At 47.5% G+C, this 130,221-nt stretch overlaps 26 protein-coding genes across 26 annotated transcripts; 14 read left to right on the forward strand and 12 right to left on the reverse strand.

Moving 5' to 3' along the window:
* Positions 1 to 1,009: 1,009 nt before the first annotated feature.
* On the forward strand, positions 1,010 to 2,875 carry LAJ45_02926 (uncharacterized protein; the record flags this gene model as incomplete). The annotated part of the gene is made up of 4 exons (XM_046112517.1): positions 1,010 to 1,088; positions 1,170 to 1,539; positions 1,903 to 2,629; positions 2,720 to 2,875. 4 exons carry the CDS (start codon positions 1,010 to 1,012, stop codon positions 2,873 to 2,875), a joined length of 1,332 nt encoding a protein of 443 aa, XP_045974006.1.
* Positions 2,876 to 3,304: 429 nt separating this feature from the next.
* On the reverse strand, positions 3,305 to 3,805 carry LAJ45_02927 (uncharacterized protein; the record flags this gene model as incomplete). Its single annotated transcript, XM_046112518.1, has 2 exons — positions 3,305 to 3,562; positions 3,617 to 3,805. The coding sequence occupies 2 exons, from the start codon at positions 3,803 to 3,805 to the stop codon at positions 3,305 to 3,307; spliced, it is 447 nt and encodes a 148-aa protein (XP_045974007.1).
* Positions 3,806 to 3,877: 72 nt separating this feature from the next.
* On the reverse strand, positions 3,878 to 4,393 carry LAJ45_02928 (uncharacterized protein; the record flags this gene model as incomplete). The annotated part of the gene is made up of 1 exon (XM_046112519.1): positions 3,878 to 4,393. One exon carries the CDS (start codon positions 4,391 to 4,393, stop codon positions 3,878 to 3,880), a length of 516 nt encoding a protein of 171 aa, XP_045974008.1.
* A 17,446-nt stretch (positions 4,394 to 21,839) lies between these two features.
* On the forward strand, positions 21,840 to 22,711 carry LAJ45_02929 (uncharacterized protein; the record flags this gene model as incomplete). The annotated part of the gene is made up of 3 exons (XM_046112520.1): positions 21,840 to 21,845; positions 21,901 to 22,593; positions 22,676 to 22,711. 3 exons carry the CDS (start codon positions 21,840 to 21,842, stop codon positions 22,709 to 22,711), a joined length of 735 nt encoding a protein of 244 aa, XP_045974009.1.
* Positions 22,712 to 23,709: 998 nt separating this feature from the next.
* On the reverse strand, positions 23,710 to 24,723 carry LAJ45_02930 (uncharacterized protein; the record flags this gene model as incomplete). Its single annotated transcript, XM_046112521.1, has 1 exon — positions 23,710 to 24,723. One exon carries the CDS (start codon positions 24,721 to 24,723, stop codon positions 23,710 to 23,712), a length of 1,014 nt encoding a protein of 337 aa, XP_045974010.1.
* Positions 24,724 to 26,160: 1,437 nt separating this feature from the next.
* On the forward strand, positions 26,161 to 26,723 carry LAJ45_02931 (uncharacterized protein; the record flags this gene model as incomplete). Its single annotated transcript, XM_046112522.1, has 2 exons — positions 26,161 to 26,464; positions 26,542 to 26,723. The coding sequence occupies 2 exons, from the start codon at positions 26,161 to 26,163 to the stop codon at positions 26,721 to 26,723; spliced, it is 486 nt and encodes a 161-aa protein (XP_045974011.1).
* A 6,156-nt stretch (positions 26,724 to 32,879) lies between these two features.
* On the forward strand, positions 32,880 to 35,779 carry LAJ45_02932 (uncharacterized protein; the record flags this gene model as incomplete). Its single annotated transcript, XM_046112523.1, has 3 exons — positions 32,880 to 32,938; positions 33,006 to 34,214; positions 34,267 to 35,779. The coding sequence occupies 3 exons, from the start codon at positions 32,880 to 32,882 to the stop codon at positions 35,777 to 35,779; spliced, it is 2,781 nt and encodes a 926-aa protein (XP_045974012.1).
* A 64-nt stretch (positions 35,780 to 35,843) lies between these two features.
* Positions 35,844 to 36,461, forward strand: LAJ45_02933 (uncharacterized protein; the record flags this gene model as incomplete). The annotated part of the gene is made up of 1 exon (XM_046112524.1): positions 35,844 to 36,461. One exon carries the CDS (start codon positions 35,844 to 35,846, stop codon positions 36,459 to 36,461), a length of 618 nt encoding a protein of 205 aa, XP_045974013.1.
* Positions 36,462 to 39,297: 2,836 nt separating this feature from the next.
* Positions 39,298 to 40,507, forward strand: LAJ45_02934 (uncharacterized protein; the record flags this gene model as incomplete). Its single annotated transcript, XM_046112525.1, has 6 exons — positions 39,298 to 39,337; positions 39,527 to 40,093; positions 40,156 to 40,176; positions 40,238 to 40,246; positions 40,347 to 40,407; positions 40,486 to 40,507. 6 exons carry the CDS (start codon positions 39,298 to 39,300, stop codon positions 40,505 to 40,507), a joined length of 720 nt encoding a protein of 239 aa, XP_045974014.1.
* Positions 40,508 to 40,656: 149 nt separating this feature from the next.
* LAJ45_02935 (uncharacterized protein) lies at positions 40,657 to 41,026 on the forward strand (the record flags this gene model as incomplete). The annotated part of the gene is made up of 2 exons (XM_046112526.1): positions 40,657 to 40,867; positions 40,917 to 41,026. The coding sequence occupies 2 exons, from the start codon at positions 40,657 to 40,659 to the stop codon at positions 41,024 to 41,026; spliced, it is 321 nt and encodes a 106-aa protein (XP_045974015.1).
* Positions 41,027 to 41,507: 481 nt separating this feature from the next.
* On the reverse strand, positions 41,508 to 41,821 carry LAJ45_02936 (uncharacterized protein; the record flags this gene model as incomplete). The annotated part of the gene is made up of 2 exons (XM_046112527.1): positions 41,508 to 41,625; positions 41,685 to 41,821. The coding sequence occupies 2 exons, from the start codon at positions 41,819 to 41,821 to the stop codon at positions 41,508 to 41,510; spliced, it is 255 nt and encodes an 84-aa protein (XP_045974016.1).
* Positions 41,822 to 52,903: 11,082 nt separating this feature from the next.
* On the forward strand, positions 52,904 to 53,756 carry LAJ45_02937 (uncharacterized protein; the record flags this gene model as incomplete). Its single annotated transcript, XM_046112528.1, has 4 exons — positions 52,904 to 52,935; positions 52,996 to 53,077; positions 53,522 to 53,643; positions 53,702 to 53,756. 4 exons carry the CDS (start codon positions 52,904 to 52,906, stop codon positions 53,754 to 53,756), a joined length of 291 nt encoding a protein of 96 aa, XP_045974017.1.
* Positions 53,757 to 54,248: 492 nt separating this feature from the next.
* On the reverse strand, positions 54,249 to 58,391 carry LAJ45_02938 (uncharacterized protein; the record flags this gene model as incomplete). The annotated part of the gene is made up of 11 exons (XM_046112529.1): positions 54,249 to 54,338; positions 54,404 to 54,474; positions 54,533 to 56,365; positions 56,577 to 56,654; positions 56,743 to 56,876; positions 56,922 to 57,118; positions 57,184 to 57,351; positions 57,444 to 57,684; positions 57,741 to 57,790; positions 58,008 to 58,091; positions 58,152 to 58,391. The coding sequence occupies 11 exons, from the start codon at positions 58,389 to 58,391 to the stop codon at positions 54,249 to 54,251; spliced, it is 3,186 nt and encodes a 1,061-aa protein (XP_045974018.1).
* A 2,237-nt stretch (positions 58,392 to 60,628) lies between these two features.
* LAJ45_02939 (uncharacterized protein) lies at positions 60,629 to 61,519 on the reverse strand (the record flags this gene model as incomplete). The annotated part of the gene is made up of 1 exon (XM_046112530.1): positions 60,629 to 61,519. One exon carries the CDS (start codon positions 61,517 to 61,519, stop codon positions 60,629 to 60,631), a length of 891 nt encoding a protein of 296 aa, XP_045974019.1.
* A 4,164-nt stretch (positions 61,520 to 65,683) lies between these two features.
* LAJ45_02940 (uncharacterized protein) lies at positions 65,684 to 66,133 on the forward strand (the record flags this gene model as incomplete). Its single annotated transcript, XM_046112531.1, has 2 exons — positions 65,684 to 65,896; positions 65,957 to 66,133. 2 exons carry the CDS (start codon positions 65,684 to 65,686, stop codon positions 66,131 to 66,133), a joined length of 390 nt encoding a protein of 129 aa, XP_045974020.1.
* A 3,472-nt stretch (positions 66,134 to 69,605) lies between these two features.
* On the reverse strand, positions 69,606 to 71,162 carry LAJ45_02941 (uncharacterized protein; the record flags this gene model as incomplete). Its single annotated transcript, XM_046112532.1, has 3 exons — positions 69,606 to 70,014; positions 70,084 to 70,710; positions 70,840 to 71,162. 3 exons carry the CDS (start codon positions 71,160 to 71,162, stop codon positions 69,606 to 69,608), a joined length of 1,359 nt encoding a protein of 452 aa, XP_045974021.1.
* A 3,782-nt stretch (positions 71,163 to 74,944) lies between these two features.
* Positions 74,945 to 75,262, reverse strand: LAJ45_02942 (uncharacterized protein; the record flags this gene model as incomplete). The annotated part of the gene is made up of 1 exon (XM_046112533.1): positions 74,945 to 75,262. One exon carries the CDS (start codon positions 75,260 to 75,262, stop codon positions 74,945 to 74,947), a length of 318 nt encoding a protein of 105 aa, XP_045974022.1.
* A 2,256-nt stretch (positions 75,263 to 77,518) lies between these two features.
* On the forward strand, positions 77,519 to 78,040 carry LAJ45_02943 (uncharacterized protein; the record flags this gene model as incomplete). The annotated part of the gene is made up of 1 exon (XM_046112534.1): positions 77,519 to 78,040. One exon carries the CDS (start codon positions 77,519 to 77,521, stop codon positions 78,038 to 78,040), a length of 522 nt encoding a protein of 173 aa, XP_045974023.1.
* A 2,590-nt stretch (positions 78,041 to 80,630) lies between these two features.
* LAJ45_02944 (uncharacterized protein) lies at positions 80,631 to 85,861 on the forward strand (the record flags this gene model as incomplete). Its single annotated transcript, XM_046112535.1, has 10 exons — positions 80,631 to 80,820; positions 80,913 to 81,231; positions 81,420 to 81,654; positions 81,713 to 81,766; positions 81,864 to 82,130; positions 82,194 to 82,398; positions 82,461 to 82,979; positions 83,032 to 83,056; positions 83,194 to 83,763; positions 83,971 to 85,861. 10 exons carry the CDS (start codon positions 80,631 to 80,633, stop codon positions 85,859 to 85,861), a joined length of 4,275 nt encoding a protein of 1,424 aa, XP_045974024.1.
* Positions 85,862 to 89,080: 3,219 nt separating this feature from the next.
* On the forward strand, positions 89,081 to 90,288 carry LAJ45_02945 (uncharacterized protein; the record flags this gene model as incomplete). The annotated part of the gene is made up of 4 exons (XM_046112536.1): positions 89,081 to 89,144; positions 89,193 to 89,310; positions 89,510 to 89,938; positions 90,051 to 90,288. The coding sequence occupies 4 exons, from the start codon at positions 89,081 to 89,083 to the stop codon at positions 90,286 to 90,288; spliced, it is 849 nt and encodes a 282-aa protein (XP_045974025.1).
* Positions 90,289 to 91,795: 1,507 nt separating this feature from the next.
* On the reverse strand, positions 91,796 to 92,944 carry LAJ45_02946 (uncharacterized protein; the record flags this gene model as incomplete). Its single annotated transcript, XM_046112537.1, has 4 exons — positions 91,796 to 91,886; positions 92,069 to 92,150; positions 92,430 to 92,446; positions 92,556 to 92,944. The coding sequence occupies 4 exons, from the start codon at positions 92,942 to 92,944 to the stop codon at positions 91,796 to 91,798; spliced, it is 579 nt and encodes a 192-aa protein (XP_045974026.1).
* Positions 92,945 to 94,557: 1,613 nt separating this feature from the next.
* On the reverse strand, positions 94,558 to 96,054 carry LAJ45_02947 (uncharacterized protein; the record flags this gene model as incomplete). Its single annotated transcript, XM_046112538.1, has 1 exon — positions 94,558 to 96,054. One exon carries the CDS (start codon positions 96,052 to 96,054, stop codon positions 94,558 to 94,560), a length of 1,497 nt encoding a protein of 498 aa, XP_045974027.1.
* Positions 96,055 to 108,421: 12,367 nt separating this feature from the next.
* LAJ45_02948 (uncharacterized protein) lies at positions 108,422 to 108,844 on the reverse strand (the record flags this gene model as incomplete). Its single annotated transcript, XM_046112539.1, has 1 exon — positions 108,422 to 108,844. The coding sequence occupies one exon, from the start codon at positions 108,842 to 108,844 to the stop codon at positions 108,422 to 108,424; it is 423 nt and encodes a 140-aa protein (XP_045974028.1).
* A 2,832-nt stretch (positions 108,845 to 111,676) lies between these two features.
* On the reverse strand, positions 111,677 to 112,214 carry LAJ45_02949 (uncharacterized protein; the record flags this gene model as incomplete). Its single annotated transcript, XM_046112540.1, has 4 exons — positions 111,677 to 111,822; positions 111,876 to 111,905; positions 111,956 to 111,976; positions 112,211 to 112,214. The coding sequence occupies 4 exons, from the start codon at positions 112,212 to 112,214 to the stop codon at positions 111,677 to 111,679; spliced, it is 201 nt and encodes a 66-aa protein (XP_045974029.1).
* Positions 112,215 to 112,629: 415 nt separating this feature from the next.
* On the forward strand, positions 112,630 to 113,694 carry LAJ45_02950 (uncharacterized protein; the record flags this gene model as incomplete). The annotated part of the gene is made up of 5 exons (XM_046112541.1): positions 112,630 to 112,947; positions 112,996 to 113,089; positions 113,152 to 113,248; positions 113,303 to 113,541; positions 113,588 to 113,694. 5 exons carry the CDS (start codon positions 112,630 to 112,632, stop codon positions 113,692 to 113,694), a joined length of 855 nt encoding a protein of 284 aa, XP_045974030.1.
* An 11,917-nt stretch (positions 113,695 to 125,611) lies between these two features.
* LAJ45_02951 (uncharacterized protein) lies at positions 125,612 to 127,815 on the forward strand (the record flags this gene model as incomplete). Its single annotated transcript, XM_046112542.1, has 4 exons — positions 125,612 to 126,288; positions 126,348 to 126,518; positions 126,573 to 126,617; positions 126,678 to 127,815. 4 exons carry the CDS (start codon positions 125,612 to 125,614, stop codon positions 127,813 to 127,815), a joined length of 2,031 nt encoding a protein of 676 aa, XP_045974031.1.
* Positions 127,816 to 130,221: the final 2,406 nt, after the last annotated feature.

Genomic DNA, 130,221 nt, shown 5'->3' on the forward strand with positions numbered 1-130,221 from the left:
CATTTTGGAGTGGTCGAATTCTTGGTGTATTTGGACGATTGTACGAAGAGAGCTGGAGGTATGTAACCGGATCCTATATACAGTACCGGTATATATACATGTATGTACGTATACATACATGTACATGTACATACATCCGGCCATGTATTGAGCTAATTAGCGCAATGTTATATATCAAACGTTTTAGGAACAGTCCAATTACCAAATTGCAAGTTCATCCGAACCAAATCCTACAGCTATATATATCGCGCGTTTTTATAAATTTTTTCGTTTTTCTAAAAAAACGAAAAAATTATCCGTAGCTATGCGCATCGCGAAGAAACGTTTTTTTTCGGGACAAAACCCACTACTAGCGCATAGTAATTTCGGTTTTCTCATTTTTTCGAAAAACGTCGTTTTTTGGCCATTTTTTGCGTTTTTCATATCAAAGTGTTTGAAAATTTAAGACCTTATAGCTTCGAGCGCGAAACATTCTTGGCGTTCTTGGCGAAACAATTTGGTATACATTACATGTACCTACAAGTTCCGGTTGTACCTACATGCCGATACCCTCGTATATACATATATGTAAAAAAAGAAAGACTTCTTGGGAGATCTTGATCTAACTGTAGAGAAACATTAGAATACAAGTCTTTATCCCTTGAAGTATAACATAAAGTACCGAATCGTGAATTCGCCGCCATTTGTTTCATCTGTACGTTAGTGCCAAGTATTACATGGGCTGAATCCGGCTTAGTGTATGTCCAGGTTGACCCCAAACTTCGAGCACTCAACCTCAACCTCAACCTCAACCTCAACCTCTACCTCAACCTCAATCTCTACCTCAACCTCAACCTCATATTGCAATCACACGCAGGTATCATTATCCATCAATTAGCTATCTCACAATCTCTCCCATTTGCATCATCATTTGCCTTAACTCTCATTAAATCATCATTGCTATGGCTACATTGGAGGAAAAACGCGCTGCCCTTGAGGGCAAAAATACGATGCCAAGATTCGGGAAGAGATGCGAATGCTGGAGGCCCAGCACAAAGACTCACAACCAACCCAGATTCCGAAGAGCAATGGGATTCCGAAAGAGAACGGTAATGTCGCCAGATTGTTGGACGGCCGGCTGGCTAGACTCATATATCCCTCCACGACCCTCTCCTAACCTGCCTCGATAGATCGCGTAGAACTTTCGGCATCAAGCTCATCAACTTCACAGGAAACTTCGCAGACGAATGGCCGTAAGCGGGCGTCCTTCTCAGAATCAGACACGTCGCGACTCAGCAAACGAGCGCAGCGCGATGACTCATTGAGAGTCAATCGAAATCTTTCGATTGCTACATCTAGAACATCCGAACGAAGCCATCGAGAGGACGAGGAAGACGAGGAAGACGAGTATGGCAGGGAGGAAATGGAAAATTCTCAGCCCCCCTCCAATCCACGCATCCGAAAGTCAACAACTTCCCAGAGAACAACAAACTATAAACCTCTAAATCTATTGCAATTCTTCCTCCGAACGCTCCCGGGAGAGCGATTGCTCCCATCGACGTACGTCCTCCTCCAACTTCTATCAATACATCACAGCAGGCAGCTCTTGACAACGACGATGACGATTTGCCTGAGTACGTAACCGATGTCAACTCCCCTAACTTCAGAAACGACCTCAACTGCCGGATGGGCGTTCTAAGTGATAGCAAATTACAAACGGAAAGAGCAAAGAGGGAACGCAGAGCTTGGGTTTTGGACGAGTGCATCAAGAGGGGGCATGCATCTACGGCAAAAGTTCAAGTCTTACGACTATGAAATGAAGATGTACCCCGCGATCAAGGCAATTACGCAACTTGCACCTCCGGCATGGGAATGGAACAGGGCGGTTACAAGGGACGTTATTCGAACGCTTTGCTGAGATAGGGTGAGGTCGTATAACCGCCGGCATAAAGACGACGATGGAGAAAAAAGATCTAAACCTTCCAAAACTTCCTCAAAAGCTGCTGACCAACGTAAGAAGGCCAAGGTACAGAAGAACGCGCCAAAATCTAACGTTAGAGTTCTTTCGGACGACGAGGAACAAAATATGGACAGGCCTGTTCGTACTATCCCGAGAAAGACTATACCGGACGTTGCCGGCAATGCGACATCCAAAGAACCTAAACACAACCAACCTGCAGTCGCTCAAAAAATTCAAATCAAGTCTTCACGAAAACACCCGCCTCCAATGTTACTAACTAGCCCTGTCGAAGAACCCGAAGAGTATGCAGAAATCCCAAGCCCCGTTGACGATCGATTGCAATTCTTCCGAAATGTATCGGTGTTTCCCAACACATCACCACCCCCTTTCTCATCGCCCCCCCAAAATAACGAACCGAACGCAGGGGGCGACGATTTGGGCGATATAGATCAATTCCACATAAAGATTGGGAGGCAAAAGCATCCATTCGCTAAAGATATCGACTACGATGAATTCGAGAATGAGCTAGACAACATAATTATAGTGGAGGAAGACGAGATGCGTGCATACCGTCCAACCACTGGAACCAAAAAACAGCGTGAATGGAAACCTTTATCATACCCGGTTGAACTAACAAAGCTGATCGAGGAGCATGGTGACATCGATATCGAAGTGAAAGTGTTCAAAAAGGTCTGATACTCTTCCACACACAATTATCGGGTTACTGATACGAATAATTAAATATACACACTAATACAACACGATTACTCTTCCATACAGTCAAAGTTTTACGCAGAACCAGGGGAGGAAAACGGTTCTGAGGAAGAGAGTGCATCGGACGAGGAGAAAGGAGAAGACAACAGTGCATTGGAAATGGTTGGCTCTTTACAAATCTCACAGCGAGGCAAGTCGTTCAAGATTTCAAACATGTGCTAACAAATTAATTATACAAAATAGAAACAGGGGCATACTCTCAAGGGGCGGCGATAGTGAGTATTCCGCAGGGTACGATATGCGACAGTAGAAGCTGTCGAATTAGTCAAGCGAGGTCAAGCAAGGTGCAGAGGTCTTCGTGGAGAAGAGAAGTAACAGCGCGTATGTTGGTAACCAGCGTAGATATATATAGAAGTGGTTCGACCTGGTATGGTATGCCTAGGTACGAACAAGTGTATAGTAGATTGATACAGAAGACGTTGCGTAAAGAAAGAAGAAGAGAAAGGAAAACAGGAACGAGGCGAGGGAGAGCCCTCTAATATACCCAAGGAAATCCTACGATGACTAATCCAAAGTGACTCACACCGCGCAACCGAACAGAAATCCATAGAACGCGATGGAAACCTCCTGACTAATACAACTCATCGTAACCTAACGACTCTGTCGACCGATCCATGAAAGTAGCCCCCCCTTCAAGCACGAGCTCCTGCGAGCTTGAGTCCTATCCTTCATCTCGAGTGGCCCCGGTTTCCCAGGGTATTGTGCATGGAAGATGTCGACTGCGGCGGTATCGTTATGGTATGCGGCGGGTTCCCAGGTAGGGTCGGTGTATCCTGTCCACTTGACGAAGTATTGCAGGCCATTGTTCCTTGTTGTCCGCGAGTCCAGAATCCCGTCGACCTCGTATTCCTACTCTTGTTCGACGATGATAGGTGGAGGGGGCGGTTGTACTTGACCTGGTACGGGGTCCTGCGCGGCGGGGTCCAATAGCGACACATGGAAGACAGGGTGCATCTTCATGCTCCGGGGTAGGTCGACTCGATAGGCATATGGGGAGATAACTGCCTTGATGGGGAACGGTCCAAGCTTCTTCCAGTCGAGCTTCCTCGAGTTGCGGGTGGTACGGATGTTTTTGGCTGATACAAAGACCATGTCACCGACATTGTATTGGGGCGCGGGGGTTCGCTTTGCGTTGGTGGCCTGCTCTTGCTGGTCTTGTGCCGTTCAGATGTTGGTGCGTAGGTATTCATGGAGCTCCATCATCTTTCCGGCGAAGTCTTTGGCATCAAGGCTGGGTGGCGTCTTGTCGGAAGGTTTGAGCGTCATTGTGAACCGGGGGTGGAAGCCGAAGTTTGCGAAGAAGGGTGTTGCTTTTGTGGAGGCGGAGACCTGGTTGTTAGCAGAGAATTCGGCCATAGCGAGCCATTTGACCCAGTCATCCTGTTGATAGGACACGTATCCTCGTAGATATTGCTCCATTACAGCGTTGAGCCTTTCGGTTTGGCCGTCGGTTTCCGGGTGGAAGGCGGTGGACATTCTTGCTTCGATACTGAGATGTTTACAAAACTCTTTCCAGAATTTGGCAGTGAACTGTGTGCCACGGTCCGAGGTGATATGTGTGGGGAGACCATGGAGTTTCCAGACGTTTCGCAGGTATAGTTGAGCGACATCTTCGGCGTTAACGGTTGTATTGCAGGGTAGAAGGTGTCGAATCTTTGTTAGTCGGTCCACGATCACCATGATTGCATCATAACGCTCACTCTCCGGTAGTCCAGTAACGAAATCCATCGATACTTCCTGCCAGGGTTGTTCAGGTATTGGTAGGGGCCGGAGTACACCGAGTTTTCCGTGGTTGTTTGGTTTACTTCGCCGACAGGTGTGGCAGTTCCGTACGTAGCGTCCAATATAGTTCTGTTAAGGAAAATGGCTAGTGCTAAGCGATAATTCTGTAGCGTTTAAACTGATGATATTGTAAACCGGATTCCCTTGACTTGATGGTTGATGATACCCTCAAGTCTTCGGAGAATCAAGCCCTATTTATACATGTTGGAACCTATGCCAAGGCCCGCTTTCTAATACTAACTGACACAACGATAATAGAATAAGATAATGCTCCCGAAGATAACCCAGATAGAAAAGCGCCCCCGCATAGTTCCGTCCTCCATTCTAATTCCGACACGTAACCATGAACCTTGCAATTGCCAGTCATCGGGCTGTACCATACTATTATCCTAGACCTACTTCCCTAAGTAGAACAGCCTACAGCCGTAAGCCCCGCTTCCTATTCTATTCCGGGTGAGGCACCCAATAGTAAGCGTGCCGCCATAATAGTATAACACTAGTGTGGTAACACCGCGTGCTCCCACACTACCCGATACCTTTCTATGCTTGTCCTTTCGTTACCCGACCGTCCTTGCATCACAACCCGTCACTCGTATTCCTCATTGTCCTAAGCCTCCAAGAACAGTGCTCCGTAGTTCCCGTAACACTACTCCCCCTTCCTAGACGTCGCCCTCGACCGTTAAAACCCTTCTATGCTAAAAACCCTGTGGGAAAAGTCATAGAGTAGGGAAAGGTATCGAGCTTAGTCCCGCCTGTTCCGTTGTCGCTTATGAGCCCGGTCATTATCAATCGCTGGGCCTTGGCTTCGCGTATGGGGTCGTATGTTCGAGATTGGCTGGAAATTCTCATCTGCCAATGCCTCCTGTGGCTCGGGTGTTGCCAGTCGCTTTCGTGTATTCGGTTGTCTGGCGGGATCTGGGTCCTCGCGATAGGGTCGCAGCAGCATCTCGTGAAAGACGTCGTGAATCTTCCATTCTACCGGAAGTTCGAGACGGTAAGCCCGATTGCCCACTACTGCTGAGACTGTAAACGGTCCTGTGAACTTGTCTGACCACTTGGAGTATCCCCCTAGGTTCCGAGTATCCAGTAAGACCTTCTGACCGATAGTGAACCGCTGTACTGCTGGTCCTGGCTTTGATGCCATCCTGTCAAAGGTCTTCTGTAGCGTATCTCTCGCTAACTCGTGAGCCGTGATGATCTCGTCCAAGTAGTTGTTTCCGCTGGCATCTAACCGTTCGATCTCTGCATCCGTAGGCCAGTCCGTTCGGGGATGGAAGCCATAATTGCAGTAGAATGGTGATTGCCCGGTTGACGTATGCTTCGCGTTGTTGTAGGCGTATTCGCAGATAGGTAACAGGTCCTTCCATTTCTTGCCTGTTCCTGCCGTATATGCCCGAATGTAACCTTCCATGTGCTGGTTGGTTCGTTCTGTCTGGCCATCGGTCTGTGGGTGGAAGGAAGTAGAGAGTCTCCTACGAATCCCCAATCTTTCCGTGATTGCCGTCCAGAATGCTGACACGAACTGTGTTCCTCTATCAGAGACGATGCTCCTAGGAAGTCCGTGGAAACGCCAGATGTCTTTGACAAATGCGTTAGCGGTCTGTTCCGCCTTGATTCCCGTCATTGGAATGAAGTGAGCCATTTTCGTAAAACGGTCCACGACTACCAATACGTTACGAAATCCTGACTTCTCCTTTGGCATTTCTACTACGAAATCCATTGAGATGTCAGTCCAAGGTGTGGTGGCTAACTCTAGGGGTTGAGGGAGTGACAAGTGTCTCCGACGTTGCTTGGCTCTCTGGCACACGTCGCACGTCTTGACGAAGTTGGCTACATCCGTGGACATTCCTGGCCACCAGTAGTTCCTATCGATCAACTCGAGGGTTTTATCCCTTCCTAGATGCCCCGCTACGGGTCGATCATGATGTTCCTCAATGACCTGCTTGACCGCGTAGCCCGGTACTACCCATCGACCATCGTGGGTGGGGTCATTCGAATCGGGACTCCATTCAGCGGTAGGCTCTACTTTTACGATAGCAGCCTCCGGTGGTCCGAAGATCTCAAGGTTTGAGTCAGGGAGGTGTTCATCCGGAACCATCCTCCGAACCCATCGTCTTTCCTGTTCATACCAACCCTGTAGTGGCTGAGGCAGCTCTACGCTTGGTATGTCGTACCACTGATCCAACTGATTCCATTCCTCTTCGGGGTTGCCAATCACCTCAGACCCAGTTTCTACGCTGGTCCGTGATTTTCGGACAAACTGTTCTGCGTTGAGTAGCTGTTTTACGGGCTGCTCACGCATCACTCCCCCTTCCATCGCGAACTCCGGACGCCTTGTGAGTGCATCTGGCTTGCCGTTCTTTTCGCCTGGTCGGTAATGGATCTTGAAGCGAAAAGGTGCTATCTTCTCGGCCCATCTGGCTTGTCTTCTCGACAACTTCTTGGTCGTTGTGAAATACTGCAGGTTTTGGTGATCCGAATGTATCTGGATAGGGATGTCCGTCCCTTCCAGCCAATGTCTCCAAGTCAGAAGGGCAGAAACTATTGCGAGCATCTCCTTGTCATAGATCTCATAGTTGACCTCTGCCTCGTTGAACTTGCGAGAGTGGTAAGCTACCGGATGTAGAATACCGTCCTCGAACACCTGAGAGAGTACTGCGGCCTCGGCCCAGTCACTCGCATCAGTTTCCACGATTGCTTCGCGGTGTTCGTCATAGTGTCGGAGTATTGGAGCAGACGTAAATCTCCTCTTGAGCTCGTCGAACGCGTCTTGCTGTCCCCTGCCCCATTTCCATACGGAACCTTTCTTCAGGAGATCGGTCATGGGTCTGCAAACCTCAGAATATCGGTGGATAAACCGTCTTAGGAAATTGGCGAAACCGAGGAAGCACTGAAGTTCCTTGACCTTGGTTGGGGCTAACCAACCCTCGATCGCTTGGACTTTCTTCGGTGATACCCGATTCCCTTTTCCTGATAGTATGAATCCCAGGAATTCTACTTCCTGTTGATACCACTCCGTTTTCTCGAGGTTTCCGTATAGGTGGTGTCGACGCAGTCGCTCCAAAACTTCCCGTACAAGAGTCGTATGCTCTTCTCTAGTCTTTGAATACATTAAGATGTCATCCAGGTAGACTACTACGCCTTGATCTAGAAGATCCTTGAATATGGTATTGACCATGACCTGAAACGACGCAGGAGCATTGGTCAAGCCGAAAGACATTACCCTATATTCGAAGAGGCCGTATTTCGTTCGGAAAGCGGTTTTCCATTCTTCGCCCTTAGCAATCCTAATCAGATTATAGCCATTTTTCAGGTCTATTTTCGTGAAGTAGAGTGCTCCTTTCGTTGCGTCGGCCAGCTCTTTCATGAGTGGCAGTGGATAACGGTTCTTGATTGTGATCCCATTCAAGCCACGAAAGTCGACACATAACCGAAGCTTGCCATTAGCTTTCGGAACGAACAGGACGGGTGCCGCTGCTGGGCTAGTGGAGGGGACTACTTTGCCGGAGGGCAGATTTTCGTCCAAGTACTCCCGGAGTGCTTTATCTTCAGGTGGGGAGAGCGAATAGATCGGTCCCCACGGAGGCTGCTTTCCTTCTATAAGAGGAATGGTATGATCCCATTCAGAGTGATCAGGTAGTCGAGCGGCTCCTTCCTTGGAGAACACGTCGGCATATTCCTGAAACTCCACCGGTATAGCACTAACGAGAGCCTCGTTTACCGATGCTCTTGCCCAAAAGGGGTGTTGCTCGATCGTCATCTGCTTCTTGGGTGACGCCCTCAACAGCCTAATGACCAGCTCTTCTGGGTCTTGATCGTATATGTCTTCGACTGATACGAAGCATCCATGGAGTATACAGTTGTTGCTATAGAAGCTGACACTGTTGCGTCCCCAATGGATGGTTGGTTGATGCTCTTTGAGCCATCGATGTGGTATGACGAGGTCCTCTCCTGCAAACGAGCCAACCTCACAGGTGATAGCCCTGTCTAGATGGTTGCCGATGCGGAGGGTAAGGGGTTGAGTGATGTGAGTGCCGGAATTGGGCATAGGGGTACCATCGGCCTGTCTGATGATGAGAGGCTTTGGTCGAGGTTGAGTGGGTATCCTTACACGGTGGATGCAGTCCCAGGATATTATCCAGTCCTCGGTGCCACTGTCTAGGAGTGCGTTGACTGTTGCGACATGTTTGGTACTAGTTGCGGGGTGGTCCCAAGAGATCTCGATCTCGAGGCGGGTTTCTTGTGTGTTGGAAGACATATTTGTATGTTGGGTTTTGATAAAGTTTGTATTGGTTTTGGATGTGGGTTTTTCGATGGTTTTTTCTTCGTTGAGCGCGGGGTGAGGGGGTTTATATAGAGAGTTCGAGTGTTTGATGAAGATCATGGTACGACACTTACGCACCAGGCGTTTCGGGGTGTAACCCCATCCTCAGAGTGTGTGTAAAGAGAATTGAATTTCCGCGCGTATAGCAAAACAAATATAGAAAAATCCCGTAGCCAACTGATAAGAATAACCGTAATACATAAAAACCTTGTTCCAAATAACCAAAGGAAAGAAACCGTAACGCAGTATAAAACACCGAAAAATAGAAATACCCAATCAATTTTGATCCTCCAAAGTTGTAATCCTTGCCCTAAAAGCCTCATTCTGGGGCCCCAATTTCCGCTTCTTTTCACCCTCCCTTCCGTGGTCCTTTCCTCCGGAAGGATACCGTTTCCTCTTCAGGTCGGTTAACCTGACCTTACTCGTCGCCACGCAATCTTTCGCGAAGTGGTTATCCCTACCACAACGGAAACACTTTCCTTCCTTTTGCCACTTCTCTTTTTCGTCCTTGGTGACACCTAAGTCATCCGAGGCCTTGGAGTTGTGTGCGGGCGCGGAGAAAGTTTTCCGAGGTGCGGGGTTGCGCGATTTTCGCCGTTCCGATTTTTCCTCCCGAGGTTTCACGATTTCCTTGCCACGTAGAATTTCTTTTCGGGCCTTCACCTCGTGATCCTTACGTCCAACCTTCCTAACCCAGGCTAGCCATTCCGCGAAATCTTCTGGTTCCTCGATCGCGTTCGAGAGGCGTTGCTCCAGCGAGGAGTTTATTCCTGTTAGGATCATGGATTTCATTACGATGGGCCCGACCCTCGCGTCCCATTCCAGATTCTGCATCTCGTTGATGTAGTCATCGATCATGCCAGTTTGACGGAGCCTATCCATTTTCTGCTTGGCCTGTTCTTGACTGGTCCGATTGCCATATTGAATCTGTAATTCGTTTTTGAAATTCTCCCATGTCCCGATGCTGGGATCCACCGATAGTCGTTCCACGAAGTTTCGCCAGAATTTTGCCGCACTCCCGGTAAGTTCCAGGGATGCCCACAGGATTTTGGTCTGGTCGTCCCACCGGACCTTCCTCTGAAGTTCAATTAAGACCTCCATTTGGTCGATCCAGCGCCGCACATCTTCGTCGGCTTTTCCGGAGAATGGGATTTTTGCCTGTTTTGGCGTATCACCCAGGGTTGCGCGAGGAGGGTGCATGAGGTCTACCTCTTGCTGCCTGTTACGGCGCCTTCGTTCCTCCCGTCTTCTCTGCCTTCGTTCTTGTGCCCGACGATCGTCCTCTGAATCGGAGGAGCTGGATGAGTCTGAGGGGGATGGGTCTCGTGGTCTTGCGCGGTTCCCGCCGTTGCCGTTATTGCCATTGCCTCCCCTGCCTCCTTGTTCACTTTGCTGGCTTCTTGCCTCGGAGCGAGGGGGTACGGGGGGTTGGCTCCCTGATTCTTCCGGTCTCTCTCCGGAATTGCTAGGGGGGTTCTGAGGGGGTACGGGGGGTACTACGCCTCCGCCTTCTGAGCCTTCGGGGGCTGCTGCCGTTCTGTTGGCTGCTACCCGCATCTGCTCAATGATCTCCTCCAGGTTCTTCTTCGTACCTGCGAACTGGTCTTCCATCGCAGCTTGTCTGTCCCGTTCCATCCTTTCGAGGGCAGCCATAACCTCCGCGGGTATCTGCACTGGACCATCCTTTGGGAGTTGCTGGACGAAGTTGGTCAACGCGTTTATGTGCTGATCCTGTCGTTCCTGCCTTTCCTGATGCGCCCTAGTTGCTTCGACGATCTGCCCAAGAACCTGACCGAGGTTGCTGGTAGCGGCGGTGGATTCCGCCCGCAGTTGAGCCATGACCTGGTTGAGCTGATTGTCGCGTTCGGCTCTGTCCCCCGCGAACTTGGCGTGGAGGTCCTCGACGATCTTGTTGGTATACTCCTGCTGTTGCCGGGTGAGTTCCCTGAGTATGGGGATATCCCGCACGTGCATGCTGAGTTCCTCGATCCCGCGGCTGAGCTGTTGTACCACGGGGGCCCCTTGTCGCTGGACTTCTTGCCCAATAAGGTCCCCAAAAGGGTTCTCTACCCGCCGTTCCTCTACGTCCATGTTGGTATCCTCGTCGTCGTCCATTACCCGAGGCACCGAGGGCCTCTGAGTAGAGGATCTCTCTCTGATGGGGGTGACGTATGGGGAGAACTCCCTGTGGTCTGCCTGCCGCCTCCTCGCCTGCCCATATGATTCTTCCTGTCTCGTCGATGCGAAGAGGGAGCCTATCGGCACATCTCTCTCTTTCCTGTGGCGCCTCTTCGCCTGGGTTTCCAATATACCTCGATCTCTCAAGGCGATTGAGCTCTCCATGTTGTAGTCTTCCTCCGACCGTTGCTGATGAGCCCTTGACATTGCTAAGTTGCTCGAGCTTGAGCTGTGGTTGCCTTCTGCACCAGGGTTGAGCGATGAACCCGGGGGCTGGGTGAGCAAGTCCGAAGGACCGTTGGGAGAGAGTAATCTTGATTGGGAAGAGTTCTGGGTAGTTGAGGATTTCGGGATCGTGTTCCTCGAAGGTAGCGGTGGTTCCTGCTTCTGCGAAGAAACCTGAGTAGTAAAGGTATCCGCAGTATAGATGTTCGGCGTTTCCTCTTCGAACGATGAAGGATGTAGCGCAAAGGTAGTCGTTGATGGCTGCTGTTGCCACTCGGGGGTGCATATAGTACCTTGGTCTTTTCTAATAGACTAAGCGCTTATTCTTCTACTGAGAGCACGGTGACTATCCGCCACTAAGCAAAATACTCAGAGTATTGGTTTAAGCGAGTAGTTGTCTTATCGAGACTTTGGTAGTGTATGCGATAGGTAAAGAGTAAAGTTAGGGATAAGGCACAATATAGTGTTAAGGAAAATGGCTAGTGCTAAGCGATAATTCTGTAGCGTTTAAACTGATGATATTGTAAACCGGATTCCCTTGACTTGATGGTTGATGATACCCTCAAGTCTTCGGAGAATCAAGCCCTATTTATACATGTTGGAACCTATGCCAAGGCCCGCTTTCTAATACTAACTGACACAACGATAATAGAATAAGATAATGCTCCCGAAGATAACCCAGATAGAAAAGCGCCCCCGCATAGTTCCGTCCTCCATTCTAATTCCGACACGTAACCATGAACCTTGCAATTGCCAGTCATCGGGCTGTACCATACTATTATCCTAGACCTACTTCCCTAAGTAGAACAGCCTACAGCCGTAAGCCCCGCTTCCTATTCTATTCCGGGTGAGGCACCCAATAGTAAGCGTGCCGCCATAATAGTATAACACTAGTGTGGTAACACCGCGTGCTCCCACACTACCCGATACCTTTCTATGCTTGTCCTTTCGTTACCCGACCGTCCTTGCATCACAACCCGTCACTCGTATTCCTCATTGTCCTAAGCCTCCAAGAACAGTGCTCCGTAGTTCCCGTAACAAGTTCCGCATGCGGGGCCAGTAGTAGTCTCTGTTTATGAGTTCGAAGGTTTTTTCGCGTCCAGGGTGGCCGGCAGAGGGAGCATCGTGGTACAGTTTCAGGATTTTGAGTTTCAAGGGGTCGTAGTCAGGGACGTAGAGGTTTCCCCGATAGAGCAGTCGCCCTTCGCTCTCCGTGCATTCGGCTAGTGAGATCTCCTTCGATTGTTGTTTGCCTTTGTTACGCATCTCTACTATCTTTTGCGGGAATGGGTCAGCTTTGTATCCTTCGTCCAATAGTCTGTCCAGTGAGGCGTTCTTTTCAGCGGGTTCATTTGATAAAGAACCCGCCAACAAACTTAGCTTAGTTTCCAAGTTCTCCCTCTTCAAGACAGTCTGACTCTGGTGTAATTGTCTTTTATCTCCCTTTCCAGGGAGATCTCCTGATCTCCTTGTCAATGCGTCCGGCTTCCCGCCTTGCTTCTCTGGCCTGTACTTGACGACGAAGTTGAATCTCGAGAGGTATTCTGCCCAGCGTGCTTGTCTCCGGTTGAGTTGTTTGGTGCTCATGAAGTATTCAAGGTTCTTATGGTCGGATATGACGGCGATCGGGTGTGCGGCTCCTTCCAGTTCCGGGCGACATTCCTCGAAGGCTCGTATTATTGCCAGTAGCTCCTTGTCGTAAATCTCGTAATTACATTCGGCGGGGGAGTGCTTCTTGGAGAAGTAAGCGACGGGTCGGAGGGTGTTGTTATCATCATATTGGGACAGTATGCCGGCGGAAACATAGTCTGAAGCGTCAGTTTCCACAATGATTTCCTTTTCAGGGCCAAAGTGGGCGAGGATGGGGGCGGTAGTGAAAGCTTCCTTGAGGGTATTGAACGCGGTTTGAGCTTCGCTCATCCATGCCCATGTTCTGTCCTTCTTCGTCAGTGCACTCAGCGGTGCAGCAAGCTTGGAGAACCCGTATATGAACCGGCGGTAGAAGTTGGCAAATCCGAGGAATGCTTGTACGTCTTTGACCGTCTTGGGGACTGTCCAGTTCTGCACTGTGTCCACTTTCTTGGGGTCCATCCGGATGCCATTGGGCTCGATGATGAGGCCGAGGTAGGTGGTGCTCTGTGTGTGGAACTAGCATTTCTCCGGTTTCAGTAGTATCCCGTTTGCCTTCAGTGTTTCGAGGACTTTTTCGACGTGGACTTGATGTTCCTCGAGGGTGTCGCTGTAAATTAGGATGTCGTCAAGGTAGGCTGTGCAGAATAGATCGAGGTACTCGCGGACGCAATCGTTGATAAAGTGTTGGAAGGTGGCCGGCGCATTGGTGAGGCCGAAGGGCATGACCGTGTACTCGAAGAGACCATATCGGGTGCGGAAGGCTGTTTTCCATTCTTCGCCTTCGGCCATTCGGATCTGGTTGTACCCCTGACGAAGGTCCAGCTTAGTGTACCATTTGGCTTTGAAGAGTCGGTCAAGTGTGTCCCGGATGAGTGGTAAGGGATATCGATTCTTTATCGTTAGTTCATTGAGGCCGCGGTAATCAACACAGAGACTGAGAGTTCCGTCAGCTTTCTTCACGAATAGGACAGGGGCACCAGCGGGGGAAGAGCTAGCTCGTATGGAGCCCTTCTCCAAGTTATCCTGTATGTACTTCTTGAGGACGATCAGTTCATCACGAGACATGCCGTATAGTGGCCCAAAAGGTGGCTCCTTCCCTTCCTTGAGTGGTATTTTGTGGTCGTAAGGCCGGCGAGGTGGCATCCCATTAGCGAAGTCCTCGTCAAACATACAATAGAACCTTTGATATCGTGTTGGTATTCTGGTTCTCCAGTCGTCCTTCGGGGTCTTGTCAATGGCCTGGTCGATTTCCTCCATGGTTGTGCTGAAGATCCGAAGTTTGTCCCTTCGGGCGAAGCGGCAGAGGGCGGCGGAGCTGACAAGGTGGAAGCGGGGTGGCGGGGCGATTGCTTTAACAGGGGCAGCTTTCTTGGAGGCGTTGCACTTGCTCTTGCAGTACTCGGAATTGAATTGTATGGTGTTCTCCTTGAACCGCAGAGTGGCGTCATGCAGCTGGAGCCAGGGGATTCCTAGTACAAGGGGGTAGGAGCCAAGTTTGGTGACAAAGAAAGGAACGGTTTCATGGTGGGCGTCGATAGACATTGGCAAGTAACATAGGTGGGTGATTTGGCCAGAAGATATGGGTCGGCCGTCTATGACTTCGAGGATACGAGGTGTTTTGAGTGGGAGGAGAGGGAAGTTGTTATGGCGCGCGAATGTTTCATCAATGAATGCGAACCCAGAGCAACCAGTATCGATCAAGGCATAGGTTTGAATGGTAGTTTTATTGTTTACAATTTTACAAGAAGCAACAAAATGATCACCATCCAACTTATCCTCCACAGACGATACCGAGGAGCCAGAGATAGAGAACGCAGACAAAGGAAAAACATTAGATGGTCCCGGGCAGGGGCCATTGATCAAGCCCGGGACTACTGAAAACCCGACTCAGAGGAGGCGGAGCTAGCGATCGGCGGGGAAGCGGGGTCATCGGTGGTGCGGGCAGGTGCGAGGAGGGCACCCCTCATAGACGGTTGATTGCTACGGGGGCGATTGGCGGAGGGGCAGTTGGCAAAGACGTGGTCGGGGTTGGCGCAGTACATGCAGAGGTTGTTGTTCCGCCTCCATTGCTTCTCGACATCGGAGGTTTTGCGTTGGCCGTTGACGAAGGTGTATCGTTGTTCGGGAGCGGGGCGTTGAGTAGAGCGGGCCTGGAGGGCAGAGAGGTCCATGGGGGCGAGACCTCCAGCAGTGTGGGACGGGTGCGCGGCGGCGGGAGGAGCGGTAAACTGGCCCATCGTGTTACGGATGGCCTTTTGTTCAGCCTTTCGGCCCCGGATCTGGTTGTCGATGGTCATGAGTGTGGTCGCGTAGGCTTCCACAGTGTTGGGCCTGTCCGTCCTGTAACTCATCGCATCCTTGAGGTCCTCGGCGAGTCCTTCGGCCAGAGCGTCGATTTTTGCCCCCTCATTGTAGTCAAGGTAGGCCACAATGCGGAGAAACTGGGAATAGTACGTGGCAAAGTCTCCTTTGCCTTGTCTGAGTGCGACGAGTTGGCGGCGGGCGGTTCCTCGAGGGTCTGGGTCTCCGAATGAAGCTTCCAGGTAGGCGATGAAGGCGGTGACGGAGGAGAAGGGGGCGGCGGGGTTGGCGTTGACAAGAGGGACGACCTGGTCAAGGGCCCTTCCTTCCATTCGGCTGACAGCGTAGATAACCTTGGCTGACTCGTTGCGGAACCGATCGTCGTTGACTTCCAATTTCATCCGGAGTTGGGTGATAAATCCAGGGAGCTTGGAACGGGTACCATCGAATTTCTCAGGGTCGGGGAACTTTTCGGACCTGAAGACGGGGGCGGCGTTGGACTGTGGGGCGGCGTTTTGGGGAGCGGAAGCGATGGGAGCGGGGACGGCGGCGGCACGGGCGATGTTGAGGTTCAGGTTGAGCTGGTTTATTTGCTCTTCCAGGTTATCGATGACTTCGTTGTCGGCGGCGTGTTGTTGGCGAGCTTCGTTTCGTTGAGCGATACGGAGCTGGGGGTTTTCGGCGAGGTGGGCGAATAGGGCGGCGGGGTCTTGTTCGAACTGCTGTTTGAATTCCTCCACATTATTGGGAGGGACCCATGCAGGTGGGTCGGCGGCGGACATGGCGTACGGTGCGGATGATGACGCAATGTAATCTCAAGGGGCGGCGATAGTGAGTATTCCGCAGGGTACGATATGCGACAGTAGAAGCTGTCGAAATAGTCAAGCGAGGTCAAGCGAGGTGCAGAGGTCTTCGTGGAGAAGAGAAGTAACAGCGCGTATGTTGGTAACCAGCGTAGATATATATAGAAGTGGTTCGACCTGGTATGGTATGCCTAGGTACGAACAAGTGTATAGTAGATTGATACAGAAGATAGATAGATAGATAGTTTTATATTGCTTTGAAGTACAGGACTTATCGCACGCCGGATCCTCCGCCATAAACATAGGAAAAGAAAACAAAGGAAACAAAGAAGACAAAGGGAAAGAAAACGGAAAGCAACGAAGATCAAAAGAAGGTACAGAAAAGGAAAGAGAAATCAAAGAAACCTATCGTCATTCCTCCGGGTCCTCCTCGTCCATTTCGTACCAGTCGAGTAGGTTGGTTTTTGATGCGAATTGTAGAATCAGTTCTACGTTGAGGTTGGTAAATAACCAGTTTTCCCAGGTGTGCGGTCCTGGGATTTTATCTATAAGTGGCCTTCGTATTTGGGCCCATCGCGGGCAGTCGATCATGGTGTGTTTGGAGGATTGTTCCGAGCGACATTGGCAGGGTTCAGGTTCCGTGAATGCTGCGTGTCTGTCTAATCTGGTGGCTTGGCATCGTATGCGGTGTATGAGTTTCGCTTTGGATCGGGGGAGTTTTGCTCGTTTGGGGTGAATTTTCAGAGTTCCTGGCTCATGGTAGTTGGTGCATGGGATGGAGTTCCATTCTTCCAGCATGCGTTTGGTGAGGGTGTCGTTTTGGATCCATCGCTCTCTGCGGTTGCCTGGTTCTTGGAAGGGTAGCATGAGTGATGCTATCCGGTGTAGGCCTGTGCCTTTTATGTTTTTTATCTTGGTGGGGAGGAGCTGTATAAGTCCTTCGTTGAGTGGGTGATCGGCAGGGTGGCAAAGGATGCGCGTCCCGTATTTTCGTGATTTGTGGTTGAGGAGGTGTTCAAGTGGGGGGAGTGCTGCCTCTTTCAGCAGTCTTTCGGTTTTTGTCCAGCGGGGTAGGCCTGTTACTATTCTGGCAGCTTCGTTATAGAGTGGGGATAGTGATCGGAGGATGTGGTTGGCTCCCGTCCACCATGCCTCTGATCCCCATAGGATGGTGGGGAGGAAGCCTTGGACGATGAGGTGGTGGATGGATTTTACCGTTGTCCCAGGGAGGTGTGCGATGTTTCTGATTCTGCTTAGGGCTTTCAGGCCTTTGGCGATGATTTCTTCGATGTGGGGTCGGAAGGAGAGGTTTGAGTCCAGCCAGACTCCAACATATTTGAGTCTATCTTTAGGTTGGATTTCTTCTTTTGCGATTGTTACCGAGTTTCTGGGAGTTGGGGTGTTCGATGATGTGGGTTTAAAGAAGACCAGGTCGGATTTCTGAGGTTCGTATTTGATATTGAGGGGTGCTGCTTTCTTGACCCTCTCCGCCATTCTTTCATTGAGTCTTTTGGTGATGAAGAGGGGGGACTTTGCGAGTTGTACGAGTGCATCATCGTCGATATAGGTGGTGTTGGTTTCTTTGGGGGAGTTGGTGGGGTCTGTTATCACCCCGGCGTATATCATGAATAATACTGGGGAGAGGGGGGAGCCTTGGGGTAGTCCTGAGGCATATGGTTGTGGTGGTTCCAGTTCGTGGTTAAATTGGAATTGGAGTGTTCGGTTGGTGTTGAATTCCTTGCACCAGTTGGTTAGGTATGTTGGGAATTTTTGTTGGGTCATGATTTCTGCGAGTAGGAGGTGGTTGACGCAGTTGAAGGCTCCCTGTATATCATTTGTGAGGAGGGCTGGTCTGTCTGGGGTGGTTCCTGTAGTTCGTTTGATTAGGAGGTTTTGTTGTATGGGCGTAAGAGTCCGTAGTAGGGCATCGATCGCTGAGATTGTTGGTCTTCCTCCAAACTGGTCTTTGCTGAGGGTCTCCGGGATGGAACCGGCGGTGCATAGTCTTGTTGCCACTATCTTTTCCAGTACTTTGCTGAAGCATTGTAATAGGGAGATGGGTCGGTAGGCTTTGGCTGACGAGTAGTCAGATTTTCCTGGTTTCGGGATCGGTATGCATTTTGCCGCTTTCCATCGATCCGGCTGGACTCCATGTCGGAGCATGGCCGAGAACATGTCTTGGAAGAGTTGGGTGTTTGCCTTGATTGTTGCCTGTATAAACGGGTATGGGATGTTATCGGGTCCGGTGGCCGAGTGTGTCGGGCATGATATGATTGCGGATGTAATCTCTTCTGTTGTTACTTCCTGAAAATCGTCACTAAGGTCAAAAGAGGGGGGTCTGATTTGGAGTGGAGGGTTGTCGGGGGACGTCCAATTTGTGGGGAAGAGTTGGGCTCTTAGAGCTTGGCACTTCCCCGCAAACGTTTCTTCACCTTGTATAGTTGGGATTGTAGAGTCCCTTCTTTTCCCCGTGTTGACTAGTTTCCACATGGCGCTTCCCTTGGCTTCCATGAGTTCTTTTTCCCTTTGTTCTGTCTTGGCTTTTCGGATTGCTGCCGTCCATTTCCTGCTGGTCTTCCTGAAAGATTCCCTATCTTCGTCCTTTTGGGTGTTCCTGGCTTTTCTTTCTAGTGTGTTGAGGGTTGATTTAATTTCCTTCAGCTCTGGGGTCCACCATTTTTTGGATTTAGGGTGTCCTTGGCTCCATGGGGTTACTTGGTCTATCAGGTTGTCTATATGATCGAGTATGAAGTCGACCGATTGCTTTGTGTGGTTCTGGCTTTCCCATACTTCGGGGGGGAAGTGGAGGCCTGAGATATTTTCTTCCAGTTTCTCCCAGTTCGTTCGGTGCCATAGTCTTCTGGGGATATGGGGGGGTTTCACTATTCGTAGTTGCAGGATCGTTTTCCCATGATCAGAACCTGCTCCATATCGGTCGATGTTCCAGCGGACGTCATGGTCCAGTACTGGTCCTTTTACGAGTGTCAGATCGATGATGGTCGGTCTATTGTTGTTCCCGGGGAAATGTGTGAATTTGCCTGGTTCGTTGAGTAGGGATAACTTTTGTCGGTCTATCCATCCTTTAAGCTTCTTGGATCCCGATTTGTCTGCTCTAATCGTATTGGTGTAGTCGTGGGATCTGTGTCCATACCAGAGTTGGTGGTGGCTATTGAAGTCTCCCATGACGAGGCAGTTTTGGATGGTGATTACTTGGTGGGAGATTTCTGCGAAAGGTCCGCTTCGCCCTGGTGAGTATATGTTGAGTATTTGTGTTTTTTGGTTCTGAATTTCCACCGTGACGGAGACGATGAAGTTGTTGTGCGTGTGATGGTGTTTTGGTTTTAGATTGGCATGTTTTCTGATGTATGTGGCGGCTTTGGTGCCCTTGTTGCTGGCTGTGAATAGATAAAAGAGAGGGGATTCCGGTGGGTGGCCGTCCTTATTGTTCCATGGTTCCTGTAACAAAAGAAATAGTATGTTGTGGTCCTGTTCTGCTTCCTCCACTACTGACTTTGTTGTTAGCTCGTTTTTTGCACAGTTCAGTTGCTGTGCGATAGCCGTGGTTCTTTTGATGTGACTCATTGGGTGTTGTCCATGGCTGCGTCTTCTTGTGGGGGTTGGGCCGGGATAACTACGGGAATTGGTAGCGGGCTTGGGTTTGTGTCTGGTCCGAGTCTGTTTGTGATTCGGACTTTGGTTCGTTCCGGGCAGTTGGCGTCTGTTGCTTTGTGGGGGGCTTTGCAATGATAGCATCGGATCGGTGTGTGTGAGCATCTGAGGCCTCCGGCGCATTCTGTGCATGGGTGGTCTTTGGTTTGGTGTTCCTCGGCAGAGTGTCCGCATCTTCCGCTGTTGGAGCAGCGTTCCTGTCTATGGCCGTATTCGAGGCATTTGGCACACTGGGTTTCCGGGTTTGCAGGGAGGTAACTGTCGATTTTACAGTTCCTGTCGAAGAGGGTAAGGTATCGGAGGCCGAGGTTTTCTTTGGTGAATTGTCCGGGGAGGGCGATGATCATTGACGAGTGTGACTTCCCGATTCGGGCTTCTGGTTTTGATAGCCATCTCGGAATTTGTGCCAGTTCGAAAGTGTTGCCGTAGTTGTTTCTGATTTCCGATGCTAGACATTGTCCTGCGTCGAAGGCTTCGCCTATGGATGTGGGGATGCCATGGATGATGAATTTTGACCATCTAGAGTTAATTCGGATGTCGACGAAGGGTACCTTTAGTTCGTTCAGGGCAGTTTCGATTTCCTTTTTGTATTCAAGGACCTTGGTTGCTGGGGTTGCGAATTTTGATTCTAGGATTATGTTGTTTTTGGTTGTTTTCCGGGCGGCAATTAGCTGGCAATCAGGGTCCTGGATTTTTGCATTTATCTTGGTTCTGATGTCCGATGGGGTGACTGTGAGTTCCTTGTTGGTTTCGATCACGATTTCCCGGTTGAGTTTGGTGATTTCCGGTTTGAACAGGGGGTCTGCTTTGGGTTTGGTTTTCCTCTTGTTCGTGACAGTCGTGAATTCGGGGTTTGTATTTCCTGCCGCGGCGGACGCATAGGATTTCGGTGCCGGTGGGGCCAGAGTTTCCTTTGCTTTCCCTTTTTGTTGTTGGGCATGGTTGGGGTAGTTGGGGTGGTTGGGGTTGTTGGCGGGTGTGGTGCGGGCGGTGATGGTGGCAGCCGCGACGGCGGCAATTGCCCCATTTCTTCCTTCCGTGATTGCTTGATTGCTGGGCGTGTTGATAGAGAGGTTGGTGAGCTGTTGTTGGAGGCGGTGGAGTTTTTCCGATGTTTTGTCCTGGTTCTTTGTCATTTCAAACATTTGTTTGGCCAGGACGTCGACAGTGTGCTTGAGGGAATCGTTTTGGGTGGATAGGACTTCGATAGTGGCTTTTAGGTCCCTATTAATTTGTTCGGTCGTTTGGTTGAGGGGTTCGAGTGCTACGGTGAGGGCGTTTCTAACTACCCAAGAGATGTAGTTCAAGTCCATTCTGGCGTGGGTTTCTTCAGGAACAATGCTGGGGTGGATGTAGTGGTATTTTGGTGCGTATGGTTCGTTATATTGAGTATATTCGGCGAAGATGGAAAAAGGTTCGTTGCCGAGTTGGGTCTGTTCCACTGTGGTGGATTGTGTTTGTTGGGTCGATTGGGTGTCGGGGAAGCGGGGGGGTGCCGGGGTTCCTGGAGGGGGAGCCCCTGCGAACCAGGAGCTCAACGAGGCTTGCTGGGACATCACTGACGTTCCGGATCGGATTGGGTTAGGAAAGACTTCTGATAGAGTTCTCTTTCTGCCCGCAATGTTTGGTGGGTTTGGTGGGGTTGTTGAGGCCAGGTTGTTGTTTTCGCTACGGTCGCGAGGCTTAAGCGAGGGTTGAGGGGTGAGGAGATCACAACTCAGGGACTAAAGCGTGAATAACTTCGCGTACGAACAGATGTGCGATGAGATACCAATAGATTACGCGGTCTATTGACATACAGGATCGTGTTCGAGTAAAGGTTTTATCGGAAAGGCAGGCCAAAAGTTATTGTTGTTCGAAAGTTTTGGTGTTGCGAGGAGTACAGAAGACGTTGCGTAAGGAAAGAAGAAGAGAAAGGAAAACAGGAACGAGGCGAGGGAGAGCCCTCTAATATACCCAAGGAAATCCTACGATGACTAATCCAAAGTGACTCACACCGCGCAACCGAACAGAAATCCATAGAACGCGATGGAAACCTCCTGACTAATCCAACTCATCGTAACCTAACGACTCTGTCGACCGATCCATGAAACATACACAGAGACGCATATTTGCAAAAGTGTCAGCGGATAAGACACCGATTCAGTTTGTTGGATAAGAACAGACACAGCTTGAGTTCCCAGTAGTATCTCGCAGATCAAAGGTAAACTCAATGGGTGTTTATGGCTCGTTAATCATCATATATACACTAACTCGGTTCTGTGCTCTCATAGTTTGTTAATGTGGCCGGAGACGACGACAACGACAGCGACAACGATTCGGGTTTGAAACAAGCACCGGCTCCCAAGAAGGCATCGGTTCCAAGGAAGGCACCGGCTCCCAAGAAGGCACCGGCTCCCAAGAATGGACCAGCTCCAAGGAAGGATCTGGCTTTACGTACAAAAAAGGTTCCCGCCAGAAACCCATGTGTTGTTACTGACAGAACCCAGGGGACGAAACAGGTAGAGATGACTCCAGACGCTGAGGGAACCCAGGCGGTGGCAGAGACCCAGGCCTCCCAAAATACCGAGGGTATATCCGGCAAGAGAAAAAGGGGCCGACCTCCCGGTTCGAAAAACAAACACAAAGAAAGTAAGACTGGACATACACCGGAAGTGGTCGAAGGGACACAAGTGGTCAAAGGGACACAAGGAGAAAAAGAGGTTAGCAAAGGTGAAACTAATGCTCATGAAGACACAGAAATGTTAGATGAAATGGTTGAGGGAGAGGAAGGGAAAGATAGACAGAATAACTCGAAGAGAGTTATCCCATCCAGGAAGTCTACCCGTGCGGCCACAAAAAGTAGGAAATCAAGAGAAACAGCAGCGTATTTCCAGGAGGTTTCTCAGGCTAATGATATCACAACCGAAAAGCGTCAAGCCAATTGCAACCGGGTGGAATTTGAGGAGAATAACCCACCAGGATATGTAAGTACATGTATTCATACGTTGTTTAAAGTGTATACATTAATATGTTCGACCACCTGCTGACAAGATCCGTCGGTAAAAGGAGAAATATCTAAGGGCCAAGATACAACTTGAATGAATACGATACGATATGGAGTGATAAGCATTAGGGGAGATGGTTGCTTTAATTGTTTTTCATTTCCATGGTACATGGTACTGCTAGCGCTATAGCCTTAATGTTGCTAGATATATATAGAATTAATTTGCTCTGAATGAATTTTCTGATTGACGCTTTTGCAACACAATTAAGCAGTGCTAAAACGTAGACCAAACACATATAGATTGTGTAGGGCTAATAAAACATAATTTATATGTGTTTTCGACACAAGTTATGTGTGTTCTCGACACAGTTCTAGCACCGATTACATGTGTCGAGAATACAGTTTCAACACAGTTTATATGTGTTTCTTTACACAATTTTTGCACATTTTTGACACACCGCAACAGTGTTATAAACACGTAATAGCAGTGTCCTCAACACAGTTTCAACGCAATTTTAAAACAGTTTCAACACATTACTAGCACAGTTTCAACGCAATTTCAACACAGTTTCAACACAATATACATGTGTCCTCAACACATCACTGGCACAATTTGAACACAATTTGAACACATTTTCAACGCATTTTGAACACAGTTTGAACACAGTTTGAACACAGTTTGAACACAGTTTCAACACAGTTTCAAAACATTTTGAACACAATATACCAGTGTTGTCAACACATTTTGAACACAATATACCAGTGTTCTCAAAACATTTTGAACACAATATGCCAGTGTTCTCAACACATTTTGAACACAATATGCCAGTGTTCTCAGCACAATTTAGACACATTATTGGCACATTTTCCACACAATTGATTAATTAAACTCGCCAGTATATATATCTATAAACAGCACAATATTATTGTGTCGTCGACACAATAATATGACACACATAAATTGTGCTACTAACACAAGCGATTTTGTACCTTAGTGTAGAATGTAACTAGAATCAACAACAAGGTTTGTAGGGTCTGAGTTATAGGTCCCTTGGTCATGAAGCATTCCCGGTATTCATTAAGGAATGCTTGACCATCAAATTAATCCATCCAGATAGACAGAAACTCCTCCACATATGCAAGCTAAGAAGATAAGAATATACCGCATCTCGAATCTTCGACCCCCAGATACCTGCAGGGGTGAATGAGTGTTTTCTTTGAGCATTATATCAGTAGGCTCAGGGGGGTCAGTGGATTTTGATCTCAGCCCCACAGGGTGTTTACTAGTTTCAGTATCTTCCTCATCTCCATCCTCATCGTCTTCCTCCTCCTCCTCTAATGGATCCTCATCATCAACCAGATTAACCTCAAGTATATTGGGCACATTCACCTGAGACGCAGGTCCCCTCCAATCCCAAACAGTCTTCCATCTATTGTTTGCTTCAAGGACCATGCTTTCTAGTGACCGCTTAGTCATAAACTTGTACTTGACCTTCCGGTATAGTATAGCGAATATTTGTTCTCCTGGTGATTTGTAAAGAAGCTCCTGGATATTTCCGGAATCTTGGTTTAGCTGAACAGTAGGATCTATCAGACTCGTTACTGGCGTCGTGATACCGGCAGGAAGGAGGCTTAGAGGACCCTGAATTCCAGTCGCTTTGTTGGATTTGACGGAAAGCTTTTTCACCAAGGTTCCATCGCTGACTGTCCGATACCCGATAATAAGATAGATACTGCGGGCTTCATCGATGGATGTTTCAAGGAACTTTCGTACACTGGGCTGACTGCAAACGCTTTCGAACCACTTCCCGGAGTTGTCTAGGTCATACATTGTAGCGCTTGGTGCACGTAGTGTGGCCTCTAACTTGCTCTGCTTCTGATACGACATCGAGCAGATATCACTGAGAAATCCTTTGAGACTTAACAATTTTGAAAATCGACGTCTCTCTTCATAGTTTTCCTGGAAGTTCTTTGTTATCTGGCAAGTAAATGTCGGTTCAAATATCAGATCGATGAAATCTTGATTCGGTTTTTTGGGATTGAGAACAAGACGTCCAAGCTCTGCAGATGTGATTGGTAGAAGCTGTCCTACAAGGTGTGCAGTCGTCATAATAACGAAAGTTTGATATACAGAGAGATAATAGTAGTTCTTGGTATTCGTATTCTGAAGGGATTAACAGGGCAAATGAAGAGGGTTAGGTGGAAAGGTATATGATAGAAAGTGGTGGATACGACTTTGGGCGTTTTTATATTTATACATATATGTAGACTGTTGGACATGTAGATAATTTTGATTTTAATCCATATAGCTATGTCCCGGAGGCAACAAACACTGGCGGATCTCTCTCATGCATTGGTGTGGCCTATGAAGGAAATGATTGACTGAAATAAAGCGAGGTTTATGGAATTTCTAAGTATTCTAAAGACTAATAGTGCGGCGAACTACCTGGACATTCCCTGTAGCAAAGAATGAAATTACATGACATTTACGCATGAGAGAGATTTCGCTACTGTCTGGTGCCTTGAAACATAGTGTCATTCTCAGTTCTTCCATACAAAAAGACATACGTATACTCAGGTTAGGTGGCCCAGGCCGCTCGATTTTTCGGGGGTAATGGAGGAGGAGTAAAACCTAGAGCAGGCTGGACCGAAACACTATTTCCTCCCTACTCTCCTCGCTCTGAGCCATTAATAAGGAGGACTTATCAGGAATAAACTAACCAAAACTGCCATGCAATATCACTTTAACCGATTTGCTGAATGAGCGGTGAGCTGGTCCAACCATATATGCCCAACTTGTCCATCTTCTCTCCCAGCGTTCGATTGTAAAGGTGTGTGGTGCAGGGCTGTGTTGGTTTAGTTCTCGCACATATATGTGAATATATATGTGATTACTGAGTGTCTTGGCATTCTGAGATTGGTGCCTTGTTTTATATCGACAAACCACATTGTCAGATGGCCTGCCAGGCGATACATAAAACTATAGGCACCTGCGCTTACAAGTGGTCATTATAAAAACAAACTGCCCGCCGTCGATCACTTCCGGATTAATATTTACTTTAGACAGTTCTATTACTTGCCACTAGCTCAATCAAGTCTATCCTGCGCATGGTCAGGAAATGAAGGCATGTGTAGTTAAATTGATACATCACCTAGCTATGCAAAAGGGAACTCCCTTTGATCATCAGGTACGGAGGCCTGTACTATGAAAACCGTCATATCAAGACGCTGCCTTGCGGGTCGCTGGCAGGGCCCGGGTCGCAGGCAGGGTCCGGGTCGTGGTAGATCGCAACCGTGAATAGAAGTATGTAGCAAATCATTGTATTATTCACGCGTTGAACAAAAGTGGGTTGCAAATCATTGTTGGTTGACGCGTTTAACAAAAGATGGGTTGCAAATCATTGCTGGTTGATGCGTTTGAAAAAATGTGGGTTGCAAATCATTGTTGGTTGAACGCGTCCTAGTAGGATGCGCCCTGTCAGGACGCGGTCGCAACCATCAGTTGCAAATCATCGCGTCACCCTTCAACCACAACAACAACTACAAAATGTCTACCAATGCCAATGCCCCCTATAGCTATACTCCTACTGGTAGAGTAAGAAAGAAGCCTGTCAAAAATTCCAAAGCAGCTCTGCCTGCACCTGCACCTACACCACTACCTACTCCTCAAGTACCTACACCTACTGAAAAACTTATCAAATGCCCAGCCTGTGATAAGGATTTTCAGCACCGGAAGGATCCTCAAAAAGCTGTTTGGCAACACCTTCTCTATTATACTAAGGGATATTTTGCTAGAAAGGATCATAAAGCAACATATACGGCTTTGAAGGAGGAGAGGAAAAAAGGAAAAGGTATTTTATTAAATTGTTTTGTTTGCTTGACAACTAAAAATAATTTACTAATAATAATTGACTAAAATTTTATTTAGGGACTAAGAAGGAACGCGAACGGGCAAATTCAGCAAGATGGAGAGCAAATAATGTTAGGAAGGCAAAGCGGTCTTCTGCAATGGGAACAGCAAAACTTAAATTTGAAAGAATTTTGAGGAGAGTTGGAGAGTTTTCGGAACAGGCATTGACAGATTTAGTTGAGGAAAAAATGAAGGAATGAGATGCAAACAATTGAATAATATGAAAATTGTAGATTTATTTGTTAGTTTTTTTGGCTTTTTTGGTAGGTTCTTGTTGGTTTGTTCGGCTTTTTTTGTACGCTCTTGTTTGTGGACGTGAAACCGGTGGAACTAACTTGAAAGTTTCTGTTTCTTCAAAATCACGCTAGAAAGAATTATTAATTGATACAGTTTAAAAAAGTATTGAAAATTAATTACCTTATTCAAGCTGCACCCTACGGCAACTGGTGATGACGGTTTTGAAATTGATGATACCGTTTCAGTTTCGAGTTAAGGTTCCGTTGATTGTTTTAAATATGAACCGACCGGTGTATCTATTCCATCTATATCCAACAAGTTGGAAAAAGAGAAATCTTCTTGATTTGTAGAACTCAAATCTTTGTCTTCCAGAAGGGAGAAATCTAACAATAGGTAGACAAATGAAGTAACACCTTTATTGATATCTGGAAAAAACTCAGTCAAAACAGTTCGGATGGTTTGATTCTCTGTCGCAGTGTATAATGTTTCAGGTAATCGGTCGCCACCAGTTCTTTTGCTCCAACTAGAATACCATTGTATACATTCCACGTAAGGATCTATTGTTATATTAATAAATATTTCTTTTGACCAGTATCAGTTTCAATTGGATTATACTTACAAACTGGTGGGTCCATATTCCAAAATTGTTTTACAAATTCTTGCCAAAGAGCAGTTTTGCGTAAGATTTGATATTCCAAGAAAACAGTCCAATAAAGAGAACCCTTTTGGATAACAGTATCCAATATATTACTGTCAGGTCTCCAAATTTCACTACCGGGAATTTCCTCTATTTTATTTATTGTACTAGATCGGAATAGTAATCGCAAGCGTCTCTCAAAAGCTCTGGGTGGACTTTTATTTTCGGTGGAAATATTTGTTGAGTGTTGATTTGCGGGAAAAGTGGGAACCCGTGTTGATCCTCTTCTTCTCAAAGATGAGATTCTGCTGGTAGGTAAAATATTTCTATTTCCAGATTTTGCTGAATTGACCGCGTTTTCAAAAAGTGAATATGTTGCAAAACGGGGAATTGAGCTTTGTGTTGTAGACAGTTCAGGATGGCTAGTGTATTGATCAGGATTTCCATTTTCTTTCCGAGAAGCAATGGATACTAATTCCGCAGAACTAGTAATCATAATGTGATTTGTATCGTGATTTGCAATTTGTATAGATGATTGATTTTGCTTGAGTATTTGTTCATAGGGTCGAACTTGTGAACACCCAGTACAGCGTTGCTCAAGTATATTGTCTGGGTAAGGAAGAGGATTTTGACGGAGTGCAAGAGGATATTGGCCAACAAAATTTGGCTTCAGTTGGCAACACTGATGGCAGTAAGGATCAGTTGGGCATGGAATAGAACTCATTTTGCGTTGGTAAATAGAGTAGGTTTAGGCTTAAAGTGATTGGTATAAAATAACAGATATTTCCAGTTCAGATGTATAAATAGATAGATGTCAATCCTCGTTTGAGATTTTTTACTATCTCCAAAATGCCTCCAAATTAAACAGATCTTTCCCACTATCAGTACGTCATATGGTCATGGTACATACTGCAAAACCACACGATCGACAATGTTAGGATTATCCTACAAACAGAATATACTGAAATTTTATTATTAGCACAGTCCAACTCCAAAAACAGTCAAGATTTCCCGTCAAAGAGTAAACTAGAACGTGAATTGAAAAGCTGGAGTTTCCGGAAAAACAAATCACAAATTCTCACCCTAGATTCTATGCAACTAGCCGACTTACAAACAAGAATTTGGATATTTTTTTACGAGTTTGAGCTTTCAGACACAAATATTCAACTCTTTTTACGAAAGGAAGGATACGATATTGAGATGAAAGTAATGACACGCCTAGGTTTTTCTCTCGGGATTCAGAGACGGACAGAAAGAAAGGATTATTTAGAACATAATTCAGTTATGAGAAGAGTTTTGAAGGAGCAACTTTCATCTGGACAAACAGTATTATACGGTCGGAGACTCACATACCAAAAATTAAAGCAACGTGGAATACTGGTCGCAAGAGATAGGATGTTTGAGGTTTTGCGTTTTCTAGACCCGATTGGTATAGCCGAGAGACCGTTTCCAATGCAAAAGATCCTGCGTGGTATATATACCGTACAAGGGGTAAATTTTTTTTGTCAATTGACGGACATCATAAAATGAGTGATTATGGTATTGAGGTATATGCTGGTATTGACGCATATTCAAGGTAGGCATACAAACAAACTCTTTTGAGTATTCCTGCTAAACTTGAATGTTTTAGATATGTGCTTTGGATACATGTTGGTATTTCATGTAGGACAGGCGTGGTGGTTCTAAAACAGTATTTGGATTTGGTAGACATGACTGATATACTACCAAATGCGATTCGGTCTGACAGGGGTACGGAAACCACTATGATGGCCAATGCACACTGGCAACTGTATAGGGCCAACGATGATAATATACAATTGAATCAAATTTATTGGTATGGTACATTAACTTTGAACCAGAAAATAGAGTCTTGGTGGCGGGGAATGGGTAAGAGTCAAACAAGTACATGGAAGGTAAGTAACTTAATTTCTCACTCTGGCCCGTACAATTTAACAAAAATATAAACAGTCATATTTGGACAACATGCGCGATACTAGTGAATTTACTGGCAGTTTTGCAGATCAAATTGCTCTATTATATGTCTCTATGCCAATAATTAGACAAGAAATATATGAATATGTACGATTGTGGAATACGCATACGATTCGGTACCAAAAAAACCGGCCATACTTGCCAATTGGGCAACCAGTTGTATTGTACTTCAACCCACCTGATGGTGTCCGTAATTATGGGTCGCAACTGAACAGAGAGGTTTTGGAAGAATTACAAGCAGATTTGCTAGGATATGGTATAATTAAAAATATTTTTTAATCAAGTAGATAGCTAATTTCAAGTATAGACCTAAACGAGTATCTTCCCTTGGCGACACTAGAGCGGTGTAAAAAAGAACTGCAAAATTGTGGCATTACCGAATACCCTATCAAATATGAAATGGCATATTTTGAACTTCCACTACATCGTGTCGCATATATTTATCTCCGTCAGGCTGCTAGTATTTTTATTGAGCAAGGTGGAATATTATCACTTTGCGAACCACCATCTCGCACATTTGAATGGGGTCAGAAAAGCCAAGGATTGGAAGAGATAGATTTAGATATGGATGCTTATCTAGAAATGGAATACAATGATGAAAATGATTATCTATCTGATGGTGTTGAATAGTACACCAAATTTTGTATTTTATATTTTTATAATGGAGCGGGCACCTGATGTCACAATAAATTTAGCAACTGCTGCGATTGACTTTGATCAATTTGAGTGGATGTGTATTGGAATGGATGCACTGGCATATTGGGTCGGCGGGGGGTTTTTTTTTTATTTTAATTCATAAATTCACTGGGGCGGGTATACTTAAGTGTTCAGTAAAGGATTGTGTAACTGGAACTACTTCCGCCAAAAAAAAAATTTCTCAAATTTTTTTTTTCAAGCATTGATATGACGGTTTTAATGGTACAGGCCTCCGTAATCAGGGGTGGATGTTTTTCTTCCGTTAGTGCGCCTACGTGTAAAAAATATTTCACATCATATACAAAATAAACGATATATATAGTCAGATGAACATAGTAAAATCCGATCAACCCCACTAAAGATTATCAAAACATAATTGCGACAGCTAATAAGTATTCGAAAATGCAGCTACATTGCGCCAGTGTATCTTCCCCTTCTGACACGGTGATAGTTGCGTCTCGGCATGTAACTATTCGGGTGCGTCTCAGCTGGCGCGAGTAGTATATAATTCAAGAGACCCTATTGCATGTAATTGATATATTGTTAGGCTCGCCGCGGATGATCACCGTATGTTCGAGGATCCCTATACGATTCAAGATTATTTTTCATAGCTAGCTTTGAAATGAAACATGTGCGCAAATCATCACACGATCTACGAGTACTCCGTATTAAAAGACTGAGTGATAGTAGTGAATGTATACTATGTTTTCTGCCATACACAGCTGATCACATGCCCATCGCACAGTATATCAGTACTCACTCTGCCAGAATTAAAACGCCCGTATTTGATACTCACACCAAGTTTAATAACCGCTCTTACTTGCCGTTGGTCGGTCGTATTATATGTAGAACTAATATGTCCGCAGTCGAGTACGTAAATTCGTGGAGTTATAATTCTACATAGACTGCCCAAGTCGATCGGGCGCATAGGGATTGTCTGGTTCAAAGATGCAAATATTGGCAATTGGAGCCGAGAGTATATGGATGGGGGGCAGAAACTACGATGTTTAGAGTACATATTCAATGGAGCTGTATGCATGTACACGCGCAGGAAAGAACTGAGGAAACAGCGAGTAGCGTGACAACGGGTGCCTCCAACTTGACATCCCCACACCCGCAATACAACCCCACGAGTATTCCGTGGCCATGCCTTTTGACAAGTCTGAAAAGTGGATAGAGGCTACTCTGAGTGAAAACATAAAAGTTATTGAAGCCCAAGCTAGGGAAGAGTAGGAAAGGCCGGCTTGGGGGAAATATATATAAAAATCATTGACAGCATGCCAAAGAGAATTGCAGCAGTAGTAAAGGACTAGGGAGATCATAAAAAGTGGTGAATATAGTTTAGAGGCCATAGTATCTATTCTGTATTTTATTGTCTAGTTATATTAATTCTTTTCGTTTTTATTTTCAATTTTGCATTGGAATTTGGACGGTCTTTTTCTGCGGGTGTACGTACGCACATACTCGCTATCCACCAAAAGAACCTGAAAATGCGAGTGATGGGGACAAGGATGATTTGTATGGAGAACTGCCTTGGCCCATACAAACCACCCTTGCCACTGGCACCTACGTTTTCAGGTTCTTACGGTGGGTGGCGAGTATACTCAGGGCAGGCAATAGGAACCTGAAACTGCAAGCTGCAAAGAAGGGGCCCAATTTGGTGTAGTTTTTTACTAGTCGCGAACCAGAGGCTGTTACCGTTCAAAGTCATTCCCAGATTCCTCTTACCTAACCCGAGTATACACGCTTACCAGCGTAAGTACCAGAAAATGCAGTTGCTCTGGGCAAGGGTAATTTGTATGGAGTGGCGTCGTTCTCTCATACAAATAATCCTTGTTTCCGTTACTTGCATTTTCCTGTTCTTTTGAGGGTAAGCTGTATATATGTAGATCGAATCCATGTATGACTGTGGAGAGCATAGAAGGAGATTGATACCGGATCGGAGCTGGCGGAAAGCACAGTCGTTGGGTGGGGGGTTTCCTCCTGGCGGGGACTCGTTGAAGAAACAATGAAGTGTAACTCGTGGTCGCGAGTGCGTGAGCTATTAAGCTAGCTAGCCATTTTGGGCAGAGTGCCTCAAGGCCCAGCCAATCTACTTTAAGGTTGCAGTCCCTCGATCTAGCGCATAAAGAACGTCGTTTCATGTTTTACAAAGCAGCTTGAAAATGGATCTAGAGCGGAGATATACGGGATAATATTGATATATGTTGGCTCGATTTAGATCCATTATCATTCCCGTGCATTGTGTACGTAGTCTATCTAAAACCTCGATCATTGGAGTTAAAATAACATGTGTCAGATCAGAATGGTTGGTGCGTGGATGCCATCGCGATCAAATGCGTTTACAGCCATCATGGTCAGCACAATCCTAAGTACCCAGGGACTCTGTGCAAGCAATATTACAACGTATATAGGATGAATTTAGTCTATCAGTATCATTTCCCAAGGAGATAGCTTTCGGCGGAGACAGCGAACCCCTTGGCTCCCACGGCACACCATCGACCTTTCCGGCTACCTTTGAGCAGGTGCTACGCTTTCCTTTCACTACCACTTTTCATCGAACGTTTGTGCCACCCATCCGACATTTTCCATAACATTTACTTTGGACAACTAAAAAGAGGAACTAGGGTCCAGTTTCTGGCCTTTAAGTTGATGTAAGCCCTATAATCCTATTATTGTGCAACCCAGTACCCAGTGAATAGTGAGTGTCAATGAGGCTAACTGAGGTTATGAGTGGACTAAGAAACATCTAGCACATAGAAGTCTAGGACTCAGAGATAGTTTAGAGGACACTATGGAATATCTATCAGTCCGCCAGAGTACACAATCAAAAGATATAGAGGGAGAGACATGGTAAGCCGCCTCGTCCGAGTTGACTTGATTAGCTTGTATAGTTTCTAAAGCTATAGGGAGGGATTAGCAATGGTGAGGGGGCTCAGATTGTTTCGGGGCACGGGTTTCGTGCCCCGAACTCGAGCGGCGGGAACACTCCCTCAGCGAGCAGTTCAAGAGACATTACGAGAGATGCGGGAGCCAGTGAAGAACAACAAGCACATGCAGACGCCGCTGGCGATGTGAATGAGCCGCGAGCGCCCGAGCAGATAAAGATGTCCAAGAGTCAAGATCTCTTTCAAAGATATAATGAATCAAGAGATCTAACGGAACTCATGAGCGCCATTGAGCTCGTGGAAGACGTTTTGTCAAGCATACCTCTTGAACACATCGTTGGCCGAGTACACTGCTTGATAAATCTAGGACAAATGCTTCTTAGACGATACGAGGCATCTGGAGTTGACGAAGATCTTCAACGGGCAATTGCTCTTACTGAGGAATCGGTTGCAATAAACCCCGTGGGAACCGATACCCGAGGATTAGGCATGCGGAATTTATTAGAAATGAGCATGAGCAGATACAGACGTCTTGGAGATGCGGCAGACTTGAACAGTTGCATCAAATGGGCGGAACTAGCACTCTCAGAGTGTCATCCTGGTGATCCTATGCGACCGCAGAGTTTGTCAAATCTCGCGGGTATGCTCTTGGTAAAGTTCAAGACAACAAATTCGGTAGAGGACATTGAGCGTGCTGCCAAGGTGGCCAAAGATGCTGTGGAACTAGCACCCTCTGGATATCCCGGTTTATCTGGCATAATGAATGGCATGGGGGCTATAATGAATACGAAATTCGACCGGTTTGGACGCTTGGATGATCTCGACGAAGCAATGGTCTGGATGGAAAAAGCAGTACTTGAATGCCAACCGAATGACCCAAATTATCCAGTCGCATTGTGCAACCTTGCCATATCGCTCAGTTCTAAATTTACTCGGTTCGCAGCCCTAAAGGACCTCGACCTCGCCATTAAGTGGGGAAAAGAAGCCGTAAATGTGGTGCCTCTATGGAACCCTTTCCGACCACTATTATTATGTAATCTTGGCAATATGGCACATAAAAGATACCTACGATTGCATGCAGTGGAGGACCTTGACCTCGCCTTGGATTCAACTGCAGAAGGGCTCTCTGGGGTTGCACCTGGCGCCCCTGACCGCGCAGATGTTGTAGCAAGTCTTGGAACCATGTATCATAGTCGGTATCTGCGATTCTCCGCGCTGTCGGACCTTGAGGAGGCCATCAAGTTTATCAAGATGGCGGTTGAGGATTCAAAACCCTTTGACGCAAAAAAATAGTCTCAGATCCAGTATCCTGGGGAGCTTGTACGAGCAAAGGTATCAGCGCAATAGGGAATACGATGACCTCGAGAATGCTATCAAGTTGACTAGCGACTCTTTGTCTGCGCCTAGCGATAATCCCACTCGAGGGGTGTTGCTTAACAATTTTGCCGTTGCAATTTCCACCAGATACGAATACAGGAAAGCGCAAGCCGTGGAGGACCTTGAGGAGGCCATCAAACTTATGGAGTTGAGGGTCTCAATCACGCCGAGGGATAATCCTAATGAGCGCTCCCATGGATTGTGGATTCTGGGCAAACTCTACATTGAGCGATTTAAGTTACTCGGAAGCCGAGGCACGAAGCTTATTGAGCCTGCAGTGAAGAACCTCGAAGAGGCTTTGGATACAGTGCCAAAGGAGGATCCTAAGAGAATACATTTCATTTGGAACTTATCACAGGCTCTTGAACTTAGGTACCGAATATCACATTCCTTCGACGATCCGAACAAGATGGTTACACTCTTACGGGAGAGTTGGAGCTGTCGTGCCGCCCAACCTCGGAGCTTGGTGTTGGCCTCAGTGCTTTCAGCTGCGCAATATGCTAAGTTGGGTATGTTAAAGGAAGCCAGTGCACTTTACAAACAAGGTCTCGGGTTACTCGATAAAGTGAACCTCCGCTACGTGGGGGGGAGCGACCAGGAGAACTTTTTCACAGAAAGTATCCCCCCCGAGCTGGGATCCATTGCCGTCGGGATCTGCTTTCTCGCGGGTGAGGATGCATCCTCTTGTCTTCGTCTACTAGAACTTAGTCGAGGATTGATTATGGGTGGCGTGATTGACAGCCGCTGCGATGTTTCAGACTTACGATCCCAGCATCCGGACCTCTGCAACAGATATGATCAGCTCCGAATAGAGGTTGATTCGCCGGTACTTCGGGAAAGCACAGATCAGCTCACTCAAGGCCCAACCTACCGCCGGAGGGAGAAAGCTGTGGATGAACTGGAGGAAGTCATGGATTCAATCCGCAAGTTACCTGGCTTTGAAGGATTCCAGCTTCCACCATGCGCAGAGGACCTCCAAGCTATGGCGTGCGAGGGTCCAATCGTCATCCTGAATTGCCTAGAGATCGGAGGCCATGCCATCATTGTTACACCTGAGGCGATAAAGTCTCTAGAATTTCCTCAAGGGTTTTATGAGAAGGTCACCACTCAAATGGCTGTATTCAAGCAGTGTTTGAAGTGGAACCGCTCCAACTATGCTAGCAAAACCAAAGATATGAAGATGTTCCTTGCATGGTTGTGGGAAGACGTAGTAAAGCCGGTCTTCAGAAAGCTCAACATCTTGTCTGAGAACGACAAAGGTAAGGGTCCTCATCAGGATCCGGAAGAGTTACCCCGAGTCTGGTGGATTGGTGTTGGGCCTTTAGCAGCGGCACCCTTTCATGCTGCTGGCAATCATAGTAAAGGATCGAGGGAGAAACACTCTAAGCCGAGCAATCTCATCATATACACCTACGATCAAGGCACTTAGATATGCTCGAGAAAAACCCCTTGACTTACTCAAAAAGTCTAAACCCCGCATCCTCACGGTGGCCATGCCCACTACGCCAGGGGGGGTGTGGTCATCACTCAAAGCATCGGAGGAAGTTGAACGGATTTCGGACGTAGTTGATAAAACACAGTGGCTTTCCGCTACTAAATTGAATTGTCCTACAACAGCAAAGGTTACTACGGAGATGCCATTGCACGATGTCATTCATTTCGCCTGTCATGGTGACTCCGACGACAACAGCCCATCGAATAGCGCCCTGATTCTTCAAAAAAATGAGGAAGAAATCGATAGGTTAACGGTTGAACAGATGTCCCATATGAATCTCAGGGACGCACAGATAGCCTACTTATCTGCCTGTAGCACAGCTGAAAACTCCTCGAAGCTTGCATTGGCAGACGAATCACTCTTCATTGCCAGCGCCTTTCAACTGGCAGGGTTCAACCATGTACTTGCCACGCGATGGGCCTCATTTGATGATGCTTGCCTAATTGTGGCAACAGAGTTCTACAAGTTGCTTTTCGAAGGGGGGCCTCACGGAAATGAGCGTGAAGGGGGGCATCGAAGAGTAAGCCTTGTATTTCACAAAGCTGTTCTAAGACTACGTGAAATGTACCGAGCACAGCCAATCAAGTGGGCTTCTTTCATCCATACTGGCGCCTGAAGCTCTTAGTCCTTGTTTAAGGAAGCCCGTTGGACCAAAACGTTACTTATCTTTTCTTATTGTCAAGCATTGATTTTATTTTATTATATTCGCTCAATTTATCTTCCACCTGGCTGAAATTGTTTCGTGTTTCTTGCAATCTTTCCTGTACCATGTGACTCCATTTATTGCGCAATCACACTTTTCATTACATATTCATTTCATTTTTTTCTTTATAAACAGTGATAGTGTTTCATTCACTGCTTGGCTCACGAGCGGAGTAAATGCATGGAAAATCCGCGACTGATGTCAGCCACCCTACATTTTCTTAAAGGTGACATGTCGCTATCTTAGTTAGAGTAGGTTTAGCCACTTAGGGTGTTTTAAAACCAATGGAATAAATTGAAATTACATACTGTGACCGGAAACTGCTTTTTCGCTAATGTGGGGGTATAAATGGGTATATTAATACACCAAGTCTACTATCAAATTCGCGACCTGGATCTTGCACCACCTAGTAAAGAGATTATATTGCTTGTTACGGTAATACTTTGGGGCTTACCACTGCTGCCTAATAGTAATGGCTATACTGATTAAAAATGACCTACTTCGATACTGGTGATGTTGATGGTGATCTAAAGTACTCATGAAACTATTTTGACACTGGCCGGAAGGGGAGCAGGTGGGGATACATTGCCACCGTCTCAATTATTGTGTTCTTTTCCACGGCTCTTAATTCTTCTCCCGTACGACAGTAGGACTCTGGGTGGTGATGGTAGGGTTAGGGTTAACCACCTGCCTGCTGTAAATTCATTACTTGAACGGAGAAAGACCACCGCTGTTTTACCTACCCTGATAGTCCAGAGTTACATCTACTTTGCTGCGATAGAAACGCTGCCATTGCTGTTCGAGATGTGCACGCAGTCAGACAGACCCTGACGCCAGCCACGAAAAGCCGTCAAGCACCCTGGCGCTCGGTTAGTGGCGGCTAAACTTTAATTCGACCACTGCCGCGGTCGCAGCAAGGGCACGTGAAAACCCCTGCGCTTGTACCGCAGGGTTCCGCTGGAGCAGACCGGTCTGTCTGTTGCAGGAGATAGGATGTGGCGAAGAGCGTTGATCTATACTCAATTAGTAAAGTAAAGTGGCGAACAGACATGAACGGGTACCAATGATATTCAGTTGAGTTTTTTTTGTAGATGAAAATGAGTCGGATTCCATCCAAAGATTCGGTTCTTCCTTTGATTTTTCAAAGAGCGAAGAGTTTCTGTTCCAATCTAAGGTGATTTTTTTTGAAGAGATGCAGGTTGTAGTGAGACTGACCTGAATGCGGGAGGTTACGAAAATGTCTATGAAATCCGGACGCCGCCCATTACAGGAAAGAAGCCTCAACCCGCTTACTACTTTGAAGCGCCTTGACACTTTCCCCAATAATGCGCAGTCCAATATAGAATCTGACGAAGCCATTGAGAATATTTACTCTGAGTACAATACGAGTAGTAAAGGTGGAAATTACGGTTCCACCTACTCAGTTCCCGATTCCCAAATTGCCGGTTTCAACTAACAAGAGCTTGAAAGTCTTAAGCTACTTGCGAGGCCCTTGAAAGATTTAAGGCAAAAAGGGAAGAAACGTTCCTACACCCGGGAGGAGAAGTTGAGGTACAGTACGATGCCAGCCGTGAGGGTCAGGCGCAGCGTCGCAACGCCCCCCGAACAATCACGGGTACCAGCACAGCAACCACAATTGATCCTTTGGAGAGCTGAATTTTTGTATAGTTGTTAAATAGTAGATAAATAACAATAATTTGACATTTAATATCTTGTGTACCAACCTGCCGTGAAAAGGTTGTGGAAATCTGGTTGCGCCTGACCCTCACGACTGGCATCGTACTGTACATACAGCTCTACAAAACAACCTTTGTTGAGACTGGGCGCGCCAGGTGTCCGCACTTTGATTTCCAAGCGCGGAGCTGCAAAAAGCTTTGGTATATCACATTCAACGTTTATTGACTGGTTACGAAAGGAGGATCAAATAAGAGCTAACAAGTCGGGTACTAGATCTATGAATCATAAACCACCTTCATGGCCAGAGCTCGAAGGAAAAATATTTGAAGAATTTGTGGAATGGAGGAAGTGAGGAAGAGCGATTAATAAGGCTTGGTTTTTGAGGACGTAAAGAGATATTTTTGCTTATTTTATCCAAATAAAGTAGTAGTTTCTGAGGATTGCACAAAGACCTACGGTTCAAAATTTTCACGAGGATGGTTTCGGCGATTCAAGGAGAGGTGGAGGGTATCATGGAGGGCAAAAACCAAAATTGCAAGTAAGACACCTACCGAGGCCAAACCATCAATTGTCACTTGGCTAAGGTTCAATCGACGCGCATCACAGGTACGCGCGCCATGGTGAATCGCTAGCAGAAATTGGCTGGTATTATCGATGCGACTTCCACAATATGGACTAAACTCCCCTGTCATTTGAGTTTCTTGAAGGTCAGACATTCGATATCAAAGGCAACAAAACGATATGGGTTAGAACAATATAAATGGTTGGAATAAACCACAAGCTACGTTGATGATTACCGTTTGTGCAGATGGAAAACCACGAATTGATCCCCTCATAATCTTTCGTGGGACGGGAAAGGGAAGAGAGTTTGTTTCTAAGTACGGGGCAGGGTCGGGTTTGACTCGGGATACGTTCAGGTCGGGCGGGCACAGACGCGAGAACAAGGGCACGGGGGCACACACCCCCCCACTAAAGTACCGCGCCCGACAGTGGTTCCCGCGGCCCGCGATCTCGCCAGATAAACGTGATCTGACAGAAGACGGTCGCTCGGTTTGTAGTTATCTATTAGCGGATGTGGGAAGGGAGGAGCGAGGTGAGAAGGGAGGAGGAGGGTGAGTATGAAGGGATGCTAGATCTTGCTTGCTTTACTACATACATGTAGCTCAGTGCTACACACAATCTCCAGTAGATTATCCAACCCTCATCCCTCATCGACAATCATCCTCCCCGCGTCTCAACCCCACTCCCCACTCCCCCGCACCCATGTGGGCCCTGTGTTCACCCGCTCCGATTTGTCCTAGGCGCTGCTTCGACATCCACCACCGACGCCTTCACCTCATACTATGCCACCGCTCGCACACCCCCCCCCCCCCCCCAAACCCGTAACACCGACAAACGCCGCTCCACTGCCCCATTCATCAAAGAAACCCGAAAAGACCGCTGCCCCGCACGCACCTGGCCTCGCCACCGCTTCACAACCTCCCAAGTCTCGCTCCACAATCCGCAGAAATGGTGTCTCCCGGGCGGGAGGAACTACGAGAACATCCACTATGTGCACTTTTGCAACAAGCAGACAGAGTGCGCGGCGCACTCGTGGGTGGTGCACCTGCACAACCCCGACGTCGGAGTCCTGTTTGACGATGCGGGCTGGGACGTGATCATACCGCCATGTAAGGAGTTCGGGAGATGTCACCCGCGCGATGGCAGCAGGTCCGCCCTCAGCGCGCACCCCTACCTAGGGTTTGCACACACCATCCCTCGCGCCGCCGGGAACCTAGGCGGGGGGCGCGTTCTGGTCCCTGGTCGATATGTTTCTGGGTTCCGAGGGCGCGGGGAATTGAGGGCGTTTGATGAAAGGCAGGACGACAGTACGTTGTATTTCAGTTAAAGTACAGGAGAGATAGATAACAGGAAGGAGATGACGCCAAAGACAAGACTGAAGTACGCTCATGTGAGCCTTTACACTGAAGCCCCGGCTCACTACTGACTGAGCTAATGACTCGAGCCGACAGTTCAACAGCGTTTGCGTTCGGGAGTGCCATGGACGGACGCACCGACACGCTGGGCAATACGATATGTTTGGCCTCGCAGGAGCACGATTTGTCTGATAAGGGCATGTAGGAGGTTGTGCCGTTGCTAGATGGGTTGTTAATTACCCTATTCGGCGCCGACGTGCGATAAAGTACGCACAGAACCCCCCCCCCCCCCTTCTCCCCCCAAACAGATCTAGTCAGCTAACCCACTCAATGTCATTATCTAGCACGAGTCGGCTTTCTTTCTAAAAGGCTCATCGGCCTGGTCGGCTACACTACTACGGAGGACGGCAATCTCATCACGCTGCGGACGCCCAACCCGGCGGATCTCCCGCTTCCACATCCTCTGCTACTGCATCTCAAGGCGTCTGCCGGCTACCCGGAGAACGAAGGCCCCGATGGTCGGCGATGCGGTGGAGGTGGATAGATGGGCCGAGAGATTAACGAGCGAGCTGTTGGCACTAGGGCAGGTGGAAAAGGAGAGGGTGGGTGGGTGGAGTGGAGTCCGTGCCACCCGATGTCATAGAGGTTCCGGAGAACAAATTTCTGGGAGAGCGGACGTGGGCGACCCCGGAGATGGCGCCGGAGGTGGCGGGGAAGGAGGAGAAGGTTGGTAGCCAGTGACAGGCGCCGGCTCCGGGAGCATCCACGTATGCAGAGCAGAGGAAGGCGAATGTTGGCCAGGTTGAGGGCGGGCCAGAGGACGGGGAGGCTAATACTTGCAGCAAGATGCAACAAGACCAGCAGGGGAAAAGGAGGGGGGGTTAGGCGCAATAGCTCCATGATATCTAAGTAAGTCATCTTCAAGTTGCATCATGTATTATTATTGTAGGAAACATCTACCGGAAACCGTATTATTTTGGATCATTCCCGATAAATCCCATAAACCTTGGCGTAAAATGAATTATACAAAACATGTTTATCGCATTGGCTAAATATCTCTGATGGGGAAATGAATCTCAAGTTTCGATTCAGTATATTCCCCATATTGAGGGGTTTAAATACATCCGGCAGTCACTCGTATATCTCAACAGGAGAAATATTTAAAACAAAAAGGCCTCTTTAACAACTATCACCCAAGCCCCCTCACCCAAGCCCCCTCACCCCCTCCCCTTCACATGCCTCTATCTCTCCCCCTCCAGCATCCCCATCTCGTCCATCACAACCACCACCTTTTTCGGCCACCCCAACATCTCATTCGCCCTCCTGCTCTTCCCCCACGACAGCACCAAGTTTCCGTTTCCTGCCTCTACCCCGCCATGCCCGACTCCGGCTCAGTCTCCGACCCAACCCGCGCCGCCCCGTAGCCCAAAATCCCCACAGTCCCCTCACCCTCCCTCGCCCAGCGCGCCTTGATCTCTTCCCCCCTATCGTAGCATAATTAACCAGCGATTTACATCCTGGAGATTGGTTTATACAAGCATACGGCTCTGCCGTTCCTCGTCGGTCGTGTCGCAGTCCCCCTTTGCGAGCCTTCATTCCACGAGGGTATGAGCTTTCGAAAGTAAAGGCCCCACATCGCCGGAGCGGCGGGGGTAGTCGAGGATGTCCTAGGAGTTGCATGGCATGAAGGGGAGATAGGTGTTAGCAGTGCTGTCGTATGAGGGGGGGTAGGTAGCACCTCAGGTTTGGGACAGGGGGGAGAATCGGTGGTGGTTCGCGAGATATATAAACATATTTTACGACACACGATAAACATTGCATCTGACACGTTCAATCTCTTGTTACCTCCTCCACCCTATGGTACAATCTTTTTGGTGTGCAGCGGTAAGTGAGCCTTGCGGGGAGGATAATTAGTGCAAAAAACGTCCAAAATCGACCTGGATTCCGAATTTGTGTTTATTTACCTGACTATGCCGATATATTCTCAAGTTATCCTCCAGTAAATTCGATTAGCTTCTGAGGGTGATGATTTATCTATTCTGATCTTATGTCCAAAAAGGGATAGAACAAGCGAGGGTACCAAAAATAAAGATAATCATCACTGGGCAGTGATGGATATCAGGTGCCAGCTGGGGAAAAGATGGCTACCTCACCAAAAAGTTGGCTACCTACTGCAAAAGGTGATCACCTCTTGTGAAAGGTAACTACTATGATAGCTTACTTGGTCAGATCAAAACCTATTAATGAAGCAAAGAAAATAATAGTATAAGTGATTAGATTCTGAGTAACAACTTAGGATGGTCGGGGTTGAACCCCTGGAACTCTATTTTTTTAATAATTGTACTAACATTTTATGGTACTTTAACAACTTATGAAAATTACTTATTGCCTTTTCACGGAAATCCTTTCTCAAGTTATCCTAACGCAACGCATAAACACGGTACTCCACAGGGATATATCACCGCCTCGAAGGCTACCGCCTATTTCTGGTAAATTACCGTTACGAAATTGTTCCCTAGGGTCCACCTCCACTTCCGCTCCCACGCCCATCCCCCCCTGCCCCCCACCCCCTCTACCTCCGCAAGTATCTCCTGGCCCCCTCTATACGAATGTTCGTAGACAGATTCATCACTCACACCTACTATCGTTCAACGCATAACCTCCATGTATCAAGATTCATGAACATTAAATCAATTAATTGTATGTCACTTCCCACCGTGAGCTAAGTGAGATCCAATGACTGAACCTCCAATCCAGCGGTTTTTCATGCACCAATTACGCGCCTGTCCCTGGCTGTACTTTCGAATGCGGTATCGCTGTCTAGACGCATTTTGGACGCTACCACCGAAACAACTACATTTTTACATATATCCTGGTAGGATTCACTATCCTAAAACACTACAACTATTACTATTTGAAACCAACCGTTAACTACACCCGCATGTAACACCATCTCGTACCTAACGCTTCATGACCTCCACCCCCGGATCTCACTCAATATACGACCATATGCAGTTATTCGGAACCACATATCAACAAATCTCAGGACACAGGTTCACTCTTCCATTACCTCACATCAGTGATCTGCAATTTTTCACATCAGAGACTGTTTATCCCATATTCACACCTATGTGAATTTTATGGTGGCTCGGATGTACCTTTTCCCTTCCCATACAAATGGCCATCAAAAGGAAATGTCTCACGGGGATGCGGTGACCACGGGGGGTGGAGGTTTTTCTATCTCTGTGTGGTGGGTACCGAAAGGCTCATAGTTCAAATGGCGCAAAAACTCGAAAACTTGGCTGTGCATATGAGATCAAAATTTGGGCTTCGATTGCGCTCCCATGGGTTGATATGCATTTTTAATACGGGCTTCTATTGGGTTCTACACGATTGGTATTCGGATGGGTTATCGGAGGATCTCGTTTTTGGTATATAGGGAGCCTCGCTCTCACTCTTGTATGGTTTCTCTTCTTCACCTTTTCTCTTCCAGTAACCTTAGTAATACTTCTCTTCGGTACGCGAAATTGGCCCAACTGGATCCACGGATCCACCTAGAATCTCACTATAATATTGACTCTCTATACCTATAGTTCATAGACCGCGACTCGGTTGTGTCAGAGTTTGATATGGTCAAGACTAGTTCAGAACATGGCATCGGACTGGACCAGACCATTTTAAAACTCATGGACCGGACCGGTCTAGACCGCATAACTGAAGATTATTCAAATATTAGTACGAAAACCATTTATTGATAAGTTCAAGCACTAGTCTCGCCCAAGCTTTCTCATGTTCAGTTTATTTTCTCCGAACCCAACTGATTTTGCAGGTGAAAATACGTTCTCCGAATAGACCAGATATTACCAGATGGACTAGTCCGATTTCTGGTGTAGACTAGACCGACCATTTAGAGAAAACTGTCGTGCCAGACCAGTTAGACCATTTAGCAAGCCGGTCTAGACTGTATTAGGGGCGGACTGTTTCAACCTCTGGATTGTATACATTAGCACTTTTTTTCTATAGCTCCCGCACTCCGTCTCAGACAACCCTCGTGACACTTGAATACACCTATAGGACACCCCAGAGCCGCACGGAGGAGATTAGGAGAATTGAGAAGGAAAAGGCTGGCAAGGTCGGGCCTACCCCTCGGATATCCCTGAAAGACCACCGCATTGCGCAAGCTAATAAACAGCTTGGACACAATGTATGTACAACGTTGTAGAAAGCAAACTTGCTTTTATAGGAGCGTGCTATAGAGAGGTTAGAAAGAAGACTCGGGTGAGCCTGTCAAATCTAGTTTGTGTTTAGAGACCGCCATTGTAATCCCCTCAAAGAAAAGAATGAGCGAGAATGATACTACGCAATATGTATAAGCCAACCGGACACAAGCTAACTCGTCGCTATCCTTCCCAGCATCAGAAGTTGTGCGCCATCTGTTACAGGAACTACGGAAGCACTGTTCTAGAGGCTTAGGACAGTGAGGAATACGAGTGACGGGTTGTGATGCGAGGACGGTCGGGTAACGAAAGGACAATCATAGAAAGGTATCGGGAAGTGTGGGGGCACGCGGTGTTACCACACTAGTCCCATACTATTATGACGGCACGCTTACTGTTGGGTGTCTCACCCGAAATAGAATAGGAAGCGGGTCTTACAGCTGCAGGCTGTTCTACTTAGGGAAGTAGGTCTAGGATAATAGTGTGGTGCAGCCCGATGACTGGCAATTGCAAGATTCATGGTTACGTGTCGGAATTAGAATGGAGGACGGGACTGTGCGGGGGCGCTTTTCTATCTGGGTTATCTTCGGGAGCATTATCTTATTCTATTATCGTTGTATCAGTTAGTATTAGAAAGCGGGCCTTGGCATAGGTTCCAACATGTATAAATAGGGCTTGGTTCTGCGAAGACTTGAGGGTATCATCAACCATCAAGTCAAGGGAATCCGGTTTACAATATGATCAGTTTAAACGCTACAGAATTATCGCTTAGCACTGGCCATCTCCCCAAACACTATATTGTACCTTATCCCTAACTTTTTACCTTCTACCTATCGCATAACCTACCAAAGTCTCGATAAGACAACTACTCGCTTAAACCAATACTCCGAGTATTTTGCTTAGTGGCGGATAGTCACCGTGCTCTCAGTAGAAGAATAAGCGTTTAGTCTATTAGAAAGACCAAGGTACTATATGCACCCCCGAGTGGCAACAGCAGCCATCAATAACTACCTTTGCGCTACATCCTTCATCGTACGAAGAGGAAGCGCCGAACATCTATACTGCGGGTACCTTCGCTATACAGGTTTCTTCACAGAAGCAGGAACCACCGCTACATTCGAGGAACACGAACCCGAAATCCTTAACTACCCAGAACTCTTCCCAATCAAGATCACTCTCTCGCAACGGTCTTTCGGACTTGCTCATCCAGCCCCCTGGTTCATTGCTCAACCCTGGTGCAGAAGGCAACCACAGCTCAAACTAGAGCAACTTAGCGATGTCAAGGGCTCATCAGCAACGGTCGGAGGAAGACTACAACATGAAGAGCTCAATCGCCTTGAGAGATCGAGGTATATTGGAAACCCAGGCGAAGAGGCGCCACAGGAAAGAGAGAGATGTGCCGATAGGCTCCCTCTTCGCATCGACGAGGCAGGAAGAATCATATGGGCAAGCGAGGAGGCGACAGGCAGACCCCAGGGAGTACTCCCCATACGTCACCCCCATCAGAGAGAGATCCTCTACTCAGAGGCCCTCGGAGCCTCGGGTAATGGACGACGACGAGGATACCAATATGGACGTAGAGGAGCGACAGGTGGAGAACCCTTTCGGCGACATCATTGGGCGAGAAGTCCAGCGGCAAGGAGCCCCCGTGGTGCAGCAGCTCAGCCGTGGGATCGAGGAACTCAGCATGCACGTGCGGGATATTCCCATACTCAGGGAACTCACCCGTCAGCAGCAGGAGTACACCGCCAAGATCGTCGAGGACCTCCACGCCAAGTTCGCTGGGGAGAGAGCCGAGCGCGACAATCAGCTCAACCAGGTCATGGCTCAGCTACGAGCGGAATCCACCGCCGCTACCAGCAACCTCGGACAAGTCCTTGGGCAAATCGTCGAAGCGACTAGGGCGCATCAGGAAAGGCAGCAACGACAGGATCAGCACATAAACGCGCTGACCAACTTTGTCCAGCAACTCCCAAAAGATGGCCCAGTACAGCTACCCGCGGAGGTTACGGCTGCCCTGGAAAGGATGGAGCGGGACAGGCAGGCTGCGATAGAAGACCAATTTGCGGGCACGAAGAAAAACCTGGAGGAAATCATCGAGCAGATGCGGGTAGCAGCCAATAGAACGGCAGCAGCCCCCGAAGGCTCAGAAGGGGGAGGCGTAGTACCCCCCAACCTCCACAGAACCCCCCTAGCATTTCCGGAGAGAGACTGGAAGGATCAGGGAACCAGCCCCCAGTACCTCCCCGCTTTGGGGCAAGAAGCCAACAAAGTGAGCCGGGAAGCAGGGGAGGTAACGGCAATAATGGCAACGGTGGAAATCGCGGAAGGCCTCGAGACCCATCCCCCTCGGACTCATCCAGCTCGTCCGACTCAGAAGATGATCGTCGAGCACGCGAACGGAGGCAGAAAAGACGGGAGGAGCGAAGGCACCGTAACAGGCAGCAAGAGGTAGACCTCAGGCACCCCCCTCGCGCCACCCTAGGTGATACGCCCAAACAGGCAAAGATCTCCTTCTCTGGAAAAGCCGACGAAGATGTGCGACACTGGATCGACCAAATGGAAGTCTTAATTGAACTCCAGAGGAAAGTCCGGTGGGACGATCAGACCAAAATCTTGTGCGCATCCCTGGAACTGACCGGGAGTGCGGCAAAATTCTGGCGAAACTTCGTGGAACGACTATCGGTTGACCCCAGCATCGGGACATGGGAGAATTTCAAAAACGAATTACGGATTCAATATGGCAATCGGACGAGTCAAGAACAAGCCAAGCAAAAGATGGATAAGCTCCGTCAAACTGGCCTGATTGATGACTACATCAATGAGATGCAGAATCCGGAATGGGACGCGAAGGTCGGGCCCATCGTAATGAAATCCATGATCCTAACAGGAATAAACTCCTCGCTGGAACAACGCCTCTCGAATGCGATCGAGGAACCAGAAGATTTCGCGGAATGGCTAGTATGGGTTAGGAAGGTCGGACGCAAGGACCACGAGGTAAAGGCCCGAAAAGAAATCTTACGTGGCAAGGATGTGGTGAAACCTCGTGAGAAAAAATCGGAACGGCGAAAATCGCGCAACTCCGCACCTCGGAAAACTTTCTCCGCGCCAACGCACAACTCCAAGCCCTCGGATGACTTAGGTGTCACCAAGGACGAGAAGGAGAAGTGGCAAAAGGAAGGAAAGTGTTTCCGCTGTGGTAGAGACAACCACTTCGCGAAAGATTGCGTGGCGATGAGTAAGGTCAGGTTAACCGACCTGAAGAGGAAACGATATCCTTCCGGAGGAAAGGACCACGGAAGGGAGGGTGAAAAGAAGCGGAAATTGTGCCCCCAGAATGAGGCAGTTAGGGCAAGGATTACGACCTTGGAGGATCAAAATTGATTGGGGATCTCTTTTTTCGGTATCTCATGTTGTGTTACGGTTTCTTTCTATGTTGGATTACGGAAACAAGGTTTTTATGTTATTCTTATCGGTTGGCTACGGGATTTTCTATATTTGTTTTGTTACACGCGCGGAAATTCAATTCTCTTTACATACACTCTGAGGATGGGGTTACACCCCGAAACGCCTGGTGCGTAAGTGTTGTACCATGATTTTCATCAAACACTCGAATACTCTATATAAACCCCCTCACCTCGCGCTCAGCAAAGAAAACCATCGCACCAACCCATATCCAAAACCAATACAAACCTTTTATCAAACCAACATACAAACATGTCTTCCAACACACAAGAAACTCGCCTCGAGATCGAGATCTCTTGGGATCATCCCGCATCTAGTACCAAACATGTCGCAACAGTCAACGCACTCCTAGACAGTGGCACTGAGGACTGGATCATGTCTTGGGACTGTATCCATCGTGCAAGAATACCCACTCAACCTCGACCAAAGCCTCTCGTCATCAGACAGGCCGATGGTACCCCTATGCCCAACTCCGGCACTCACATCACTCAACCTCTTAACCTCCGCATCGGCAACCATCTAGACAGGGCTATCACCTGTGAGGTCGGCTCGATTGCAGGAGAGGACCTCGTCATACCACATCGATGGCTCAAGGAGCATCAACCAACCATCCATTGGGGACGCAACAGTGTTAGTTTCCATAGTAACAACTGTATAGTCAATGGATACTTCGTATCAGTCGAGGACATATACGATCAAGACCCAGAAGAGCTGGTCATCAGGCTGCTGAGGGCGTCACCCAAGAAGCAGATGACGATCGAGCAACACCCCTTTTGGGCAAGAGCATCGGTAAACGAGGCTCTCGTTAGTGCTATACCGGTGGAGTTTCAGGAATATGCCGACGTGTTCTCCAAGGAAGGAGCCGCTCGACTACCTGACCACTCTGAATGGGATCATACCATTCCTCTTATGGAAGGAACGCAGCCTCCGTGGGGACCGATCTATTCGCTCTCCCCACTTGAAGACAAGGCACTCCGGGAATATTTGGACGAAAACCTGCCCTCCGGCAAAGTAGTCCCCTCTACTAGCCCAGCAGCGGCACCCGTCCTGTTCGTTCCGAAAGCTAATGGCAAGCTTCGGTTATGTGTCGACTTTCGTGGCTTGAATGGAATCACAATCAAGAACCGTTATCCACTGCCGCTCATGAATGAGCTGGCCGACGCAACGAAAAGAGCACTCTACTTCACGAAAATAGACCTGAAAAATGGCTATAATCTGATTAGGATTGCTAAGGGCGAAGAATGGAAAACCGCTTTCCGAACAAAATACGGCCTCTTCGAATATAGGGTAATGCCTTTCGGCTTGACCAATGCTCCTGCGTCGTTTCAGGTCATGGTCAATACCATATTTAAGGATCTTCTAGATCAAGGTGTAGTAGTCTACTTGGATGACATTTTAATGTATTCAAAGACTAGAGAAGAGCATACGACTCTTGTACGAGAAGTTTTGGAGCGACTGCGACGACACCACCTATACGGAAACCTCGAGAAAACAGAGTGGTATCAACAGGAGGTAGAATTCCTGGGATTTATACTATCAGGAAAGGGAAACCAAGTATCACCGAAGAAAGTCCAAGCGATCGAAGGTTGGTTAGCCCCAACCAAGGTCAAGGAACTTCAGTGCTTCCTCGGGTTCGCCAATTTCCTAAGACGGTTTATCCACCGATATTCTGAGGTTTGCAGACCTATGACCGATCTCCTGAAGAAAGGTGCCGTATGGAAATGGGGCAGGGAACAGCAAGATGCGTTCGACAAGGTCAAGAGGAGATTTACGTCTGCTCCAATACTCCGACACTACGACGAACACCTTGAAGCAATCGTGGAAACTGATGCGAGTAACTGGGCCGAGGCCGCAGTACTCTCTCAGGTGTTCGAGGACGGTATTCTACATCCGGTAGCTTACCACTCTCGCAAGTTCAATGAGGCAGAAGTTAACTATGAGATCTATGACAAGGAGATGCTCGCAATAGTTTCTGCTCTCCTGACTTGGAGATATTGGCTGGAAGGGACGGACATCCCTATCCAGATACATTCGGATCACCAAAACCTGCAGTATTTCACAACGACCAAGAAGTTGTCGAGAAGACAAGCCAGATGGGCCGAGAAAATAGCACCTTTTCGCTTCAAAATCCATTACCGACCAGGCGAAAAGAATGGCAAGCCAGATGCACTTACAAGGCGTCTGGAGTTCGCGATGGAAGGGGGAATAATGCGTGAGCAGCCCATAAAACAACTACTCAGTGCAAAACAGTTTGTCAGAAAATCACGGACCAGCGTAGAAACTGGGTCTGAAGTGATTGGCAACCCCGAAGAGGAATGGAATCAGTTGGATCAGTGGTACGACATACCGAGCGTAGAGCTGCCTCAGCCACTACAGGGTTGGTATGAACAGGAAAGACGATGGGTTCGGAGGATGGTTCCGGATGAACACTTCCCTGACTCAAACCTTGAGATCTTTGGACCACCGGAGGCTGCTATCGTAAAGGTAGAGCCTGCCGCTGAATGGAGTCCCGATTCGAATGACCCCACCCACGATGGTCGATGGGTAGTACCGGGCTACGCGGTCAGGCAGGTCATTGAGGAACATCATGATCGACCCATAGCGGGGCATCTAGGAAGGGATAAAACCCTTGAGTTGATCGATAGGAACTACTGGTGGCCAGGAATGTCCACGGATGTAGCCAACTTCGTCAAGACTTGCGATGTATGCCAGAGAGCCAAGCAACGTCGGAGACACTTGTCACTCCCTCAACCCCTAGAGTTAGCCACCACACCTTGTACTGATATCTCAATGGATTTCGTAGTGGAAATGCATAAGGAGAAATCAGGATTCCGTAACGTATTGGTAGTCGTGGACCGTTTTACAAAGATGGCTCACTTCATTCCAAAGACGGGAATCAACGCGGAACAGACCGCTAACGCATTTGTTAAAGACATCTGGCGTTTCCACGGACTCCCTAGGAGTATCATCTCCGACAGAGGAACACAGTTCGTGTCAGCATTCTGGACGGCAATTACGGAAAGATTGGGGATTCGTAGGAGACTCTCTACTTCATTCCACCCGCAAACCGACGGCCGGACAGAACGAACCAACCAACACATGGAAGGTTATATTCGGGCATATACGGCAGGAACAGGCAAGAACTGGAAGGACCTGTTACCTATCTGTGAATACGCCTACAACAATGCGAAGCATACGTCGACGGGCCAATCGCTGTTCTACTGCAATTCTGGCTTCCACCCTCGAACGGATTGGCCTACGGATGCAGAGATCGAACGATTAGATGCCAACGGGAACAACTACTTGGATGAGATCATCACGGCTCATGAGTTAGCGAGAGATACGCTACAGAAGACTTTCGACAGGATGGCGTCAAAGCCAGGACCAGCAGCACAGCGGTTCACTATCGGTCAGAAAGTCTTGTTGGATACTCGGAACCTAGGAGGATACTCCAAGTGGTCAGACAAGTTCACAGGACCATTCGCAGTTTCAGCAGTGATGGGCAATCAGGCTTACCGTCTCGAACTTCCGGTAGAATGTAAGGTTCATGACGTCTTTCACGAAATACTGCTACGACCCTATCGTGAGGACCCGGATCCCACTAGGCAACAGAACACATGGAAACGACTAGCAACACCCGAACCACAAGAAGCATTGGCGGACGAGAACTTCCAACCAACCGCGAACCTACGACCCCACACACGAAGTCAAGGCCCAGCGATCGATGATGAAAGGGCTCGTAAACGACAACGGAACAGGCGGGACTAAGCTCGATACCTTTCCCTACTCTATGAATTTTCCTACAGGGTTTTTATCATAGAAGGGTTTTAACGGTCGAGGGCGACGTCTAGGAAGGGGGAGTAGTGTTACAGGAACTACGGAAGCACTGTTCTAGAGGCTTAGGACAGTGAGGAATACGAGTGACGGGTTGTGATGCGATGACGGTCGGGTAACGAAAGGACAAGCATAGAAAGGTATCGGGTAGTGTGGGGGCACGCGGTGTTACCACACTAGTCCCATACTATTATGACGGCACGCTTACTATTGGGTGTCTCACCCGAAATAGAATAGGAAGCGGGGCTTACGGCTGTGGGCTGTTCTACTTAGGGAAGTAGGTCTAGGATAATAGTATGGTACAGCCCGATGACTGGCAATTGCAAGGTTCATGGTTACGTGTCAGAATTAGAATGGAGGATGGAACTATGCGGGGGCGCTTTTCTATCTGAGTTATCTTCGGGAGCATTATCTTATTCTATTATAGTTGTATCAGTTAGTTTTAGAAAGCGGGCCTTGGCATAGGTTCCAACATGTAGAAATAGGGCTTGGTTCTGCGAAGACTTGAGGGTATCATCAACCATCAAGTCAAGGGAATCCGGTTTACAATATCATCAGTTTAAACGCTACAGAATTATCGCTTAGCACTGGCCATCTCCCCAAACACCATCAAAGTAAAGTAGAAGATTGCTTCGTCACATCTTTTGTTTACATCGCCCTCAAACAAAACAGTTAAACAAAACCTTGAATCGAAACATCCGAAATGGCGAAGCACCCATGCATTTATGTAAAACCCACAACCGCGCAGCAACACAAAACAAACCCACACACCCTCCACAAACCATCTCACAGGCCACGGTCGCTACCTCCATCACGGACCAGTCACATCCGCCCATGATGTCACAGCGCCCAGAGTAGAGTGAACTCCGTGCCTGCACCGTTACTGTCGTTCACGGGGTATTGGCGGGTACTGGGTGTTGGCGGATAAGCCTAAAAAGAGACAGCCAAGCCAACCTTTGGCTTCAATCCGCCAACACCCAGTACCCGCCAATACCCCGTGAACGACAGTACCTGCATATGCATCTGCTGAGCCCCCTCGGTAGCCCGTGCCGTGCTGCAGTGATCGACGGTGGGTGACACATGCAGCCGCAACATGTTGACATTTACCGACCTGCAGGTACGTGGCAGACGAGAGCCACAATACCTTTGTAGTGCCCGGCCCGCATTAATTTATCCACCCTCTAGCGCCAGCCCTGTATGTAGCTCCCGACATCGATGTTTTCGCACTGTCGGAGTGCGTGAAGTCATGCATATATATCGCCCCATATGCGCAGGTAGGTCAGTTTTTCCAGATGCCCGATAACGCACCGGACGGGGAAGTCGGTTAACGCCGTGAAGTCGCACAATGTCTCAGACCACTGAGACAGTCTCACTTTCTCTCCTTGGCTGTCGCTACACTTTCAACATGAACACGAGTACGGTAGGAAAGGGTTGTTGGTACAAGTCAATCACGGGGATAGTATTTTCTGATATTTCTTTCTAATATATAGTTGTGAATAAGATATGTCCTAACAAAATGAATCTACCAGTACCTCCTGGACCTTAGTGACTTGCCTGAGAAGCCTTCATCTAGCGGAATACCATGAACTGAATCTAGATGATAGCGAGCCCTAGCAGAACCCTTTGATTTTCCGGTGACTGGTCCGGAATGGTTGGGTTCTTGGAAAGGCTCAACATCTACGTTCTCTTCAGAACTGTCCCCAACTTCGAGGACCTCCCAACACATATCATCTTCAGGGTTTACTGTATGGACCTTTTTGGGATTGGATTTGCGTTTAGGGGTGGCATAACTGGCTGGATTTGCAAAGGTAGCGGGTGGAATATGCTTGGGTTTCTTCAATCCATTGCGGGTAGGCCATGATAGAGGGGAAGTACTAGGACTATTTGGGAGTCCTTCCTTCTGTGTTTACCGGGTTTTTCTGGGACCTTCTGGACTGGGTTTGAGTTGAAGATTGGATGTGTCGGGGAAGAAGTTAGGGTCCTTGGGTGTGCCGTTACTTTTCCTTCCTTTTAACTCCTTGCTAGCCACTAATGATTTTGAAAGCCTTTCTCTCCAGCTGTTCTCGCATCCTAATTACCTCCTTCCCGTGATGATTTGAACTTTGGACAGAATCCGCCTATCTGCCCTAATTGCTTTTTTCCCTTCGTATTTCATCCGAATAACCTTCAACTGCAGCTTCGCGATATCGGCTTCCGTCAATACTAATTCGGCACATGAGATAAGAAGAGCTTTTGATTTGGATATAATTGGAATTGGTTCCCTTCGCTTGTGAGTTTTCTCTTGATCTATGAGGTTTGGATGCGGGTTGAGCGTAACCTAAGAGGAAAATTGAGTGAAATGGCCGGCCGATAGAGGACAGTGGTCTCAAAAAAGAGCTATACGTTTAAAGGTAATCATGAGAGCTCCGACGGCAGTGATAATTGCGCCGCGTTCGGATTGAGTGTGCCCTATACATGTGTGGAATATCACTCACCCGAAATGGTGGACCTTCTTTCATATAGAACCTAATCTAAAAAGCGATCACAATCTACACCTCCATCCCCGCCACTTATTCCTCCCTAGCACAAACGTATTCTAACCACATGAGGACTCATAATAAACTCAACTCCACTTCTCTCCAATCCTCACACAAACCAGTACCTACTCTATCATGGCCCCGGTAGAACAGGATAAATAAATACTAATAAAAATAGATGAGACAACAGGCATCAACACAGGTATCAAGTAAGAGCAAGTAGATCTTACCTTCATCTTAACTGGTTGGGGTGGTAGGTTTGAGCGGTATATGGTCGGGTCTAAGAGTGGATTGATACTTGCTTTTCCAAGTCTCGAGCTTAGTCCTGACTCCGCTGTCGAGGTGTTTAATATCTGCACCAGCATCCAGGAGCCTGTTGACCACATCGAGATGACCGCCCTTAGCTGCGTTACTCAACGCCATCGAATCATCTGCCTTGGCATCGGCGCCGGCATCTAGGAGCCTCTTGACCACATCGAGATGACCGCCCTTAGCTGCGTTACTCAACGCCATCGAATCATCTGCCTTGGCATCGGCGCCGGCATCTAGGAGCCTGTTGACCACATCGAGATGACCGCCCTCAGCTGCGTTACTCAACGCCCACGAATTATCTGCCTTGGCATCGGCGCCGGCATCTAGGAGCCTGTTGACCACAGAGAGATGACCGCCCTCAGCTGCGTTACCCAACGCCATCGAATCATCTGCCTTGGCATCGGCGCCGGCATCTAGGAGCCTGTTGACCATATCGAGATGACCGCGCTCAGCTGCGTTGCTCAACGCCCTCGAATCATATGCCTTGGCATTGGCGCCGGCATCTAGGAGCCTGTTGACCACATCGAGATGACCGCCTGACGCCGCCCCTTTCAACGCCCACGAATAATCTACCTTGGCATCGACGCCGGCATCTAGGAGCCTGTTGACCACATCGAGATGACCGCCCTCAGCTGCGTTACTCAACGCCCACGAATTATCTGCCTTGGCATCGGCGCCGGCATCTAGGAGCCTGTTGACCATATCGAGATGACCGCGCTCAGCTGCGTTGCTCAACGCCCTCGAATCATATGCCTTGGCATCGGCGCCGGCATCTAGGAGCCTGTTGACCACATCGAGATGACCGCGCTCAGCTGCGTGACTCAACGCCCACCGCGCCGCCTTGGCATCGACGCCGGCATCTAGGAGCCTGTTGACCACATCGAGATGACCGCGCTCAGCTGCGTTGCTCAACGCCCTCGAATCATATGCCTTGGCATTGGCGCCGGCATCTAGGAGCCTGTTGACCATATCCAGATGGCCGCGCTCAGCTGCTTGACTTAATGCCGGTGAATCATCTGCCTTGGCATCGGCACCAGGATCCAGGAGCCTGTTGACTGTATCTAGGTGACTGTTCCTAGCTGCCTGACGTAAAACCTTTACACCATCGGCACCAGCCTTGATGAGACACTCCACCAAATCTAAGCGGCCTTTATCGAATGCGTTGCATAGAGCTTTCGAGCCTACTACCTTGGCGTCTCCACCCACCTCGAGAAGCCTTCTGACCGCAGCTAGATGGCCGTTCTCAACTGCGTAACATAACGACTGCGAACTATCCGCCGTGAGATCGGCGCCGGCTTCTATTAAAATGTCTATGGCCGCTTTGAATCCAGTTTTAGCTGATATTTGTAATGCCGTGTACCCCAAACCATCCGTTGAATCACCCCTTGCCTCTAGATTAACGTCTTTTTCTGAAGAAACAAGTTTCACGAACTCCGAGTTCCCACTACGCACAGCGTGGTGTAGAGACTTGCACATAACTACACTCTGCTCATCCATGTGTACGCCTTTCCCCTCGCCCACCATGATGGCAATTTTATTGTAACCGTGTTTTACACACCAAAGAAATAGAGATAGGTAAATTTCAGCGTTCGGAGGGCCACCTTGCACGGGCTTATGTGTTTCGGTGGGCTGGCTCGCTAAATCATTCGCTACCCGTCGTAATCTGGTAGAGTACTTTTCCCTGATAGTCTCTCTGGGCCTATCGATCTCTAGATAAACCTCTTCGTCCTCAAGCAACCGCTCAACAAGCTCCCTATAGTTATTCTTGACGGAAAAGAGCAGGGTAAACGCCTGCATCGTTTCCAGGTCGTTCTCGTTGAAATTACAATAAAAGAGGTACTCCATAGCAGCTTCCGAGATCGCGCATAGGTGAAGAACATCTATTTTATGAAATTGTTAATTAAATAACGCTGTGGAAGGAACCAGACATATCAATGGGTACACCCGGGTGTCAAAAGAGTATGTACCCAACCCGGCCCGACCCGTTGAAGAAGAGGCAGTACCCAACCCAGACCCGCCGGGTGCTACCCGGGTCATTCCCGGGTTGGGTGCCACCCATTGAGATGTCTGGAAAGAACGATGATATAATACCTTGTGTTGTCGAAAATCTTATTTTCTGATCTCCAATTTGCACAATGTTCTCAACAGGACATGGAGTTTCATCCCTCACTAACATCCTGTTAGCCGAAACTAAACATAGGACTCCGGTAGTGTTCGGCACGAGACTACATTATGAGGAGGAGGAAAGGAGAAATACCAAGAAATGTGGCTAATGTGAACCAGCTCTGATCTCTCAGAACTATTTTTGCCTCCTTAATCGACTTGTGCATTAGGAAAAGAACAATGCAGGGCATTTCTATAGAGTAGCTGTTTGTCTGATAATATACGAATCTAAAAACTTAGCAACCATGCCAATTCATTGGTATGGGGTAATACCGTTGAAACAGAACATATTCATTTTCTGTCATCCATGCCTGACGGCTCAAGCCTGAGTTCATTGTTTCTAAATGAGGCTGTAAAGTGGGCTCTTTTACTTGTGTCTCCCATATCGCTAAATCAGAAGTACTCAATGCTGTAACTGTTGGCCTTACCAGGCCTGAATTTGTAACATTCTCAAGCTCCCTTCGTATTGTCTGATTTATGTGAGTTATGCGTACTTCGTTCTGAAATATTAATGTGTATAGGAATTTGCGCCTACCTCTACTAGTAGCTTTACCCCGTACCCGGTGTTTGTCTCAAGATAGTCCAGTTGTGGGTGTTTAGTAATAATATCTATCAATATCCACGCTGCCTTCAGGAGGTTCGCATAGCCTTGCGAGGATATCTTGCACTTTAGCCGGGGTCCAGTGTACAGGTCCATCTGCGACTATATACGTGGGTAGTTAATAGACGTCTGTGAGCAATAGGTGTCTGTGAACGTAGTAGAAGAACTTGTTGCCACAGTATTCGAATAGGTACCTTTAATAGCCACCAACTCCCCGCTTGGATCCATTCATCGACTCCGATTGCACTCCATCTTCGTCCATTGATCTCTGCACTTTTCATCAGGTTTCGGCTTAGAGATATCGTGAAGGTTTTGTCATCCTCTATAGCTGAGAGAGTGGGGGCTGCATCTCCAGGGCCCCGGATCATGTTCTTGATATCATTGACCCCCTTCTCAACCCCCAATGCTATTGCTTCTACCCGTTGTATGGAGGAACTGCGGCGGGGCGTGTCAACACTCTTTCTTCAGGCTTCTTGATGGGGAAACAATACTTTGCGCATGAGATTAGGAGTAGACTGATAACCCCATTGTGATAAACTATCTGGGTTGCACATGAATGTTAGTGGCTTGAACAAACCTTGAAAGCCTTCTGATAAGGAGGGGCGTGGGATTTGTAAATGCTTCACCGGAAACAGGGATTGCGTGTATCACCCTTGAGGGGCGCAGGAGCCTCAGAAGGCTTCTTGATGGAAGTACTGTATACAAGGTATGCAATATATCTGCACAGGTATATATCTCAAAAGGATTTGTGTGCTCACCTTATTTCGTAATGCATCAAGATCAGAGGCCTCGGCAGACCACTTCACACCCGTCCACCATTTCTTTATACTGCTAGAATGGATCTTACTAAGGTTTTCGTATTTCTTTGAATGTTTCTCTAGCTTTTGAAGTGTGATATCAACCTGACGCACGACTTTTTCCGCCATCTTCATTCGCTCATCTCCAGCACGCACCAAGATGGATTCTTTATTGTTGGCCTCTTTCCGAAGAAGATCTAAGGAGTGATGCAATATCCCAATTTCCTGTATCAGGCACTGAAATTCCTTGGGGGCGCCCCGGGCAACTTTGTAGTATTTTTCATAGATTTTTAGGGCAAGCTCTATAGTGACAAGAAAGTCGCCGACACCGAAACCGAAAGACATTGTGTAGAGAAAGCGTATACAAGGTTGCTGATGTTGAGGTTTTGGAGGATGTGTTGATGGGGGAACAGTGTTTCCCCGCGTATTCACGCTAGGACTCCACTGCGCACTGAGGCTCCCAAATTAGGCACGCTACGTGTACCAATCACCTGCATGTTCGCTAAATATTATCCCATCGCCTGGTGAGACATGCAGATTCGGGACCCTCCAAACTAGGCAGGTTTAGTCTGTGGCCCAGTGCCTTTGCCTCCGTGGCGGCGAGCTCAGCCATATGTAAATCCCATGGCAAAGTCACTGGGCCACAGTCTAAGCCTGCCTAGTTTGGAGGGTCCCGAATCTGCATGTCTCACCAGGCCATGGGATAAATCGAATGAATTTAGAGGGCACTGGTCCCCTTTCTTTCCATTTCAAACTTTAAATGCTATTAATATCCTATGTGCATCAATTAGACAGAGATAGGGTTGTACCTAGAATCAATTAAAACTACATGATTAAAAAAAAAAAAAAAAAAAAAAGGGTATGTGCGGAGACATTCACCCCACAATGTCATTGTGGGCAGTTTTGTACCCCGCGTCTGTTCTATGCGCAGACGCTACCTCCTGATTAGACGTTTTGGTATGGCAAATCCTATTCACCAAAATGCATTTTACAGCCAATGGGTAACCTGCTCACTGATAGAGACTCGAGGGTTTACCACGCACTGATGGTTAACAGGTATCATAATCCGGTGGGTGCTTGAGAGTCTACAAATTACAATTATTGCAACCTAAGTAGCAAAAATCATCGATAATTGATGATACTAGGGTTTATTCCTAGTCCTAAAATTTGGTTTGGTGCGTACGGTCTAGCAAAGATAGACCAGGATCAAATTATCTCTAGAACTGGCGAGTACATTCATTGATAGCTCAGCCATGCAAATCCCGAACCCTGATATTTTCTTCACAAACGTCGAAGTTTCCATCTACTTGTGGCGAGTTTAAATTGTACCTTGGTGTTTAGTTTTAGCATCTTGTCAGTAATAGATAGGTTATGCATTTCTCGCTGTTCAATGCTTGGGTATCCTATATGTCGATACCAGTGGATGGGAAGTGACGGGTAAATGGGTCCAGAACATTTTGCTGTCGGGGTTTGTCGCTTCTAGGTGTAGGTTCGTCTACTATGGGTGTAACCGTGTAAGGAAAAAATCATCCTTGGATACAGTTTTGATTGACGGTCTTTCCTGCCCCGAATCATCGTGTGAGGAGGGGTGACATTTTCTTGAATATCGTTCCGACGCTTGGCGAGAGCTCTCCGACGTCGGAGAGGTCTGTCGGAGCCCAATTTACATACAAAACATAAAGTTTTTTAGCTTCCGACAAGAAGAATTTAGACTCCGACATGAGAATTAAGGTTTATTCTGACCCCGATATCACAATTCGGGCTTTTACATCACACTTCGGACTCCAACATCACAATTTAGAGCCCGATATCACAGACCCACTATATCAAGCGAGGTACGAGCAGCCAGGAGGGGATGGCTACGAGATTTAATTTAGTGCACGAAGGCTACTCTACACCCCGGGTCGGGTGAAGTTTATGGAGCAGTTGGCGGAGGAGGTGATGGTATTGGCCAACACCAGGGGTGGGGGGAGGGGGAGGGGGGAGGGGGTGTGAGAGGTGGCATAGTATGAGGTGTGGATGGCGAAGCAGTGTCTAGGAGCAATCAGAGGGGGTGAACAATGGGCCGACATGGGTGCGGGGGGGTGCGGAGTGGGGGTTGAGAGTCGATGAGGGGCGAGGCTTGGCAGTAGTTTTTTGGACGCAACTGCTATTGCATACACAGAAAAAAACTTGCCAAGGCTATCTTTTGTATGGTACTACTAGTATGCAATAGCAGCTGAAGATCCCCGCGATAATCCAGTCAAGATGGTGTGGAGCATGCCAAGCATTTAACGGCTCCATAAATCTAGGATACGGCATGCGACCCCAACACCACCCCCACCCGCACCACCGACAAACGCCGCTCCACTGCCCGATCCATCAAAGAAACACCAAAAGACCGCTGCCCCACACGCACCTCGCTTCCCCCACCCTTGGCCTCCCCCCATCGCTTCACAACCCCCCCCCCCCCCACGTCTCGCTCCGCAATTCGCAGAAATGGCTGAAAGAACTGCGAGGACATCCTCTACGCGCACTCGTGGGCGGTGGACCTGCAGGACCACGATGTCCGAGTCCCGCCCCACGATGCGGCTGGGATGTGATCATACCAGCATATTAGGAGTTCGGGGGTGCTGTGTCTTGTGATCCTTCAAGCATTCATCTTGCTTCTCCAGCTGTATACGCAGACTGGGGATCTCTTTTCTCATCATATCTAACTCGCTTTCGGCGGCGAGTCCGTTGTAAAGGTCCGTCGTGCTGGCGTATTTCGTGGGCGGCCGCGGGGATTTGTCCGGTGCGTATCCGTGTGCAGTTAGGGAGGCCTCTCTCCCATGAACGCCTCCAGCGGCGGGACAGTACCCGACGGGGTGTGTGGCCGTGACCTCATGCCCGCCGCCACCGCTGTAGTGTGTGCGCTCTTCGCCATCGTTATCCTCGCTCGCTTGCCTCTCACGTCGTTGTGTCAAATCTGGAGGTGCTGATCGCTGATGAATTGTACTCTCATCTACGACTGCGCTATCGCTATAAGTCACCTCTGAGGGGCTAGCGATGTCGATGTCCATTGGCATACTGGGGTCAACCCCATAATCAGTACTGGGTGGGAGTTGCTGGCTGGCATCGCCGACATCTGGGGCGATACCATCAAGGTCGCCCAACTCGGAAGAGACTGCCATGGAGAGCAATGTGTAAACACATTGCTTTCTTTGTTGCGCCGGTGTCTTCATTACGTTGGCTAACATGGCTCGGTCCTCAATCGAACCAAGGGACAGCACCTTGAAGAACGCTGGAATAAACCCGTGGGCGAACCAGGCTCTTCCCACCCGACTACGGTCGTTGAAGGTCCCTTCCCGAATATCTACTGTCCCCCTGGGCACGGGGCGAGGCCGAGAGACTGGCTCGAGTTGGGGTATCCTCGCGAATGGATCCCTATCGATTGGGGTGCCCGAGCCGTCATCAGCTGGACTTATCGTCATCCCCTGCCCGTGGAGTACCATGGATGCCATTACCTCCCGGAGCCAGGCGATGGACTCTCCGGCGGTATTGCAATTGTCAACTAGATCCCACCCCCCGACGCCCCTCCGGCAAGCATAGACAGGAGTTCCGAGAGACTTTTTTGAGGCCTTGGTTGAAATGGTGAGCAAGGACACAAAGTCTTTTCGTGTCCGATACGTCCAAGCCTATGGTTTCACCTAGTGAAGCGGATTGCTGAACATTCCGCCTACCCCCTCCACCAGGCGTGTCGGCGGTAATAGCACACCAACACCTATCGGTTTCGATGTGCCCGCACTTGTCTTCTTGAGCTGGCTTTGGGGGTGTCTCACGCATCCTTTTACCTCGGATCGTGGTGCGATAATTATTCGTAGGACGTTTTCGGGTGGAAGGCATCTGGTTGAGTCTGTAGATGATCGGTATGTTAGGGAAGGGTTGAGAGTTGCAGAGGTTTTGGAGGAGGAGGAGGAGGAGGAGCCGGGGGGGAGATACTCTGCCAGCTCAACCCCCCCTTCCCAGCCACCACCACCACCTCCCACCATTCGGGACACACAAGCCCACCCCGGCATCATCACTCACTTTCTGTTGGTCGGCGGCAGTCAATTCCGGTAACCTGTTAGTCGGAACTAGCCTATTAGCTTGACAGAACTAGTACCGGGGGTTATGGGTTTGTCTGAAGAACCTTTTTTTGGCGTATGATTGGTTGAAGCTGCAGAAAATGATACTTGGCGCCAGAAAAAGTACTTGAATAGGCTGCACCCATATTTTGCAACGCAACCTCCGAGACCGCAATTTGACTGTCATTTGCACCCAACTTCATCAGAAAACACTCCCCACAAGGGCTTATGAGCTCAAAAATATTATCTAGGGGAAGCTGGGAGCCAGCGCTATTCTGCAGTTATTTTTTTGTATTTTTAGCAAAATATTTAGATTTTTGAGTAGAAATATATGAAAGTTCTTCAGACTTTTTTCCCCCATACAAATTTGGTGCACTAAGGCCGGTGTGATTGATGGTAATTGGTTGCTCTCTAAAAAATCCCTGCATTTTCAACCAAAGAAGCAGAGTTCTTCAGATTAATGGTGAACACCCGGTACAGTACATTTTAGGGGGTTAATTAAACCACTCACACACCTCACTTATAGTTAGCGACACCACACACTAGGATGGTTAATGCCTGAGTGTTTATTAAACAGCTGGGAAACCACTATCAAGCCGCTAGTGCCCAGCCAAACCCCTTGGCGCCAAGGCTCGTACCTCCTTCCTCTGGAAGTGCACACCCGAATATTGACCAATTAGAATCATAGAACAATGTCGCCGTTGAATACATCCGTTAGGGAAATTGGACGACTTTACCGGCGAATTTACAATCTCTTTTACCAGCAACATCATGGCATTTAGGTCAGGGGGAAAAAACGTAGTTGGCCTTACCTGCAATCGCTTCATAGATACAGTGAATTGGCAACATAGTCGATCATATTGATCAAGGGGAACACCTGAGGGCCAAGAGTTAGAATCACGGAACTATCTCCACATTCCAATTAAACAATAAATTTTCTAAATTCAAAATGTATTCCCAAAATGTTACAAGCCCATTAACACAGAAGAATATCTGGTGATCCTGTATACATATTTATATCAGAAATCAAGTATCTTGAGATTCTGACAAAAGCTTCATCGGAAAAAGAAAAAGGTTCAGAAATGGCCCGGAAGTGGTAAAACCATAAATAAAGTCGTAAATAAAAGGCATTGTGAAGACAGTAAAGTCGTATGTAAAAGGTATTACAAGTTGTAAAGTCGTCTGTAAAAGTATTCTCGGATAGATTTACACAAGACATCGACTGTAAATGTGCTTTTTCGTGCCTTTTACCAGTTCATTCGTATGGGAGAACGGACTATTGATGCATTTACTAGGCCATTAGAGTGATAAACAATGTTCTCGACCTTTTCAGCCGACTGGGCAAAAAGGGGGGGCAAAAAAAACGAAAACCAGCAAACAAAAATCGGCGTCTACTATGTATGGATGATATTTTCCACGCCGCGCAAGTGCACAGCGACCATTACCAAAAGTACAGCCATGGCTAGCGGCCACCATGACAGGAACCTCTTGATGGTGTTCGTGTGCCTAGCGGTGTATTCTCTTTTCCCTTCACCCATCCTTACTTATGTTGCAACGTACGGGGCTAAAAATAACCACTCACACGCAACTAATCCACTTCCGGGCGTGATCACAGCATGACTACATTTACACACACCCCTTCTGCGGGATTACCATTTCCAGACAAACCCTGAGAGTGGGGTCGTGCACGAGGAGTGGAAATTCCCGATTGAGGTGAGCCCTAAACGTGTTATGGGTGTTGTGTGAGGCCAAGGGGTTGGTAGAATGCGGATGAGTAATCCTCTCTAGCCCTCTCTGTCCGTGATTAGGGGGTAGTAGTGAGAGGGGGCCCGGTACGCCATTCTGATAAGCCATGTCTGGCTTTCATACATACCCAATTCCCCCTCGCCGCGGCGGGTTGGCACTGCGGGAGATGATGGGGGGTGTACGTCAAGTACATTAGCACCGCGGCATCTGTTTTTATAAGCCTCGTTTGGAACTCATATAAATCTGATATTCACATTTTTATTGTTACTTGTTACTTCTCAACCAATCAACCCAGATGTTCTGGCCCAGCAGCGAACAGTACCCGGCCATGAATAGTGTTGACTGGGTATGCCCATTCACGCATGCGAATGAGTACTGTTGACCTGTCGAGAGTACACCGGTAGTCCAAGTAATACTCAGCAGAAAACAACCGTAGGATATCCCACCATATTTGAAGTTATCAGGGGTGCGGGCGGGGTCTTGGGGACGGGCCTGCGATGTTGTGGTGGATGTATGGTGCGCACACTCTTAAAGGTGACACGGCGATATCTAGAAGTGGAACAATTGTGGCTGAGAGGTGGGCGGACTCACTTACTCACACATACCGGTACGTTGCTCGCACATATCTCTCTGTCCTATTTGCACACCTTGATTCCTATTTCTCGACACCTTCATGAGGACGGAAATCTATTTAATTACCATAAACATCATAATAAACAATACCACTGAACTCTTTTAGGCGATATGCAGTCCATACCCCTTGACGTCCGTCCTCCCTTTGGACGGACTGGCTTGGCTGGAAAACCGTAGTCGACTACAGGCCATAGAGTCCGTCCTGACCGTCCACCGTCCTGGCTTAGCATAATCGACCACAGTTGACTACAGCCACACCGGACGATTGCCGGCATTGGATCATCATCATGGAGGGCAGGGATTTGAGAGTTACATAACCTTGTGACGCCAAGGATAAACTACACATCCCTCTCCTCTCGCTCTCTCTTACACACCAGACAGAATGCTCAATGACAGATACAGATCTCATGCCCCTCCTCCCTCTAGATTCACCTCCACCTCCTACAAACGTCGCCGCCTCAATAGTTTCACAACACCCAGTATCTCCACACCCCCCCCCCTCTCTTCTTCATGATCCCCCTCCCACCCCTTTTCGATGACTCTCCTCCCAACGACAGGCAATTCACAGACCCCCTCCATACCCAGGCTGCAGTCCTACGACGTGGCATACAATCCCTCTACACTGCCGCCCTGGCCAACCTGGCACCGCAAACACCCCAGATCTCACAAGCGAGGTGTGCACATCACTGACTGCAGCCGTGATGGCCTTTACACTGCATCTTTCACCTCCGGCGGCGGCCACTGGGCTGGGGGGGGGGGGGGGCAGCAGCCGGGCTTTCTGAGAAGGCTGGCAGCGGGGGAGGTGAGCGGCAGGGAATTGGTTTACTGGGTAGACACGATCACAGCTGCACCCATGGCATTTAGCGCCACTGTTGGCGGCGGCGGCGGAAACTCTCCCGCACTCTTGTCCAGCTCTACAACACCTATGCCTTCGCCTGCAACACCGACACAGATGGCCCTATATCCCCAAACCCAGACGAGGACTATGGTGCTCTCCCCTCGCGCGAAAATAAAGCCACCGCAACTCTGGCCGCTCCGTGGTGGTCCGTGAGAGAACCTTGACGCACGACGTGTACGCGTGCGTCATTACAGGCCTGCGCGACGCCCCGGCGATCGAGGCCGCCCATGCATCCCTTTCAGTGTGCGCGGGGATAAGGCCGCTGCCTTCTGGGAATGCTTGAGCTTCTTTCTGGGGGCAGAGGGGACAAAGGCACTGGGTGGGTTACGTTGCAGCTCGTCGGGCGCTCTGGGAGTACTGCAGGGGAGGTGGCCAATTGCATGGTACTAGATGTGAGGGTGCATAGGTACTTTAATGGGGGGATTTTTGAGATAGTACCGGTTATAGGGGGGGTGGAGCGGGAGTATGATCCAAGTGTTGTGAGCAGCGTGCGCTCCCCTTATTGAACTACCTCTCTCACAGACACAGATATGGCTAACTACCTACAGTACGATATAAGTACCGACTACCCCGGCTGCGAAACTCTCTCCCTTTACTGCTTCGTTTACTCCACGCAGATCCCGCAGTGCCCAGTATCCTTCGCGCTCCTGACCCCCGGCACAAGAATTGGAAAAAGGATGGTACGCTGGGTTCTTTCTTCAATGTATTCCCCTGCACACCACTAGATATCAGGCACCACCTCCGGGCGCCGACCTCCGGTATTCCCATTGACTTCCGTGCACGCCGCCTGCGGATTCCGGGCTGTCTCGCGGCAAGTGCATGCATCCTGCTCGGGCGCATACTCAACGCTCCCTTATGCTTAGGGCAGTTGGGCCAAACAAAGTCAAAACAGGAAGGATAAGAAATAACGTGTTTCGCCGGGAACGCAATCGTCACCGGGAAAGCAATCAAGCATGACATGAACGGGATCGCGAATTGCTGTGAAAATTAAAAATCTCCCAGAATTACAGAACTAAATATACTAAAGTCATTTTGAGATATCTTTCGAATATTTCTGATGATTGTTACTAATAGGTAGCGAGTATATAGCTGTGGGACTGTCATCAATAAGGCTTGAGGACAGCTGATGACCCCACTCCCCCCACAGCTATATACTCGCTATGATCATAAGAAATAGTCAAAAACACCAAAAGAACTCTCCTGTACAGCGGTAGGTAAGAATTGATCGAACACAGCGATGCCTGTTTTGGTAAAACGCCACCAACATTTGGTGTTTGTACTCTCAGGGCGTTCCATCACTTATTACCTGTCGCTGTACATGTATGGCTTCATAGGTATTATTTTGGTGCTCATAATGCCCTTCTGTGAGCTTCGGCTGCTTTCCCGGTGATGATCGCTTTCCCGGTGAAACACGTTAAGTGAGAGAAAAAAGTGAGGGAAAGCACAGAGCACCACCAGTCCCCGCTACCACAAACCATCCCTCGCACACCAAAACCAACACCATGTGCAGTATCCGGCCTACCAATTATACCGCATTAATTCGAATGAGCGGCCGGCCGGTCACACAAGACGTCGAAGTTGCCTTTTAAGATAGTATGAGGGAAGATTAGGGGGCATATTCAAGACAAATAACCAAACACGGGAATTTCAACGTCTTGTGTGACCGGTCGCTCATTCGAATTAATGCGGTAGAGAAGAAATACCAATCACTATCCTGAGGGGGCACACCAAATCCACCGCAGGCAGATCACAAGTGCGCGGGAGAAAAGTAAAATGCGCTGGAGAAAGAAAAAAAACAACGGAGAAATTGGCTACATACATACATGTATATCTCCGGTCATGGATCCACCAACCTCAACCTGAAACTCTCGATCCGGGACAAGGGCTCACAACACCACCGCGGTCGACAGGGGTTCGGGTTCCCGCGCCCCGCGATCTCGCCAGATAAGCGAGATCGGATAGAACACGATGCAGGGACACGGTCGCTCAGCCAACAATTGCAACCCTCGCCTGTCGTGAGTCTTGGCGCGTCTGATATACGGTGACTAACTGTACGAATTCTGGTACGGCATGGTGAGGCGTCATTGGTTGCGTCGAGGGCTTGGGGGAGGGGGGGGGCGTTGTCTATGGCCTGTACGGTAAAGCGTCACAGATAATTGTGGGAGGTGGCCTCTTTGGGGTCGTGCTGCGACGTACCCGGTACGGCTTTGGGCGGGGGACGTGGGTGCCGGAACTTGGAGCTGGACTCTATCAATGCGCAAAAGGCCTTATGTCTCGATCTCGTCACCAGTGATAATGGTCGAGATCTACTAAATAATTTCAGAGTTCGTGAAGTAAATGTCAATTTTGCGACCGGCAACTGTCAAAGCCGAACTGTCAATTGTCGAAATCGACAGTTGTCAAATACGCTCTAACGACATCTTTTACCGCAACATCCCACAGGAACCTTTCCATCTTCCTAGACCTTGATCGGGATTTAGAGGATTTTCTATGAATTATTTTGGCGTTGAGTTGTTCAATTCGACGCTTTGCAACATCGTATTTAAGATTTTGAAGTGGAATAGGCCTTATACCAGAGGATGTAACGATTATTGCATTACTTCGGATCTCGGTCCATCTTTGGCGATTTCAATTAATAATTTGTATTAAGGTGGGAGCTGGAACTGTTCGAACCCCGGTTGATATCTGATATCGTCTATTGTCTTTGCAAGTTTATCGACATCCTCCATCCTCTTCTGCTTATTAGCTTCTTGTTTGAAGCCTCTCCTTAATGGGGTCAGAGTGGTATGCTCAGAATGATCTGCAAGTATTCTCTTTGCAAATTCATCGATATCCTCTCTCCCATTCCGCTTGAAATTATCAGCCTCTTCTCTGAGCCTTCTCCACTATGTAGTAAGAGTCGTATTCCTAGAATCACCTTCAAGGATTTGGGTCGAGAGGTCGAGACTGCTACGTAGATTATTGAGTTTGTAATAAAGCCCTGGATTCGCTTTCTTCAGCGCTTGAAGGTTTTCGGTACTCCTGCAGTCAATTATAAATCCCAGCACAAGTCCTCGGTTCTGCTCAAGAGCAGCTAGACAACAATATGCCGACTTTCCTGCTTGGAGGCCGACCGAAACCGCGTTCGGTCCTATTATCTTAGATGAACCAAAATAACAGCGCGCCTTGTGCCTATAATTCCGCGTCTCGTACGCGGGATAAATTACGAGATAAAGTTCACTAGCGTCCTGCAAACATGTAAAAGATGTTTCCCATCTTTCAGTGCTTAAAAAGTAAAACGCGCAAACATTCGCTGCATTGACTGCACATTCTGCCCGCTATGACAAACTTAGCTTCTTGTTCTTGTAAGCACTTGTAAACACTCGAAAGGGTTTCGAAAATTTCTTTCGCTTTTGAATTATTGGGTAGTTGGCTTAGTGCGTGGTTATTTACAGGACCGATGGCCGTGCAGCCAAGGATGCGATAGAGCTCGGTGTTATCTAGATTGTCAGCGCTGGGGGGCTCCAAGGCGGCGGAGAATGTATCATAGAAGTCGACAGTTCCAGTCGTTTAATATACGTTTTTTTACTGTAACCCGGGTCTGTTTTCAAGCTCTATCGGGTCCGGAGGTTTCTTTATCGATGATTTTCTCACTTCCTCCAGTTTTTATGAGTGACATGGATCGAGCGAGTCGGAGCGACCAAGTCAAGCAACTTGGGGATAGGCCATGATTAAGTTAGGATGAGAAGTGCGGGGTCTACTTCATTAATTCGGCCTTACATATATCTGCTAATCGTTCACAGTAGCATCTTGTCGGTTCTCGTCTATCAATTCCATACCCATTGCTTGAAAGATTAATATATATGTCGAAGCCGCCTCTGTATATAGGTAAAAAGCAACCGTTCCTTATAATCACCAAACACAGGCTCGATGTTCGGCGATATACCACGAAATCTGACAAATGCTCGTATAAACCAAAAAAAAACAATGGGAGTAGAAAAAGGGATGGTCCTCGATGACCTGAACTAACCCCGCAGCAACAGCTAGCTCCTTGGAGATAAAAAACTATCCGTCAATCACTATTTAAACCTCTCATCTTCCACGTATGTACTCCCCGGAGTGTGGGTCTGAGCTGGCCAGTGTGTTTTAATGCTCAGTATCCGGCTTGACTGAGGGTATTTCTCCTAACAAGTAGAAACGTAAAGAAACAAATAGTGACTACTCAAATATAATCGTAGTTATCTCCTTCTCCCCGTCTTCCGTTCCTCGACCAAGAATTGTAATTGCTCTCTGCATTCTCAATTTCGTATCTAAGAATAGTTCCCGCCGGAACTTGACGACCCCTGTCTTCTGCTTAATCCTCCCTACTTCTACCGTCTCTTTTCCCTGGCCCAAAACTAGTATTGCCTGATCCTCCCGATGGCAGTGCCATGCCCAACTGTCAAGTGTGTGCTGTTCGCTATTATTTCTATTCCAGACGTAGAGTTCCCCTTTTATCTGCTCTACCTGGGGATGGTTGTGGGGTAGTATCATGACTTGTATATTTGGAGCTGGAGTGCGAACGGGTACGGCGTCGACCGGACCGCAAGCATCGACCGGACTACCATCATCAACCTCAACAACAGATCTTTAAAACAGGCCAAGACACAATCATTAGCTTTGCCACTATAAACCACTCAAGGGCCAGGCTATGTACCGGATAAGCCAACTTTTACCTCCGGTCCTGGAAAAGCGCTCATCTTTGCAGATTAGTTCGTTGCCAGGGATTTGTCCTTGCAATTTGCTGCCTTCCTCAAGCAGACAGAACATCTCCTCGTTTCTAATAATCCAGTTCCCGTCCTCGTCGAACTCAAGGCTCCAGGACTGGTATTCGTTGTATTCCTGATTTCCGGAGGCCTGAACAGTCCAGACATTATACTTGTCCTCTTGAACGTGCAATACCGCATCCGTAAGCCTGTTCTTCACAACCCATGCTAAACGCGCAGTTGCCTTGTCATTCCAGGGGCCAGGATTCAGAATTTTGTGAAAGCACCATTGAGTCCCCCATGTCTCACGGTATTGAGGGGGCAGTTGAGCGGGCGGAGGTATAAGAACAGGTGGGCTCGTGTTGTAGTCGTGGCAAAGAACGTGCCCTGTCGAGATATTCATTATGCGAACCCAGCCAGGAGGAATGGCAACAACGGGCTTGAGAAATTCCCAGCTCTGAGTGTCACTATCAGACTCCCCATCACCGGTGCAGAGGGCGGGTCTCCCACAGCCCACATCCGCGGGGGTGATGTGCATGATGCGTTCATCGCCGATGCTGATTATGTTGTAGTATATTCTGCAATACGCCATTGTAGTGTCAGCGAATCAGACCAAAACTACGGCCAGCTAGTATAGAAGTACAATATATCAAATAATACTAAAAAAAAAGGTTTCGATTCAACTATATATCAGGAGCAATAGTCACCTTTCGTCATCCCCAGTGAATCTCTCAATCCACCATCTCTGCCGCGCCCCACCAACATTTTTGTTAATCTCAAGCTTTCCTCCGGTGATCTCCAGAGCTTGCCCAGTGCCAGTGTTGGTGATCATATATGAGTTAATATGCTCTTGGTAAGGGATAGGTTCAATCCACCAGATCTGCTGATAGCGATAAACGCTTTCATCCCGGCCCATCACTACCACGGACGACCCCTCTTCCTTTCCAAACTCAGCAATTTGGGCATGAAGCACGAGGGACCGGTATTTATTGCGGATTATGTAGGCACCAGCGCGGAGTCTCTCAGACATTGTTGATGTATCACGGTGGAATGGTGGGAAGTGATGTATGTATGTATATTATACGTAGCCTCCTACTTCAGGCAAGCCATACAACATTGATTATATAATCCCACGTTCATTAGACCCTTGGCGTCAACCCCCGGCCCTTTACACCTTCCCAGCTTTTAATTAAGAGCAGCGGTGTGTGGGCGCCATAAAAAAACTCAAACAGCTCTAGCTAGTCTCGTATATTATTACCAGCCTTGCTAAGCCATGTCGCCTGATGTTCGGATCTTGTAACGTATAGAACCAATATTACGATCTATCGATGCCACGGCGGCCGATATACACATTTACAGTGAACTTGAAGCTGAACGCTCATCCCATCCAGAAAGCCAGGTAAGAAAGGATGATATATCCTACTCTGTGTAGGGGAGTAGTACCGCTGGGGGTCTGTCTGGTAGTAGGTGTTGGGATACCTATTGAGAGTTCATGTGGGGAAGGCCATGGTTACATATTATTAGGGAGCCGGGGACATGGGTAAGGGAGCGAAGATTGAGTATGGTGGGATTTTCTGGGGTTGGGTCGTTAAGCATGGGCGGGGGCAGCCACAGCACCATTCGCGAGAGATAGTTTACCCTTAGTGCAGTACTTGACGCTATTCCGGTCGGGACGGGCGCCGGATCTGCACATTGAGGGGTTAGTGACCAAGCTGTATTTGTTCTAGATAAGTACTCGCTCTCGATCTCCTCCATAAGAACCTGAAAATGCAAGTGACGGAAACAGTAATGATTTGTATGAGAGATCACCGCCACCACACAAATAATCCTTGCCCTGAGCAACTGGTTCTTTTCGTGGTAAACGGGTATTATGTATATTAGGTCTAATTTTGGGGGGATTCCCATATATAATGTAGAACTAAACTATAAGTTATAAGAGTAGCAAGGCCTTGCATCATATTCACCATATCAAACGCCTATCAGGTCTTCGCTCCTCGTCCCTCTGGATTTCTTGTTTTAGCATCAATATCCCTGACTGAGTATTATAATGGTTGGATGCGCATAAGAGTGCAGCGGAGGCCTCCTGGTGATGTAGAGTACGTATCGCTGGTTACCTTGGAGGTCATGTAAGAAGCAGATGTGTTCCGCAGTCAACCTGCAGCTCGACCTTGCAATATCAGTCGTGTTTGAAGTACGGTGGTGCTGTGCATCACAATATATCACTCGGTAATCACTGACCGACAGGTGTGCTATGCCGAACGCCGTTGTTATTAATTCTCACATTGAGTGTGGCTTGAGTTAATAGGCCCCTATCGCCTGGGGAATTACTGACAAATGAACATAACCAAGTGTCGCTTTCCAGAACTATTATCTAAGTCATGAATCTTAAGGGATACTACAGAATGACGAAACGTGACGAATACTGAATTAGACCGGCATTGGAGGAAGAACGATATGATACTGTATTGGTCCAATAGTTTTACAGCGTTACGAGCGTATTACAATGAATACCGAGGTGATCCTACCCCGCCTTTTTGGTAGTTACTGTACCTTTCGTATTTGGAGTCGCCAGGTGGTCATCGACATGGTGACATAGACATTGAATATAGTTGCTGTCTTATATACGGATGTGATTCACATCATATCTAGACATTCTAATAATGAGACATAGCACAAGCTGGAGACACGAATTACGGGCGGGTATATCCGCTTCCTCTAGCCATCTAATCATTACAATAGATTCATCAGCGCTTAGCTATATCGTCATCGACGCTTGGTAAACACCCTCCCACGTGCTGTAGATCGTGTAGGACGGATATCCGGTCCAACCAATAAAAACGAATATATCTCTTTCGCATATCGGGTTCCGGCGTTGGCGGGTCACCGATGGCCACAAGCAAAGGAGGTTGAGAGGGATCACACTCGCTCGAAGGTTGAAAAATGGGTATCGAGGCAAAATGACCGGGGATTGTATGCACAAGCCAAACAGACGGGGCTCGTCCTTCTCTCAGCGTAATTCTGCAGATCATATTTCCTCAACTCACTAAAATCCAGGGTTAGGTCTTTCCATGCAAAGATCCTGGTCGTTTTGCCTCCATTCTTTCGCGTATCCCGGTTACAGTCTTGGGTTGGCAACGTTATCGCGGGGATCTTATCGGATGCTTTTCAGGCGTTGTCAAACCTCCTCCTCCCCGCACTCCACCGCACCCATCCAGATTCGCTAGACACTCCCTCGCAACATCACCTCCCCCACCAACTACCCCGACCCTAACACGATCCCCACCCCGCACCACCCACAAACAAACGCCGCAAAAAGCCAAATCAACCGCTAACAAGACCGCTGCCCCGCACCCACCTAGCCTCCCGTCCCGCGCTTCACATCTTCCCATGTCTCGCTCCACAATTCGCAGAAACGGCAGGAAGGACTGCGTGGACATGCTCTACGCGCACTCGTGGGCGGTGGACCTGCAGCACCCCGACGTCCGAGTATCAATCAATCAATCAACATGGCGAACGTATGGCGGTTCATGCACCATGCATGATTAGGTTTCCGGGAGTGCACTTGAGCCGGTACCTCTGCAACCCCCCGAACACCTTTATACATTTCCTCGCCAGCTAACCTACCCGGAGAGGCAAATCGATCTCGACGCAACACGCCCACGTCCCAAGGCCACCGCCACGAGGGCATCCCCGCCACCACGACATGGAGATTAGTGTTGTCGAGCACGGGCATATCCAGACGCTTACAAGAGTCAATAAAGACTACCCCCGGAGAGGAAAAATTGGGTAGAAGAGACTTCTACCAGTTGTTAACTGATCAAAGCGAAGGCCTGACCCGTTGCAGGGTTAGTTTGAATATGTGAATGCATTCCTGAGGTTGGTAGCTGCTGTATATGTAATAAGGATGTAATGCTTGTCTGGATTGAATGAAGTACCTTTGAATGCCAATGAAACGCGTCAAAGAACAAGATTGTTGAACGCCTCAGTGAATAATAGAACCATTAATACAGGAAGAAGCGCGTAATCACTATCCTCGGTCCCAGTCTCGAGATTAGTAAGAACATACAGTTTTCTCTCAAATGATTATCCAAGCAGCAATATATACGTCATGCGCACTATTTCAAATCGCCAGAATGCCCTGCTTTTGCCCCTGTGTATCTAGTTCTGGGGAGTGAGAGCACTACTTCATCGCCAATTCAATTTTCATTATACATACTAGTATACTCTTCTTATGCCGGTTGTCTTCGTTCTTCACCATAAATTCCCTGACCAGCAAATCTCTTTTTCATCCTTACTGAATGCGCTTGGTCTCTAATTGCTAATCTAGCGCGATGGGTGCTCCTGGATTAAATCCTCTCTTGAGTTCGTTTTTCTTTTCGTTTCAAGCCTGATGATCTACTACCACCATCGATCGCACCCTGACCTGCAAGAGGAGGTGTCGGTCGCGGACGGCTAAGGGCGGCCGGGGTGTGGAATGCGTGCATGAAGAAGCCCGTGACGCGCTCGAAGGGTGTGCGGGAGGAGGTGAGGCCGGGAAAGCCTCCGGGGGATGCGGGCGTGGTGCGGCCCCGGGGGAGGGGGGGCGGGCGGTGCTGGCGCTAGCGTTGGAAGGGCAGGGATGCCTCTTGAGGGCATCGCACGTTGGGCTGGGGGTTGGGGTCGGATTTGCAGCAGAGACCCGCCGTTGTAGTCCTCCTTTCATGGGTCAGAGACACAGTCGCGGAGGTGCGCATCGTCGAAACTGATCTTCTGTATATAGCCGCTTCTCTTCCCGCTCAGCGGCCAGGCGGTCCGCTCGATCGAGATGCGGGGCTAGCTCTGCGGCGTCTTCCTCTTGCAATTAATTAAGCTCATGCCTTCTACATATTCCTCCTCCTCCGCCGTCGTCGCCCAGGTGGCCCGATCGACAAGTCTCGGGTAGCCGCCTTCATCTTTGTCGATTTTGATATTGCCTTCTGTGTCGTTGGAGGTGCTAGCTGTAGTCTCTACTTTGTATTCTTCTGTGTCCTCGATCGAGCTCGACCTTGATATCTGCTGCGTACGTCGGGGCTCTCTTGGTCGACGCCCTTCCCCTGCCCCTTCCTCTGCTTCTGCTGCTTCTTCTACCTCGGTCGCTACTTCAGCTCCCATGGCAGCTAGTTCGACTTTACAGAAGCTCGGCCTGCCATAACTGAGACCTATTAGTGCCGCCGACTCCTGCGACCGCTAGCTTGCCGTACCAGAACAGGCGCCGCAGCATGGCTTCCCCGGGCGGCTTAGTGCGTGCGCACGTAAAAGGACTTAGTTACAGCTAGTACATGCGGTAGTACAGTACATGTAGACAGTGAACTTGCTGGCAGGGTTGGCGGGCGTGGCCTTTGGGGGGGGAGGGGTCGTGGTTCTTGGCGCGAGTGATCTCGTGTGATCACATATACAGAATTAATTATAGGGCGGGATGGTAAAGCGTCACAGATTGTGTCAAGGGTGAAGGAGGGCGGTGGGGTGGCCTCTTTGAGGTCGTGTAGCTCATGCGGCACACCCGGTGCGGCGTTAGGTGGGGGGCATGGGCATGGTCGGCGTGCGCGCAATGTGAATACCAGTGGCAGTCTCAACTCGTGTGGTCGACGGGTCGAGCCCACTCGATCGAGTTCACGGCTCTGAGCGTTGTACTCGAGCAAGGACTGGCAGGAGGGGTTACGAGTCGAGCAGAGCAGGCCTCATAAATCAAAGAGCTCCTCGATCGAGCCAATCCTCAAAGTCGACTCGATCCGGCTCGTCGACCCCCCACTAGAGCAGTCTCAACTACTCACAGACTGTCACTCGATTCGTGACGACAAACAGAACGTCTTTTTCTTTTTTTTTTATGACAAACACAACGTGATTCAAGTTCAAACATGAAAACCGATCAATGGTCAGGTTAGGTAAGCTGTCGGTCGATGAGCGATAGGTTACGCTAGTGCTATACTTTTTTTATGACGTACAATAATCGATCATGAATAATGAGTTCAATAGTTGATTCTGTAGTGGTGCGACAAGGAGGGCTTCGGGGTGTTATGCAAAAGCTATCGTACGACAATCCTGCTTAAGAACCTGTTTTTGGAGTTTTTTAAGTAGGGATCGGCCAAGTCTAACCCGGGCCACAGACCACAAAAAAAAGGCCTATAATCCGGTCTGCAAGTACGGTACATCCCAATCCTTCGAACGATCCGTCTCCATTTGGCGATACGCACTAATATCCTAACCATAAAATATCCTCAGAATCTCAGCCACTACAAGGCCGGGTCGAATCCCGGGTCCCCGCCATCGGCCGAGGCACCCCCGAAAAGGCGTCAAGACAGGCACCGAAGCAGACAGCTGAGTTAGCAGCAAGAATCGATCGAAGCAGACAGCAGATACGCTGCGCCGACCATACTCACCCATCGATCGAAGCCTGGACAAAAAACGAGCTATATGTAGCCCAAGTCCAATCCGATGATGAGAAGAAAAGACCTCGTCAAAACCGCAGACTCCCGGATCCCGAGGCAGCTGGTACCAACTGCAATAGATCAAAGCATAACGGTCGCGGTTCCGGGCTCAAATGGAGATTAAGAGTCTCCGGTTGTATATACAGCATGCCCCTCGCAAGAGGCCGGTTACAACCCCTCAATAAAAACGAACACTCCAGGAAAATGATATCAATGAAGATGATAGTGGGAACGAAAATAGTGTGGGCGATGAAGATGGTGATACTGATGATTCGCAGTCCCATTCCCTCGTCCAAGATTGAAGCTTGGTCCCAAGAAGTAGGTGAAGTGCAGGACTTGGCGGAGTTCCGGAAGTGACTGAATGAGCGGATGGGTGTTTGTGATTCAATAAAGTCACTATCAGATATATCGAGTCTACACTACAATTCCGGAAGAATGGGACTGGGATTGGAGTCATTCAAATCCGGATACTCTGTTGGGATTGTAACAGGTCCCAAAATCGGAGAGATACAGAAATTGAAGAGAAATGGGCCACATTAGTACGTTAAGATAAATTGTCACGTGAGAATAAGTCCAAGAATGGGAAATCGGATCTCGTCCGCGAAAATGACAAACGTTATGGTATGTTTCATTCTAAAATGATTATTATAGATGTTCAATATATACTTACAAATCACGGCACAAGATACCGCAGATGAGCCCAGATGCACAAAGACAAGAGTCTCTAAGTATGCATCTAAGGCAGACACCACCGAACCAACCCCGAAGAAGAAAAAGAGCAACCAACCGCATCCGTTGAACCAATCAGAAATTTCTCGGTTACATCCTCTGTCTCCAATTTCGCAATTCATACACAGGTGTACCTGCGCTGTGCGAACGTGCAGGATACATCACCGCCTGAGTGCAAGCACCATATGATATCAAAATTAATATCGCGCTCCCAATGTCTGGATTCTATCGCGAATGCTATTGCTCTTTACTCGATGCGTGCCCTCAACCAGTCACCAGACGAGCCGAATGGGAGCGACACGGAGCTGCGCTGGAACAGGATCGCCTGCGCGAGCTGTTCCAAGATTCCCCATCTCGATCTTCATCCCCAAACCTGGATGCAGCTGTTCATGACGAACGAGAGGAACATTTAGATGAGATGGGTGGTGTCGTGGGGGAACACTTGGATGGAGTCCGTGGTGACCCAGATGAAACTTTGGATGAGCATGAGATGCATGTCGACCCAGGGTACGCGGAAGAAAACGATGATCTCCATCATGCACAAGACGACAACACCATTGGACGGGCGTGTGTAGTGGCGGTCTTTTTGAGTTTCTTTGACTTTTTGCGCATGGAGGGGGTGTGGAGGGTGGGCGATGAGGCGTTTGTGGGGGTATGGTTGGAAGCTAGGATCGGCGGGTTGGGTTTTACTGAGCAGTTGATCGATGAGGTAAAGGTGTTGGTTAAATTCTCCTAGCGGTTCACAAATATAAGTTAAATAGACAGTGAACAGTAAGAAAAGGAAGTATCATTCTCGCAAATTCTGTCTGCGGATTGAATTAACTGAATGTGAAAGAAGAAAAGAATTCCCACGTCAAATAACTACCCCTTACTTATAGCCGACGTAAAAGTAGGAGAAAAAAAGACCGTAATGGAGCCGGCCCCAACGACCCGAGGCCACAACCGATGGGGATATCAGGACAAAAAAAGAAAGGCGGGAAGGGGGAGGAAAAGGTGGGGGAAAGGACGAGCAAGATAGAGGGGGTACAAGAAGATGAGTGAAGAAGCACACTACCCGCCCCATCGCTCCGCACCGGCAAACCCAGCCACAGCAAAGCGTACTCCATCGTCAAGCCAACACACACAGCCCCAACGAGCAACGGCGCATATTGTGCGCTATTTCGACGGTGATCACTCGCCGCGAGCCAGATCAAGGGTTGAAGTTTGGGGGGGGGGAGGGGGGGCAGGGCAAGAGGAGAAAAAAAGAGAAAGGAGAGGAGGAGCAGCGCATCATGACAAGCATATCGATCCGCAGCCTTTGCCCGCTCCTCGTCAGTCGTGTTCCCAGCTGCCTTTTGCGAGGGTGGTAAGAGCCTTCATGCATGAGTGATGAGCTTGCCGAATAGCCACCGCGTCGCTGGAGCGGAGGAGGTAGATGATGGAAGGGGGAGTGTTGGCAGTGGATTGTAGAGCGGGAGCGGGGGTGGGGGCGAGGGTAGTCCTAGTGTTGACACGTGTGAGATGGGGTTAGTATTTAGTAGGTACGATTAGAATTTAGTAGATATATACAAGGGAATAGATCGGATAGGTAGGTAAGAAAGAAATATGGTGGTCACGAGGGAGGGGAGTCACGAAATAGAGTATGTGTTGTGGTGTTTGGTTTATGGCGTTGAGGGGGGTAGGAGAAGGCGCCTAAAGTGCATCTGATAAGATCTGGAGGATGATAATGTTGATTTTGACTGTTCGTCCAGAGTGTCGTTACACAAGCAACCACAACCACGCTTACAGTAATCAAAAAACAGGTACTTAACTAAACTACAGAATTATTTAATTAAACCACAGCCCGTAAACTAAATTTAAACTCTTCGCTATTTAGTGAAGTGGCCTCCGCTATTAAAGTATAAATAAGGAACACCTCCCCCCGCATGTACGAAAGATTTAAAAGGTGCGAGCGAGGCGATGCAAGGGCATTAGTTCTTAATCCTCATGCTCTGTTGAGGCTCTGCTGCACGTTATGTCTATACGTGAGGGCTGCAACTCGACCCAGGCACCGCAGATACTTGTCAACTTCATCTTCTTATCACTTCATACTTTTTCGTCTATAGCTCTTATCACTCTGGATTGTTTAAATCTCGCTCGCTTCAATCATCATTCCCTCACATTATCAAAGTTAGCTAGTCTCGCACCCATCCTCTACGGATGGCTTACTGTTGTAGGGCCTGGGAGTATATCTCTCCGAAATATTCCGGGAAGGAAACGGGACATGATTTTAATACCCTGACTGGGAACTAAGGTTTATCTCCACCCCACAACAGCTCCAAAAGATCTCACCAACCAGAAAGTTTCCCATTGTCGCCATGTAAGTAGCTCGCTTTCATCAGCAGAGGAATTTTCCTCTACAGCCAGCCTTGAGGCGGGCTGGTGGAGGGACGGGGACGTGGGATGTAGGAGGGTCAAACACTAGCGCTCAGGTGGTATAATGAGATCCGCTGTTTCGTCGTTTGCGGTCGTTACTCCTGAAGCAACTTAGTCTCGTACCCAGCCCGTTACTTTCAGGAAGCTGCCACAGTACGGTCTGGTGCTATATCCTCCCGACAAATATCGGCTGACACTCTTGTTGGCCTCTGAAATGTGATATCAGGCTCTGAATTGTGATATAGGTGATATACCGCCAAAACTCGAAAAATTGGCTATCTCCGGCCAGGGATTATCGCTCGAGCGATTGGTTGAATGGCATCGATCTGCATCAGTAGTCTCCCATACAAGTAATCTTGATCTCTGGAAGCTAGCCAATTTTTCGAGATATGGCGGTAGCTATCCCTTCGCAAAAAATGCTGCCCACCAAAAAAAAAAAAATTTATGTGTGGCTTTACAAACAGATCCCGTTATCTCTCTTATCAAATAATAGATCTCCCACACAAATCTAATTCTTGTGTTATCCCATAGTCCGTTAAAGCTGCCTATTGATTCGGGCGGCGTATTTTCAGCTGTGGCTTGTGTCTGGATCACACACATATTCGACTACCACCCTTACTCTTTTAGTAATTATAATATTCTATCAAATAGACAACATCTAAGCACCGGATTATGGGATAGGGTGGGCGGCATTGCCAGACGAAGGGATATCTGTCTCGTGCCCAGCCAAACGCTCTTGGCGCCAAGGCTCGTAACCTCACGCAGCCTCCTCGTTAATTCTCGAGAAATCCACTATACCCGCTTAATAAAAGTGTGTATCTGCACGAATCCGTAGAGTTTGGTACGCCAATTCGCCTTGGACTTACCACATATCCATTATACAAGCACGGGGGTAATAGATTATTCGAGAATTGACCTTACATAGTACTAGAATGAGAGACCGGGGTCAAGGGAGCGGCGATACAACTCGTTGTTTGCGCTCAGGCCAGGCACAGTTTACCGATTGCGACAACGTGCAACCAGCTAACTGGTGTTCATTAAGTTTCAATCTCATTGGTAGCCATAATTCAAGCCTCAGCCGAAGGCTGATATGTGCGCAACCCCGCACAGGAGCGAGATCTTGTCTGTTAAGAAACCACCACCTGTTTGAACTTGGGATACATACAATCGCCGCAAGCTCAACTAACCGAAGATCACGGCTAAAATAATGCCAGACGAGTGCTTCCGTGTGAGGCAGATACCGCTAAATTACACACTCGACAGCCTCATCCAGCTTTTTCTAGAGAAGTTCCCCAACGAGAGAGGCATCACCATAGACCGGAAACGGAGCTCACTATTCCAGTGTTGTTACGACCCAAGGATACAGACCGCGATCATTCACTTTAGCCCGAGACCTCCTCCCCCACTCGACGCGTTGAGGTTTGGCACGACATACAGCCTTGATATCTCGTCTCAATATTTGGATATTCTTATCGATAAGAACTTCTATGGACTAACCCAACTCTATACACCGAGCAAGAATATTGAACTTGAGTATATATATATTCTTTTTGGCATGGCTACCCGTAATCCCACAGCGTTGTGAACACGACAGCTATTACATACAGCCAAAAAAGTCGTCAAGACAACCTTTTATATGGCATGCAATAGTGGTCGTGTTCACAAACGCTGTGAGATTGCGACTTCTTTGAAATACACACAGACACTAATCAAGTGGTTAGTGTTATTGCGATATCTGGTCTCAATGGACACGCGTATGGTTCATGGGCTGGAGAGGCCAATAGTGACGGGCGGAAGAAGATGTGGCTGCGCCATTTCTTTGAAAGGGATAGACCAGAGTGTAGGACAATGATATACGGCTATAACTCAAGGCTGGGTGAGCCGGGTATTCATACGCTTTCTGACTATAGTCGTGGGCTGCTGGAGGAAATAGATAAGACTCGGAAGGGATGCGAGGTCTGGGAAATCTTCTACCCACGGTGACTAGGGGCTGACCTATACTTGATGAGAAAAGGACCGACCTGTAGCGCTTATTGGCCATAGCTTTGGGGGCATCATCATAGCAGATGTAAGTACATAAGACCCCTGGCATTGGGGAAGTTAGCAGACTTTGATGCACGCCCGGGATGTACTGCATATCAATATAAGCTGACTGTAGTGAAAAGGCTATTGTCAGGGACAAAGAGAATCGCAGAGGAAACCTTTTTAAAATGACTAAGGCAATCGTCTTCTTTGCCACACCACATAGAGGCCTTCTTTTTGACGATATAGTGGAAATGGTTGGGGAGGGATCCCCGCGTCTGGACCTGGTTCACACTATCGAAAGGGGACAAGACGCAGAGCATCTCCTGTCCTTTAACAGTTATGCTGAAGAGGAACACTTTGGAGTAGTGAGCTTTCAGGAGACGATGGAAACAAGGAAAGCAGAGAAGGTAGGTCTCTATCAGGACTGTCATAGACCCTGAAGGCTAAGTGGACGAAATTTACCCGGTCAGAATTCGGTCACTGGCAAGTGGGCGAGAACTGGCGAATACTATACAGTTGTTGAGAGGAAGTCTTCGATCCTGAACCTTCCATCGCATCTCGAGGATGTACAAAGTGCTGAAGGGGACCACTCGTCTCTTGTCAAGTTTGATAACCAATCAAACCATGCTTATACCACCCTTTGCGAGCGACTTAGAGTTTTATTAAGTTATATTGGTATGTCTCTCCTCCGCGCTTGATGGTTATTGTCAACTATTTACAAACCCAAACCCCACTAGAGCAAGCTAGCGGCAAAGACCTGGCTGAGATGAACACAAAGCTCCGACTTGCCATTTCGAAGAACGAACACCAGCTCGTATCAGTCCTCCTAACACTCGGACGTGCTGATCCAAACGCGAAGGATATCGAGGGGAGGGCAGTCTCTACGAATGATATCCGTATGCTTAAGCTGTTATCACGTCATGGTGCCAAAATCGATATTGGGAACATTCACCCCGGATACGCTACTCTAGTTCAATACGACGACCCAATGCAAGTACTACGCAAGCGCCCTGAAGAGGAAATTGATTTGAACCACTCCAAACGCCGTGGCATGGAACATAAGGCCTCCGAGAATACCTCCGGTATTAGCCGCAGAGAGATATTGGCCTGGCTTTCAACGCTTGCGCCGGAAGACGATCATGAGCGTATATATGGCAAGAGACATGGGAATACAGGACAGTGGTTTCTGCGTTCAACAGAGGTACGAGAATGGTTGGGGAAACTAGAGGTCTCTCTTCTATGGTGCTACGGTAACCGTTAGTGACACTTGGTTATCCTAACATTGTTTGGTTGCTAACAAGATTCTAGCCGGTGTAGGAAAATCGGTCCTAACGTTGGTTCAACAAAGCCCCCTCCACCTCCACCTGCCCTGCCCCTCCCCTCCCCCCTCTTCACCCTCAACCTCCACCTCAACCTCGTCCTACACCTCCCCTCTACCTGCGAACTCTGCTAACGATATATATAAATCAGATCCGCTCTTCTAGAGAGTATTCAGACAGATTACGAACACGATAAAGCTATTGGAATAGCATATTTTTACTTCAATTTCCAGATCACGGTCAGGCCGCAGGATGTTCTCAGTATATGGATCAAGCAACTGTGCCGCCGAATGGATGAACTTCCGAATTCATTGTGTGCCCTCTATAAAGCCTGTATCGACAATGATGTTAAACCAAAACATTGCCAACTTAAGGATCTCTTCCAAAAAGTGGTCAACTACTTCAAACAAGTGTTTTTGGTTATCGACGCGCTAGACGAATGCAGTAAAGAGAGCAGGAACGACCTCGTAAATTATCTTGGGCAGGTTTCGTGCCGGGGCTCCTGCAAGATCTTTATCGCTAGTCGACGGGAAGTGGATATTGAACGTAATATCCTGTCTGCTAAGTTTGCGGTCCTCCCTATACAGGTGACAAAGGTAGATGAGGATATCGCAGTGTATGTCGACCACGAGTTGGAAAGCCGAAACCAAGACTACTGCGCTATTAGCAAATCATTAAAGACAGCAATTCGAGCTACGCTGATACAACAAGCGAATGGAATGTAAGGATTTAATCCTTTTTGAATTATTTCATCTTCTTCGAAGTACTGTCCCTGCATGGTCAATGGCGAGCCCGACTCGATGACGAATGGCGACTTCCCAGCTTTTTTGGCTTCGAGTTGCCCATTCGCCGTCCAACCTGGCTCGCCATTGGCCCTGGAATACTGTACTGGACCAGCAACAATACTAAATGGACTATGGACCTGTAGGTTCTTATGGGTGAAATGTCAGCTTGACTTTATCTATCAGCAACCATCAGTGAAGGATATACGCGATGCGCTAGACTCCCTTCCCACTACGATGCATGATACCTACGATCGGATCTTGAAAAGAATAAATGAGCAGACCGAGGCCAGAAGAAAGCTAGCGCACCGTGCTTTGGCCTGGGTCATTACCGCAAAGAGACCATTAACAATAGAAGAGTTGGTACTCGCGGTAGCTCTGGAACCTACTACACAGTGCTGTAAAGAGCTGCATGGGGTGTATTCACAAAGTATTGTTCTCTCTTCGTGCTGTGGGCTAGTCACCAATGATTATGGGACAGTAAGACCAATCCATTTTACCGTGCAAGAGTTTTTGAACGCCAAGGGTCTCGAGCATTTTGAAGGTATGAGCACGAGAGTTTTTGTGACCCAGAGTATACTTGTATACTTGCGCTCCTTATGCGTCATGGAGCAGTGTGAGACCTATCTGGGACGGTCTATACGCTCCGCGTGTGTCTTGGGACTAGACCTTTTCCAATATGCATGTACCTTTCTCGGGTTACATCTGCGCGAGGCAGAGAGTCCACTACCAGACTGTCTCCTCAGCCTGGTCCGATCCTTAATGGAGGATGATTACGATGTTCTTCGATGGGTCATCCTTGCAACATGTGGGAATCCAGAAAGGGCGATGCCTGATGATCCTTATGATTCTTGTGGCTGTTTTGGACATTGTGATAGTGGTCCTGATGATTATATATGTGTGCGTGACCGGGTGGGACGGCTCATATACACTAGTACTGCATGCGAGTGTTCCCTTAGCCCACTAGGTCTGTTATCGGGTCTTGATTTGCTACTTCTATACTTCCAGCTATACCCGGATGGGGACGTTGCGGAGGAGCTCAATGGCGTGATCAATGACGTGGCCCGTGGTGGGTCGGTGTCTGCGATGAAGGAGTTGCTGGACCGCGGCTGTGATATTGATTCTCGCGACTCGCATGGAAACACTCCCCTGATGACTGCAGCGTCTTTTGGGTGTGAGCGAGTAGTTTTGTTTTTGGTTGCTAGGGGAGCGGATGTACATTCGTTGGGCAGAGGGGGGGAGTCTGCCTTGTATTATTCCTGTAAAAATGGCATGGTTGATGCAGCGAAGATCCTTCTCGAGCGTGGTGCGGACATTGGTTTCAAGGTGAACGGTCTGGACGCTCTCAACCACGCGACGCGTGCCGGTCATGCAGCAGTAGTCCAAACCCTTTTGGACGCTCATGCCGATTCCAGTTCAGCACACTACGCCGATGTTAATCTTCAGGGGGAGGAATATGGTACCGCTCTTCAAGCTGCAGCTTTCCAGGGCGAGGCTGAGATAGTCAAGATTCTGTTGGAGGCTGGCGCCGATGTTAATCTTCAGTGGGGGGAATATGGTACCGCTCTTCATGCTGCAGCTATCCGGGGCGAGGCTGAGATAGTCAAGATTCTGTTGGAGGCTGGCGTCGATGTTAATCTTCAGGGGGGGCGATATGGTACCGCTCTTCAAGCTGTAGCCTTCTGGGGCAAGGCTGAGATAGTCAAGATTCTGTTGGAGGCTGGCGCCGATGTTAATCTTCAGGGGGGGGGATCTGGTACCGCTCTTCAAGCTGCAGCTCTCGGGGGCGAGGGTGAGATAGTCAAGATTCTGTTGGAGGCTGGCGCCGATGTTAATCTTCAGTGGGGGGCGCTTTGGTGCCGCTCTCTAAGCTGCGGATTGCTCTCTCTTTCCGATCACCGTGAAGACAAAGTCAATATTTTGTTAACAGCGGAGGCCGATACCAATATCAAGAGGGGTTATTATGGCAGTGCTTGGGGTGCCGCTATGAATGATTCGTCGGGAGAAATATTGAAAATTCCAGACGCGGCTGTGTAAGGGTTGGTGTGATAAGGAGATTTCTATATGTCAGATATTCCTACATTAGATACAATTTAGTGAAACAGAGTTAGATTAGAGCAATAGTAGTCTTGTAGTATTGCTGCTTTCAATAGCACTAAAACGCGTCCACCCCGCTCGATATAATCCAGTAAGCATATTATACCAGGTTTTTTTTGTATGAGATCGGGGTTAGGTGGACATTTAGAGGTGGTATGACGTCGGGTTAGGTGGAGATATTTGGGGTGTAACTGGGAGTGACATTTTATGACCGGGAGCGAGAAAAACGTTTACTGTCTCTCTACCTTGATACTGCACCCACGAGCACCACCAGCACCACCTCGCGCCCACGACCTCCTGCTCGAAACCACAACGTACAGCTCGATCCCAGCACCAGCTCGTGCCTACGAGCTCTAGCACCTTGCACCCAGAAGCTATAGCAGCTCGCGCCCACACGCTCCACGAGCCTTCGTCCCCAAGCGAATCCTTACGCCCATTCGCCACACCACCACCAATTTCCGCGTATTAGGAACATGAACCTGTGTTAACCAGCACCTTGCGCCCCCGAACTAGCTATATAGACCTGCCCGCCCACACAGGCCGCACCACAACCCCCCCTGCCGCCTACGCCTACGAGCTAAAACATCATCTTGCCCCTTCGAGCACTATCCCCTTGCCCCTACAAGGCCCACAACTACCTGCGCCTACGACATATATAACCAGCCCTCGCCTACCAGCTACAGTACTACCTGCACCCACACGCAAGACCCTGCACCCCCGAGCTCCAATAAGCGCCCACCAGCACCCGCCCCACCAATCATCACCAGCGAACGCTAACCAGCACCACCGCTAGCCGCGGGCACTCGCACCAACAATAAACTACCAACATCGCGATACCAACCGCTATCTTTCAGCGGCCTACTAAATCTACCACATGCAGGATAAATCCAGAGAATCATGGATTATCACTCGATTGCCTTGTTGGTAATGTTGCCTTCACAATCAGCTCGTGCCCACACACCCTACCAGCCCGCACTCACCGGCTTTAATCTAACTACCCAGTCAGCCGGCCCACCAGCTACAACTTGCGCCTACGAGCCCCACCAACCCGCACCCCCAATGGTGGAGGACATGTTTGGCAGAGATTGACCACAGCGCAAACTGGTAGCCCATTGTTTTCTCACTATATTCCGGTTGAATACTAAATCGTCTACAGGCTATCCTGGTTCGCAGGACTCGACGGAGATTTAAAAGAATGAGAAATAAAAGTTGAGGCTGACCAAAAGCTTCTAATCTCCACACTGGGGATCATAAGGGTGGTAAGGAAGGATAATCAAGACCATCAATCTTGTCACCCCCCGTCTGATAATTGATCTTTTCAAAATTGTACTTAGTACCGCATTATTAACTTGAATGAACGTCTTGTTACTCTACACAGGAAGTCGAAATTGCGTCCGGGGTTCCAAGAAACCTTTATCATAAAATATCACTCGACAATTTGTCACAATTCTTTTTTTTTTTTTTTAGCCCAAGAGCATATTTACAGATGACTGTGATTTTTCCTCGTATAACCTCATGAGTTTATCTATCACTCTGCGCTCTTAATTAATTTTCTCAGTTTGTGGTTTGGGAATTTTAAGAAATAACTGTAAAACCCAAATTTGGGCGATAACTAACTACTAAATTTTTTGCTTTTGCTAGACTATTCAATGCGCAGCTAGTAAGAGATCTCACAGAACAGCAAGAGAGAGAGATGCATCCCGGCAAACCCCTACCATCTCGGGCCAAGTATCACTATCTGTATATAACTACAGCGCGTGGACGTAAATCATCGTTTTCGCGCCAAAACACACCAAAACTGCCTAAAACTGGCCACCTCCCTAGGTTCAATTGTTATCTAAACACCACGAAACTTTCAGGATAGCAAGATACACTTTAGAAGAACATATATCCTGAGCTACATTTCTTTTTATCAAATATTTGGGGAGTTATATGGCTTTGAATTCACAAATCTTGGGATTTGGCCAAGACCCCATCCAGATTCGAGGTCTTGGCACGTTTTCTGAGAACAACAGAACAAAATACTCTACTATCCACACTACAATGATTATTTTTGGAATTTAATACTGCTAGATGGTTCTCCTTACTATTAAGTTATCCTTTACTGATTGGTATAATCTATATCTTAAAACGGTGGATTCTGGGCCAATCCGAAAATGGCTTTTTTGGGTGTGGTTTTGCTTCGCAACGATGATTTACGTCCAGGAACTATACATGTAGTAGCTCAGTTTACTATGTCGGTGACCCAAATGAAGCCCGGGGAGGCTAAAAAAAAAACTTGGCTACTGCACCGGAGGGTTAAATGAGTCCCGAGGGGGCTAAACCATGTTAGTTCCCGTGTTAGAGAGTCCAATGAAGCCCGTGGGGGGCTGAGAGACCACCGCTGAAGCTAAAAAAGAAAAAGAAAAAAAAACTAACTTAATTTTCATGTAAACTCCGCTCCGACAGCCCCCGACAGCAACCTTTTTGGCTTTGGGGAGCTCCAAATACCTCCGCGAAAAGATCTCACCAAAAGTCGGAACGATAACGCTCCAACCCTTTTGGTAGGAGGACTGGGTACATACGAGCCTACGTACATTATGCCATACAGCCGATATTATTACATAGGGAGCCAAGTGATCAGAACCCGGTAAGGGTATGAAATACCCACACCCCTGTTACAATATATACTATCAACGGTGCCTGGCACAAACATTCCAGAGCTGGCTCTGTTTGCGTAAAGACGCTACGACCTCCATTGATAGACGTCATTAGCCGGGTTACTCCTAGGCACTCACTCGCAAGGCTGCCAGCCGGATAGGTATACCACAAAATCTCAGTTTATTATTCCGGCGGTTGCCAAGGGCGAACCATGTACTCTCCTAGCTCCCCGAGTAGCGTGGTGAGAAACTCCGTTGCGCTGCAGCATCTAAAGATGCGGGTTCAGGGTCAGGGCCAGGGCCGGGTTAGGGTTAGGGTTAGGGTTAGGAACCACTAGGAGAAGCGGTCCCCACACACCCACTTCTACCCCAAACTCTTTTCCCTACTATTTTGTCAAGTATATAAGAGACACTTTGCGTTCGCAAGGTCTGCCCCCCAAATGCCAGGAACCAGGGTGCGAGGTCCGGAAGTGCTTTTCACTTTGCATTTCAAGTTGGTACCACTAAATTGCGTGATGTCATGGTCGACCTGTTCACCATCAACCATCAGCTATCGTCAACCATCACTCACAACTATCAACCAGGTATGTGTTCTGTTCACTCTCTAGACTACATAGCTAACTGTTTAATAGAACTATACTACCCAAACGAAACAGCAAAACAGCGAAACTGCAGAACACTGGAACAGCGGAATGAAAAGAGACGGCTGAACGAAACGAAACACCGAAACAGACAACTGTTTCTAGATTGGTATATTAATCTACCTTATAGAAACTACAATCTCTTATTATTGAATAGTTGTGTCTTGGAACAGCCAAACGGAACGGCGAAACGGAACGGCGAAAGGAAACGGCAAAACGCCTTAAGGAAATAGCCTGAGCGAAACACCGAGGTAGCAGATAGATTTGTTTGATATTTTGTCAGGCACTTCTGCCCCTGATGCGAGTAGGGATCCAGAGACTGCTTCTTCTACTCCTAGTAAGAAGAGGGGTGCCACTTGGGAGGCATGCCAGGGGGAGGATAGGGCTTTGGCCAAACAGGTTCCGGCCAATGACCCTATTCTCAACAAGGTTGGAAAAAGGGAGGATAGGTGGCAGCGGGTTGCGGATAATTTGATGCAAGTGGGAATTACTCGCTCTTGGATTTCCTGCAAGAACCGTATGGAGCGGCTGGTTAAATGGCAGAGGAGTGAAGAGACTCGCTCTCGCCAAAAAACAGGGGAGGTTGAGGAAGTCAACGAGCACCTTCGAAACATGATTCACATTGTTCTCTTGTGTGGTTCTGTTTCCAATAATAATCTAATAAAACAGGATACGAAGGGAAAAATTGCGGAAAGAAAAGCAAAAGGTGCACAGGTAGGCCAGTCTTCTCAGACAGGGTTGGTGAGGAAAAGAGACCGATAGCGACAGGGAAAGCAGCTCAGAGGCCGCTCAAAAAGTAGTACGCTCTTCAAAAAATCTGTTCGCGAAGGAAGTAGAAGGGGTTATAAGTGGTCTTCGTGAGAAGGCAGAGGATTTTAGGATCACGATACAGGAGCCTAAGAAAGCAGAGAGAGAGCGGATCGCAGCTGAGGAAACTGCAGCAAGAGAGCGTGAGCAGGCTGATAGGGATCGGGACTTGCGTGAGAACTTAGATGTTCTGATTGACAGTACACGCTCGACGAATGAGAGTATGCAGAAGCTTATGAATGTAATCATTCAAGGTATGGGTGGGTCGAGAGGTCAGTGAAAGTACTCCTCTAATGTTGGAGGCTCGAGGAGGTTTATGTCTTCTTGAAGGTTGGAGAAAAACTGTGGTATTTGAAGTCGATAGAGGCAGACATGTGCATTATGAAGCAAAACTACTACGGGATATTGGAGCCCAATAGGGGACAAGAGTACCTTTTCTGTACGAGGAAAGTCAAAAGCTGTAAATAGTTGCAGCACCTCTTTGAAACAGCATTCGACAATGATCCGAACTTTAGACATTGATTTATTCCAAAGCTGTTCATCTCTCGTAATTGCAGCTCCTTAGAATGGTGAAATCATGTACTCGTTGAGGCCATATGCTAGATCACCATAGATTTGCAGGCCAGTCCCGTCAGGTGCATGTCCATGTCTCTCTAAAATGTCGGCCATCCCACTCTCTTGCCAGATAGCAGCGTCGTGTTTTGTACCCTCTACAGGACCGTAGAAATGAATAATAATACGATCTGGTGTGACAATTGCTTGATATTTCAAGCTATGACATCGTTTCCGAGTCCAACCATTATATAGAGACTCTTGTCCATATTTTGGTCTTGCTATCTTTCGAATAGTCCCGTCAACAAAAGCAAAACAAGTACCCAAAGGTGCCCCGCGGCTCTGTATTGCCAAAGTGAAGGAATGCAATCTTTGAGGTGTCAGACGGTCTACATCAAATATGGGTAGATGTTTCCACCTATCGTGAATTAATTGTAATAGTGTATATTACGGTGCGGGAAACCCTTTCGGGCTTCCATCCAAGTTTTAAGTGTAGTTCGGCCAATTGATTTGGCCATGCCAGTCGTGCTAAAAGCATGCATAACGCTGTGATTTTTTCCTCGAAAATCAAATTACTGCTTTGTACCTTGTCGGGAATATGCAAATAGTTGGCTAGGCGATATATTTTATCCTTTGAAAACCTGAAATAGGTTTTCCACGCCTCCCCTTCTAGAGAGTTCGGGTTAATTAGCCCACCATCGCGCTGTTGCCCTCTTCCCCGTGAATTGTTCTCTACTAAAGCCCTCCCTAACACCTCAATCTCGGCGATTTGCATCAGGAAATTGGCATAGATGTGTTCGGGGTCCATCCTGCTTCAACGGATCAAAGATCTTGTCAATCGGACTACAGATGATGGTTTTGTGGGCATTCGAGGTTGTGAGGATCTAATCATGTTGATTGACCCCCGCACTGGAGTCAAATCTGGCCCTGGACCAAAGAAGGCTTGGCTACACAGCCACAACTGCACTAAAAAAGACTCCGGACCTCCCAACGCAAAGTGTCTAAGGACTCTTGGTTAAGGTTAGTTAGGGTTTGTTAATCGAACCCTCGCTTGTCTCTTTTTCTTTCCATAACTCAAAGCAACGAGCGCTATGTAGGTTTCGATTAATGGACTTTGGGAGTGTTTTGACCTCAACGAGGATGATTTCCAGTAACTCTGCCCCACTTAGGCCTTCATTTTCCAATCACATCCCATCCATCCCATAATTAATTCAAAGTCCGGTTGCGAAACCCCCCTACTGCAACAGGCAGCTGATACCGAACCTGGTCTGCAACATCCCAATGCTTCGAACGATCAATCTCCATTTAGTGATATGCACTAATATCCTAATCATAAAATTGGCTCAGAGTCTCAGCTACTACAAGGCCGGATCGAATTCTGGATCCCACCCATCGGCCAAGGCACCCCCGAAAGACATCAAAACAGGCACCGAAACAGACAGCTAAAGTAGCAGCAAAAAAAAATCGCAGCAAATACCAATTCTTCATGCTGAACCGGTCACACTCACCTGTACAAATCGATCCCTAGCCCAACTCCGATCCGATGATGAGGGGAATAGAGCTCGTCAAAAACCCAGACTCCCGAGGCAACTGGTATATATATGGCATTTGATGATATGCTGTGTTATGACTCGACTAAAGGAAACAAGGCCGACCGTATATAGAAGATGGTTGGGAGGTTTGGTGAAGTGAGGGTTGAATTAAAAATATACAAAAAAGTATTAGCTCACTAGCCACAACAAGCCTGTAAAAATACTTACATGTATGTGGCCATGGGCCATTGTTATGGATATGAACAGCAAAACCCATCACTTTCCGATACCAACTGGAAGCAATAACATAGCTAAATCCCAACGCCCCCCAACCCACCCATAACCGCAATCTCGCTATAGCAAGGGGGTGGGGTCTATAGCAAGGGTTAATAATAGCCTCCTAATAGTATTCTTCCTTTTGTCCTTCAGGGATCCTAGCTTAGCCAGACACTAAGATTCACACCCGTTAGTTCCTTGCATGATTACAATGGGGGTTCCTGTTGTCTTGGCTTGCTGCACGCATTTTCCGGCTTCTCTTTTTATCCTGCGTTCATTACGTTTGAACTTAAGACATAGATCAACCGATCCCTTGGTGGTGGCTGGTTCGTTGCCTTCCTCCTTGATTTCCTTCCCTTCCCCTAACTCGTCCTGCACACCTCCATCACTCTCCCTCGAGATCCCATCCCGCAGCCTAGGCGTGTAGCTCGCCTCACGCTTATTTCCCTGTTGCATGGTGCCGTTAGAGCTATCTTCATCCTCATGCTCATCCTTGATCTTGTTCTGCATCGTGCTGTCGGAGCTATCCTCGTCATCATCGTTATTGTCGCCAAATAGGTGCTGCTGGAAGGTCATCGCCCAGCGAGTGCTGGCTGGCTAGCTGTGCGGCATTTTTGCGGATGCCGGAGCACATCACTACGAGTTTTCTCAGAGACGAAGCGCTGCGGGAAGAGGGTTATGGTAGGAGTAGGGACCTGAAGTGGGGGGGGGGGGGGTGTGAGATGTCGCACTTATAGGGCCTTATGGAGGGACGAAGCCAAGGGCGGTGTGGTGTATATATGTACTTCGGGGGTGGGGGTGGGGGCGGGGGATAAGTGAGAAGACACCTTCGCGCAACAGTGGCAGCGTGGTGTCTCCCACCCCCGAAGTATGGTTCCCCCAGTCTTAAAGGTAACATGAGAAAAACGCCAAGTCTCGAATAACTTTTCAACCACGATTGATATTAAAAATCTGGAAAGAGAAAAGCTGGATAGCATGATGAAGAAGAGTTTGTCTTTCCAGATTTTTAATATCAATCGTGGTTGAAAAGTTATTCGAGACTTGGCGTTTTTCTCATGTTACCTTTAAGACTGGGGGGCACCATACACCACCGCTGTTGCATGTCATACAAAAAGTCAATCTTGGCGGTTTTTTGTGTGCAATCAATATCAGTCGTGTTCGGAAGCGCCATGAACCTGCGAGTATATAACTGCATTTAATTTCCTTGACCTAACGTGAACCCCATCCGATCATCACACGGCGCTCACTGTACCTGCAGATGTATGCATCTAGGGAACCCCAGTGATCGTGGGTGACACATGCAGCCGCAACATTTAATGATACTCTCGACCTGCAGGCTGTGGGTGCGGGGTAAAAGTGTGGCAGCCAGAGCGCCACCCTTATCGAGACCAACCACAATTATTAGAGATCTTAGGCCAAGCATCAACCCTGAGAAGTAACTTTGACCGAAATTGATGGTTGGTGTAATGGCCTGCTGGGTCACAAAGACGAAAGTAGCACTATGGAAATACGTAATAGCAGAACAATATGATTCTATTAAGGTCTCGAAGGTTGGAGGATATACATGTACATGTATGTACAGCTATCGGTAGAATTATTGCGGAAACAGGGACTGACGATCACGCCGAGAGCAGGGCGATTTTCCAACGCCACATTTCCGCCGATAGCTGTACTTGCTGCTTACGCTAGTCCCAATGAAGACTGGCGCCGCGTAACAGTTGGCCTAAAGTTTCATTTTCTGTCTAGAGTAGATCTGCTGCCTTCTCCTTCGCTAGCTTACCAAGATCACAGAGCGCGGGTGTGCACGGTGGCGCATCCCGGCGCGGAGTAGCCGCGCGCTTGTAAAGTTCGGTTTTTGGAGAACCTTATACAGTACAGTGCGGAGCATGGTGTGGGCTAATGGGCAGCTTTTACTCGGTAATAAACCTAACCATCATTCCGTGAACCTTTTGCTGTAAAGTCACCTTCTGTGACCCCTCCTATTTTGCTCTGACGAACGAAGGGATATATCCGGCATGGCACTGCTCTTGGTAACCCAATTGCGATTGTGTGCTTGATCTTGAACGCTGTTATTATTCATTAAGGTATTCAACTAATTGTGGCTGAACACTACTACTACTTTGGTGACCCCCCCGGTATAAGTATGCCCCACCTCCGACGAGGGCCAAAGCATACACCCCCCGCACACACTACACTGCAATTCCCTCCCGCTCCCGCTCCCGCTCGCAGTGAAACCAGCCCTCCCCCAGGCCCACCCCGACCCTAACAAGCATCGCGAGATCCGAGCTGCCATCCCCCGCCAGACCCGCCATGCCTCTCACATCCTCAAACTCGTCCAGCAGGTCCTCTACATACTCCGCTGCGCCGGCCACCTCCAGGATTTTTGCGCACGCCCTATGTACAGCCAGCAGCCTCCTGCTCGGCAGCTCCGTCCGGCTGCCATCCATGCGCGTGAAGCGGACCGTGCCCCCCGGCCCGGCGGGCATGCAGTGCAGCGGCAACAGAGGGGCGCCCCTGCTCCTGCAGAATACATAGACGGCTTCATCGTCATCTCCGCCCCCGCCCCCGGGCACCTCTTCAAGATACCAATGCAAGAGTCCAAATCGGCTGTGCAGCTCTGGGTACAGCATCATGGCGTTTGCCGGCCCATCAATCCTCTCGCCCTGCAGCAGCAAGCTGACGCCGGGGTCAAACATGTTGAGGATGCGCCAGAGGACAGTTTTGTCGTCTGCGAGGTGTCCGCCGGCGCCGGCTTGGTTCAGGCTGTGCGGGATGATGTGTGCGCATTCAAGGTGCACGGATGGTTGTGATGAGATCTGGCGGCGCGAGGGGAGCCTCCTGCCGCGGGTGGGCACGTGCCCTTGCTGGTGGGTTATAACGCATCTGTTGCCGTCCCGCGAGCGGCAGAGGTGGCGGAGGGACTGTAGGCGGCTGTAGGTGGCCTGGGCCGTGGGGTCGATCTCGGAGCGGGAGGTTGGCGAGATGAGGGATGAGCGTACCGCAGGTGTGTGGTTGCCCTGGGAGAGGAAAGGCACGAAGAAGCAGTCGAGCAGCTCGACGGCGAGGATTGTGAGAGCTCCGTAGACACCTCCTTTCTGCTCGGAGGTGTATGTGGGCCACGCCCGGGCAAGGGGAAGAATGACTTCAAGGGGGCGCTGCAGGGCAGAGGTGTGGTTGTCGGGGGAGCTGGGACCAAAGAGCGCGTGAAGGACAAGACGGACAATGTTTGCCTGGCCCTGGACCGTTGGTGCGTGTTCGTAGAGCGCTGCAAAGAGCTCGTGAACGAGCGGGCTGGTACTTGCTTCGTCGTCGTTATCGTTATCGTCGTTTGGGCTTGGGCTGCTGGCATCCTCGAGCACGTCTGACCCCCCCTCGGCGATGCCCGGTAGGCTACCAGCACCGCCACCAGCTTGCTGCCCTCGCTGATTAGAGGGATTAGTAGGATTGATAGATACTGGTCGTGGATGTCTCGGAGGGATACGAGCGGGCCCGTCGTGCTCGCAGTCAGCGAGGATCTGGTGGTAGATGAAGGATGCCTCCACCACCTCGGAGGGCGAAGACGGTGGCGAGTTTAAGATGGTAAAGTTGAGAATGTGCTCGAGAGACTCCTGGCGGCGGAGGGTGGGTGTCGGCGCCTGGGGACCGACATCAAAAGTGGGTGTGTTTGAAGGTGGGGGTGTTTCCATTGTCGAAGGGTGATGTCAAAGGGAGGTTAACCTCATACCTTGATAGGCGACGATCGGATAAGATAAGGATATGATGTGAGGCTCTGGTTGATTAGTCATCATTCTTAGGGGAATTGTGTTGCTTTTTACGGTTGATACAGCCGCCTCTCGTTATAGTGATGGGGTCGGGACCGAAAAATGGTATCCTTATATCGAGGTTATCACTATACAGAATGAGGGTTAGGTTTTTTTTTTTGATCAAGGCTGCAAGGAAAAATAGTCTAAATTGACAGCGATTGTTAGGGTATAGACATGTGACTCTTTAAGTACATGTATCCGGGGGTGCCGGAAAGTGATGCAACGATCAAATGGTCCAAATTTCTCAACAACCAAAGTAGCTAACAGAATGTGGAGCGAATCTATGGTAATTTAGAGGCTGGAGATCATAGTTATGGCAAGAGTTGATGTGGGTGGCTGTTGATTCTCCTTTTATTACTGTCTCTTGTCACAAGTTGTCCTTTTGTAGGCTAAACCCCCAAATCAGTGACTTGAAAAATTGCGGACTCTATTCTAGAGACTCATTCATCATGCGTATGACTAAAATATCTACCTTTCTCAAGCATTGTGTTGTGTTAAAAGTTGAAGTTCTAAGTACCTTTCGGCGTTGCTAGTTCAAACATTGCATCCCTTTCCGGCACCCCTAAGTATAGTCACATTCATATTTCGGTCTTGTTTTCGGGCTTTTTGTCACGTAAAATGCCTGAAAATACTCACCCTCCCCCCTTTCTGGGTCACTCACCAAACCGAAATTTACTCTTGTTATAAGGATAGGCATACAAATCTTCACTAAATACCTAGTGGTATCCTTATATAAAAAAATAACTAAACCCCATCCTAAAGGATTGGGATCGGCAGGTGTCATCTTTATAACGAGAATATCACTATGTTCAGTATCACTATAACGAGAGACGGCTGTAACCACAGGATTAGCAAAAGTTAGAACAGGCACCTATATTCAAATTCAGCACCTCTGCTTGTACGATAGAATCAAAGCGATTATCCGCCGTACCTGCATCTACCGCAGTGACCGCAGCGACCGCACCTACATCCGCAGAGGTTGCTTGCTCAAACAGTTGCGTGGGGTTAGTCATTTTGACGTTTTGAAACGAATCAGGAGTGTTTTAATGAAATAATCTGTTGCTTGATTGCTGTATTTAGAGAGGTTAGGGAGGTGAGATTGATATTTCAGGGGGATATATTAGTAAGTAGTAAATTTGGAACCTTAGCACATATGAAATTACACTCCCAACGTCACCCCACCACCCCCTCCACCTCTGCACCACATCTCTACATTTCTACACCTCTGCACCTCTACACCTCTAACTGCATTAAATATGACGTGTAGAGGTAGAAACATTCTAAATATCGATACACCTTCAGATTACCGACCAATTAAAGGTTGACAACGTGCTCAAAAGTTTCCTGTAGGTGCAATTCTCGACGATTCTGATAACGACTCGGATTTACCATTGGTGCGTTATTTGTTGCAATGATCGCTGCGGCGGTATTGCGCACCTGGTTGACTAATCAACGTCTGCAATCTAATCTAATATGTGTTTTTCAGTCAGAGTTTGGTGCAGAATTATGCGAATTGCCACGCCTAAAGAAGTGCGATACGGTGACGATGGTGCACAGCCAATGGGCATCAGGCTGCACCCTAATTACGAAGCAATATCTAGGCGCTGACGCCATGCAGAGTATGAGCTGTTTTACCCTGATGGCTACTAGTAGAAGGCTGTTTTTTAGGCTAATTAATTGGGCAGGTATGCGGGGTAGTGGTAGGGCAAGCTCACGTGCTTCTAGTATTGCGACGAGTATCAATGATGATATATCTGACCCGGAGGAACCTGGTAGCAATTAGGAAATGCTCAGCCACCAAATACATCAGCGAACGTGCTCAACAAGTGGCTGAATCGACCAAATATTCATGTTTCGACGCATTGTTACACCTATCGCAGGCAATACACCACGCCTTGGAATGCTAATGTTCTAATTGGGGAGAAATATCACTGTTTATTCAAGAGTCAAGAGATGTATACTAACCATAGAAACGCTGAATTACACCTGCTGAGTCACAAATCGCACAAGCAAACAGTACGATTCGCAATCAACAGTGTTTTTGAAGCCACAAATCCGACTATATTGGGCCTATATCAGCAAGATACAAAATACGTCAGGAGTCTCCAAACTCATTTTGGTTGCTTGCTGATGTATTTAGAGCTGTAGCGTTATCCTGCCCTACCTTTCTAGAATGCCTACTTCTAGCATCTAATGGTTGCCTTTTAGAGCCTAATGAGATAGGTAATCTAGCCTCAGGCTCGTCAGCCAATCACATCAATCCTAGGGCTTTGGGACGATTACCGATGCTTTCCCTAGACAAACTTGAAGCATGACTTTCTATCAAGAGTTTACGTCAGATTGTCTTCGATATCGAGCTCCGTACAGCGTACGATAGGGACTATGGAAGGCATAATATGCAAGTGCTAGGCGCCAAAAGCTTGATTTACTACCAGCGATTCATGCCTGTCGATCAAAAAGAACAAAAATACATAGGCTATACTGCAGGCACATATATCACTCTAAAACCTCCTAATTCTGACACTTTGACACCAATAATTGGCTGAATTAAGTATATATGTGCGCACTAATTGCGGCAAGTTAATTGTCTATTCGTATACGTCGAGGTTTTGAAAGAAATGGGGCAAAATGAATATATTATACCATCAACGCCCGTACTCATGTCTACAGGAAGGTGTGTAATCTACGGACTGCTGTCAATGCCCAAAATCTATATTCTGCCAATATCAACTGCAAGTACACGTGCATTTACCGAGGCCGGTGGTTTAGAGGCGGAGGACGATAAGCTCTTTTGGTGGTGTCGATGAGACGTTAGATTCAACTAAAAGCAAAGAAAGAGTGTATTATTAACTTAACTTGAACGGTGTATTTATCCTCGAAATCAGGAAGAAATGGCAATATTGTTTATTTCTAGATGCTGCTAATTAGCAGATGTGCATTAAACGGTGATATTGCTTATTCGCAGATACTGCTGATTCGCGGATACTATTAATTCCTAGATCTTGCTTATTCCTTGATATGCATTAAACAGAGATATTGCTTATTCACAGGTAAAGCTCAAATAATCCTATTTAGGCACTCAGTCCAAGTCTTATCCAAAAATCAAGATTTAATAAGTAAAAATTCAGTGTAACCCTTGTTCCAAGAATAGGGCTTATCTTATGCTTATTTACGCCTGATTCCAGGATCAGGATTTCAGAAAATTAATGGTTAAAAAATCATTACTTCAGGATTTGACTCATTGATATTGATAATCAATATCTAGCGCTATGGATTTTCCAAAACGTAGTCTCACAATACAATTACGGGAGAATAAGACCAAAATCTGGGGAAACGCTCAAATCGTGCTTATATAAGCATCGAATAAGCAATATAAAAGGCTCAAAATTGTATGCGTTTCGGAGGTAAGGTAGGTGTTGCCGCGCAAGTGTCGCGACCGGCGAATCTGAGCTAGCACTAGTTGCCATCTCCCATCTAACAACCGAGATTGATCTTCGCACCTGCAGGAACAGAAATTGCGTCTACGAGACCCGCCGTAAAACCATCATTCAACCCTGCGCGCGGGCAGACATTTCCTCTCCCGAGCTAGTGCGCAATGTGTCACATCAACTCATCAGAGATCACTCGCCAGACAGGCAGTCATGAGACGTCACTCGCCCCCTGCCCCACCACCAGGATGACTTTCTTTATCTTTTCCCCTTTCCTGCTCCTCAATCGGTTACCTACATAAGTAATCTCCCCATATTACCCGCTTCAACCCAGAGCGACCAGCCCCCTAAACAACGTTTCCAACCCGGGCCGAGTGCTCTCAATCACCAGATATCACTCGTTACACGCAGCATCTGCGGTGTTGTTTTAGAACTTCTGGGTCACCTAATGTGGGTGAGTTCGAACTGTCCTAGTCCTCAATCTAATCCTACAACCTATGTAGCAATTGCAAGCGATTGTAGTGTTTGGAAATACATTCCAGCCGCCAAAGATATGACAGGTGAAACAGCAAATCTTGCTTCGCAATTGTGTGAGATAGGTAGTAGATCTTGACGCAGTTGTCTCCAGCGAATATATAGGGGCATTCAGCAAGTCCCAAGCACTTCAGAGCGATGCGCGAGGATGCAGAGAGAACCTGATTTCCAAAGTTGTATATTGAGAATCTGGGTATGTATCGTGGCAAGAAGAAGAGTAATTCAGAGAAAATGAGGTTACGTGACAGGAGCGATGTCGACGTTATCCAGGGCGACGACAGTGGCCTCTGAAGTGAAGCTGTACAGCTGGAGTGATTTTATGGACGAGTCTACCCGGATGACAGAGTCCCTGGCATCAAAACAATTGAATACATTAACCCTGAAAGATTAACTAATTTCTGCCGAAAGATAGATGAGGGATTGATGGCTACCGAGATCGGGGCGCGCGGTTTTCGAAGAGATCAAAACCGAGAACCAGGGGGAAGCCCCGGTCCTAAGCGCCGGCTTCGGATAAGCAGGGAAGTAGAAAGTGGCGAAGTCAAAGAAGGACACCATGGCCGCGCGCGATAGAGACAGTGGAGAACGACATGGCAAAGGAGGTTAAGTTAGAGGGAAGAGAAGATCACAGGAAAGCGGTGGAGAGAAGGAAGGGAAATGGCGAGTTATGAGAGGGAGATCATGAAGTGGGAAGCGGGGGCGGAAGATGGTTGGTAACTATAGCAGATATGATATATATACAGTAACCAATACACTCTATCGTTCTACTTGTCCTCAGCTCTCGGCGGTGGTTTCGGCGGAGGATCTCTATTCGGTGGATGCGCTATTCTGTGCATGCGGTGCACTCGGTCGCGGTCGGTTCAAGCGGGAAGGGGTATGTGATGACTGAGGAAATCCAGAATCGAAATGTAGAGAGGGAAGGAGAGCGCGCGTGGAAGAAGGTACCATGCACAACACGACTAAACAAAAAATGGGGAACCAAAATGACGACTGGTACCGAGTGATAGGGCATGACTAGCCGTCAAAGTGGTCTCTCATGTTATAAGTCTCTATTCACGGAGTTGGACTGCGCTGCATGTGGCCGGCTGTGTTTTCTCGGCTGTAGAAAACACAATTCTGAAGGAGCTGGAATGGGGAACTATTCAGCACTAGATATAATATCATTCAGTTAGGCCAAGTTACTTTTCCCGATTGCTGGTAGGAGTATACCGCACATACGTAGACCATAGAACCTACAATCCCGTATCAGGTCTTACGGCTTCAAAAATTAAGAAAAAATACCTAGGAGTCTTCAAGGATCACTCGATCATAATATCTCACTCGATGCCAAGAGATCATACTATATCACTCGATAGCATGGAATCATAAGGATCTTTCTGTTATCACACTGCCTCGTGGCTCTATTATCCTACCCTCTACTAGATCAGCACCTGACTACAAGGCCATGCGTTGGCTCACGGTTTCGTATCATAGAATCTAGTACTCTTTTGCATAGAATATCACTCGGTACCTCTATATTCCCCACCGTTGTCTAATCGGAATCACAGCCTGATGGATTAAAGAAGTAGGATCTCGGCCGCCCCCAGAATACAATCAACGGAATGACCAAGCTAGCAAAAAAAGAAATTTACGCCGTACGTGGGTCCCGGCAGTCCTATGTACCCTAGTTTAGTTCTTAGATCACGTGTTAGAGCATCAAACGGTTTGACTGGCATGCAACGAGTCCCATTCATTGCTAATAAGAAACCACGGAAGGCTCGATATAAGACATACGGTGCCAAATTGGGCCCGCAAAAGGTACCGAGAGCAGGCCCGGAAAAGTTTACAGATTTCCGGATCACCTGAACCACTGATGAAAATAAGGCGGAACAAACACTACCTCATACATACTTAGCCAGCTTATGGTTGACTATAAATTGCACTCAAAACAAATAAACTAAACACAAAACAGACTCATGATCATCGAAATCTAATATCACCGAACAAAAAAAAATAGTCACTCAGAGCATCGTAATATTAGAGAGATGACTGTCAAAACCCAGGTCACCGAGTTGCTGGCTAAATTCAACAGCCAGCCTCGATTCCTACGGTAGAGCGTCCTCTGGTAGATCTTCCTCCGGGTGAATAAAAGAATTGCGGGCCATCTTCACACCTCCCCCACATATCTTTAATTCCCCCGTTGCCCTTCCTCTCGCAATTCTTGCCCCGGTCAATCCTCTTTCGTCGCACAATCCGACCTCCCCCTCACCGCTGTTCATACCCCGCCACCCTTCCCCGCGCCTGTCACCCCCGCCTAACATCACCACTGGCTGCCATAGAGAGCCTCGAGAAACACGCACTGGATGGCCGGCACTCATACCAGGAACTCGGTTGCCAGTCCCAGTAGCTCGATTCACATCCATATGGCCACCGAGGGGTACAATGACCTGAATAAAATGTTGTAAGTGTCGTGTCCTCGAGGCATGGCCGTTGGGTAGTGGGGTGTGCTTGTTGGACGAGGCAGCGGGGGTGGGGTGGGGGGGCAGGCACGAAGAACCTGAAAATCCCTTTTTATGGTAACAACCCCTGATTCGCGGCTGGCGAAAGCGTGCTGGGGCATGTAGACGTGGGGGGTGCTGACTCCACGACAGACCTTAGAGCGCGTATATGCAGGGGCAGCCGAATCGTGCCAAAGTGCAAGTTGAGCTCCCACGTGTCAAACAAATCGCCCAACCACGAATGCCACCACGACACCACCACAACCAACGTACCTGTCTTCAGTCCTTCTGCTCGATACCTATATTGACTTTTGGCAGCCAGTACTTGTGCCCGGTACATGTCAGTACATTCTCCCGGTATGCTGTTAGCGTCCGGACCCTGCAGTCCTGTATGTGTCTTGGTTGACATTGCCCAACAGCAACCTAACACCCCGACAGACTCCGATAGATTACCGATGTGTAGCTAAACCGAATGAGGAAGGCTTTGCATACTCGCCGACTGAGCAGCGAACCTGTTGCTCGTCGGGGGATGGGAGCGAGATGCAGTCGGCTCCAATGTGTTTTCGGGGCGGCCCTTCACTAGGGCCCAACCCGGAACACAGAAACGGACATATTACTGACCTGTTAGTCTGACTCAGCCACTGGTCCCGACCTGAGACATGCAGGCAGCGATATCCAACCCACAACGTTCACACCCAATGACCGGCCGTTGTGACCCAGGGCGGTTATTTGGGGGGGGGGGGGAGTTGTCGTCCGTGGCGCAACGGCGGTGCAAGGTAGGGAGAGATGAAGCCGTCACAGTCATGATGATCCTAGCTTGATTTTGGGCTACAGAAGATGTTGAACGGTCTCTCACGGTGCCGGAGTGGGGGGCGCGGACGCAGACATGGACGCAGCCCTGAGGAAACTGCCGTATTCGGATACAAGTAGCGCTCAATAACCCGGTAGAGGATACCAGGTAGCCATATATATAGGCAGCCTTTGGTGATGTTCTAGCTCATCCACGAAGCTGGTTCACTCATGAGATTTTGTGGATGAACCAGTTCATTCACGAAGTACTAATCACTAGGGGTGTGCCACCTCGCGACCGCGAGTTGTTGGATTATGAGTACCTATCATGATCAAGTAAATATACAATGTATATGTAGAGGGAACTCCTTCCACCCCGCCCCCTGCTTTTCCAATCCCCAATCCATCCTTTCCACCTCCCCACAGCTCCCCCTCCCGGTCCAGCTCTCCCCGCTCACGCTCCCCCTCCCCCATCCCGCTCCAGCTCCCGCCCCAGCTCCCCCTCCTGCTCCAGATCCAGCTCCCCCTCCCGCTCCAGCTCCCACTCCCCTTCCAGCTCCTCCTCCCACAAACCGTCCACCTCGTCTACCAACTCCTACTCTCAGTTAGATCATATCATATCACTATTTAATCATAGAGCTTTTTAATTTAATTATACAAAGATAAAGACTTAACGGTGCACTCCCATGCCCAAATATTCTCAGTCCCATGCTCAGATATTCGCGATTCCATGCTCAAATATTCGCAGTTTCATGCTCAAATATTGATGTGTCGTACTTACTAAATACCCTGTCGCTCTCGACCAATCAGACTGCAAGAACCTCGGAAAATCATTATTCTAGTACATAGTAGATTACGGATAAGCTGAATATTCTCTTTTTACGCAATATAATTGGGCCGGTGATAGAGCCTCCTGCCAATGTATACTATCTGTACCTGTGTGATTAAATGGAGTATGCCTGCTGTTAAAGCTGCCAACATTTGATAAGTATTATATCTCTATTCTGTGGCCTGCATCCGAGGCGCGCTACGTACCCGGTGTTGCCATGTCTTATATCCCAATATCTTTAGCTGTTGGTCTATCTTTTTACTTCCTCCTGATTTTTACTACTACTTTATTATAAGCAATCAGACTCCTGCCTGGTTGGTTTCTTCCAAATTTACCGCTGACTTCGTGAGTGGACTGAAATCTTCCTGACTCAGCTGGGCAATTCCGATATATATCTAAATTCGTGAATGAACTGGTTCACACACGAAACTTCCTGAATGAACTGGCTTCGTGGTTGAGCTAGAACAGTGATTAATTCTACTTTAACTCCCAAGCCAGTAGGTGGTTGGGTGTGAGCCATAGCTATAGTATAATTTTTTGACTCCCGACGGAGTGATGTCGATGACTGGCTTACATATGTCGAGGGTTCAGCTTTAAGGACGAAGTAATGATTGACACGCATGTGAGGTGGACAGGGTTAGGGTTAGGGTTAGGGTTCTCGTCGGTGCTCTCCTCGTAGGGGTCTTTCGTGGAGGGTGCGGGTACGATTTTTGTAGAACTAAGTATATATAGGAGGAGTCCTGACGTTGACTTAACCAGCCATACAAACACCCCTGTTTCTCGACCCCTGTTTCTACAATAATTCTATCTCTCGCTGTATGGGAAGAATTGATACCTAATATAGGGCTTACTTAGGCGGGATGTTTTCTGTTTGCCAATAGCTACCGTTAATTCTCGAATGATCCACTATCGCTGGCCTATATTTGTATGTGGTAAGCCCGGACCAGAGTGAATTGGCGTATATCAAACCTCACGAATTCGTGCAGATACGCGTTTTTTTCTCACCCGTGATTTTTTTCTCACCCGTAATTTTTTTCTCACCCGTAATTAGAGAGTTTAAGCCATCGGACTTTTTGGCAAACTCTACCACGGCAGGAAATGTATCAATTGATGCATTTCCCATACGAAAGCGGCTTGCAAATGCATTAGTTGATGCATAAGCTTGTCGAGGCCTCAATAAATGCATCAGGCTACACATTTGCTGACGATTTTACCTACACCTTTACCTACTGTCGACGATTTTACCTACACTCGTCCCTACTGTCGACGATCTTACCTACACCTTTCCCTACTACGTACATACTGTCGACGATTTTACCAGCACCTTTCCCTACTTTGAAGTACTGTCGACCATTTTACCTACACCTTTCCCGGGCCCTACGACTTTCCTGGGGAACATTGTCAATCAGTAGGGAAAGGTGTAGGTATTAAGTAATGGTGCAGGGAAAATCGTCGACAGTAGGGAAAAGTGTAGGTAAAAATGTCGACAGTAGGTAAAGGTGTAGTAGGGAAAATCGTCGGACCGCGAATACTACTGTTCTTGGTATTTTTTGTCTCTACTGGTTATTGACTTAGATATTTTTGGATCTCCAGTTCGGCTACATATACCTATTGAGTCAGCTTATACGTATTGCTTGTACTAGTAAGTTCTATATATTGAAAAGATATAATGGTACAGGTGGTAAGCTCCAAGTCTAAGCTAGATCATAATCAGAATGATTCAGGTTCAATCCCTCCACATTCATTTGTTTTGCATCGTAGCAGGAGTGTTCTTCGGTATGATGCATTTACTAATTTCTTTACCGATGCCTTTACCGATTCATTCACTAATGCCTTTACTAATGCCTTTACTGATGCCTTTACTGATGCCTTTCAAGTTACTGATGCATTTCAACCTGTGATTCAGAAATCCGGCACTGTTTGAATTTCTATTTTCCTGATATAAGTATTTCCCGAACTCTTGGCAAAACGAGACTGTGGTGCATTAAGGATGTATTAGTTGATGCATTAATTGATGCATTATCCACACGTTTTAGGAACAAGGCTTGATAAATTGACTGACGACTTTCACTGATGCATTTATAGTATGATGCATTTACTGATGCATTTGTACCATGGTAGAGTTGTAAACCTTTATGGATATAAATTCGTTTGTTGAGTTTGAATATTTCTTGCTCTTCTCTAACTATATTCCCTAATCATGATTCACAACAGGTTATTATATTCCAATCGTATTTCAATTGCATACCAGCCAATAAGATTATTCATTACCGCGATGTGATAGGGGGATTGACCTTGCGTAATCTGTTCAAAGGTGATGGTTCGGGTAGTGTTTGAGAAACTATTTTATTCGAGGGAGTAATCAATTTCGCTTCCTTATCGGACCCTATAGAGGCTCTACCACCACAGAAAATGCATCAGTGAAAATCGTCAGTAAATGCATCGAGTCGAGTCCGGAAAATGAATCGATAATGCATCGATAATGCATCCCCAGTCCGACGTAATGCATCCGCTATGGCTCGACCAGCAAGGTAAATGTATCTGGAAATGAATTAGGAATGTTGTAAGGAAAGTCGTTGTTTAATCTACTATCAGTAATATCAATGTATCAGGTAATGGATCAGGTATTACATCAGGTAATGAATCAGGTAATGTATCCCGAGTGCATTCGCAAAGGAATGACTTTCCAGACGAATATCTTCCAGAAGACTTTTGGATCCAGACAGCTTTCCTGACAACTTTCCAAACAACTTTCCAGACGACATTGTACTATATAAATTTCGTGCCGATGGTCGAGATCGAACTCCTATGGTTCTCAATATCCAACCCAGGGGTTACCATGTACGCTATAATGTCTATATAAAGGACAGTATTCATCTACTAGTGAAGTACAGCGGTGGGTAATAAGTCATCAGACGGAACGCCACCAAAATACGCGTTTGCAGGCAAAATTGTGGCTAGGTCGTCCGATGACTTATTACCCACCGCTGTATATGCAACTAGTGACGACTTTCCCTACACATTTCCTACCACAAAACCATCTACAAAGTCGTCCGGAAAGTCGTTCACCTGCACCTGGGACGCATTTCTTGATCTATTCACGTTGCTAGTATACTAGGGACGATTTTCCCTACAACACTTTTGATACATTAACTGATACATTATTATCACCGGATACATGTAGTACATTAAACAACAACTTTCCCAATACATTTCCTGAGACATTTACATTTACTTTGCACAATTTTCCCTACAATTTCGTCAGTAAAATCGTTCAACCGACGATTAGGAAGAAGCCTCGATGTGTTATGCATCAATCGGTTTATTTAACGGATTATTTATCTATGGGCAATGCATCAAATGATGGATTTTCTGCCCTAGTAGAGAGGTGGGTCAGGCTATATAGGTACAAAATGTCCTAATTTCCATGTTATTTGCTTTTCTTACTATCCTATTATTACACATTTTACGTTGCCGGAATACTACATATCCAACATAATTATATACAGTTATTATCGCTCAGACGGATAAAACTGTCAAATTCGCGACCTGCATTTTTGAACAAATATTATCCTAACTAAGTAAATGAAACTTATTTTGATTGGCTCTGTAGTTATCATCTAGAGAAAGTAGGTAGGAGAAGTAAAGTAATTGATCGTGTTGTTTTTTCTAGCTAAGCGGGAATGCCCCGTATTTATACTAAAGAGAGGTAGTACAAAATAAATACAACTTGAATGAGTCATAGACGTATGAGTAATAGGATGACTAAAATGAAAGTGAGTCATGAGTGAGTTATACGCCGATGACAAATACTATAATGAAATAATGAGAATTTTCCAATACAGTCGTTCACAGGGTGAGGACGAAAACGGGGTGGAGACGGACAGGGTTCAAGTTCTTATCATTTCTAACTACATGGGAATATGGTCACAACCAAAAATTATACCACAACCACAATATAATTTCGCTTGGTTAGCGAAAAATATAGGCATATTCCTGAGATATAGAACTATTTTTTAAATCTTTTCCCATTTCTGTTGCTCCTCCAATGGAAATGGTTGACCCTGTCCCACAGTGTACCCAGAAATGACTTTAGTACTACTAGTTTTCGCTTTTTTCCCCTCCTTTTTGGCATCTAATTCATCCCTTTTCCGCTTGAGCTGATTGGGAATGTCCCCTCTTTCAAGTACACAAGCCTAACTAGAGTTCAGTTTGAGGCGCCGGGTGTCATGCCTCGCTTTATCTGTCAATTGCTTGATTTCCTTCCTCAAATGCTCCTCACCCGCTTCATGCATTGCCGCTCCTACCGAGCATTTCTCGGCGCCCATTTTCAGCTTTGTGAACAGTGCTCGCTGCTTCACAGATCTAGGACTGCTGCTAGTGATTGTCGTAAGACACTCCACATAGAGATGGTGAATTGAACGAGGTGTAGTTGGAGTTCTGGGTTGGTAGGTAAGCATTTCATGAGCCTGAGGTGTTTGGGATGCGGGTAGAAGTGGTGGTGACGGAACAGGTTGACTATCAAGAATAGGCTCCGGTAACATAAGACTATCTAGAACAATATTTGGATTGTAAGGCCAGATACCTGTAGCACGGAATCCAGACGCTATATTGGACATTGTAAACGCCTTGCTATGCGCTCTGGCTAGCAGGTTCGGAAAATTGGCTTTGTCCATAGGTGTTCTATGCTGGCATACCTCTTGTCCGTAGTACTTTTGTACACTCCGACGTCCAATGGTTGAAGAATATGAGATGTATGCGCAGGCAGGCAAAATGGCAAAATTTTTTTGGTCAAGCAATAGTCAATTAATACAGGTAAAAGATGTGATTCGAATCCGTCAAATATTAACAGTCTCCACTCTCCGCAAGACCTGTTTATTTCTTGAAATTTTGCAAAAAACTTATAATTACTTACGTAACTGGCTGCCGTTTCTGGTTGAAAAATCTTTTTGATACTAGATAGATGGGACTATTGGAACAATTACCGGGATTAATGTAAATATTGAAAATGACGTAGAGAGAGATGTCAGTATGACGCAGGGCAGAGAAGAGCGCTCGGCCGGGAGAAGTGGTCAGAAGACGGGGAGGGAGACCGCGCAGGAGCAAAGTACAGCTTACAGTAAGATTATTATAGAAATATGGGAGGAGTCCTATTGGCTTACCCAGCCCAGAAACCCTGTTTTTAGACCACTGTTTCTACAATAATTTTACCTCTCGCTGTACAAAAGGTCAGATAGCTCTCACCTAAATAGACGAACTAGCTAGAGCGAGGGGCGTCAAAAGACAATGGATCAATAGACAGTATCATTCAAGGAAAATTCAAACGTAGAATCAAGGGACGGAAAGACGAAGAGTTTAGACCAAAAGAGGAGATATACTAGTTGTCGGTGGACGATATTTGCGAATGAAAAAATGAAGATTTTTGATCAAAAGACGAAGAGTGTGAACCAAAAGATGGATAGTTGTAGGAAGGCGCAGATTAATAAAAAATGACGATATGCAACTGTCAAAAGACAGGGATTGCGAGCGGAAAGATGATATGTAATGGTCGAGATAGGCAGGTTGACGACATAAGTCGGCCAATATGACGTACTAGGGAATTGGACTAAAGGCGAGGTGACGAGAGCGTAGGATGAGTTTCATAGAGCAAGATGTGAGCGTAATGGTAGAGACGCTACCTCCGATGTCCAGAAGACGAGCTCGTCTTCGAGGGATGGGAAAAGGTTTTTGTCTCTAGTCTTCGTGATCATGATGTTGTCGGTTGACCAAGAGACGCAGAGCTCTCGTCGTGTAACACCCAGGTGTCGGTATGCCGGTAAGAAATTGCTGGGGCGTCTGGGGCGTTTGGGGTGCCCAGGCGTAACAAGACGAAACATCATTTTTTGTTGATGTACAGATACAAAATTCAGGCTACTCTCAGTACTTGCCAAGGAGCAAATGTTAGAACAATATGCATAGGACTTTCTACCTCCTACTTACTATTCCGAAATACTTACTACCACTCCCACAATCTTCATGGACATTCAGAAGTTCACGGCCACCTGAATCCACCAAATGATGGCCCACAAAAACTACCTATACGTTCATAAATAATGCTTCAAACTCCTGGCCACTACCTGGATACCTGCGACAGATGTGGCACAAGTACCGAGACATTTGAACATGCTATTCTCTCATGTTAGGTGAGGGCAATGTAATGTGTACAATTCCTACCAGACGTTCCCTCCTCAATAACATCTGAAATGACCCCACAAACACGCTGGTCTCTGGAGTCTAAATTCCAAAACCAATTTCTCCAAGAAGAACCACTGGCAGATCTCTCCGCTCCTTACCGGCTTTGAAGTGTCGAGCTCACTCAGTCCTCTCGCCCCCTCTAACTAGCCTACACACAACAGAACCGGCCAGCAAGGCAGATACGACGCATTTACAAAGGTTTCTTCCACGGGTGGCCGGTTACCAATACCATGGAGAATGATTTTACATGTCGGAAAATGGCTGCAATTGTGTTTCATCTTTTCTTTGTATTTCGAATATTTTACAGTCTGCTATTTCAATTTCTCTTTTGTTCCGTCTCATGTAGGGTTGTGCTTTCATGTTTAACAGGTCGGAGAGGGGTGCTTTTATGCCATAGTCTACGACTGCACGCAGAGTTCTGTACCTAGAAACAAACAAAAAGGTATACTGTGAGGGAGGGTATAAGGGGGTAGTGCACCTAGAATCAATTAAAACTACATGATATAAAAAAAAAAAATAAGGGGGTAGTGCAGATGTATCTAAAACGGAATATAAAGTAATGTTCGAGTTGATATAATATTTATAGCAGGCTTACCGCTAAAACTCGATAAATTGGCTATCTCTAGCCAGGGATTATCTCTACAGCGATTTGTTGAAGGGCCTCAAAAGTGTAATTTTGATCTGCTCATGATTCTAGTGAAGGAAATTACTTACCGCCAACGGCGGCAGACGCCTATTGCCTGCCAATGATCGCATATGGCTACATATGACTGCATATGACTGCATATGACTGCGGGGGACGGCTGGAACGGCGGGAGACAGCCGTTACCTGAAGGTTTCAGGGTCCTGCAGGGCCTGGCGGGCACAAGGGTCCTTTGCGGTCCTTCTGATTCCAGCCCTGGACGGGCTGTAGAGCTCGGTCCGCCCAGTCCCCACCTCTTTTCAGGGCCCTACCGGGTGCCCGGCGGGAGCCCCGGACGCTTGCGAACACTGAATTTACAACTTCGATTACATCTTAGTTTAAGCTACGTAGGACAAAGCCATGGATACCTTTTACGTATATAAATGGCCTTTACAGTGGGAACGCCTTGCGCATCCCGTCAGGCCGGCATCCCTGGATATTGCGTACATGGGACAGTTTGCGCATATTGCACTCATTGACTTTATTCTCATCATTTGCTAGCTAAACAAAACAAGTCTTCTTCCCATCACTTCATTTAAGTAAAAACAAAAGGAACAACACCTTCACCATCATCCTTCTTGTCCTTGCCCTCCTCCTTGCCCTCCTCACCCTCCTTCTTACCCTCCTTACTATCCTTACCCTCTAGCTGGCCCTCCTTCCATGGCTCGCGGCGTTGATCGTCTGAAGTAGATTTTTCGGTGGTAGTAGCCCAGTTTTCCTTGGGTTTATCTGACTTGCCAGGGTCCATTGTGTATGTGAAAATTCTACAATGTTTAGATATAGTCAAAGAATGGGGGGGAGGAAGAGGACATACTAGGTCTTGCCTTATAGGATGCTTCCGAGAGTTGGTATGTGGTTGTCAAAGTCAATGTTAAGGTGAAGGCGGACGTGAGCGGCAAAGGCTGACTATTTTATTCTTACGGCGATACACGCAACGGGACCCTCTGCTTAGAGGGCAGCTTATCGGCATGACAGAGAAATATCGTGATATGTGATATTTCTTAACTATGAGGGGTTTTGAATTAAGCTCTTTCTCTGGCGGCGCCCCGCAATCGGTCATTTCACCTACACATGATTGTCTTTTTCGTTCGAACCGCCTAGTACGCTTGAAACACGTGAAGAAACTCTTCCGTGATATTCCGATTGAGAAAATACCTCTAACGTGGCCAATTGGACTCCACCGTGATCATATAGAGACTCGTTTCGAGTGAGGAGTTGCCAACCATTCTTGTTTACCCGCTTTTTTATTCTCGCCATGAACTGATAGTAGAATATGTAGTCAGATATCGATTACAATGCGGAAAGTCTTTCTTAATTTTACTTTATTTCATCATGTATGCATCCTTCTAAAATATAACACGCACTCTTTAGTTACACCCTTTCCTTTGGTTACCTCGTTCTTCGCCTAGACATCGAAGTCCCCCAAAAACGGCTCTCTATTCAAACATAACCCACTCTCTGCCAGCTAGTGGGCCGCAGACTAGAATCATGGACGAAAGAGTCCAACTAGCCTTTCTCAAAAATCTCCCACTATATGAAACTGAAAAGCCGTACCACAACTTCACTAACGGTATGAGCAACATAGTCCTTGAAAAATCGCCAATGAAAACAATTTTGGATATTCGCGGCAGAGAGAGGGAGTTCACACTTGCCATCCATGGCTTCGAGTATCGGGGGCATGAGCTTCCAGTTGTTGACTGGGAGGACGAGAACGACATCAAGAAAGCATATGTTGAAGACCTAAAAGAATTTGCGAAGAAGTTGGTCCCTGAAACTGTACAGAGATGTGAGATGTTTGATTTCCGGGTGAGACTAGTGCCAGCGGGAATTGACTTCCGAAGCTAATAGTAACAGTTACGGAGCGTCAATGCAATCCAAAGCAAGATGCCTATTCATCCTGGTTTATGCGGAACTGCACAGCTAGCGCCCGCCACGGCAGTACACGTCGGTAGGTTCTTCTTCTTCTGTTGAGTTCAGAGAGACTACGAGAGACAGAGCTACATGTAGTAGATCAATCACCTCAGGGGATCCTGGAATGGTTGAAACGGGAACTCGGGGAGGAGGAAACCGATAAAGTCGTCAACAATCACCGTGTGCGGGTGGTGAAGTATAATTCATTTAGCATCACCCTATTTCCATACCAGTAACTAACTATCCAAAGCATCTGGCGTCCGCTCGTCGATGTGGTTGAGGATGTTCCATTAGCTATGTGCGATGCACGCACCGCCAAACCCTCGGACCTTGTCAGTTCCGTTCATGTCAGTGCCGATTACCCTCGCAGAAACTATTTCGTCAAATACAGTGAAGAATTTCAATTCTACTATCTCTCGAAAATGACGAAGGAAGAGGTGTGTGCCTTCATGGTGTTCGATTCAAAAGCGGTAGAGGAAGATAGAATATGTGAGTTTCGACCTAAGCTGGGTTGGCAAAACCTAACTCAAGACAGGCATGGCCCCACACTCGGCGTTTTGGCATAGTAAGAAGTGGAGGTCGGATAAGCGCCCGAGAGTAAGTATTGAAGTGCGTCTCTTGGTGCTGTCAGCGCTTGAGTAGTTGTACGATAAATATAGCCACACCTAGCGCGATATCCGAGATTTGTAGAAGCACGGTTCACGATATTAGATAAAATTAAATAGAATATTCTATATAGGTTTACATTGTATTTGCGACAGGCAGCAAGTATCAGAATATGCGGCTGCATTGCATTGGTGATTGTAATTCAATAATAATTGGAAATACTCAAGGGAGCAACAGTAGAGAGCTTCATCATTTAGGGGGCTGTTTAGCTAGATCACCGACTTCATAAATGACCTTCATAAATGACGAGTGTAGCTGAATGCGCATTTCTTGAGTGCGCCCAAATTGAAGCTTTGTTTCTTGCTCTCCTACTATCCCTTGGACGGATGAAACCTGTCAATTCGCTGCCTCCCATTTTGAGCCAATTCTCACTTTATGTTGCAACGAACTTTGAATTTCGATTGGCTGTTTAACCATACAATATAATCATTACTATCATATCCTTTGAAGCTAGATGACTCGTCATTTATTGTATGAATAAAAGAAAAAAAGTAACATTGTTATTACGTTTATTGGGTTGGTCATTGATTAAAACTGATCATTTATCAAAATCGGTCGTTGATTATAGGTCATAGAATTGACAATTGTAAATGACCAGTCATTCATTTGTCTCGAACCAGAAGTTGTGTGAATAAATTTTGTGGTCTGCCGATTTATTAAGCCTACGCTAAGCCGAATTGTGTCTGGTTCGAGAGAAGTCATTCATCGCTAAATAACTACGTATGCTAAAACAAAGATTTCATCCATTCTTTGCTCCTAGAGATACGGACATGTATATTCGTGTATCTTGTAACTGCTGCGGGTGCACCTATTGTGTTTTATATGCTAGATATCGGGTTCTATCCCCAGCTGAGTCGTTGGCGGGGCTGTCTCATGCACAAGAATTAAATGATCGTAATTTTCACATGTTGAAAGTAATTGGAACTGTTGTAGTTTCTGTCAAATACTCGGCTTTCTGTTCAAATTACACGCTCGTTTATTAAATATTAGCATATCGTAGCTATCAAATACCTACTCAAGTTTGGCACTAATGAACCAATGTGTGAGTACGTAACTATCGAATTAATCTAAAACGGTTCTGAGGGCTCTGAAGCATCACCAAGATAGTCTCTGTTCGGCTGCGTCATTTCAATGTCGAGTGTGATGCTGGTCGACAATCCGGTGCGAGTGAAAGACGCGCAGCGCAAGAGGACATTTGCAAGTTCTATTGACCTGCCGTGGGGGCAGACCTTGCAACGGGTGATGAGTTATTTGGGTGTACCCAGGTAAGTTAGATTGGGTTGGGTTGGGTAAGTCCCAAGTGGTGAATGGGTTGGGTTGGGTGTGGGGAAATGTTTACCTAGGTAACACATGGCCGAGTGATGGGCCATGATTACACATAAAATGGACCACCGATTGCGGGGTCAGCCGATTGCGGGGTCAGCGTGGGGGTGCATCTGTTGATTGCCTGCGGCGCAGTAACGAAAAAATCGAATCGAAGTGATTAAATAGAAGGATTTACGTTATCTCATCATTCATCAACGAGCTAAAAAGCATGGGTGGGGGTGTGAGTGCTCATAGGTATAGTGTTATCGGGACACTCTTGAAAACATAGTATAGGAGCCCTATTCGCTAGGCTCATGTGACACTGGAGGACTTCCCGTAAGCGAATAGAAACTTGCTATCGTCATAGAGAGTCTTTTGTGAGTAGAATCTATTTAATCTATTTGGCCTCTAAGACACATATTTGGCACTAGCTACTGCGCTATCAAGGATTATTTCTTATGCAGGCGATGGAATAGCAATGGCTCCTCTCCCTTGAGAGGGGTCTATCCTGATCATATAGACAACCAGTTATATCGAATAGGACATCAAATTTGATCTATCGAGCGATAGAAAATGTTCTATTACTCCCTATGGTGCAATATTTTGTGTGTGGGGCGGTAAATGACCCTCGCCGGAGCGATGAATAGCGCAAGAAAGAGCAGAAATCGCTGTGTTTAGCGAAACTCCGTTTATTTACCGGACTATGCCGATAGAGTCCAGTGATATTCTCTAGTAATGGTGATTGGCCTCCGGGGGGATAATATATCTGTTCTAATTTTAGCGTTGTCCCAAGAGGGATGGAACAGCTGAGAGCAGCAAAAAATAGGATGACTGCCTGCTAGAAAGGATGATCATCTCATGTGAGAGGTAACTGCTCTGATAGCTTACTTGGTCAGGTCAAGAAATAGGAAAGCTGTCAAGAAATCGATAGCATAGTTGATAAGACTCTGAGTATGAACTCAGGATGGCCTGGGTTTGAACCCCTGGAACTCTATTTTTCAAAAAGTCATGGGTCCAGCAAGGTGAATGACCGCCTATTCAGGGCAATTCTTTTCAAATTTATCCTGATAGAAGGGATAAACAGGTTACTCCACAGGGATATACCATCCCCTCGAACGCTACCTCATATGACAGGTAAATTATCTTTTCGAAATTGTTCTCTAGGGTACTTCCGGGAAGGCGTCCACTTTCGAAACCTCTCTCATGCACAACTATCATATGATCTCAAATTTAGGAGAGAAAATGTCAGGCAAGTATTTGGCTGAATATATTGGGCTTTGAAACGCAGTTATCGTGGTCGATCACTCCCTCGCGATCGATAGGCCACAATGATAGAGTCTTTTAGCCACCCACCATCGAAAAGTCAAAATAACGTGCTATCCGTTGGACGGAGAATGTATCAATTCACTGCCTCCCCTTTTAACTTTATCCGGCAACGGACGTTGAATATTCCCTTACTGAAGCGGGTACACGGTCCAGGCAGCGAATTGAAAAGATTCATGCGTCCAAGGGATACCCAGGCTGCATATGTCCTGTCATTTCTAGCGCAAGATCCGAGGTCCTGATGCTCGCAAAGTCTCATCCCTAAGGCATCCACGGCGCTCTTGGGGTTTTTATTTCTTGGGACATTTTAACTGTGTATCTTATATGGAGTAATGTTTAGACTGAGGTTAGACCGAAGATTTCCACTGGTAGTGTTCATCGTCTCTCGTCTTTTGACATATCCTAGAGGCGACGACGTTTCGCAATAAGATAAGCGTAGGAAAGGTTGAGTTGAAGGATTAGCAGATGTTTGCACTACTGTACGACGAGTTTCGTAATTGGGGCTGTCAAGCGGCAATGTTTTGTAGTCAAAGGACGGGTGGCCAAAAGGAGACAGACATACGACGAAACCGTTGAGCCAAAAAGATGAGGTATACAAAAGAAGAATTTGGTCACCTGGGTGCCCGGATTCGTACTCGCAAAACCCATTTTTTGCTGATGCAAGGTAGTCTTTCTAGTTCTTTTAGCTCTAAAATTGTAACATCACTCAACCTTAATACTATCTTCCGTCTCATTCCATGTAATATTTATAGGGGAATTAGCAAACCACTCCAGATTTTCTAAGTGAAACTTCCCCCAACACTCTACTCGGTACCGACACTCATCGGTAGGTGTATTATCCTCCATTATTAGTAAATTCAGCTATTTCTTTTCAAAGCAAAAAGAAATAATAAGAATTCTCATTTCACCTTTCAATATATATATAGTTCTAGGACATAAATCATCGTATCATCCTTCTCTTCCGCTATTTATTTAATTTTTGAAAATAACCTCCAAAACCTTGCATGGTAACCATCATTCCCCACCAAAAACTCTGTAAAACTCAGGCTTCAAGATGCCACGCCCCACCCTGACATGACCAAGGCCCTGGATGCCCTTGGTATTGGCAACCTCGATCAAGATCTTGTAGGCATAGCCAACAACTCCACCCCCTCCACCCTCACCATTGCCATTTTGGCCAGCCCAAACACATCAGACGAAACCAGACTCGTCATCACCCTATTGTGCGGCATCACTAAACAAAATGCAACCATGATAGGCGATATCACCTCCCTTCAACAGGACCACGAAGACCTCCAACAGGAAGTCCATCACCACCAGCGCTCTCCTGACCCCCGCATCCTCAACCGGCTCGACAGCATTGAGACCCAGCTCCGCAAAGCCCCGGCCCGCTGGCATGCCCACTCCCCTCCCAAACCCAAGAACAACCACCACCCCCGCCCTGCCCCCCCTAACCCCGGACCCAACTCCTACACCAATGCCGTCAGATTAACAGTAATCCCGCCTGCACAACTCGCCAAACTGCAAAGACAAAGCGGAAAAAGGAATGCAAAAGCTACAGTATCCCCCCCAAAGGACACGCTTCTCCCGACCTACAAACGCCGATTCTTCGCCACTAAAGCCACCTCCAACCTCATCTCCGATTCCGACTACCTCACAGCTGAACTCCCCATCCTCTTCGGCCAGTTCCTAGCGAAACAAAGTCTTGTCGCTCCAGCCACCACCCTCTCAGTCACCGTCAACGCCAAAGGAACAGTAACAGTTCTCGCTGCCCCAACAGTTCGAAACACTACCTCGCCCCCTTCTATGATAGGCTCACCAACGACGCAATCCGCAATGCCAGAACCTCATCCACCATCATCATCACAGTCTCCCACTCCGAAGCTGCCAACATCGGTACCAAAATACACCTCTTCTCCCGCCCACGTCGCTGTGCCATCATGTGGTCAGCCTCAACAGGAACCAAATACTCCCACTGCTATAAATTCGACCATGTCATCAAAGGATGCAAACAAGAACTCCCAACCTGCCCCCTCTGCACCCTCTCCTACACCAAAGCACAATACTGCTTCCCCATTCCGAACTGCCAAGGATACAACTCAGCAACAATCGTCTGCTGCGATTTCTCCCAGCCCAAGTGCTCCAACTCCGGTGGCCCTCACCCAGCCTTCGCCTCCTCCTGCCTACACAGACTCGACCTCCAAAGGCAAGATGCAGCCAATATTGACACCATGCCTGGAGGCCAAATCTTATCCCCCATCGGCTCCCCCTCCACCCACCCGGACGAAGATGTCACCGAGATTCCCCAAGCCACGGTGGCGGAGATGGACCTCACCAATGCCTCAATGGTAGGAGACCTTAATAGTCCCCTGACCCCTTTTCTACGCATCATACAACACAATTGCACTGGGAGCAACAGTGTCTTCATTTCCCTCTTCTCCTCCCTCACAATCTCGTAGGGCCATGTCATCGCGATCCAAGAACCCCTGCTCGTCGGAGGAGAACCCCTCAACGCCCCCGCATTCACGCTATACTCCCACTACCCCTCCAACACAGAAGACAAGATATCCACCTGCATCTATGTCTCCAATCACCTACTCGAACGCAATTAGGCGACGGCAACCCCCTCTCACAGAGGAGACCTCATTTCAATCAATCTGTTCCTGCCAACCTCTTCAAACTCCCACTCCAACCTCACGATAAGCAACATCCATAACAGACAGCTATCCAACTCCTCGAGATCGATCAACCTGACTGATATTTTCATCCACACCCCCAACCCCTTATCATGGTCCATGACTTCAACATCCACTCCCCCGCTGCAGACCCTACAAGGAATTTCTCTGACGGGGAACTACGCCTCTCAGGACCATACATCCACACCGCCACAACCAATAACTTCTCACTACTAGATTACCCAGGCACCTACACCCGTCACTCCCCAGACCCGCGGAAAAGGCACAGAGTAACTGATATTGCATTCGCCAACGCAAGAACCCTTTCCCTATTCAACAAATGGCAATTCCTTTCCGATACCATTGGCTCTGAACACAGGGCCATCCCCATTACCTTCGCCCTCCCCAACACCGACTTCACCCCCATCATTGGCCCCAACTGGGAACTCACAGAATGGCCAAGCCTCCAATCCGCCCTACAAAACTTCACAGTACCCAGTCCCAACTCATCATCAAGCCTCGATGCCTGTTTCGAACAATCACTGCAGATGCTCACGGACACCCTGAAGAGTCACACCCTATCCAAAACAATCACCAAATGGTCGAAATCTTGGTGGAACCCCAACATCACCCAGCTCCGCACAATCTACCATTCCGTCCACCGTGACTTTCCAAGGGGCCTCAGCACCCCATTTGAAGTCAAAGAGGCAAAGAATGCCTACTTCAGCACAATTAAACTAGCTAAACGCACACACTGAAACTCCTTTGTGTCCAGCGCAGCCACCAACGACGTCTGGAGGCTTAAAAAGATGGCAACAAGATCGGAAGACAGAGTCCCATCCCTCCCCAACTTTCCCACCCCCGCACTACTGAACCAGAATCTCGTCAAGGCATTTTCCCACCTAAACCTGGCACTGGCGCTCGCCCCCTCCTCAACTTCGCCCACGTCCCAGACATCACCCCTGAGGAAGTAAGAACCACCCTCCTCCCCACCTACAATCAGTCTGCCCCAGGACCAGACACCATCCCCTACTCAGTATGAAAAGGGGTCCATAAGGCCAACTCCTATGTCATTCCCGCACTGCTCAATCCACTCCTAAAAAGCGGCTACCACAAACTTTCACCCAAAAAGGCAAACGGAGTCATTTTGGCAAAACTGAACAAAGCCGACTACACCTTCCCTACCTTCTACAGGATAAATGTCCTCCTCCAAACCTTCTCCAAAATCCTTGATAAGATCGTCACCCTCCGCCTCGCATTTATCGTCAAAGCAGTAGGCCCCACAAATGTGGTTCAGTAGCTGGCCTATCCACAGCAGACGCGGTCATCACCCTCCTCCATGAGACTAAAGCCATGCAACATGCCAAGCTGAAAGTTTCCACCGTATTTCTCGACATCAAAGGAGGCTTCAATAACTTCGTTAAGCACACTCTTGCATCCACCCTCATAGCCAAATCAACCCCACCATACGTCATCAACTGGATCCTATCGTTCCTGTCAGACAGGCACATCACCCTCGTCTACAAAGATTCCCCAAGAATCCCAAATCTGGTTCAAGTTGACGTCCCACAAGACTCCCCCATATCATCTCTCCTTCTCGTCATATACATGAACATCCTCCACCTCCATGACCCATCCCCAGGGATAACTCTATCCTACGTCGATGATTTCGTAATAGCAGTGGGCTCTCCAAGCCACCAACAAAACATCCAGATCTTCGAAGAACACTTCAGGGCTATCACAACCATCGCGGCCGCCCAGAACACCACCTTCTCAATCCCCAAAACTGAACTCATGTACTGGGGAACCCCTAAAGACAAGTCGTCAATCTGCACACTCCCCATCACCCTCGATAACCAGATCTTCCACCCAGGCCATGAAGTCAGATGGGTCGGCTTCTGGCTATCCCCAAACTTCAACCCAAATACACAGTTCATCCGCCGCCTAGCCTCCGCCCAAGCCAGCTTCGGAATTCTTCAGAGATTCCCCCCTCCCAGCAAAGGCCCCTCCTCATCCAACTGTAGAAAAATCACCCTACTGGCCATCTACCCAATGCTCACATACTGTGCATCTGTCCTAACCCCCACTAGCTCTCTCAAGGCTATGAACAAATTTTGGAATTCAGTACTCAGATAGGCTACTGGCTGCTTCAGGGCAAGCAACCAACGTGTCCTATGTCTTGAAATAGGGCGCTCTGCATGTTTCATAGTATTGGAGGATTCTCATCATTTCATTATTGTATTTGTCATCGGCGTATGACTCACTCATGACTCACTCTCCCATTAGTAATTCTATTACTCATACGTCTATGACTCATTGTATTTCTTTTGTACTACCTTTCATTGGTATAAATACGGGGCATTCCCCCTTAGCTAGAACAATAACACGATCAATTACTTTCCTTCTCCTAAACACTTACTCTACTATGGGCCGAAGCTCACTGCCCACACCTCATCAACTATATCCACTACGTGAAAACAAAGTTCGCTATCCGCGTCCTACTCACCCACCCTCTCAACAACCCATTGACAGGGCGCTGCCACACATATTTCCCTACCCTGACCCCCGACAAGGTCCCCTCTCACACACGTCTCCTACGCGACCGCCTTAATTCACCAAAGAAGTGGAACTCGACAGCAACGAAGGGAGTAGCGTACCTCCCTATCGAACACCTCTGCTCTCTCCTCTACCACCCAGTTACAAGAGGAATGGACTAGAAACTCATTCCAAAACAAGCAAAAGAACAAATGATAGATAATTGGGCACACAACTTTCCAATTCCCCCCTACTACTCCTTCCCCCTCACAACAAGCCCTAAACCCTTCATGGACTTACACAAATTCACTGTTACTCGAATTCACTAAATGAGAGCCCAAAAAAGCTACCTTAGAGGCCACAAATCATGGCTCAACCTCCACATCTCCGACACACGTGACAGATGCGGCGAAGGCCCTGAAATCACCGAACACGTCATGCTATCATGCCGAGCAAAAGCAGCCCAGTGCTCCCAACTTCTCCCAGGAATCAACACCATCGAAGAGATTTGGAGCAACCACACCAACACACTAGTTCTAGAAGCCTTCATCAATGCCACCAAAACGAACTTCCCTAGAAAGGAACATTTCTCCCCGCTCCTATCTGGATCTGATACATCAAGCTCCCTCAGCTCCCCTCCCTCCTCCACCTAACCATCACAAAGCTGCCACAACTATAACATGGAACTCCATACCCACAAAACCTTTAAAGGGCAACAGGTTATTTAAAACCAGCAGGAAAGATTTCTTATGATGGATAGGGACCACCAAAGATTGCTGCTTTCCTTGCCATCAGACAGTCAGTTTGTTAGCGCAGTAACTCTTTCTTTATCTTTCCTTTGTCCCTCTAGAGTGGTAATATATGTTTTCTAGCAGGGGATAGGTATTTTTATGCCATAGTCTATCACTGCATGCAGAGTTTTGTACCTAGAATCAATTAAAACTACATGATTTAAAAAAAAAAAAAAAAAAATAAATCATCGTATGGAGCGGCGTAGCAACGGGTTTCGGCACCTCCCGCCCCATCATGACTACCACCCAGCAACCACAATCGACCCTTGGGAGAGATGATTTTTTGTATAGTTGTTAAATAGTAGCTAAATAAAATAATTGGACATTTAATATTTTGTATACCAACCCCTTACCTTTATAACAGCTCTATTCTCCTAAGCATACTCTCAACTAGCTCCCAAATCTCTAGAGAATAAATCATCATGTAACAGTTCCCAGCAATGGATTAGATCTTCCTCCACGAGGGGCATCAATACTTAAGGTTATCTAGTATCATATCCCAAATGGGGGTAGTGTTGATGGTAAAGCTTCTTGAGATATACTCAAACATGTTCAATGCGATTTAAGTCAGGGGAATTGGCAAGCTAGCCCTCCAGAACATCCACCCCACACTCCTCCAACCGCTGAGTTGTAAGGGTTGTGGTGTATACTTTTACAAACTTAATAGTTGTAGGAGTATGGGGTACACTGTCTCTGGGCACCATCGGTGGTTGTGGAAAGAATTTGTGGTCAGGCATTGCAGTCAGGTGTTGCGGCGTTGCGACCTCATACCTTCCGATGATTTATGGCATCCCGCTGTACATATACCAATCAATGCCTCTTTTTCGGATAGTATCTCTGGTTTTTAAATTAGGATCTTTAGTATTTCTCGGTAGCAGGCGTATTTCTAAAAGTGCTTTGAGATTAAATAAGGCTGACGCTTTTTCTTTAACATTCTCGGATGGTGTTCTGTAGACATGACATGGTAAATCAAGACTTAATAAACTCGGAGTTACTTTAACGTCAGAACGAGTATTTGTGTAAGCCTGTAAACATGCCTATTTGAGCCTATAAAAAGCACTAATCGAGATTAAGACTTAGCCGTTTATTCAGGCCCTTACAAGCCTATCATTTTTTTAAGCTTTATTAATAGTAAGGCTTATGATATCTGAGAAGGCTTAATTTGAAATTATACATCGATGGCCGTCCGCCTTCCCCGCCTTCCCCGCCTTCTCCGCCTTCTCCGCCTTCCCCGCCTTCCCCCCTCCGTGCCTACCTGCCCACCTACCTACCTACCTACCTACCTACCTACCTACCTACCTACCTACCTACCTGTCTGCCTATGCCTGCATATGCCTACCTACGCCTACCTGCATATCTCCACGCCTACCCGCCTCCCCGTCTACCTGTCTACCTGCCTGCCCATTAACTTCAATTGGTTGAATTTGATGCTTTATTCCGTGCTGTACTAGTATTTGATGCTGTATTTGGCGATGGATTCGCTCCTGCTGCTGGATTCGCTGCTACTGCTGGATTCGCTGCCGCTGCTGGTCTCGCTGCTGCTGCTGGATTCGCTGCTGCTAGATTAATTGCTGTTCAATTCGTTGATTAGCGCCCAGTTTGATGATAACGGTGATGGTGATTGTGGGGGGAGAAAGGGGGGGGGGGGGTAGATGGTACGGAGGTGGTGGAGGTGGTGGAGGTGGTGAAGGTGGTGGAGATGGTAGTGGTGGTAGTGGTGGTAGAGGTGATGGAGATGAACCGGCACAGATGGCTTGATATTTGCTAAGTCCCTAACCCTAACCCACGAAACCTTAACTTTGCGCCCCCCAGGTGCCACTAGGTCTTATGAATTTGCATAATTCTTAGTGAATCGGTAATATTAATTTTGCAAATAGTATTATATAGGTCTTATTCGTAGATAATCCCGACTGACGGTCACACTTATCCCCAAAACAGGCCCAATTTGGGCTTATTTGAGACATAAGGTCAAAATACGACTTTCCGCCTGCCTCTCAGACTTATAGAAATACCCGTTCTGACGTTAAAGTAGGAAGTTCTTCAATAAATAATTCTAAATCAATACCAAGTACTTATCATCTCGAATCGACGCAGTACTCCTCTTGGGTGTCTAGCACGGTAATTGCTGGTTTCGAAGTATGATTCATTTGTAAAGATGACGTCCTGCCAATCCTGCTAACGATACTTTGACAAAACTAGATCCTCGTTTCTTGTGCTTATCATTCCTTAAAGGCTTTTCGGGGGTTTCTCCCTACATACTCCATCCGCCTTTATAATTGTGTTGACACACACAGTTAACCCCGCCTCTGCCAGTTCTCCAAATGGTTTCCGCCAGTATGTAGGATCTTTCAGAGCTAGATTAATCAACCTTTTTCGCGCTTCAGCTGACAGGGGTCTTTTTTCTGGATTTGGATTTGGTCTGATATTCTCAAGGGCACACAGATCAGGGTTCCCCGTCACTTTGGCTCTGAGTTTCGCTTTACTGATAATGCACGAGCATGTACCGGGTGTTGAGGGTAAGTGATCAGAATCTGATAAGTGAATGTTACGGTGAATAGGTGTATTTGTCTTATCAGATTCTGATCACTTTTCGCTACACCCTAGTACTGAGACAAAATAACCCCCGAATCAGTTCGAAGACCATGACTAACAATAAAAATCATACTTTAGTAAACTCGGCAATTTCTCTTCAGGATATTCCTTTATTAGAGCTATTTGGCCAACCACTCCCGAATCTAAATGTTTAGTTCTTGGCGACAGTTTTTAGTGTGAAAATCCCGCCAAGGACCAAAAACAGGGATTAGCCAAATCGCTCTATTGTCAGTTAATAGGGAATACCCTACAGTTTAGCCATGTTTAGAAAGGCTAGCTGTCTTCTGTGATAGACCACGTTGTTTTTGATGAAAAATATCATTGTTGATGAACGGGCCTGAGAATAGAGAGGCGAGCTTCCGCGCTCTCATTGGCTCACTGCACAAACACACACGGGCTGCATGCCGGTCAACCTGCGTTTCATGCAGACCCGGCTGTGTTGGAAAACATAATGAAATGGTGAGTACTTGACAGAGTTGGTTTTATTTTTATATGTTGTGGTGGGTTGTTATTAAGCACTGAATTGAAGTGGGACAAGTCCGGCACTCCGTGCGGGCGTCCCCACCATACCAAGTGGCATTCCGGCTAGTTTAAAACGAGCAATTGTCCACCACGAGGACCGCCTGAACCAAGCCCCATACAGATCATTCTTCCTAAGCTCTCTCAATCACTATGACAGCAGAACAACATTCCAGACTTCGTGCCAGGATTGCGAAGTGCGCCGTCCAGGCTCAAGTAGAGACATCCTGCGCTAAGCTTCGCCTGCAAAATGATCACGCCCCAAACGCTATCCCCTTGACCTTTGAACTGCCTAGGGAGGATGACTATCTAGACCCAAAAAAACATTGTGCTCCTGGGTTCGAGTTTGAAAATATTGACGGATTACCTCTCAGCTACTATGATCTCCATGTCGAGGAACGGGTTCATTTCAATATTGGAGTTGTTGGAGGTGGAATGGCGGGCCTGTATACCTCCTTAATACTTCAAGACCTTGGACTTGGGCACGAGGTCATTGAGGCATCCCAAAGAGCGGGTGGACGGGTATGGTCACATCATTTCAGTGAAAAAGATGGTGACTATTATGAAGTTGGCGCCATGATATATCCCGACATCCCAATTATGGCAAGGACAGCGAGATTACTCGAGTATCTCGATATAAAAAAGGATACCACTGAACATCCTCAACAGGGATCCTTGATTCCTTTCCATTTCGCAGGACCAAACAATCCTAAGTTCTTCAACAACATTTTTGTTACGGAAAACAACCAGCTAAGCGCAACACCGGAGGAAGGCAGGAATGTGGATGCCTTCCAGATAAGTACCCAAAACGGTGGAATGGTGCCTATAAGGTTAGTGTATTTGACTGCTCCCTCACCTAGGAACATAAGCACTAATCTTATTTTGATAGTTTCATGAAGAGGGGCCTTGAGGATATCATGAGGGATGTTTTTGATAGTTGGAAGCAGCGACTCATTACAAACTTTAATGAAACCTGGGCGGAGCTTATAGCGATTGACAAGACGGCAATGTCTCTACGAGCATACATGATAACAAAGTACCAAAAGGAGGGTCATGACCCGTAGGTTTCTCAAAGTGTATGGTCCATTGTATCTTAGAGTTAACCAGATAACAGAGCGGATATATACTACGTGACCAACTGGTGCGAAACAATGACTGCGTGAGCTGATTCAAATCCCGCCGTCTGTTCTCGAACTCTACTAATAACTCTCATTTCCAGAGGAACAACCCATTACGATGCGGCCTTCATGTCATGGGTTCTGCTCTCCCTCGCGTTTGACTTTCCCGCAACACCTGGAACAAGCATTGATCCCAAGCCTATCCTGGATAATCCCCCCGACAACGTCTGGTGGACCTTGAATGGCGGCATGGATACTATCGCCAAACGATTGGTCAACAAGCTTACAAAAAAGCCACTATACAAGCATCGAGTGACAGGAATATCCCATGCTAAGACTGGAGCTGAAGAATCAATGCTTGTGACAATTTCCCAGCTTCAGGATCCGGGCATGGCACCGAAAGTCATTACGAAGGAATACACGCATGTAATATCTACCACCACGACCCCTTGTCTTTACAGCATGGACCTCCGCAACGCTGGCCTGAATTATGCGCAGCGCGAAGCAATTCGGGTCCTCCAGTATGATAACGCTGTCAAAGTTGGGATCAAATTCAGCAAGCGCTGGTGGGCAGAGGAGAGGGGCATTAATCGAGGGGGCAACGGAAACACTGACCGCCCAACCCGAGGAGTTACCTATCCTTCATACGCACTCGACACTCCCGCCGGGGAGTCTGGCGTCCTTTTCGCTTGCTACAACTATGGCCAGGATGCCGCCCGGCTTGGAGGTTTATCTCGGGACTCGGGGAAAGAATATAACGAGGCTATCTTCGACGCTGTCATAGCCGATCTAGCCATTCTGCATCGGTATCCCGAAGAGGACTTACGTAAACTGGTCGTCGACTACCACGTCCATAACTGGAACATGGACGAGCTCACAAAAGGGCATTTTGCCCTGTTTGGTCCGGGCCAGTTTTCCTCATTCTTCGCACAACTCCAGCGGCCGGCTGCGGGTGGCCATCTCTTCTTCGCTGGCGAGATAACGAGCATCCATCATGGCTGGATCGTCGCCGCACTAAATAGCGCATACAGAGCGATACATCAGATGCTGTTGACCGAAGTTGCCCTGGCGGGGAAGAATAGTGTGAAGAAGAAATATATTCAGTCTTTGATCTCTCACCTTACAACAAATTGGGGGTCAAGCGAGTATGAGCTCGAACCCGAGTATGATCCGAACCCGCAAGGGACAGCAGGGTGGCAAGTGTTTTTGGGAATCCATGGGAAAGATGTCACGGTGTAGGTGTGATTTGACAGATTAGTTTTGTATGCAAGTGATAGGTGCTTCACTGTTTGCTTTGATGTATTTCGCTCTGGAAGAATGGATACAAGTAACGAAGGTGGGTAGTTATAGTGCCCAGTATTGAAATATTCTTACGTACCAAGCTACATGTGTATATGCGATAACCCCACCTTCACGCGGGACTCTTATTCAAGGGTGCGGGTATGCATAGATCACCGCAGCCCATTCCTTAATTTTCTCGGGGTTTTGGGACAGCGACATTAGCCCATATGCCCATTTCATCCTATTGACTTGAGAGAAACTCATTGCTTGCAAAAAGTCGTCCTTTTAATTATGTGTTTTTTCTTTGTTACATTAACGAATACCTCAGTCAGAGAAGGACAATAGTGTCTGCGCATTTTGAGCCCGTGGAGAATCGAAGCTCATTAAAAAATCAAAAAAATCAAAAAAACAAACATAACGGGGTTATCGGGCTGCTGTAGAAAAAGGGCGAGTCACGATAGGTAATAGATGGAAAGACTTCAGGAAGGAAGAAAAAAGCGGCACGAGGTTAGGAGAGAGATGTGATAGTAGTCAGACACTTGGAGAGAGGGTAGGACACATTGAGTGAAGTACGGAAGGGAGTAAGAGAAAAGAGAGTTGGAAAGTACTTTTACACTAGTGGCATAGGGATTTCATTTGGATTTTGGTTGTTTTTGATCTATATCAAGTACATGCAGAGTATAGTAGGAGGCAGAGGTTGATATGGTCAAGACTAGTCCAGAAATGGCATCGGACTGAACCAGACCAGTTCGAAAAATCATAGACCGGACCGGACTGGACCAAATCACGATGGACCGGTCTAGGCCGCATAACTGTATTTTATTCCAAATATTAATACAAAAACCATTTATTGATGGGTTCAAGCCCTAGTCTCGTCCAAGCTTTCTCAGGTTCAGTTGATTCCCTCCAAACCCAATTGATATTGCAGGTGAAAAAGCGTTTTCTGAATGGACCAGATATTACTAGATGGACCGGTCTATTTTCTGGTATGGACTGGACCGACCATTTAGAGAAAATTGTCGTGCCAGACCGTTTCAACCATTGAGCGGACCGGTCTAGACTGTATTGAGGGCGGACAGTTTCTGTAGAAATAGGGCATTGCGACATCGGTTATGTATGTAATTACTCATGTATAAGGGATGACTCATAGAAGGAACAAGGGATTCAGACAAGGTTTAGTGTCAGGGATTATGTAATTGGGAGATCACGTGGTACTAGAATATCTGTATATATAGAGCGTTTAAACGCCCACATTGTCGCTGGAACTTCAGCGGCGCAATAGTATCTTCTTCGCACTACTAAACACATCCTCCCTTAAGGTCACATGTTCAAATCACATTCAAGTCATTTTCTCCCACACTCCAAACTTCAGGTTATGAGCCCGGGTTGTGCCAAATAAAATCTGCACAATACTCGCCACAATGGTTAACTCAATTACTCTTAATACAACATCATGTCTGACATTGAAGAATCATACAAGCATGTGGAGAATAAATCCTCAGACAACACGAGCTCCAGTAAGATTCACATCAAGTTTGATGGACTCCCAAAATCAAAGGGACAATCCAACTACCAAACTTGCACGTCTGCCTGGAGGATTACATTCGATGCAGCAGACTGCTGGGAAGCACTGAGCATCGAAAACCTCACAGAAGATGAAACAGACCTCACCATGGCCGAAATCAAAAAGACCCAAAAACAAATGCACATCTTTCTCATCGGAGCTGTAGTCGAAGACATGCAACCAACACTCGTCTCCGCCAAAAATGGCTATCACGCATGGAAGGCGCTCAAAGACCTCTACGATCGTGTATCACCAACCACGAGGATCACCCTCCTCAGCCGTGTTCTAGACATGAAGATACAAGACAACGGTAACATAACCGAGTATCTCGAAACCTTCAATACGAACTGGAACACTCTCAAAACCAGGTGTCAGAGCAGTGACCACAAACTCGCTCAGGCCCTGCTACCCCTCACCAAATCCAACGAAGCAATGGCAGCATTCCTACTAGCCTCTCTCCCGAAGTCAATAAGCAACGTCGTCGGTAACATCCAGACCAAACAGGATGGTACTTACGAAGATGTACGCCAACGGCTGCAAAACCTACAAGAGGAAACTCCTCTCACGGGCAACAACAGGGTACTTCATATCAGAAAAACCCTCACACCAAATTGCAAGGAATGTACCTGGTGCAAGAAACGGAATCAAACGTACCAGGGCCACGAGTACAGGGAGTGCAGAAAGCTCAAAAAACACAACAAGACAAGGAAACAAACAGAGAGATATAGGGCAGTGATAATTCAGCATCGATAATTATCAACAAATCATCCACAACAGTATAAATTGTACAAACCGACACC

Source organism: Morchella importuna (assembly GCF_003444635.1).
Source record: "Morchella importuna strain M04M26 chromosome Unknown Morimp01GS006, whole genome shotgun sequence".
NCBI lineage: Eukaryota > Fungi > Ascomycota > Pezizomycetes > Pezizales > Morchellaceae > Morchella > Morchella importuna.